Source organism: Cyclopterus lumpus, chromosome 21 (genome assembly GCF_009769545.1).
Source record: "Cyclopterus lumpus isolate fCycLum1 chromosome 21, fCycLum1.pri, whole genome shotgun sequence".
Classification (NCBI taxonomy): domain Eukaryota; kingdom Metazoa; phylum Chordata; class Actinopteri; order Perciformes; family Cyclopteridae; genus Cyclopterus; species Cyclopterus lumpus.
In genome coordinates, this window is record NC_046986.1 from 20,004,993 (window position 1) to 20,149,171 (window position 144,179).

Consider the following 144,179-nt stretch of genomic DNA (forward strand, 5'->3'; position numbering starts at 1 on the left):
ATCCATCCATCCATTTTCAATACCGCTTATCCTCATTAGGGTCGCGGGGGCGCTGGAGCCTATCCCAGCTGACATAGGGCGAAGGCAGTGGACACCCTGGACAGGCCGCCAGTCCCATGTAGGGACATACAACCATTCACTCTCACATTCACACCTATGGGCAATTTAGAGATCAATTAACCTGCAGCATGTCTTTGGACTGTGGGAGGAAGCCGGAGAGCCCGGAGAGAACCCACGCTGCCACGGGGAGAACATGCAAACTCCACACAGAAGGACCGCTCCAACCGGGAAATGAACCCGCGGCCCTCTTGCTGTGAGGCGACAGTGCTAGCCACTACACCACCGTGCAGCCCTATAATATATTTAATTCAGTTAATTAAAAATGATGGCTTGTCGTGTAAAGCTTGTTGTGGTCCAAAGACTACAACGGCTCTTTAAAATGCAAGTCCATCTACCATAGTTTGATTCAAAATACAATATTATAATCATTATAAAATATTAGATGTAATTATAATAATTAGATGTAATTATTATCCAATGTCATGGAAATACTAACGCTCTTCTCTCTTTGACAGGAAGGAGGATGTGAGGAACTCCTGCTGGACGGATTCAAGGACTACAGGATTATTTAGCATCTACAGCGGGTATGTAGATATGTAGATATATGTTTTAATTGTACTCATATTATATTATATATGATCTAACAATCGTCTTTTTCAGATCCAGTCACAGGCCCAGCCGTCCAAGGAGAGGGGTTCTCTCTTTGAATTTCATCCCAAGTGTTTTTGCTCGTTTTCTTAGAGAGCTCGGGCTGGGTCAGGAGAGATTGCTGCTTTGGAAATACCAAATTGAAACCAAAAAAAAAATCTATAAATAAAAAGTTTGAAAAAATAAAATGTTTTTTTTTAAATGGATTGACCAATCACATATAAGCATGTTGCTCCCAAACACCACTTTCATATCTGTTCTGCAGGTGGCGCTGTCAGATTTATTTCCACAGAAGAGAGCAAATATATATCTCATAAGTTAGACCAGAGAAGAGTGTGAGTCCAACAGACTGGAATGCAGTGACATTATAGCGTCATGAGAGAATATGTATTTAAACAATAGAATGAGAGAAGTAACTCTAAAGAGAATATAAGGAACACTTTTGCATGACTGAGAATGCTATTCCATGCTATTGACTTATCATAAGCACATTATAAAGAATTACAACAGGGAGTATAATGCATAACAAAAATACCATTATGCATTACAATTATGGGGAATCATGATGAGCAAAGAAATGCCAGTAGCCAATTATGAAGTACGATAATCAATGACCTCATACATCTCGTTTAAAATGCTTACTAATGTCCGCCACATATATCAACTCTGTTGAGCAGGCCATTGAAATAGAAAATGTGGAGCCTTGAAGGAGTGAAGCTCCCGTTCACCCCGGACCAGAGATAAGGATTTGTCATTTCTCTCTCAGGGACACACGAGCTGCGCCGCGCGCACACTCGCAAACCGCGTGCGTTTACGCGTGTGTTATCGTGTGCCTGATTGTGTGTGTGTGTGCATTTACGCGTACGTGCGTGTGATTATGTCTGATCGTGTGTGTGTGCGCGCGTGCGCACTCTCCCAATCCACAGTCTGAAGTTTCTGTGTTCCAATGTTCAGCTGCGCTCGAATCGCGGTGATGAATGACATAAAAACCTGCGCGAGCCATCCAGTAAAAAAAAAACTGTACTTTAAATATTTATTTACTCATGGAAATATGATCATCGAGTGCAACAGACCAATATTATAGAGTCAATATTAGTCCGGGAATAGGAGTTTAAATATACACACTTCGATCGCTGCTGGCTATTATAAACGTGCAAAATGCATCCGGATGGAGGCGATACGATATTAATGTATATTGTATACTTAATGTATAATGTATATATATATATATATATATATATATATGTATGTGTATACATAAACAGCAGCGCGGCTGTTGAATTCTTGCAGACCGGAGTTCTCCTTCTCTTCATCACGTCGACGGGGTTGTTTACAGCAGAGCTCGCCGTGATGATCTTTTATTGATCGGTTGGCATCAGCTGGGAGGCGGAGGAAACCCGCATGCGCATGCGCACTCGCTCTGCACGTTTATGAAAACAGATTCTCCGTTGACTGGACGCGCTTCATTCATGATGTCCACCTTTTTCCAGATGCGTTCAGCATGCATTATAGTGCAATCTGTGTTCATATTAAAAAAAGTGCATATTTCCTCTCATGGCACTCTTATGGAGGTAAGAATCACATGTAGTGTTTTTCTTCTTCTGTTATTTAGGCACACAGGCAATTTGACCTGGCTTAGAAAAACATGTCGGCCCTGCAGCACTAGATCAGCTTCTCTGTGCTGAGTCGACATAAATCAATAGATATGCTCAGACTTTTGGATTGAGGACCTTTGAGGTTTAAAGCGGTGGCTTCCGTGCATCTAACCCGTCCTGAGGATTGCATTAAACCCTGTATCTTTAGGTCAAGTAGGCCGAAAGCATCGAGGTAATGAAGCCTTCTTCATTCGTGTACACACAAAACAGTTAACTGTACAACAGTACAACTGACATTCAACGCGTCTGGCATGAAGCATTCAGCGTGGAAATGTGTTTATTTTGTTCTCCATCCTTTTTGTGAGGGTCGTTAAACAAAAACACACAGACGGCCTCACTCGGAACGAGACAAGAAAGAAGCCCAACCACGTGCAAAAGTAAACTAGGAACTCTTTTATTATTCTTTTGTTCATTTTATAGATCTATGTTTAGCCTTTTTTTTTTGTTTGTTGTTGTCTACTCGAGTCCTTTAAAAGTTTGTCTTCATGCTAGGTGCAGCTTCGGTGTTGGTAGTACATGCAGGGTCGTGGATTTCTGTTGGTGGAGGTTTTTCACACGTCGGACAGCTGGAGGGAGGGCGAACGTGGGAGCGGTGGCTCTGACCCCCCCACACCCCCTCAGAGTGGACGAGCGCCGACCACTCTGGAAAACATTGTAATTAAATAAAAGAGTTCCACTACAGGCACAGCTGCAGGTGGAATGGGGGGGGGGGGGGGGCACTGACCATCATCGAGGATTCACAAAAGGGTTAAGCGGAAGCAGTTCAGTTCTTGCTGTGATAGTCGCCATCCGATCCATAAACGGGGACGGTTTTTTATCATGACATCATCAGTTGACATCTTTAGTGCAGTCAAACAAACAAAACAAATAAAACAACTTTAGAAGCAGGCAGTCGTTAAGGGGTTTGTACAAAAATAAAAATAAAACTCTTTACAGAGAGAGAATAGAACAAAGACGGGGGGGGAGAGACTCCTGTTAGTGACGGGGTGACATTAAAGGAGACATCAGGAGTACTTCTTGTGACTTTGGTCTAGGTCTATGTATTCAGGGGGAGGGGCTCTGGATCTCACCGTTTTCTGTGAGTTTCTATCTTCAAATCAGCTCTGGTGGGTTCCCCTTTCCTGCTTTTCTAATACGACTCATAAAACAATCAAATATAAGTAAAAAAAGAAAAGAAAAAAGTACATATATGACATCACACGTGCCAGCTTGTGGATGCCACTTTTAGCTGAGGCACCTTACAGTGCATATTTATTTATTTTTTTTTTTTTTTTTCTTTCATCTTTTTTTTTTCTTTTTTTTTTTTTCCAAACATTGGTGGCTACAATGGGGATGAAGCCTGTTAAAACCCTGGCAGTGTTAATGCCATGCGTTATGGTGCCCAGTGAGTCACGGAGAACCACTACTACGTACAGGAACATCAACAACTTCAGGGGAAGAGTCCCAACAGTGTTCTAGGGTGGGATGCACCGACTGTACAGGGAACAGGGCTTTTGTCCTTCCTTATATACAGAGAAGCGGTGACGAGCGTCGGTCACAAGATACACTGACAGCTACAGACGCACTGGGGAAGAACCCCCCATATTGAATGGAATAAACACTTTTTGTAGCAATCAAAAGTACATTATTCATGGTGTATACAAAAACCCAAACAGTAAAGGGTTGGTTTAAAAAAAAAAAAAAAAAAAAAAAAGCAAGAATAGTGGGGCGGAAACACAAATGGACATCATCTTTGGTGGAGATTCCACAGAGTATGCTTAAAGACGTCTGAGCACACGCACACACACACACACACACACACACACACACACACACACACACGCATGCACACACACACACACACACACACACACACACACACACACACACACGGGAATAGGAATTGACTGCAGTTACTTTGTAAATACGTCATGATTTACAAATTGGGGGGAAAAAACAACACTCTGGACATCTATGCACTCAGGGTATAAAGGTGAGATCACAGAGGTGTTGCTGTAGATGTAGAAGACAGGAAGTGACATCACACACACACACACACACACACACACACATTTCGGTTGTGACCGGCGGGCAGAGGTTTCAGCAGAGACATTGGGAATACGACGTGCGAGTCTGCTCCGGCCCCTCTCGGCGTTTGGAGAACAGAATTACACCACGTTGGTATCTCTGCGGGACAGACCGGCGTGACGTGGCATCTAGTGAGAGTAACGTCACACACACACGTGGTGTGACCACAGGGTGACACAGTTACAAGATCTTAGAGGTCTGCCTATCATTAGTTTCACTGCAGTAAAGTCCCAAATCCTTAAATGCCCAATCTTAAGACAAACAAACAAACGGTCCCCTCCCACCTTTTAAACAAACAAACCAACAAACAATCCCAATAAATTTAGAAAATAGAGAGACAAAGATTCAAAGCTGCCTGTGGAGGAAGATGCTGGCAATCATTCAGAAATCATTCACTGATGGGCGCACGGGGCTCGCCACCACGCACGTGTTTTTTTTTTTCTTCTTCTTCTTCTTCTTTTTTTCTGCTCGTAGGCCTCCAAGTTCAGTTCCCATGCAAAGCCATGGCTTGGATCAAGGACAAATTAAATAAAATACAACGTGCAGCACCTCCCAAAGCTTGTCCAGAGACCCAGGCGAGGGGGAGGAGTCGGAGGCGGGAGGTGGGGCACTACGATGCTCTCAACACGACCCCCCACTCCCTCTCCCCCCTTTCCCACCTTCACGGTTCAAGTATGAAATGAAAGTGACATAAAAAATAACGTACCGATCATGTGTGCGCGGATTAATGAACGAGACATAAAAAAAAAAAAAAAAAGGAAGAAAAGTGGGCTTAACTGCTGTGACAACATGGCCTGTATTATTCTAACCGGTCAGTAAATCAAACAGGGCCACAACATTTTGGAAAATGTTTCATCTTTAATACAGGATCTAAAGAACACGTAGTCTCATCTAAGGGACGGACCAAATGAAACACATTAAATTGTTGGAGAACTATCGGGTGTTCTCTTTCGTTTCAGCACTAGATTTACATCCTGAAAATGTACGCGTCTTTAAAATAAACGTTTTTCCCCCCAAAGTCCATAATTTTTCCTGCGTTTCTAGGCTACATTTCACCTTAAACTGGCTACACTCGATCCATAAAATAGATAAAAACTGCATAATTTTCAACTTCCACATCTACGGCATGGATTCCATTTTTTAAACAAAAAAAACAAGCAGATGAAAAAACAATAAAACAATAAAACAACGGAAAAAAGGACACAAATCAAAACAATGTAAAAAGAGGCCAAGGTGCTCTGAGGAATGATCGTGACGAGCTATGGATGGTTCATAAACTATGCACGTTTGTTTCCACAGTGCCGACACATGGGACGGAGGTAAGTGTCTCTGTGGGCTGGTTCTGAATAGGGGGCTCTCTTGCTTTCAGGCCTGGGTCATGGAGGGAAGGAGAGTATGTGTTGAGGGGGGTGGGGTATGGGTGGGGGTGTGTGAGAAGAAGGTGTTTAGGAATCCCATAATCCCCTTGACTCCCTCAGGAGCAGAGGGTGAACTGGTCTTGCTCGCTGGGCTTTTTGACCCAGGCCCCCAGGCCGGCCTTGTGGAAGGCCTTGATGAGCGCCAGCTTGGCCGAGTGGTACTCCGTGGCCACCTGCTTGGCATCATGGTAGGAGCTGGGCTTCAGCACCTTGATCCACAAGATGGAGGACAGCTGAAGAGGGACAGAGGAGGGAGAAGTTTAGCTTTGGATGATTTTATTTTTCTAACTACATAAAAAAGCTCATGACATTAACTGCAGCTCTGTCTAATCTCTCTTTCCCCATCTGTGTTTCATAATTATTATTATTTTTTTTTTAAAATCTTCTCGCTTTAGGAGGTTGGCGTCTCCAGACATTAACTTGCACTCACAACGTCCATTGTTGACTATTTGACCAATCGGATCTCTGGCTGTTTGACCTCTGTAGTCTCTCAGTGATCTCCCACAGTGGCACTTGCACAAATGACCGCCTACCTTGGAGTGTAGGCGCAACCAGCGGCTGTAGAGGGCGTGCTTGCAGAGACGTGAAGCGCGGCCCATGTCGTCCTTGCCTGTGGTTGCGTTGATCACCTCCAGGGACTGATCCCCCACCGTCCAGTTCACGCTGAAGTTGGGTGCCTTGCCCGGCTGCCTGGCCTCGGCATTGCTTATACCTGGAATGAAAGACGACGGGGATAAATGACTGACGGATTGAAGGCTATGACTGGTCGCAGCACTGTCCACAGTTCAAGAACCTCTTTACCCAAACATTGTTTCAAGGCAGGAAATGTCTTCGAGCTTTCAAGCAGAAAAAAGGTCTGAGATGAGATCATTATTTTCTTCCTCCATCCTCCACAGTGTCCGTGGGAGACGAGACAGGAACGTCGCCTCCTGCTACCCGCCTGCACGGATGTGTTAAACAATGGATGTGGCATCACCAAACCTGGCAAGCCATTCCCTCAAATGAAAGCTGCCCCCACAGCTCCAACAGCAACTTATTTTCTTTGCTTTGCTTTTTTAGTTCTTTTTGTGCTACCGAGTGAAAAAAAAGCACCATCCACCCAGGGGGACGACGAGGTCAGAGCCTGAATTCTCCCAGCACAGCACTGAGCATCGGCCTCTTCTGTATCCGAAGCATAAATGGGAGATATATGGATGCCATAAATCCCGGTGTTCTGCTCTTTGTGTGCGTGTGTGTGGGTGTGTATTAAGCTCCTTGGTTCCATTTGACAGCACTTGTGGCAGAAGATGATTTAAAGGGGATGAAATCCTCAGCGCTCTTACGCCACAGCCCTTCACCACTAAAAACTCAAGCGGAAAAGGTTAATACCCCCCCCTTTATCTCCTTTACCCGACACTTGGAGAGGGGGAGACACACAGAGCTCCAGGCCATGTGATGAGATGTCCCTCAGCCTCATCATCCCCTAGGACAGAGGTCGGCAAACCTGCGGCTCCGGAGCCGCATGCGTCTCTTTAGCCCCTCTGTTGCGGCTTCCTGAGGCTTTGACCAAAAATTATATATATATATTAATTAGTAATTTTTCTTTTTGCCCAATGGACAATGTTTCAAAGGGAACACCTCTTATCTTTGAGTTTGAGGTATTACTGTGTCACTGAAAATATATATATTTTGTAATATTTGTTTAACTAAAATGTGTCACATCCTATTACGTCGCTGTCAAGTGTCTTTCCCTGCAGCTGGACGTATTCATTTGCTTTCAGTGCCAACGATGCTGGCTGACCTGTATGCTTGATATGTGGCTATGAATTAGAAAAAACAACAAAACATGTAATGTTGAAAGACTTTTCCAGAACGAGCACAGCTGAAAAATATCAAGCTGCAGACGAAGAGCGATTTCTCAACCGCTTCAGCAAACTGAAGTAAATATACCTTCACACATCTGGAACAATGTCCGTTTCTTCACCTTTTCTATTATATCATGTATGTAGCCATCAAATGTGTATGTGGACAAGTCAATTTTCAAAAAACTCACAGAGCTAACGTTAGCTAGCTAGCCAGAGACGGTTGTCGTTGGCTAGCTGGAAATGAAAAACCTTCCTTTGTCTACCTCAGCTTGACATCAATACTAAGAATGATTTTTAGGATATTTCCGCCACCTTTAACACTTGTCTTTTGTGAAAGTCTCTAGCAAGTGTATAGTTCTGTATATAGTACCATTATATAGGAAATACAGAAGACAAAATGACAGAGGGCTGAATAAGAATTAAGAACTAAGAGGTTTAGCAATCTCAACGTTTTTAACAGGAAAATGTTACATGCTATGAAAAAAAAAAGTCCTCAACCAAAAGGCAAAGACTGAATTCTAAATCTTAAAAATGGAAACAAACTGCATGAGTCCTGGTCTATATATATATATATATACGGCCTTCAAAAAAGGTCAGGCCAATGCTGAACAATGCACACACAATTTTAAAGCCATTTAAATTCCACAGGAACTAGGTAAATGTCAAACAGAGGGGGGAACGCAATAACTGTCTCCCTGCTGTGGACACACCGGCGAGGTGGATAAATGTGTTTACTGCTCACGATTAAGTCGCACACTCTGATATTTAGACAGCTGCAGTTTGATTGGCAAAGATAAACAAAAGGAGATACGACAATGTGAACACGATCGCGCCATCACCTCAGCCCCGAGGTCTTGTCATGGAAAAACTCCATGCATGCATTTTTCCACAGAAATGTTATTATTACCCCCCCCCCCCCCCCCCCAAAAGCGGGCACTCACCACTGAGTAGAGGCCTGTTGAGAGCGAACTGCTGGGGCAGGTCCTCGATATCTGCGATGCGCTGGTACATGGCCCTGGAGAGGTGGTCGCCATGGTAAAGGCTGCCGAGGATGATGCTGGAGAAGTAGATTGGCTCCGTGAAGTAGCTCATCAAAGAGCCCTGTATGCCCACCACGTTCCACCTGCAGAGCGCACACACACACACACACACACACACACACACACACACACACACACACACACACACACACACACACACACACACACACACACACACACACACACACACACACACACACACACACACACACACACACACACACACACACACACACACACACACACACTACTGTGAACTTCAAAAATGCACTTCTATCTGGAGGTCGGACTTTTGAAACAGTTGATTAGAAGACAGTCAAACAGTCACAGCAGATCAAACCAAAATATTCCGGTTCACCCCCACTTGATTCACGTTCATAACTATCAGAAAACATTGATAATCTTTGAACGAGTTGCATGACGCAGCAGAGAAACCTTCAACTCCTCATTGTCCTACGGTTCCCATGAAACACCGAATGAAGCGCGATGCTTTCCTGTAAGAACATCAAGCTTTTGCAGCTGCCAATAGTGCCGAGTGTGCATTAAATTCAGATCGACAGCAGCTACAAGCTCAACATGGAGACTTCTCTCCACCACGACCGGCTACGTGTGAACGTGTTTATTTGTGCTTTAGAAAGTAATTTTGCACATGAATAAAATGATATTAACTTGAATGTCAGACCACTATTATTTGGCATTATGGGGGAACTTAGGCTCAGACCTGGGGGAGAAGACACACTTTATGAATACTTGTTGTTGTTGCCACCGCAATCCACAATCAGTGGAATACTTTGATTTCATGGGAACTGAAATATGCTTCACAAACGACTTTTGACATGTAGAAATAATTAGAATCAGCTTAAAAAGTGCCCAGAGACTGTATGATGATCATGACAAAGAAAAGAAAGTCTCTTGGCTATTGAGAAGTTCAGAGACTGAAAGAAATACTGTATGATAATGTGGAACGTGCATACGTGGACACACACATACACACACACAGACAGCTGCACAAGCAAAAATATATTAGTACATAACCACCCAATGCAATCTGCCACACACAATCACACAAAATCCTACAGTTGTGTACACTCTGGGGTATCCAATTTCCTTTCCTACAAACTTCTGTGTATTTCTATGCTGTGTCATTAGCCATCTCTCTCCCCAGTCATTTTCCCATTGACATGCTCTGTGAAGCATCGCACGCCCCACCTCACGGAGGGAGGGAGAGGGAGGGTGAGAGAGAGAGGCAAAAAAAGAAGTTACATGGAAGACTTAAAAGGCCCCAAGCCCATTCATTCATTACTAAAACATAAATCTTTAAAAACACGTCCCACAAACAATATATATTTTTTAATTTTTTTAAAGTGCTACAATTACATCTGATTATTTAAAAGATTATAACTCATAATAAATATGTTATATTATATATACATGGGACGTCATAGTGTTAACAAATAAGCAACAAGAGGCTTTGGCTACACAAGCAATACTAGAAGTTAGTAGGATGAACGCATTGTTGCCATTGGTCTTTTTGTTGGATTTGACAATATATGGAAACATATTGATTATCCATTATCCTTTACAGAACCCTCTAAAATCCACAAACACAAGATGAGCTCTTCTTATTCTCCATTTCACTTCAGGCAGACTGTTAGAGTGTGTGTGACATTACCAACATGGACCCAGAACAACGAAGAATATAAGAGCACAAGACCCCGGGCTACCTCAGAGATACCATATGCAATATTCCCCGTGTGTATATGTGAAGAGAGTGCCTGATGCTAGGTGTGATATTGCAATCTCAGAATTCATAGCTGCGAGCAGTAAAGCACACATTCAGCACAGTCAAACAGCTTCGTAATATTGCGCGGTAACACACACACAAACACATTTTTTCCAGCAGAACAGGGTTACACAAATACACCTGAAAAAAACCAACACAGGGTATGTCAAAAGAACCACAAACACGTGCACGCACGCACGCACGCACACACACACACACACACACACACACACACACACACACACACACACACACACACACACACACACACACACACACACACACACACACACACACACACACACACACACACACACACACACACACACACACACACACACACACACACACACACACACACACACACACACTTTGAGTTATGTTTTCGGAGGCATCCATTTTCATTCCCATCAAACACCCCTGTACTTCTTTATTGTTATCTTATTCAATACCATATTCTGTGTGCACACAAACACATCAACATGGCTTGAACAAGTCAGAAGGCTCACATAATCAGCTGTTAAATAACGAGAGAAAGAAGGGGGGGGGGGGGGGGGGGGGGGCACAAGATCTTGTGCTAATGAGCCCATATGAACAGCACTAAGGCAGAGAACTGCATGTCCTCGAAGGGGGACAAAAACCCAGAGGAGGGAGAAAACATTGTGTAAGGGGGGGGGGGGGGGGGGGGCACGGTCAAAGTGTGCCAGTCGGTTGCTGTATAAAATAGCAGCCCCGCGGCAAACAATCACTCAGGCGCGGGGGACAGGAGCAAGTGGGCGGCAGATTCCTCACCTGGTTAATAGCGGTGTCATGAGAGGGCAGAGTCAGGAGGGGGGAGACGCCTCGCAAACAGCAGTCCTCTCCTTACACTGGGAAGGATATACTCGCAATACTAAACTGCAAACTGTTATATATATATATATATATATATATATATATATATTGTGTTTTTCTTATCTAAGTAAAGCTTGGTCAGAACCCCTGCATGACTAAATGTGAGGTCTCCAACCTATTCTATTTTGCCCTCTACTGACTTGGATCGCTCCACTCCGGACAGCTACACTAAATCAGAACCACGAGGACCACCAGCACTGATACGCCTAAAAGGGGCCAACAAGACTGGTCGCGCAGTGCAAACAGCATCCGCTACCCGGTCGACATCTCCCCCCACTCTGTGCGTTCAGGCAAGGTATTACCAGGAGGAGGAGGAGAGGGGGGGGTGGGGATGGGGGGGGGGGGGGGGGGGGGGGGGGGGGGGGGGGGGGGGGGGGGGGGGGGGGGAAAGAAAAAAGGGCTCCGGAGAAGTTTTATCGTTCATCACGAGCGTGGCACAGAGTTGCCTTGAACATGGACAGAGACTAAAGACGCCATGATCTGCCTGCAAAAATGCCCCGGGGACAGGATCCATCAATTCAGCGGTCCCTGACACTCCCCGGAGAAAATGATAGACTTAAAATGACAAAGATGAAATGTGATGCAGTTCATCACAGCGTGAATAAATAAAACAAATAACCAAAAATAAGAGTAAGAGTATCTTGAAACTATATGATGAAGCGAAATGTAGATTCCGATTTTGAGAAATCTGCTACTTTAAGTTTTTGCCAAGATTTTTTAAATAATACACTTTAGAGGGTGTCTTGGTGTCTTTACTTTTGGACAGAGCCCAGCTAGCAGTTTCCCCCTGTTTCCAGTGTTTATGATAAGCTAAGCTAACCTGCTGCTGCTGATGATTCCAAAGTATTCCTTGAAATAACAGACAGAGAAACCAAAAAAAGCTAATATGAATTACAATATTAATCACAAACAGTGTCTTGCACCCCACTTTGTCAGGTGAATAACTGTCCTACGTTTGAGCCAAATCACCTTGCGATCTTGTCACTGCAGGACATGGTGAGTAACCTCTCCCCCTGCAGCACCCCGTCCCAGGTCTGGATGGTGTTGCTGGACCTCACAGGGATGGTGCCCTCCCCCGACTCAATTTTGGTCCTCAGCTGGCCCCGTGCTTTCCGGTTGGGATGTCTGTCTCCTTGGTCTGAGCGAGGCAGCACGGGAAGAGAGAAAGAAAAAAGAAAAGAAAGAGATGCATTAAAGCGCACAACTGTAGAAGCAATCACGGACTCGCAGGACATTTTTGGATCCCTATCAATGGGCAAACGTCTCCAAGGAGGTCAACACGGGGTAACAGTCCCCAAGAGAAGACGGATGAAAAGGAAAATGGCTTCCACAAAGCAGAGGGCCTATTATTTATTATTATTACGTTATCAATGTTTCCTACTGTTCCGCCAGCAGGCGCCATCTATTCAGTGACTAATTGAATGAGGCTGTTTTCTATTAGGTCTGCCATGTGCAACGGAAAACACTTTGACAAGAGCAAGAGGGAGGTTAATCAGACAGACAGTGCGAGTGTGCCGGGCGGGAGGAAGACTGATAGAGACAGACAGCGAATGACAAAAAGCTCTAATTACTAGAGCCTTGTTTAAATGCGTCTGTAATGCGTATTTGGATTCGGGGCGGGGATTCTAATTAAATGAAACCAAGCATAAGAGAGGAAAACCTACAAACTGAATTAAATAAAAACACTCTGAAGGAAGGAGAAGACACTCTGATCACTCTGTACCTTCAACGCCGGCCTCATGCGGGGAGAAGATCCGGGCGTCTCCGCAGGGCGAGGTGCTGATGTAGAGGTGGAACTGAACGTTGTCCTTTAACCTGTAGCCTCCCTTGTCACACGGCACGAATATTGACTTCTGCTGGTCCTCCTTGCTGCGGTTGTGACATTGGGAGACTTAATACGGCAAACACGGCGAAACAAACACTCTTCGTCTGACTTCAAATGGAGCGGTCTAAAGGCATGCAGCTGGGAGCAGATTTCACAGCGTCCACTGACCTGAGGAAGAACTCCAGCTGGGTGTAGAGGTACCTGATGAGCGAGCGCCGGGCGATGATCTCAGCATGGCAGTCGTTGAGAGCCAGGCCGCGGTCGCTCATGTACTCACCGTTGATGCATTTGGTTCCCGTGGAGACACAAATGACCTGTGCCTCCTTCACATCTATCCCTGTTGAGAAGGGCGGGGTGAAAAAAGACACAGCAGTCAATACATTTGGAGTGTACATGCGTACAGCATGTACAATGTGTCGCCCGTCCAAATTGGGTTTTAATCCCCACGATCAGATCGTTTGCAAACTTGTCTGTCGCATTAATAATTTGCAATAAAGCCTCTGAAGCCTGCCGGGAACCTACTGTGCTCACCTTAACTCTGTTTAACAGGATGAGGAAGTGAGCAGGGTTTTGGAACAAGAGTTCGGCAGCCAATCGTGGTCCAGTATGCCACTTACACAAATGTGAAATGAAAACTTGAAGCCCCCAGAAAAGGGCTTCAGACTTTTTTTTTATTGTAATATCACATAGGCTGTAGGCGTATTCAAAGGCATAGTCGGTGATTCTAATTCAGTACACTTTCTTCTCACGGCCCCGTCTGAGTAATTATTTATTTATTATTATTATTTTGGAAGTAATTACGTTTTTCTTTTACGATAATTTGAGTTTCTGACTGACACGCAGGCGGCGGTAGCGGCGACACGGTACTGTACAAGGATGTTTTTAATAATTAATAACAGCAGAACAAGCTTATAGATCGTGTGGGGACAGAGACACGACGCCGACCGTGCCGTCGCGTTTCACGGCAACGAACACGAAGCAGATTCATATATTTGCTTCGGACGGACGATTTCATGAAGCCATTTTAATTTAGTTTGGACGGCTGAACAGCCCGGTTCTGAGCACACTGAGGGCTGGACTTACCAGACTCCACCAATGACGGAACATATTCGGCGACCTCTGCGGCCGATATCGAGTACCGATCCGATAGCAGCGTTGCATTAATACACTGAATGTCTCAGTGTGGACTGGGATCACTCTTTTATGTGGAAGGCAACAAAAATGGCTCGACTTAAAAATGTACTGATGTTGGAAAACAAAATATTTAAAAAATGTACAATGTTCTGAACTGTTATTATTAAAATAATTAATCGTATACCAGCAACTTGGTAAAAATTAAAAAGGGATTACAATTCATGCAAAATACTTTTTAATGCAGCAACACATTGGTAAAAAATTAAAACAGGACTCAAAATGATATTAAATTATATATATATATATATATATAGTATATTTATATAGTATTTTTCCCTTTGGGGTGATACCCGAGAATAGACAGTCAGTATTTTGTCAGCACGAAAGCGTCTTCCCCCGCAACGTACCTGTTGTCATGACGACTCCTGCCAGGACTTTCCGTCGTGCATGGGGGGAGGTGAAGTTTTCTGTCAGCTCACTGAACTTATCCACCACCAGGCGAGACACTGCATCAGCCAGAACCTGGAAACACACACACACACACACACACACACACACACACACACACACACACACACACACACACACACACACACACACACACACACACACACACACACACACACACACACACACACACACACACACACACACACACACACACACACACACACACACACACACACACACACACACACACACACACGAGCTTGTGTCAGAGATGTCAGTTTACAAAGCCCGTCTGATGTTATCTTCCCCTAGAGCACCATGTACCTGTCACAGTGTTTCGCACTCGGCTCCAAAACAAGCGTTGGAGCGTTGAAACGGCAACAAGTGAAACTGGGTTGACCCGCTGAGGGATACCTCGCTCTCTTTCAAGCAGCGGCTGTTTGAGTTTGGCACGACAGTTATTATTTACCATCTCCAAAAACACACACACAACAAACGAGCAAGTAACCCCCGAGCAGCAGATGTGAACAAAGTGTTTGTCGGCATTGCGCGAGGTTTAAAAAACACTACGGTCTGAACCTCGAGTGAACTTCACCCTTCTTTTGTTCTTTTGGACAGCCGCCCTCCTCTTTATCGGTTGCTAATGTGACGGAACATGACGACAACCAAGAGGAGAGATGACGGCTGGATGACCACGAATTTAAGACATTAGTCCAACATTACTTCTCTGCTACTTTGGAGTCACTCGCTTGTAGCCGGATCATTTGACTTTCCGAGGCCAAGGTCGCCTATGGCGTCGGCATGACTGTTAATCTCTAGGGCTAGGTGACGATCCCGCAGACAAAAAGAAAACCCACGTATGACCAAATCATGTTTCCTTTTGGGAGTGTGTAAGAGAACACTTATTTTTCTCCTTCTGTGCCTAAATGCTTTTTTTGTGGGGAATTTTATGGTTTGAGCGTCAAACAAAACAACTCAAACTTTTTTTCTTTTCTTTTTTTTTTAAACAGCAGTGGATCCAAAACCATTTGTCCCCATTAGTTCCTTGCCAGATGGAAACAGGCTGCGGAAATTAAATACAGAGCCACAGATAATTAATAGAGCAATTAGTGGGGGATCAATCGTTAAAATGGGGTTCTCGTTGAATAAATCAGTTGACAAGTGGAGAGAGTGAGTAAAGAGAAAAGAAAGCGGGGGGGCGGGGAGAGACTGTAGACAGTGTGTTGTGCTGATTAGCTTTGTCGACTGTGTTATCTCTCTCCACACACTCAGTCACCTCTACAGTCGCACCAAAAGCAACCAGCCACCCTCGAACCCTGCACACCGCAGGTGGGCGAGGTTTTAAGGTTAAACAGAGACGCTTTCTTGTTCAGTTCCAGCCGCATCTTTTTTTTTTTGTGTCAAATCACTCAGGAGCAAATTACCAGATTAGACTTTCATGACTTGATCTAATCAGCCAATTCATTTTTGGAGTGCACTCATTGGGAAGAGGGGCGGAATTCCTCTGAAATCTTTTGTGCTTTTACCAAGGTGAAAAATAAACGTAAGATATGAACACTGGCATCTTGATTACCCGCACAGCAATTATAGTTATACATCGATATATATCATTTTTTCTTTTTTGTTACTTTATAATCACCCTGCATTTCTAAAAACCCATCAGTGTTTGTGATTTCAACCTCTGTCAACTTTTAAAAGACTCAAACCAGGTAGCACTTTTTGTCAATGCTCTGCTCCTGAAGAAAGCATGAGCCTGATGGTGTGGTTCCAATTGCTGAATGACTTGGGTAAACACATGGCATGCTATTGAGTTTCTGTTCTGACTCGCTACACGTATGGCAATCTTTACAGAGAGAAAGAAACGTCTTACCTGGGGTAGGTGAAGCTGCAATCCCTCTCTTGGTATGGGTTGCCGGGATGGTGTCTGGTCTAGCTGCATGTTGAAGAGAGCCGAGAGCGCCGCCTGTGCCGCCCGGGCTTTAGCCAGCTTCTTGTTGCGCCCTGAGCCTTCAAACGTCTGTGCGTCCACCGTTACTGACATCACAAAATTCTTTGCATGGCTCTCGCCGCTCTCTGAGACAAAGTCATACTTGAGACCTGGCCTGAGCTCATTGAGGATCATGACTGGGTTTTTGCCGCTGGAGGGCGAGCTGAATGTCGACGGAGGGGGCAATGGGGCCTGGACAAGGTTGCTGCCAGGCGGTGTGGGCAGCGGGTACTCCCCGAGTGAGTTTAAGGAGTTGCTACCATTGGAGCCTAGAAAGAAGGATTCTTCAGGTGCGGCCGGGGTTTCGAAGCCATTGAAGAGCATGTCTGGGAAGTCGGCTTGGTCGGATGTAAAGTCTGTGTTCACCGTCAGCGTTCGACCCATGGCCAGGTGCGCCTCAGAGGCGTTGGGGAACTGGACGAAGGAACGCAGTGCTTTCTCCGCCGCACTTAGTTTTGCCTTCTTCTTAGTCGGGCCCATGCCCTCGAACATCTGCCCATTGACCTCCACAGTCATGCTAAAAACCGGTGCATGGACTGGTCCCGTCTGAGACAGCAGTTTGTACTGTAGACCCGGTTTGATTTCGTTCAACTGCATCAGGGCGTTCTTTGGCAGGACCGGACCCGGCGTTTTCTTGCGCTTCTTGGCCCGGAACTTGGAGTGCGTGTGCCCATTGCTTCCCTCTTCTAAGGGGCGCTTTCGACTGCCCAGGCCACTTCCATTGGGGAGCTGTTCAGCCACTCCCATCCCGTCTTTGCAGGACCCGTTGTCCAGGTTTCGGTTTTCCTTAACATCGGTGCTGCTCGAACCTGCGGTGCCCAGAAAGAGTAACTTACAACGCCTTCGTTGCAGGATCTTGTAAATGCAAAATTTATAGATTCCTTTATCACTCTTTGGAACTGAACCAATGATTTGTGTTCCTTAATCAAAGCAAGATAAGCTGTCTTTTATTTGGAATGAACATAGTAACCTGCAGACTATTGATATCACTACAAATAGTAGAACGCCGTCAGTACATCTATTGCTGTTAAACATATGCCCATTCTTTAGAGATAGACAACATTCAAAACAGCATAGGAAGATTGATTTTTTTGGACTATATTTTGGTTGTATAGTATTTCATTTTTAAATGAGCCTCCTAAAGTTATAGTTAGGATGGCCAGGGTAAAACTTATTTAACTACCGTACTTAACTATCGCACAATGTTACGGGTCTCAAACATCATCAACACTCAACAAACACACACACACGGACAACTGAGCTGCTTCTCATCCACTCTATCAATTTGTAATCGCTCGAGGGGCCTACAGAGAAATTAGGTACATTTTAAGTGTTCAGTTTGAAACTGCGGGTCCTGCAATATATAACCTACTGGGAAACACATATCACTGTATCCAGTTAGCAAAGTGGATGGAATATTGGCAAAAATTTTCATTTATAACATCCTTCAGCAAAGGCTTGATAGGTTACTCCTTGCGGTACTCAGGAGAAAGAGAGGCCGCAGTGTGCATGAGTGGGATTGTAGGTTGGGTTGAGGGGGTGCAGGGGAGGAGTGCAGGGGGGAGGAGCTGAGGACCAGGCAAACAGGAGGATACATCAAAGAGGCGGAAGGAGAAGACTCCACCTACTGCAGGATCCTAAAGTCTTGACTGGTGACACTGGTGGGAGGTTAAAATGCTGTGTACCCGTTTTTTTTTTTAAATAAGATTTTGAGAAGAATGACTGTTGTATTCAAAATGAGGAAACTCTGAATTCAAAATCTGTTTCTAATGAGGTGCCATTCATAAAGACCCTGCGCCTCTGAGATCCCTCCCATGGAGCTTGTCAGAGAACACAGTGTTTTAGGTTGCAAAGTGTGCTGGCATGCCGTTACCATCTGCATACTGCAATTGACATCTCTAAAAAAGGCAAAAAACAAACAAACACTTATTCCTAGAATCAAGAACACAAACTGCATTTCCTTCAATTCACGAGCAATATCTGCACGGAAAACATGCAACGTGTTTCGGTGTGTGCGAGCAGTCTACGATGGCGATGGTGTTTGTTGGACAGGGATGGAAGCTCAGCCAACGGACCTTTAACCACCACAGATGCGGCGGACAATTGTACAAGTTAAACAAGGACTTATAAATAGTACAAAAATAAAATAAAAAAACACAGCATGTCGTGCTATTGCTTATTACGTTTCCAACGGATTGAATGCTCGGAGCGTTCACCTACTTCCATTGCATTAAATGCATGATATGCTTAAATACTGTCATATATTATATTTATGGAGTGTAGAGAGCAATAAGCCAATCAAAAAATTTAATCACACACTGAAAACTCTCGCATGCTGCACAAACAAATAAATTGAAATAACAGCACACAGAAAAAACAAAACTGGAGCTCCCTCTCCGTTTCAAAATTGCATCACATTTAAACTTTTTCTACAGGGTTAAAATTCAAAAAAGCTAATTTTAATGGTATGATACATTTTCTGCAGGACAATGGATATCCAGTAGTAGTACTACCAGAAGACAAAAGCCAGAGAGCAGCAGCCATGACACCATGCGATGAGTAATGGCGCACACGCGCACACACACACACACACACACACACACACACACACACACACACACACACACACACACACACACACACACACACACACACACACACACACACACACACACACACACACACACACACACACACACACACACACACACACACACACACACACACACACACACACACACACACACACACACACACACACACACACACACACGGCTGTTGTGGTTATTATCATGCCAGCGTCTGTGTAATCAGCACCCGTTAGTTATGCAAAGAGTAAACCTCCCACATGGGTGGATTGTCATAGTCTTCTATCGCAGATTCATCTTAAGTGCCACTTGTTTGTTGGGCTTTTGGTTTTTGGTATTATTTGTGTGATGAAAGAATCTCGAGACCTGCAAAGTTTGTCACATGAACGTCAAAAGATTCTTTCATGTTTGTTTGTTTTTTTCCATTGGTGTTCCCTCTGTGTTTTAAGGAAACAAGCTTGTGTGACCGAAGACTGTGTTTTATCTTAATAAATATATATATATATATATATTTTTTTTTTTTATGGACTGGCAGCATAAATGAGAGAAGGAGGCCTCAAAAACTTTGCAAGACAACAAAGACCGCTCATTTGACTTAACCAGGACACCAGAGCAAAGAGACCGAGTGTGCCGCCGCAATAGGAACTGTTCATTTGTATTGCAGGTGAAGGCACTGCGGCCGGCGCTTCGTTTGACTCAGTTTCAGAATCGCTAAAGGTGTGTGTGTGTGTGTGTGTGTGTGTGTGTGTGTGTGTGTGTGTGTGTGTGTGTGTGTGAGGGGGGGGGGGGGGGGGGGAAGAGAGGACACACACTCAATCACGCCTCTCAGTGTCGTCTGAGGCTCGGCTACTCAGCTCAAACCGAAATGTCTAATTAACTTTCAATAAGCTGTGTGGAGTGGAGGGAACTTCCTCAAAGAGAGAAGTGGCCGACGAGGCAATCTGTAATATGACCCGAAGCCTCTCAGATGGAATGATTACTTCCTCCTTAAATAACATTTCCGTATAATCAGCTGTGTGTGTTCAGGGTGTATGCACTGCTCTGTGTCTTGATTTGGGTCAGGACAGACGATGGCAATATGATTAGCAACACAACAGTTTATATATATAGATCTTCTTTTTTTTTTTTTTTTTTCAGACACACTTTTGGGAAACATTTATATGTACGGCGTTAGATCTGCCATCAGTTTGATATGCATGGTATGTTACTTTATTCTATAACATGTGGGATAGGTGCTTACACTTGCTGATACAGGCGAGCAAGACGCATTCGCAGTGATTACACATCAAAGAAGGCAAACTGGAAGACGTGCGGGGCAGACAGACAGGAGGGAAACAAAAACACAGACGGATATCTAAAAGTAGACGGGAAGACGGGGACGGGCCCGATGAAAAACAACACAAAAATAAAATCGACTCACTCATATTCTCCTCCTCATCCACATCCATGGCCGCGGGTTTGTTCTGACCTGAGAGCAGCCTCGCCCCCGCTGCACCTGGAGATCAGAGGACATGAAGCAGGGGGACCGCATGAGCAGGTGGACACAAACACATGCGGAGACCTCGAGTGGCGACAGCGCCGATACATTTCTTGACGCTCCAGCGCACGCGCACGCACACACAGAGAGAGGAATGCACATATGCCGACACATAAATATTCAGAGAGCGAGCGATATCAAGGTGAGAGAGGAGGCCAGGGCTGACAGGCCTTAATAGCAGGAGCAGTCTATTGTGACTTTAATATCCTTCCGATTAGACCTCATTTCCCACTGCATGCTGAGAGATATACAGCAAGTGACATGGCCAAGTTACTCTATTACCGCACGCGCCTCCCCACACACGACTTATCCCAAGGTGGTGAGTGTGATTAAAGCTCCATTAAGCAATATTTTTCACACTAACAATCAAACGATTTCCAGCAATTCTGAGATGTTCGCCCAACAATATGAGTTTGTTTTGTTTCCATGAATGTGGTTTGAATCCAAAGCAGCAAATGAGTGGCTCATTAAGGAAGCTAAATATGGAGCAACCATTTTTTTTTTTTTGTCATCCTTCTTGAAGCTTTTGAAAAACAATAAAAAAGGGGACAGGAACGTCAACTTGGCTGTTAAAAAAAGTGCCATGTCTGCACAATGCCCGAGTCTTATAATGGAAGGGAAAACCTGCTTTACTTTCACATTTACATTTAGTGAATGTCCATATATCGTACGATACGTCGACAACGTGAAAATGACTGAGGTCAAAATTAAATATGACATTCATTCAACCTATAACAAATTGATGATTCGTATTAACCATGACGTTTGATTTTGATGATCATTTCAGCACGTCGGTCATCAATTTAATGATCTCCAAAATGATCTCTTTAGAGGAGGGGCTCACGCGGACAACTTGCACCGCCGGCTCAAATTAAACGGCTAATTACAGAATTAATACTTGTAAGAAAGTTTCAACAGCATGACTCCCCCCCCCCCCCCCCCCCCCCCACCCCCCCCCCCCACCCCCCCCCCCCACAATAAAAAAAAAAAAAGAGCAGAGCAGATGAATGCAGACTGAAGAAACGGACCAACAGTGGAAGTTAGAAGAGAGAGAGAAAGTTAAAGCAGCGGAGGAGCGGAACGACGCAAAGAGACGGAGAGAAGAACCAGGAGAAAGATGGCATTATGATACCGAACAGATTGTGCTGATTCTACGCTCTCCCCGTCTTCCATCAGTGGGCCCATTCCTCAGCCAGACACTTTCTTAAGCTAAACTAAATGGGATAATTAATCTGGGCTAATGGTGGGTGACAGCAAATATGCTAGCACAATTATCAACCTATTAAAGATTCATATTCCAACCCATAATTGAAAAATGAAAATGTGGGGTGAAGGGAGGATGGGTGGGAGCGGGTCCAACAGAGTGGAAGATGAGTCATTTTTTTTCAGGTAGCAGCGCAGCGCGCCCCCCCCCCCCCCCCGGCACACTCATCCAGCAACCCAGAGCCCCGACCACTGCATGCAGGACCAGCTGCACTACTCACAGGTCGCAGGTCCTCCGAATCATTTTATGGTTACATTATTTAACATGTTGGTCATGAATAGTTTGAATCTGTTGAATTGGTCTTTCACTGTCAAATAAATAAATACTTTGCCTTTGGCTGATGTGCATCTAAGCGTAAAAAAATAAAGATCATAGAAGACTGTGCTTTTCGCTCCACATACGCCTTCTCCCTCCGTCTGACATCCTCCAACACACACACTGCTGTGCAGTTTAATCAGTGCGCGGCGCAAATGTGCCTGTCAGTTTCAGATGGAAGACCGCCTCGGTCTCACATCGGTAGATATTCCTGAAATCAGGTGCAATCAGCGGGGGAGAGTCCCACAAAGGATTCAGAAAATGAGCGTACGAGTGTGTCTCGAGAAACCCATCTGGTTCTAAAGGGTAGTGCGCTTCAGAAGAAAACCCCTCACTTTCTGTGTATTTAAATTATTTTATAATTCCTCAAAAAATTATCTGTGTACTCCTAAAACATGTGATGGCTAGACCAGATCAGTGCGATACATGAACTGTGTTCAGCGGGTCTTAGTGGATGTGTATCAATCCGAGTGGACCTCCACGGTCACCCAAATCAAGTCGAATGCTGAACAAAAGTGACAAATTACAGTAATCTGAATCCCGGCTTTTAGAAAATATGTCAAGTTGACTGATCGTAAAAGAAAAATAAATTATGCATTGCCTAAAGGAGTACCAAGTAGGCGTAAAAGGCACTAATATTTTCTTTAATATGGCCCATTGCTTGATTCCTCCCTAGCTATTATCTTAAGAGTTGTATTGCCAAAAATATTGACAGCTAGAATAGTTGCTTTGTTAAATTGACCAGTAACTTAGGAATGTCTGCAACGTCTGGAGTACATTTCCTTAGTATTAGTTGAAGCAAACCTGTGCACTCTGAATATGAGGGACTGACAGCAACATAATGCTGACCACTGATGAGAATATGTGGCAATCAATCCAGAAATATGATCTGCTGGCAGCATTTGGCAATAAAAGTAATAATGTATATTAGAGAAAACTGCCCATGAAAAGCGGGAAACTTTAAAGATCGGGGGTTTGGGGTCGGCTGTAGCTCATGGTGAGAGTAGTTGTCCCGTAACCACAAGGTCTCTGGTTCAATCCCCGCTCTCCCCATTAGTTGCATGTTGAAGTGTCCTTGAGCAACACTGAACCCCCAGTTGCTCCCCTGGCGCTTCACTTCAGCCCACTGCTTCTTAATAACTAAGGATGGGTCAAATGCAGAGAAGAATTTCCCCACGGGGATCAATAAAGTGTACATTTCTTTAACGTTTTCTGAAGACACTTTGGTATTTCTCTTGAAAGATCAGCCAATTTTGGACAAAGAAGTCTGCAAAAGTAAATTGTACATTTGCATGCATGGAGATGTATGAAACAGGGATCTTGGGAAATTTGGTACAACGCGAGCAACTTTTTGAGCACACACACACACACAACCAAAGCAGTAGATATAAAAGTGAGTCGAAAGAAGCTGACGAACCCCCCCTCCCACGTGCACAAATGATACTGCGTCATCGAGTTGTGAGACGGCTTGGTTCCAGGTAATTCTGAGTGGACACCAAAGGAGGCAGGGAAAAGAGAAAGATGAGAAAGAAGATGAAAAACCTCAAATTCAATCTGGCACAGTGAGAGGGACTGAGGGGAAATAAGGTGCTTTTGATTTGTCTCTCATCCCTCGCTTGCGCTGTGACGGAGCGATAGAGTATCGCCACCGTGGAGGGAGCACCAGCACCGGCCAACTGACGGGGAGGAGGTGGTTAGGGGGGTGGCACGAGGGGGAGGAAGGTAAAGGTGAGGGAAGAATAGAGGACGAGAGAAATGGAAAATGCAATCTTATTCCAAGTAAAAGAGAATCATTATCTCCTCTAAAACAGAAGGTGATGGAAACATCTGCCCTTGGCAGGCGGTGGGATCCAAACCGTCTTAAAATGGCCGACGGAGGCTAGGGTGGGAATTTAGGTTCTTCATCAATATCAATTCAGACCAATGTATGAGCTTAAAAAGAAAAGAAACCACATCACTGAGAGTTAGAGGCATAAATAATTAAATAATCTCACTCGCATGAAGGGGTAACCTTTATTAATTCACCCAGAAAAATGGAGAACTAATGCATCACATTAGTAGCCCCCTCTGCAACCAAATATGTACGAGTTCTAAGCAAAAACATGAAAGGTAACTTGTCATGCAAAAAGGGCACAAAGCAAAAAGAAAATATCTAAAATGATATTTAGTTGAAAGGTCCATTGGTGGAAAGACTCAAAAGGCTGAAGCACTGTAGCAATGCATTAGCAGCATTAAGGAAAACATTTCTCTTGAACTAGGACAGAACCACTAACTGCACTACTTCTGAGGAAATCTAAGACAGAGGGGGTCTGCGATATGCGTTTGAAGGAAACATCCAGGATGGAAAACCAAAAAAAGATAAGCACAGAAGCTAAAGCTACAGGTCAGTGTGGAAGTGAACGAGACAGAAGACAATGAAACTAAGGAACAGCACTGTTCCTGTGAAGCCAACGAAGGCCTTTATTCACTGTTACAATCATTAGCACTCAAAAGCAAAAGCAGCATGTGTATACATTCAGTATACCTTCAGTAGCTAGCGTAGCATTGAAGTGATGTGCCAACGCAATTTGCCAATGTTAGCTCCACAGGTGGTAACGTAGAAATGTACCGTTTTAGACCTCTCCGGGTAAAAAGCCTCACTGTTAGACAACATTTAACCACGACGAGCTCCAAGTCCACAAAACCAGCCTGGAGCAAAGAAAATCGTAGATGATTGCGCCCGAGTCTCTGGAGAAGAGAGTTGGCAGAGCCTCGTCGAAGCTGGCTGAGGCTACGTTCACGATTGGCCAGTCTGCGTTTCAGTGCGGGATTCATTCTCTGAGCAACGCTCTCCAAGTTATCCAATTGCTCCATTCAAGTCATGTCCATTAAATGATCCAGGCAATTAACAACATTAAGGTCTTACGAACCGTACGCATCCTAACCTTCTACTTGCATGTCTTTCTCAGTGAAATAACGGAACTATTCGGAAGGCTGCTTGTGCTTTATCTCCCTGACCTTTCATTGCAAATGGTAAGGGGCAGATCTTAAAGAGCCTGGGACGTGGATGTGCCCCGACTAGGTGGGGAGCTTTAATAGAGCAGTCCCTCTGTTCAGTCTCTTGTATTGCTTTATATTCTAGCTTTCTTTTCTTACATTTAGCCTTTTTATTTAGTGGCCAGTCAGCCTGAATTTGTGAAGCCAGTTCCATCCATGCCAAGCTTCACCAGAGTGTGTTCTGGCTTTCATAACACTGGATAGCCGTTAACGGCCCCCTGTGTTCTATTCACGCCTACGTAGATTTTACTCTGGAGCCGGAGGCGCTTTTCTCACAAACGTTGTTGTGTGGTTCAGTTTCTCCAATTTGATTAAGCTCTCTAGTTTCAACTAACTTGTCAAAAACATTTTAAAACTCCAAAGTAACTTTTTTCCATTTTTGTTTATTCTCAATGTTTTTCTTTTCACACATTTTTGGCAAAAGGACATTAAATGAATGTGATGTTGATGTCTGATTGCGTCCAATTGGTCTCCTTGACAAGATGATGAGCCTGGTGTGATCATACAGACGCACCAAAGAGCACAAGGGGAACACTGCATGCTTGGCATTAAGCAGTACCATTTGACAGCTCAATGCAAACAACCCCATTGGACTAAACTCGTACGAAAATAAACCACTTGCGTCTTCCGCGCTGTGATGACATGACTGGTGCGGCATTCATTCAGCCCTCCTTGCCGCCGGCGCAGAGTGCCGATGACACCACAGAGTGCCAATGGCACACTTAACGCTTGTCCCAGCAACGGATCCAGCACCGTCACATTAACTGCACATTGAGAGACAACAGCACCCTCCTTCAAACTTTCAGGAGCCTGACTTGATGCCGCGTTGACGGGACCGAGACAGGATCTAAAAACAGCTCCCACTTAGCTGCTGTCAAAAACAGACGAGAGGAAGAAAAAAAGAAAAAAAAAGCCAAGTGTGCATCGTTGCACAAATGCAGCCACGTACGTACTTATCTCTGCGTTACTAATGTTCCCCTCCATGCAGCGGAAGGAGAAACCTAAACTGATTCCAGGAATATAATTGCAATTATTTCCTGACTATTTGCTCTGTAAATCAGCTGCAATTTATCCTTTAATGGCTTTTCAATTCAAAGATAAAAACTGATTTGGCATTTACAACCGCGCTTAGAATAGCACTGTGAAATTATAATTTTTTATATGAATGTTTAATCATTCCACCAATTCATGTATTCAGTAGTTTAAACTGTAATGTCATTTTCTGCATTTCCTGAACTGCAGAAAGTCCTTGAACGCCACTTTTACAATAAATATTGACAGTATTATTTTTTTTCTCTATTAAAAGATTTATTTATATAATAGTATATAGTATAAGACAGCGAGGAAATATATTGCGAGGGGAATGTTGTAGAATTTGCAGGCATCGTACTTTATGTCCCATTATTTACTGTTCAAACACACACACACACAGTATAAATAGATATATGAACATTTTATAAATGTTTCATAATGATCACTTTCGACTAAACAATAACATCTGTTCAAAGAAGCCTATTATCCCCTGAAGTTGTAAAACTGTCTAGACCTTTACGTTAGAACTAGAAAAAAACCCCACTGTATTGACATCAAAAGGCGAAAGCGCTTCACTTAAAGAATGGAAGCGTGCCAGCCTTCATCACAGCCTCGCTCATTTGTGGGAGACATCTTGCTCGGGCGACAGTCCGTTTGGAACCGCTTGGTCCGACAGGCTCTCGGAGGTGGTACGCCGTGGTCAGCAGCCAGTACATCTCTGGGTAATGGACCGGGACAGAGGCTCAGCGGGGCTGCCCCACACCCACCCAGCTTGTCATCTGTGAGTACCCACAACAGACAAGTTGGTTGTTTTCATTCATTTTGGGGGTGTGGCCTTGAAGGAACGCCTGAAGAGACAACTCGATTCAAAGATGTTTGGAGCTCGTACTTTATCGCCAGCTTTAATCTATTCATACTTTGTTTCCATAATAAACAGGTGAGGTCTTCCAATTAGCCGTTTTTGTCCGACCAACAATCCACAACCAAAGTCATTTAATCTGCTAACGTGTATGAAACAGTAAAGAGCAAATTCTCACCTTTGAAAAACAGAAATCAGAGAAGGTTTGGCTCCTAATATAGCTTTTAGCAATTTCTTGGTGATCAAAAGGACCACAGAAGGGACGTTCAAGAAAAAGGCCTACTAACCGTACTTCAAGTCAATAGGGATGAGAAGCTCGGTTGGATCCCCCCCCCCCCCCCACAAACATAAGAGATACTTAAAAACTGAGAAACTAGAAGTGCAGGGATGTAGAGGTGTGGAAAAGAGGAGAGAATTGGTCTTTTATTGTGTTGCAGACTTTAATATCTGACGGCCGGTCGTTTATCATCATGGACTGCTCACGATGAGAGAAGAGAGAAGGTGGAGGCAGCGGAGGCAGAGAGTATCAATATGAATTTTTTATTTGATGGGTTTTAAAGGGAGATTGGATTTCAGAAGGCTGGCACAGCCAAGGTTCATGGAGAGAGCGCGAGGCCAAGCCGTAAAGACCAGGTAAGAAATAATGGTGTCCCTGCACATGAGGAACATGAGGAACTTCTGTGTGCGGCTCACTATAAACTATGCCCTGCTCTCAACAAAAAAAAGAGAAAGAAACGCTGTAAATCAAATGTTATCATTGAGGCTTGAAGATGAAAAACTCCCTGATGCGTTTTCCATCTTTAGTTTCTTTAAACCCACACACACGCATTTCTTCTTTTTTTTTTTTTACTACCACACTTATTTCTCTCTCAAATATACAGACCTTTCATGCTTGTCTTTACGCACACACTTCAGGTTAGGTCATAAATCATCAGAGTGAGTGGCTACGATTCCCCCCCCCCCCCCCCCCCCCCCCCCCCCCCCCATAAATGGCTGCCCTCGCTTCCCTGTGCCCATCAGGGCCAGAACGAGCCACCGCTTGGCCTCTGGGCGCGACACATCGCAGCCGGCTGACACCGGTGACACGAACACAGGGGGGGAATCAACACTTTCAGACACACACACACACACACACACACACACACACACACACACACACACACACACACACACACACACACACACACACACACACACACACACACACACACACACACACACACACACACACACACACACACACACACACCAGAAATGAGGGACAGCTCGGATATGGCAAGGCAGTTCGTTAAATAGCCACGAAATGCGATTTGATGGACCCAGGCACAAAAATGTTAGGATATTAAAAACGACTTGCTCCTGCCTCTCCTTTCCACAAACAATAGACATCTTTGAAGGCCCCTAAGATTCTCCTCAATCCACCAGCCACATGCACATTCATGTACAGAGTCTTACTCTGTTTGTCAGCCACTTCAAGTGAAAAGGAGAAACGCAGCATGACGGACGTCGTTTGAGGTGGAAAACGAGGTAAGGGCCAACGACTTCCACCTCAGAGCTGTATCTAGGTTGTATATGGTCCGTTTTACACCGGTGTGGAGTGAGATAGTCAGAGAGAGATTAGAGAACTGTGTTGTTGTCTGGCTAAAGGCTATCGCAGGAAAATATATCAACGCCAGTTGAGTAAGTGTCCCATTTCTCAGAAACCTATTCATACCGCACGGTATTGAAATCAGAGTGCAACAAAGAAAAGAAAAGAAATGCTCCGAATTATTTTGCAGGGTTGTTTTGACTCAGGCCTGAACCCTGACATTTTCTTCCCTGGTTTTCATATTGAGGTCACATTTCTGCATTGTATGGCCTTTCGGTAACAAAGAGTCTCTAAGGAAACTGTATTATTTATGAGGGGAGGACTTACTCTGTATTCTTTGGTTGTGCAAAGATATTGATTCACTGAGCTGAATTCACTGTGTGATTTATTTTCGTATTGACTGGAGAGTTCCCGTGCTGCACATATTACTTTGTGCATCGTTCATCTGGCCAAAGGGGTTTATTATAAAACAAAACAAAACATACATTAAACTGATAATGATTATCTGGTTTCTGACTTTTTGATCTGTTGTTGTGGTCCATTGACTCAATAAACAATTGACGAATCACAGCTTTGTGGCAGACATAGAAAGTATAAAGTCTGTTTGCAGATCTTGGGGAATACTATGTGAACAAAAGTAGCATTGAGCCTTTTGTGGCTCCAGAGGGATGAAAATGAATATGAATATCACCCATCACCATAAGTGATGTGACTTGAGTCAACGTCAACAACCTGCGGGTGAGAACAAAGTGACTATTAGCATTACGCACCCGAATTTCCTACCCGAACTGTTAGAGGTCGAGCTGCATTGTGTTCAAAGTAGGCGTCTGTTTAGAAGATGATATCTCTGCTGCACAGATTCTCCTCCTCTTCAAAAGCTGTCCATTAGAGCCCCTTTATAATAGAGGAGTGCAATGCTAAATTGGCGCAGAACTTATTATTCCTTTAATCTTTATAAAATATAATGCCAAAAAGAAATGGAGACAAACATAGAAAAGATTGACGCAGCTTTACAGGTTGTTGCCGGTCGACTTGCAGAAATATCACCACTTTAATCAAAATCACTTCAATCAAATCCTTTCTTGGATTGTAAAATACGTTAACTATCGCCAACTACTCCTGGACGAATCCAACGCTTGGGGAAAAAAACTAAGTAATATTCCTCCTAAAAAGAAATCAGATTACATGAGGATGATGTCCGCCTGAAGGAATAAAAGTGAAGCAAAACAGATGAACGTGATCTACATGACGAATGACAGACAAACAGTGGGAATCCATAATAAGCCGATCATAGCCGATCATTTACGAATACAGACGTGCAAAGTAGGGGCCTTTTCTCAACCTAAATGTATTTAGTTTAATTAAGTGAATGACTGCCAGAGGTAAAACCACTCGAGTTCCCGGAGGAGTGGCTGGGAGAGAAGGAAAACCGGAGAGTCGTGGTGGTCACAAAAGCCCGAGAGCCGGACGAAAGAGAGGGGAAACAGATCGAACAAGACTGAGAGTCCAAGATGAGGAATCGACAATGAGAAGGAGGAGATAAGAAAGGAAGAAAAAAAAGAGGGGGCAAGGAAAGGAAAAGGAACTGGACAGAGACAAATGGCCATGGGAAATGGCCGGTGCCGCAGAGCTCGCCTATGAGACAGCCCTCTCAGCAGCCCTAACTCAGACTGATAGGCCCACCGGGCTCCGCTACCACTCCAATCCATGCGGTCACGTCTGACTCTGCCCCGTATTCACATCACATACTAAAAAGGCACATCGGGCCTACCTAACTCAGCGGGATGTGGCAAATGGTACTCGAAGCAGGAACAGCCATATTCGTTATCTCCTGTGAACAGTTTCATTGCGGGAATTCAAGGAATCATTTAATAATCTTTTACCCCCACACAGCGAGTGTGATCTCCGTGAGGATTTCTTGCTTCCACTCCGGTTCGTCTCAAGTGCCGTTCTGTGGCTTCACCTCAAAGACACACAGGAGCCAACAAACATCGCAGAGTCCTCCTCTGTTTACCGCTTTGGCTCATCTTTAACCCCCGCCGCTCAATCAATTCTTTTAAAAATCATTGTGACAAAATTCTATCGTTGGCTGGAAGAGATCAGATCTGTGCACCGTGCGCTACAACGATCACATTTCTACACGTGTCTGCCTGGTTTTCGGCCAATTTCAGATGTAAACTTTCTATATGATCGGTGGTCGTGTGCAACAGCAAAGCAGTGTGGGGATTTTTCCTGTGAAAAGACCTGAGATGTGGCAAAGGAGACCTTCAAGTTGAAAAATGAGGGGGTGGAATGCCAACTAAAGAGGATCAGGGGATCATTGGTAACTGCCCGTGTATGTGGTTAGGTGGGCGGCGGCCACTGTCGCCGTCCCACCATCCCATTACTTTCCCCAATAAAGCCTTGGCAGTCCGCTGATTACCTCAAGAAAGTGCAGGAGAGGAAGAATCTTAATAGAAATGGGATCAGGGGTTTTCTGTGAAGTCAGAATCCTTCCTCATTTCGCTCTCTCTCTCTCTCTCTGTGTGTGTGTGTTGCCTCCTCAGGTGATGTCCCTGGGCACTGACCAGGTAATGCACCGTAATGGAGTACACGTGTGGGCGCCGGTGGCCTAATGGAGAGGGGTCGCGGCAGCGAGGGGAGTGCCTGTCGCGCTGCCTGATTGAAACTGATGGGGCCACGGAGTATAGCGGCCAACCAGCACGGCCCTCCCTGTCTCATCAAACGAACACACACACACACACACACACACACACACACACATACGCGCACGCCTACCTCAGAGTCCATTATTCAATTTGGCCCTTCTAATGACCAGAGAATTAGGCTGCCAGAAGCGATTTGCCGTCTGAGCCCTACCGCTGGACGTACATGCTTTTCTCCACTCTGCATATTAAGAGGCAGCCATTCGGACACTGACATCCAATCGGGGACTTTAGCTGGATGAGGAAGGCCTCCGAGACTATAAAAAACGTCATTAAAAAAAAAAAAGAGTTTAACCCACGGTACATGTCGCAAAGATTTAGAAGGATGGCGACTGTATAAGGAACACACACTCTACATGGTTTCCTAGAAGTTTAACACCCAGGTAATAGATGCGTAAATCCGTGTGATAGAACTGGCACAACACAAATATGCCTGTGCAGTAGAAATAGGAAGTCTTTCGTCATGAAACCGCATTGCCGTCCCAATAAACGGCACACGCAACTATCGGCTAAAACTAATGAACTATCGGCATTGAATACAATTAATGGCAACCACAGTTTCAGGTCATTGATTGAACCAAGTATTTATGTTTTCTTTATAGGCAGAAAAAGACGAGTTAGTTGTTTCTGAGTCTGGTCAAAGACATCAATTCGCAATCAGAGCCATGAAGATACCCTTCAACTGTACAAAACCATTTTAACAATAAGTGAGAAACATTTTAGGATGGCTGTCTATCTACAGGCCACCCAAATAAACATGTGTTTTGTGCTACTTTAACTTTCCTGTAGATTGAACTGTCAGGTCCATGTAACTGCTGGGTGGCGAGAGAAGGAAACGACGACGACGACGACGAAAACCATCACCCTATCGGCCATCGACCTCCCATATGGACATATTGCAAACCCCCCAGATCACACTGACGGTTACACATCACGCTCACCCCACCCATAAACTCTCCTGTCACAGTTTATAGATTCCTCAGGTGCAGGTATCGGGTTCAATACAAATATAAACCTCTACTTTTGTTTTCCACTTTATAATTCAAGGTTGTTGGATGGCTGCCTCTCCCTCCTTTCACTGGGAGCTGTAAAAATCCATCTGACAGCTCTGATTTATGACGCGGTGCAGGCAAGCACTGTGTGTGTGTGTGTGTGTGTGTGTGTGTGTGTGTGTGTGTGTGTGGGGGGGGGGAGAGTATGTTTGGAAGTGTGCGAATTTATGTGAAATGCCCGACTCGCAGAGGACCACCGTCGCTGTGCTGAATGTTCAAGCACCTGGCGGAGCACGCGGGGCATAGGGAACTCCCGCGTGCTCGCAAATATCTCAACACGGACTCCTGAGTAGACAGAGAACGGTACATACTGCATTGTCTGTCTTTTTTTTTTTTTTTTAATACAAGGATTTAGGATTGGTGCCCTCAAAACTGTATTTCTTCCTAGTTTTCAAGTGTTTTGTTTTTTACAAAAAGGTAAACACGGTTGTTGTCTTGTGTTGCCTTGGGCACTCTCAGGAGTAGATGTGTGTTTTTTTTCCCCCACAATGCAGCTGTTTACTAACACCCTGTCCTCCACGCCTGGATGCCCAGGGTGCTCGCCGCTTGTCACACATCAAAGCCGGTTTAGACGCAACGGGATGTCCCGCTCCTCAAGGAGAGTGTCCAGTACACCCAGCACGTTCGTGCATCTGCAATTTGGGGAGTGGGAGGTCTGAAAACGAACGCCCGGCGAGAGGACATGGATGCATCCTTGTAGTGTGTGTGTGTGTGTGTGTGTGTGTGTGTACGCACACTCCTGCACCTGCCACGCTGTCATCTGGGGAGTTGAATTTCACACCCTGCGCCTTTTGCTATTGTCAGGGAGAGAGGTAGCGTTTGACGGACAGCAAAGGGGGAGGACAGGGCGGGAAGCGGAGGGGGAGACTTCTGCCTGATGAAAAAGGTTGTGGCAGCTGACAGAGGGTGGGATAAAGTGTTCATACACCCTGAGAGGACGAATGTCAGGGGTGGTGGGAGGGGAGGGGATGTGGGAGGACGGCTGTACCGAGACGAAGCAGGAGAACAGCGGGGGCTACGCCATATAGAAGAATAAAAAGCTATATGAACTGTGATTCAGCTCTTCCCGTGGAAGTAAGATCCTAAAGTTTGAAATGGAAGCTCTCCTCTGTATTGGGTTTTGCATTTCGCCTGGTTGCGCGAGCACGAAGGAAGGTCCTCGCTGCGGAGTGATGAGCGCCAACGCGCTTCATTCTCCATTTAGATCCAACGCCGACGAATGTACACACGTGGAGTTCATCTCTGCTGCGATAAAGGGAGCCGACAGACATCTCCAGGGGCCGTGAAGTGTCTCTCCGCCAGCTAAACACACCTCACACCCCCACCCCCCCAACTAACACACACTCTGTTGGTCTGTGACAGTCAACAGCGGCGTGCTAATCAAGGCTAATTACATTGAGACGGGCAGACAGCTCATTTTCTTTTAATGACTGAGCGCCGCCGCGCATAGCAATGTTGTGACACGAAATAAAGCGCTGCTCATAGTCAACAGTTGTTAGGTAAATGAATGGGAGCGTGTTTACTATTTGATTTCCATTGTTACTGTTGTCAAATGTTAATGTTTTTTCTTTCTCGGGGGCTGTAAATCTTGCTTTGTGTCTCGATGCGTCAGCTTCGAATACCCTAAAACAGAGAAATCAATTAAGAAGCTGTACCTGCCGTCAGACTGTTCTCGAATAACTTCAAAATCGTTTCGAGTCAAATCAATGCACGAGCGTACGGACGTGAGGGCTACATGAAGGAAGGGAGGAAAGGAAGCTGGCGTGTGAGAGGGAGGATGTAAGGATGAAGGTGAGAGGAGAAAATGCAGAAACAGAGTCTTGTGGGAGGCAAAATCGCTTTCACGGCAATGGATTGTGAGCGCCAGACGGTGCAGACCCCCCCCTCCTCCTCCATCCCCCTCCCCCTCCAAGTTACAAAAGCTCATTTTGGAGATTTTGCTGGCACAGCAGAAAAGGCCTCCGTTCCCTCATTTTCCATATTTCATATACGGCCCATTGGCAAGCATCGTCTCCGAGTGTCATGGCTTGGCACATTTACGAGAGGTGCATAGAAGAACTTATCACTTGGAAGATATGCTTGAGTTCAGCATTTTGAAAGTCACCGTGCTCTCTACGGTAATTCACTCAAACCGGAAAAGAGAATTACAAATGATCTACATCGACAGTGAATACGCGTCCTACAGGATATACAGCAACTGGTAACTAATACCAATAATAACAATCATTTTATTTACATAGAACTATAAAACTGTAAAAAATAAATTCACTGATGCAGATAAATGGAATACTTACATTCGGTTTAAGATGTTTAATCAGGGCTTTTACTTGTGCCAGTAGTCCCAAACGGCTTCTATTGCATACTAAGAACAGATCTGAGTACTTCTATCATCATCAAGATGGGACTACGCACTGCATTTTGTGGCGCGACACTGTTGTATAATGACAATAAATGCAGTGTTGGGATGAGTTTTTAAAATTCAAAACACAGTTTATTTTCACTCCCGGTTCCCTCGTCTCGAATGTCCCCATGTTTTTTCATATTTTTTAATGTTATTTTGGTCAGATGGGTGAAATAAGGTATGTGGTTAACAGAGGACTCAAGAATTTTTAAGCTGTATACGTGCGTCTAGAAAAAAAACGCCATCCTGCTGACCAGTTATTTGTTATTTTCTTCTGAGGATTACATTCTCGCTTAAAAACTCCTAAAAAAGGTGGTGTTAATTTTTGAACATGGCTTCATATATGTACAATAAAAACTGCGCGTCTGCCGGAGAGATTATTTTCTGCAATGATCCAAAATCCAGATGTAAAAAAAAAAAAAAAATCCCATTGGCTTTCTGTCGAGGGAACCACTGCGATGCTAACCTCGGGGGTTGAGCCATCCCTGCACCGCTGTACAGGGAGCTGCACTTGTTCCGCCTCATGAGACCTCATGTGGGCGTGTTCAGAGAAGCGCCTGATTGACATCTGGTCTCCAGTTAGCTTTTCTTGCACCTGTTCGGACAGAGAGAAAGTACACTTGTATCGTCCTCACTAGTCAGGTGGTCGTCACTGAACTCCCAGCTTGGCTCCGCTCGCCTAAACCTGATCTAATTACACACATGATTGAAAACACCTGCGCTGGCCTGCCGGGTCTCCTGAACCTTCCTCAACTGAGTTTGTGTGTGTCATCAGCGTAGCAGCAAAGCACTGAAGTCAAAAGTATTCAGACAATTTACTGGGATTTGGATCCAAATGTTTTCCGACAAACACACAGCTGAAGGCTAATAATGCCCCGTCCGGGTTCCCGTGTGTCACTCGACAGCAGTTCCAACTGGGCAGAGTCAAAGCTTCTTTTTATTTTATCAGTCCACGGGGGCGGAACTGGAGCCTCATAAGCACGGAGTAATAGAAGAGAATAGAAGAGCGTTCAGGGCTGCGGTGAGGAGTGGTGGTTGATGGCTCAAACTCAAACCGCTGACCCTGGTCAACCCCCGTATCGACATGTTCAAGTGTCCTTGCGGAGGACACTAATCTGCACTTACTGTAATTAACTACCCGGTCTGGCGGCGCTGCGCCGACTGTGACCCTCACCGGCAAGCCGGCTGAGCGGAGACATTTCCTTGAGTCAGTGTCACATTAAAGATTGTCTTAAGCAAGCGTGTGACCTCGTCCTCGCGGCTGTAGCTGCTAACCCGAGGGGCGCTACTAGAGCAACTAAGCGACTAACAGGAGGGGGGTGGGGGGCACCGGGAGTGAGTGAGAGAGAGAGAGTGGAGCCACACCGGTCCCCCCCCCCCCAAAAAAAAGTCCCGCTTAGTCATTGCTTCTCTCGGCGTGGTGGGAAAAAGTGCCACTTTCATCCCTGCCGCGATAAGGGGAAAGTGAAAAGGCCGGAATCAGGCCTGTGTAATGCTGATGGACGTGGTTTGGTGTTTTCTGAGCGAGTGGGTGTGGGGGGGCTATACATGCAGCATCAGCAGAGGTGGATTTACTTGGATGAATGGAGGTGGCTCAACGAGGAGAGAGAGAGAGAGAGAGAGAGAGAGAGAGAGAGAGAAAGAGAGAGATAGAGAGAGAGCTAGTGGGTGTGTGTGTGTGCGTGCGTGTGTGTGTGTGTGTGGTGGTCAAAGCAAGTGGCTGAGACATGGCTAATACTGCCAGCGAGCTGTGGCCACCTGAGTAATTACTACCTCTGCTGTTAGGCTAATCCCCAGTGCATAGCAGCAAACTCAGGGGGAGAGAAGCTTCAATCACACAGAGACAAGGACCTGTCTCAGAGTGAGAGGGAGAGATCACCTCTACTCAGTAGATGAATACTTCTGATCCTTAATATAAATACAGAAACGTGTGTCCAATCAAAACAGATTGAGTATATCTAGATTCAGACTCTTTTCTTTAGAACATGAATATCACTGAATATCGAATGAAAACAATGCGGCCAAAATACAAACGCAAGGAACATTTGTTCCCTGGTCTTCAGCTGATATTTAAATACACACACTAACACTGGAGTCAAGTCATTAATGTTTTTCTGATGGAGCGCCGACCGGTTGAGACGCATTTATACGCAATGATTGTGGCATCCATACTTCAGAGTCCACCCCCCCCCCCCCTGTCACGCTCTCCCTCCCTCTATTTCCTGTTCATCTCTCCCGTCAAAAAAAAAAGGTTTAATGGTGAAAAATAACAGGAACAAAATTAATAATTATTATTATATAAATATTCTTGGTGTTTATGGGTTGTTTACATCAGACATAGTTGTAAACATATGCATACTAGTCATATAATAATACAAAATAAAAAAGCTTAATTTTGTATAGGTGCGTTTGCTCCTGTAGTACATACATGAAAATACACAATAATATAGTTATTAGGCCTTCAACTAACGGGACAAAATATCTAGAATTGATGTTTCTATGGTTCAAGTTTAGTACAAAAAATATTAAATACATTTAAAAATACAACGTTTCTCTGAAAAGAATACTTATATATATTAAAAAAAAATCATTAAAACCATATATTAACTTTTTTTGCATCAGTAATTACTCATGTACGATGTCCTCTAACAATTGTCTTCTAAACATTATCGCATAATAAAAAGTCATTTTTGACAAAACAAAGTTTCGATGCAAATTTAAAAAAAAACAAAAAAAAACAAAGGTCGACATGTGAGCCACCACAGAAAACCCCAAGATAACCAGATGTTTCTCCAGCCCAGAAGAAAAAAAACATTCTGTGAGGAATTTAAATGCGTTTCTACTTCACGGCGCACACATTCAGCATCAGATCTCAGAGCAGTCGATATGAACAGCTTCAAACTCTACAGAGCAAGAGAACCACACACAGACCGTCCTGCAACCTCTGCTCTCCTCTCAAACCAGACAAAGTCCACAACAAGCTCGGCTCAGCAGCTCCCGGTCAACGTGCTTTTACCTTTGCGTTCCGAGCGTTTCTTGCGCCTCCTCTTGAACCTGCGTCGGATCAGGCAGTAGTAGGAGCCCAGATTCTGAACGCCGTTGGTGAGAAGGGCCATGGCTCGTACGCCGTTACCAAAGGAATATGTAAAATCAACCAAAGAGCACGATATAGACCGACACCCCCGGAGCCAATACGAGTTCAGCTGCTGGGGATCTCAGTGTGAGCACATGGTCTACCTGTCCTTCACACTGCCATACACACACACACACACACACACACACACACACACACACACAACTGCAGCGTCTCTTTGTTTCTACTTCAGTCCCTTCTCTGTATCCCAATTCTCTTTTCCCCCCCTCCTCCTCCTGCCGTTGCTCTCCTCTGTTGACTCCATGTCTGCCCTATCAGTAGTCGGCGAGGGGAGGCGATGGAGTAGAGTGTGAGGAAAAAGAAATGAAAAAGAAGGAGGGGACTAGCAAAGGAGAGAGACCGTTGTGAATTAACACGAGCTGGGCTGGGGGGGGGGGGAGAATCTAACCCTCCACCTGTCTAATTCCCTCTCAAAGTATCGGATGTCTGCAACAAGCAGGGGCAGCGTTCCTCCCCAATGTGGCAGGCGCTGAACACAACTTCAACATGTCCACCTGCTCGTGTAAACATGGCGATAAGGTTACCCCGAGCAGTGATGAAATTCAGATTGTGCTGTGCTCGTGCTGCCTCGGGTACCTCACCGGGAGCAAAGAGATGAGCGGCGTCCCAGAGAGAAACACTCTGCCTCTCTCTAGTGGTGATCTTTTGTAATTACAACAGCCATGGTGCCAAACCACATTTTCAAACTTCAGAGGGCTCACTAATGCTTTAAGATGGTGATTATCGTGGCTGATTGAAGTAGTTATTAAAGTGGATGTTTTGTGGACGACGTGGTAAACCAGAAGTCTTCATCGAGACACAATTGTGTCGCAGACGAAGAGATAAAGAAAAAGAAAAGTGAGAGCGACAACAGAAATGAAACAGCAACTCTTACCTTTGGCTCTGTTGTGATGTCTGTGGTCTCCGGGAAAAGGGAATAAACCTGATGGACAGACAGCGTAGAGGTTCAAAGTTAGTAATCCGTTGAGTTACTGTCAAAGACCTGGATTAGTGTGCAACAGAAGTGCGACCGAGTTGGTGGCAGACAAGAGGTGCACACTCTAGGTTTTCGCTCCACCAGTGCTGATTATTTAGCGTTCCCACAGCAGCTGGTCTGTACCGGCCATCAACTGGCTGAATTGTTCCCAACTAAATTAACCGGTACCTTCTGACCGGTCGCGGCGCCATTGTTGTTGTTTTTTCCCCACAGAGTGACGAGATCTATTCATTTCGCTAGAAAACTGTTTTGTTTTTTCCTCTTATTAATTCATTGCAGTATACTATATACTGGTGGTGGCTGGTATTTTTTAAATTTATTTAAATATTGACAATTTGTATAATTTCTAAATATAATTAATATTATTATTATAATTTTTGTATACTTTTTTTTGTTTGTGGCTCAAGGTGGGTGGGGCCACTGCTGTATACGAAGCGATGTATTTTGATTTATTACCGTATTTTCCGCACTACAGGGCGCACTGGATTATAAGGCGCACTGTCAATGAATGGTCTATTTTCGATCTTTTTTCATATATAAAGCGCACCAGACTATAAGGCGCATTAAGCGAAACAAAACAGTCAGTCAGTCAAACTTTATTAAACGTGTTCACAATAACTCTCAACATTGTTCAAACGTTAATGAGCGTATTCACAATAACTCCCAACCTTGTGCAGTTGTAACACGTAAAAAAAACAGTCTGATACCGTTAAATCAAACGTTAGCGTAACTCTGTGTGGTCTTCTTTACTTGGCGCAGGTCATCAGCTTCCTCCACTTCCGTACCATTGATTCATTAATGTTGAATTCTCTCTCAGCGGCTCTATTCCCATGTTCTACTGCGTGACTGACAACCTTGAGTTTGAAGTCCACGTCGTAAGCGTGTCTCTTGACAGGTGCCATTTTGGGGTCCTTATACACACACACCGTAATATTATGGCGAAGCACAGTATGTATTACTCCGCGACGCTCCTGACTACGGTAGCCGTAAAGGGGCGTTCACACCAAACGCGTTGCGTCTGGATCCCATGTAAAGTCAACGCACAGACGCGTTTGGTTGAAATTTGCCGGACGTTGCGATAGACGCGTTTCGCGCGTTGCGAAATTTCACCAGAGTTGAAATATTTAAACTTCCAACGCGAGTTGCAAAAGTTTCGCAACTCGCCAGCCAATCAGCGTTGAGATGCTCCGCCCGTTGGGCTGCTGCTGCTAGCGCTGGAAGCGGAAGTTATCGAGACGGTGAAACTCCCCGAGCGGTGTGAGCCTACGGGTTATGAACCCAAACACCAGGGCGTTAGATGTTCCGACGTTTATGGGATGTCCACAACAAGTATAAAGCAGAACTAGTGGTTATTTCGACCGTGGTGGATGGTGGAAATTATAACTGTTTTTACCGAGACAAGCCACGGAGATAAGCCACGCCCCCTTTTCGCAACTGGTTGCGAAAGACACAAATGAACACAACTTGACTGGCGAATAAACTGACGCGAGTTATAAAGCCGTTTGGTGTGAACGCACCATAATGCTGCAAGCGGTGCGGCTTTGTAGTTTACCAAAGTCGTACTAAAACATTTTGACAGAGCGCCGTGTACCACACAAAATCGCTTCGAGGTCAGTAAGCACAACCAGAATTAATTCATAAAAAAGGCGCTCCGGATTATAAGGCGCACTGTCGTTTTCTGAGAAAATTAAAGTCTTTTAAGTGCGCCTTATAGTGCTGAAAATACGGTAAATCTAATTTTAGGAAAACTACAATCAGAGTAAAAAGTATGTTTTTTTTCATGCAGTTAGGACATTAATCAGTCCCGAGACATTAAACACTGTAGCACTACTGTTTACTTTAGCAATATGAGCCACTGTCACAAATCAATACAAGTCAACAGACTCCTCACCAGAGACAAATCAATCTGCTGCCCATCGACCAACCGGACATTGTTTTTAGCTAATGCTATGACAGGGCACACTGTCAAACTCATGCATCCAATCAATTAATTTACCCAGACAGACTTAGAATAAATTCCCATCATGCTGGTAAATTGTAGCATTATCATTATTATCATGAAAAGTAATCAGCAATATGAAATAGATAGAGATATGTATGCCCCGTTTAACTTCCTACTACTAGCACTACTCATGCCAAGACCTTTAAATAAAGATGCAAAAATGTATTTTCCTATTCATTTGAATGTTGTGTTTTATTATGCAAATGACCACTATAGAGGACAACAAATAAGTAAAAAGGATAACATTTAGGATTTCTGAAGGTTTACACTGACTGAAAATTGGTTGGTTGAAATTATTGTTTTTGGGACAGTGGTGAACAAGTTACTCCGGAGCCTTGCTGCTGTCAATTGGGAGTTCTTCGAAGAAGAAAAAACTAATTGGAATCAGCAAAAACGTGAATGAACAGGTCAGTATCTTGAACTCAATCTGAACTGAACAAGTCGGTAGCATTCCACATGCATGCATGGAATAGGGCATCTTTGTTATCAACAACCAACCAGCTATCAAGCTGTTAATGATGTTTAATCCTATCGAGGAGGGTTCAACGTTATGTTTCCCCTTACTGTCTGTCAGCCTCGGTTGCCCAAAATCTGGACCTTTGCAAAATGCTTCCTCGGTTCCAAGACAGCTTCCTGTACCAGTGGAACAAAGATGACCTTTCTGTACATATATTTGATAAATATTGCAATTAAAAATTCAGATTTCTGCACATCAGCCCTCCAAAAATGCAAGAGGTGGCTTGTAAAATAAAAATAGATGACTTGACGCCGACAGAATGCTAACTAAACATGACAGTAACAGAAAAGAAAAGGCCTTAAAGCTCCATAGCCTCTCTTGAGAGATGATAGTAAGGGAAGAAAAGAGGAGGAGGAGGGAAAAGAAATAGCGACATGAAAGTGAGGATGTGAGATAAATAATGAGGCAATGAAGAGTGGGAGATAAGGGTAAGATGAGGTGAGGGGGAACAAAAGAAGAGATCTCCCCGTATAAAACCAAAGAGATATCTCTAACCTCTGGGGTCGTTTAAGGTCAACAAGGCTGTCTTCCTCCACTGCTCCCCCCTCCCACTGCAAAAAAATGATGTTTTTAAAAAGCAAAACATCAAGAAGGCTTTTAGGTAGAAGCAAATTAAGTTAAACTGAGCAGAGAGAGAGAAAGAGAGAGAGAAAGAAGAAAGGGAGTTGTTTTTGTTTTGCTAGACCAGACTGGAGACGAGAGTCAGTCCACGTGCCCTTTAGTATTTTTTAATTTACAGAAGCAGAAGCTGCAGACGCGGGGAGAGAGGAGACCCACTTCTCTCCCGTCTCCCCCCTTGGCCTTTTTTCTCTCGACACATACCGAAACGGACAGGGGACGGGAGGGGAGGACGTGTGGTTGCGGTCGTGCAGCCGATCCTCGGCGGTTGTACCCTGGCTGGGTTCACGAGGCGTTCCGGGACTCCGAATAACATGCTCAACTCCCGGTGGCCTCTGCAGCGGTCAGACAGGAACGAGGACACAAACACCCTCTTAAAGTGTTCCACAGGCTGCTGTGTGAGTCGAGCTACAGTCAGACGAAAAGAATCAAGCTCTGAAAACAGACTTATTGGGAACAGCTTCTTTTTTTTTTTAAAGCCATTCTTCTTAATTGAAGCGCTCATAACAGGCTTAAATCACGCGTTCTTTAGACTACCATCGAGAGAAACACAGGAACATACTGGAATAATGCAGTACATCCACACACCAGCGAGGGGAGACACTTACAAAGAGGGGTGGGGAGGGGGAGGGGGGGGTCACATGTCAAATACTGCAGCATCATTAAACTGACATGTTGACATTCTTTTTTTTGTTTGTTAACAGCGAGCGCACGAGACCCCTCGGCTACACCGAAACGTGCCCATTAGTATTTATAAGCATTGCTCGTTAAACTCGGGTACCACGAAACAAAACGTCCCTCCGTCTAACGGGCTATTGAGCAAGCGAGCAAAGAGCCAACTAACGAGCTGACGAGATAACAAACATCTGGAGGGGAATAATGTAAAAGAAAATTGAAAAATGAAACCTCAATGTTTCCTTCCTATTCCTTTGGTGTAAAGACAGATATATTTCTTTCCCTGTGAGTTTCCACTGTGTGTCCAAGCAGTTGTCATTGTGGGGAAACTCACTCATCTTGCAGGTATGAGCCTGAATATCAACGCCTTCTGAGGAAGTCACGTTCCTAAACGCAGCACTCATGCTCATCTTGTGCACAGGAGTTTGGCAAGACTTCGAGAGAGAGAGAGAGAAAAAGAGAGAGAGAGAGAGAGAGAGAGAGAGAGAGAGAGAGAGAGAGAGAGAGAGAGATTGTGTTGGAGAGATTAACAGAGACAGAAGGGGAGAGCCTTTTTGGAGCATTTGGGAGTTGAGGTTAAGTGCAGCATGTGTGTGGTGTGGTGCTCATATCAGTCTTTGAAGACTGGAGCGAGGGGGAGGAGGAGATAGGGAGGGGGGGGGGTGGTTTGAAGAGACACGGGGGCTTCAGTCGACTTGACAGCAGGGGCTGGACAAGGATGAAGTTTGAGAGGTTGATTATGAAAAAAGAACGATTATGAGAGAGAGAGAGAGAGAGAGAGAGAGAGAGAGAGAGAGAGAGAGACACACACAAAATAGGAGTGCGTGACTTCAGCCAAAAAAAAATGAGGCCAATGGCTCACAAACCACTACACACACACACACACACACACACACACACACACAGGCTAGCCAGCGTCCTGGGTGCCATCAAACGCTACCCCCCCCCGTGACCTAGCTTTTACTCATACATGCCTGTACAGGGACACAACTTTAATTAAATCCATCATTTAATTAATTGTGTGTGATTGTAGTGCAATTGATTGATTGTGTGTGTATATGTATATATGTGTGTGTGTGTATGTGTATGTGTATGTATGTGTATGTGTGTGCGCGTGCGTGCGTGTGCGGGGGGAGAGAAGCTGGATCACTCATGCCCTCTTCATCCTGCCTTATGAAGGTCCGGCAGTGGTTTTATTCTACTGACGTTTGTCCAGCAGAGGGCGCCACCGCTGCAAGATAACCAAACACTCTGCAGCGTACACAGAGAGCACTTTTCTTTTTAAGTTGAAAGCTCACATGTGTCACGCTGTTCTATCCTCTGAAGGGTAAACTCTGAACGGTGCGGTAATACGTGTCTGTGTGCTGAGGAGAAGCTGTTGCCCTCCCTTGCTGTGACCAGGATAGAGGAGCAGGCTGAAGCAGGTCTCTCTGCACAATGTGCGGAAGAGACAACGTTGGGTTAAATAGGCAAAGGCGGCAGCAGCAGAAGGTGCTGACTGAGAGAATGCATTAGATTAAGTATGACATGCAACAGGCCAACTTTTACGTTGTAACCACACACACACACACACACACACACACACACACACACACACACAGAGAAAATGCGTTAAAAATGTGTTTTTTAGTAAGAAGTTCTAAGAGCATTTTTGTCTGTGTGAAAACATGTTTATGTGGTTTCCCGCGATGGCTTTTCAGTATTCATGGCATCATTCTCAGTGCCACTTTAATGGAAGGAGTCGACGATGCTGATTTAAAGAATCCTGGCTAGTCCACGTTCAGAGTGCATATTTAAGTGCTACAAGCATTCAGGTGATTCAGGTACGATTCACAATACAAGGGATTAGAGGTGGACTTTGTAGTCCTGTTTGCAACAGTGTAGGGCCTTGAAGTCGCCCAAAACCTGCCAAAAGTCGTTGGCAGTCGTTGCTGGGAAAACAGGTTTAATTACGGTCTGAAATCAGTGTGGGCATTGTTAGGATTTCTTTCGGTATTACAGAAACGTGTCGAGGGAGAAACCCAACCCTCTCTTGGGATCGGAATGTAGCCGTTAGGGAACCAATTTAATTTTGTGATTTCCCAAGTTAGAACGTCTAAATTAGAACGTCCTGAAGTCAAAATATCTGTTGTTGCGCACGTCAGTATGGCAAAGACAATGAAATATCATGCATTTTTTGGGGGGGTTTGAGAGGCCGAAAAAAGTGTGTGTGTGTGTGTGTGCGCAAATACACAGTAACACACAACCATTCAATAATTATCTGTAAGCAAACCGGACTGCCAAAATACTCGTAGCTTCCAAAAATCTGATCGTCCACATTATTTTAGAAGAAGCCCTCGCTTTATTCTGCTGTCGTCTACCAGCTGCTATGTTCTGTCGTCATCCTCTCTGAACAGGGGCCCGATTATGTTCTAAATGAGAGGGCCCATGAATAGGAATTACTTTATTCTTCCTATGGGAGTTCCCTTTTGGTTCCCCAAGACAACCACAAGCTCTCAGTGCTGGGTGTGGTCTCCCTCCTCCTTAACCAGCCTCCAGCTCTCCGTCTGGGACCGATCCACTCCACTGCCTGTGGCTTTCTGGGTTTTTGGCTGGGTGCTTGACCAGCAGTGGTGTGTGTGTGTGTGTGTACGTACATGTCCTGTGTGTGATCCACTTCAGCATGAGGGGAACAATGGCCGGCTCTGGCAACATATACACCTGAAGGGCAAAGCCAACAAGCTGGAACAAAGGAAGGCTGGGATGGGGGCAGTGGACTGGAAGCCACTCAGTCTGCGTTCACACCGCGGGTCCTAGTGATCGTTTCCCAGTCCATATTGCATACCCATAAACCCACATGATGTCATTACTCACACGTCACAAGTGCACCCCCCCCCCCCCCCCCCCCCCCCCACACTCTCTTTTTGAGATGTGACAACCTAAGGTGAATACCGATCACGCTAAATTGGATCTTTTTTTGTCTCCACGCGTCAACTCCGTCTCAGCTGAGCGGCTGCAAAACAGAGTTTTGACAACAATCTCTGGGAAATCCCCACACGATTTGCATGTTGTCATGGCAACACGGGGTCAAAAATAAAATAAAAAATTCTATGTGGGCTTTACACATTGCATTGCTCTGGATGTGGTTTCACAGGCCGTGTCATATCACTTTAGTAAAAATACAAACAAACTTAGGTTTCAGTAAAAAAAAAAAAAAGAAGAAAGAAAAAAAAGCATTATTGAAATACTCCCAGTTTGTGTGAACATGACACATACTTCTCTCTGAAGGATGCTCGAGAACGTTTTAACGGCGATGTGACGATAAACACAGTATCTTCGCATGCCGTGAAGAAAAAAACACACACACTAACACACACACACACATCCACGCAGACACACACACACACACACTCATAATCTACAAGAGAATTTGAACGCCGGCTTCCCGTCGCTGAGCCGCGGTGCGTTTCTCTTCACCTTTAATAGTCGTCTCTCTCCTTATTACACGTTACAACACAGAATGTCAACACTTTCCTCCTGTGACGAATGAGCCTCTTTTCAGCCCCATTCATCTCTCCGCCCTCGTTGACGGGCACAACCTTTCATTTCCTGCGTGTGCTACGGAGAAGGGGAGGGGAAACCTGAGGTCACAGGGAAAAAGACACGGACCCCGGTCGCAGAAGAGGGGTGGGCAGAAGATGGGGGTCTTTAATTAACAAGGCAAGGACAGACAGACGGAGGTGGAGTGATAAAAAGAGTAATAAAACGGACAGGAGTTGTTTGAAGAAATATGAAAACTGCCAAAAAAGTCCAGCTCACTTTAAAATGTCAGTTCTACCATCAGATGGGGAAATACAAACCGGGGGGGAAGCCTGCCTTGAAACTCTTGGATTGGCTATACGACAGAGTCAAAAGGTTTTTACTGCACTGCAATGCGGTGTGACATTGAGGATAATGACTGCACACACACACACACACACACCTCTACACACACACACACACACATTGTTACTGCAGATTTAAAAAAAAAAAACACCTCTGAGTACGCAGGAACGTGCAGGTGAGCAGGCGTGGTCTTGAGATGACATTGTAGTCTGTACGCAGTTGGTGCTACTCAGGAACAGTGGGGACGGTGTGACAGGTGAGGGTTAGGCACTGCGGTAGACTTGGGTTGACCGTCAACTGCCCTTTTCTTCTAAGCCCCGCCCCCGCTGCTACTCCGTCAGGCTGTCAGAGCGCACAGTCACGAACTGCACTCTCCAAAACGCAGCATGCGCCTTCGGTAGCTAGCGTAGCATAGAAGTGCTAACACTAGTTAATGCTAGTTAGTCAACGTACTCTGCTAATGTCAGCTCCACAGGCTTTTAACGTAACGTTTTAGAAAACGTTCTTCTCCCACGACGACAGAACCGTCAACTTGTTTAAAACACACATTTTCACATCATGGATTTGACCGCAACGTATTCTATTTGACTTCCTCTTGTTCCCATGAAATTCGTTGTTTACCCATAAATAAATAAATAAATAAATATTCCCCATGCTGACAAACTATTGCAGCTGGGGGAGGGCGAACCATCGTTAAAAGGGATATTGCTGTTCCTTTTAGAACCTTCCTCAGCGGTAGTTTGGCTGATTAAAGCCGCAATTGTGAGAAAAAGAGGAGGCAGCGCATGAAATGACGGCCGGGCGGTTCAATGTGTTTGATTTTCCTGTGCGGCGCAGAGTGCAGCGCCACATTAGACCATCCCCAAATATCTGGCTGCCGAGTTCAAACCGTGTTCGTCTGGGACTCGGCAACCCGTCACTGTCCAGCCATGCATTTATTCTGGACTCCATGCAATCTTGAAAGTCGCTGAACAAACTGCCCGATTAGTGCCGTGCAGCACAACAACAACAAAGAGCCGCGTTCTGATGAAACATCGCTGCATCAGGAGAGTTTGAGGTCATTCCAAAAATAGGCCCGAAAAAAAAAAAAAAAAAATCTTTCCACCCTCACCTGCTTTGATGGGACTGCATGAGCATCCCTGTGCGAAGGGTGCCCACGCAGGTCTACATCAGAGTGTGTGTGTGCTCCTCTCCTCTTTTGGCTGTGTCTATCTGGGTCAACCATCTGGGGAGTTGCCAAGGCCTTGGTAAAGTGGGCAGCTGGCCATCACAGCTGGCCAGCAAAAAAAAACACACACACACACACACACACACACACACACACACAGGGGAAAGCGTGGAGCCACCAGGTAACGTCTGCATTGCCACCGCCTAGTGCAAGCATCCAGCGGCACCACCTGAGCTCACTTTATGATGGAAGTCCGTGACGGCGTGAAGGGGCAAAAGGCTCGGGGCATCGGGCTGGCTGTAACCATTGGGGAATGGCTTGTGTGTTTGCGTACGTGGCCATGCGGCCCTCACTGTTGCGTACAAACTCATGGAGCAGGAATGCGGAGTCCCAGCCAACGAGCCACGACCAAAACGGGAGAATCAATCCAGACAGTAGAACCTCTCCGACCTTCTTTTTCTTTGAGACCCGCCGTTGCACAATGGTGCCTCAGGTTTTCCCACGCAGCTCCTTTTTTTTTTCAGCGGGCGCAGATACGATTGCAACAGAGGTACTTTGAAAAGTAGGCCACGGCCCGTTGTGTTCACGTGTCTGTGTGTGTGTGTGTGTGTGTGTGGGGTGTCTTTATAAGCAAGGCTCCTCGAGGATCCAGCAGATGTGCGTACACACACACACACACACACACACACACACACGGGAAAAAAGTTTCCATTCAATTTACAAAACCAATAAATGATTTAAATACATTTTATAGCCTCTTTCATGGGCTTGTCATATTTAAGTTGGTCTGTAAAATCAATTAAAAAGGGGAGAAGTACAACCTTTCCAGGTGAGACTGGCAAAAACAAACTGGAAAAAAAAAAAGCTGCGACTGCGCGGCACACCCAGCCGGTTATAGGCCAGGTGCCGGATGAAAGCGGACCCGAAGCTCAAACGAAGAAAAAAAAGCCGTATTAAAACGTCTTTCCTTACATTCGCAGCCTTCATCAGGTAATCCCTGACAAATTGCCTCTGAGACATCTAAAGTCCAGCTTGGATGTTGTTTTTTTTTGGTGTGTTCCCCCCCCTCTACAGGTGCTGCTGTATCTCACCACCAGCTGGTCTTCCTGGAAAAAAACTGGGTACCGCGAGCCTCCTCCACTCCTCTTCCCCCCGCATTCATATTAATAAAGCCTCAACAGTTTCCCCTCTTACACTAAGGGGAATGAATGAGGCGAGATCTGTGGCAAGATGCAAAGCTACCAGACAGTTTTAGGAGTGCGGTCAGTAACCCCTCCGGGGACACGACCACCGGGGTGTCATCGAGTAAGGCGCACGCAAACCCCCAGACCGCTCCAGTAAGTCTGCAGAAACACCAGTAGTTTGGGCTGCGGAAAGGTCCCTGGAGTTAAGCTGGAGCCCAACGAGGAAACGAAACATTTGAGAAACTCAAGCACGAAGTGTACCCGTCTTGAATAAGAAGAAATGGAGAATCGCGCTGCTGAAAGAACCGTCTTGGGAGGAGCGAGAAGGGTAACAATGCTGCTGTAAATAAGACGAGAAGTGACAGCCCCCTGGCGCGCTGTTGTTGGTGTCAATGTGCCAGGCCGTGGAACCACAGAGGGGGAAGTGAGGCATGGGCAGATGAGCCTGTGGCGCTCGGGCCTCCGACCCTCTGCCAGGCCTCCCTCTCCCCTCCCTCTTTCCCCCTCCCCCATTTCCCCCTCCCTTTGATTTGTCCTCTATCAAAAGTCGTCTTCTGTCTGCCTGACACACGCTAACACAATTCCCCTTTCGAGCTGTGTGTGCGTCCGGCCTTAAATGTTTGAATGTTGGGCTCTCGGCGGGCTGTGGCTGCACCGAGCCGCTCTCAGGTGCGAGTGTGTGTGTGTGTGTGTGTGTGTGTGTGTGTGTGTGTGTAATTGTCTCCTATGTGATGAGCGCACGTTAGATGACAGACAAGGCTACTATGAAGAAGAGTATGCAGCCTTGTTAAAGAAAACACACGCCGGGGCTGCGGGCGGCGAGTCCGTATCAATAAAACGGGGCGGTGGCACATCTTCCTGGGATCCCCATCTAGCTGCCGGAGGCCTGCTCGGCTATGGACCAATGAACAAAGCTGGTCTGACTTGCTATCTGTCTCCCCGTCTGTGTGGACCGCCCGTAGCCTTGATGTCGAAAAAAAACTGCAATTCCCCAAACTCACAAGTTACTGGCGGAATGATTTCAGACCGAACATGTAACAAAAAGCCTTGAAACAAGGAGTTCCTTGCAGAATCCCTCTCAAAATACAGACGTTTGTTCAGATGTAGCCTCATATGAAAATATGTTAGTACTTTGCCTTCCTTTTATCTAATGATCCAGATTATTATATAAACTGGGAGAAGATTCTGGGAATCAGACATAACGCCACTTCAACATGCCACAGTTAAATCTCTCAGAGGATCACATTTTTTAGAAATACACAAGACCATTGGCAGCCAAAATGGCTGTTCCTTCCTCCTTTTTCTCTCCTCTCCGCTCCTCTTTTCTACTGAGAAAGCTTTAAAGCCATTACACTGCAAAACCTCATTTGACATCTCCTTTCACCAGGCAACGGCCCCGGTTACATAAAGGTTGCTATTTTAGTTTGGTAACCAATAGGGGTGGAACGCCACACACAATTCATGGTTCGCCGTCTGCCTGAGCTTTTGAGGTCACGGTTTGGTAGATCAGGGGAAAAACATAATTGATCATTCTGACATTTATTTTAAAATGTAAACAAACAGTGGCTCATTGGCCATAGTCATATTCATTTAACAGTTAAGGTAATTCAATACTAGCATATTTTCAATAACAAAAATATAACAAAAATAAATGACAAATATATCAATAATAATAAATAAAATAATCCTGTCGATCATATTATTATTAGTATTATAAGTATTATTATTAAACCTTTATTTAACCAGGTAAATCTCACTGAAATGTAACAATCTCAGGAGCCCTGGCACAAGCAGCAGCAACAACCCTCTGACCCGTTGATAATCCCTGAACTGGGCTGCAGCTCGCGCTCGCTTATTCAGAGCCGGCACAACAGTCTGAAGTGAAGGCCACGGACAGTATGCAAGAAGTGGACGTCGTCATGGTGACGCCGGCCTTTGGTTTGCGGACCGCCGTTTGGAATGACCTCTTGGATCACGGCCAGTCGCCGTCCCGGCTTGTTGCAACCAGTGAACGGAAGCGACCGCGTTTGACAGATTAACACAAGAAAAGCAGCAGAGAGCTTATGACAGAGGGGGGAACATGGCACGACAGGAGTAAATGCAAAACTCTGTGCTTTGTTGATGTAGCGAGGCAAACAAACACAAACAGGCCACATTTTGCTCTCGTTTGTTCACTCTGAAAGAGCGGGTCTTCAAAGCGGCGGCTAAATAGGTAGAATTAGATCATTAGAGCATCCAGTGCTGTCGCGTTCAATGACCTCACAAAGTGGCCTTTCATACAAAAGGGACACAGAGCTTTCAGATGTCATGCACACCAGAAAGTGACAACAACAACATACTGCAAGCCCATTGGTTCCCGGGGGTGCTATAAAAGCTTAAAAAGGTGCCCTGTGATGTTTACTTGTAAATAAACACACGTTCTGTTAACACTATTAGGCATTGTGTCTACCACAGAGCTAATTAACACCTTATTATTTCTGTTAACTGGCAGAATAACATGAAACCTAAAGCAGAAATGTGTACATCGTCCCTGTAACGCTACAAGTGAGAAAAATAAGATAAGAAAAGAAAAGAAACTAAACCCAACAGGGTCCCTTTAAGCGTTTCCCCAATATGGGAACCGTGTTTCTTTTTGTTGTCGTCACCTGTTCCAGCATAGTGGTCCAGGCATGTCCCCTGAAATGTTATGTTACATCATCTAGTTGTGGTGTCTTATGCATCCATGTGCACTGACAAAACTTCAGAAAATGCATGCAATGGGAATAGAACTTTTTGTTTGTAATAATTTAAACAAATCCCTCTTTTCAAGCAGCATTGCACATGTATTCGATGTAGGATGATGCTGCAGCGAAGGTACACGTGCATTAATGTGTGTAGATTGGGATGCATTGTATGCGAAATACAGAAAATACTGAGGGCAGACGTTCAGGAACCCGTGCTGGAAGCGAAAAGGCTCCACTGCTTTAAAAAAATAAAAATAAAAAATAAGGAAGAAACTGTCATAATCTTTCAATTGACCGAATCCGTACTAAAAAACGACCCCACATCATAATCATCAACATCTTCTTTATTGGAGCCTGTTCAACACAAAACGGCAAATAAATGTTTGGAAACCTGCAAATTCAGAGCTCGCCCTCTTTCCCAAACCGCGTCCTCTGGAGATCCGCCCCATTTGCTCTTTTGACAGGCATGGACGCTCCGCCGCAGACAGGAAACGACACATTAGAGCTCCAGAGTGAAAACGCCAACGACCTCCTGAAACGCCAAGTTCTCGGGTTCAATCCCCTCCGCTTTGCCAAGAGATCTTATTGACGATGAAATAGTTTGTTTAGGCGTTTCCGTACAGTGGAACGATACCGTTCATTTGGCAAATATTAGATTGTGCTTTTTCCCTGTGCACATGACAGCATGCGGATTCCACCAAACAAAACAAAACAAACAAACAAACAGGAATTTGATTCCAATTTGCATGCAAGCCAGATTCACCAGATTGACAGACCAATCAGTTAGAGAAACTTCCTCCATCACCTCTGTTTAAGCCCATCATCACTTCACTTATGACAGTCTAATCAATTCCAAAGGGCCCGCTTCTGGCTTTAGGTGTGTGTGTGTGTGTGTGTCATTGGGGTATTTGTTTGGCACCGTGCGGCAGCAGATGTGAGAGGTAATTTGGAGCCCTGAGAGACCCGCTCTGATGTGTTACAAAGCATCATGGGTAACTGTGCCGTCATTGAACTCGAGTGGACTTCAATGACACGATGTTCCGTTCTCTCCTGACACTGAGGCACGTTTCTTTTTTAGCCGGCCTGGAGCTTTTCGTGTGTCACATATAATTGTTGAGAGGTGGTCAGGTTTAACGTTATAGAGTAAAGGATCTTTTTTTCTAATGCTTTGTTGTTTTTCAACTTTAAAAAAAAAAAGGGATGGTTTGTGCATTTTGGTGTCCACTCCACTCTTTAACTTGCACTCCTAAATGACGACTTCTGAATGAAGCCCGACGAGCGGTCGCACCGAGTGTACACTCTGTGGCGAGAGCCGTTGTTGGAAATGCTCGAGGCCATGTTTATATAACTAGTTTCCCATCATGGGAATGGGTCACACTCATGCTGCAATTATGACACAACAGAGAGAGAGAGAAACACAAACACACACACACACACACACACACACACACACACACACACACACACACACACACACAGGGAAAGAGTAATGGAAAAAACTAAACAAACAAAAAGGAACAAAGTTAAAAGTAAAAATGCTGACCAGCTGAATACGGTATAATTGTGAAAACGAATGTCCTTCGGCCAGAAGAGTGGGCATGACACACTGTTGATATCATCCCACACGAACGGTGTTTGGAAGTGAAACCGGGTGAGAGAGAGGCGTGCGAAGCACAGTTGAGATGACATAATGGGACAAACTACCGTGTAAAAAGGTGGGCCGGAGCAGGCAGATGCAAACTGACTGCTGGCAGCGGTGTTTTTGACATGGACAGACAATGAGGTCATGAGCCGCCGAGGCTGCTTTTTGTTTGCTTTTTGGTGCTCACCCAGGAGGGCCTTTGACGGCAAAAGTGAAGCCGATGCGATTGCATTCTCTCTCCTGGCCATTAGGGGGCGACTCCTCGGGCTGCAATAAGAAGTCTGTTCTATATAACTATGCTAAAATATCAGTAGACATTTTAAAGATGAGTTTATGGTCTCAATCTCTAGTTTCAAGTCATATTCAATACAGCATGATGTTCATTTCGTAAATCATGGCCCCAATTTACATTAAAATGGACAATAAAGAAGTATGCTTTGGGCGTGGCTACCTTGTGATTGGCAGGTCTTTACCATAGCATTGTGAGGTCTCGGAGTTGTCCGTTTCATCCTTTCATCCTACGACTTTTCACAATGTGTTTTCCATATTTTCACGATATTTTAATTGTAACGTTTTTTGGTCCCTATAAAATGTCTTATTCAGCGGTCGGTTCCACGCTGCCAAAACACGGCGGCAGGAGGAAGTTAGAAGTCATCCACGGCGGAGGATTCCCTCCATGGAAAAACAAAACAAGTGAAACCTTCTAAGTGAGGGGTTTGTAACGTCGTCTAGGTATCATGACCGTGTTTACGTCAAAAGTCAGCCAGCGGCACGTAATGCCATCCGACTGCTCTGAAGTGCACTAAAACGTGCCAGCAAATGTCTGCCATTTCCCCCATGCAACATTCAAGGAGAGGCCATTTGTCATTCCATCACATCAATTTTTCATATGTCGACTGTGCAGCCACGAATGGCTTGGCCTTTGACAACATCACGACATGCGAGTGCAGTGCGGCACCTATGTCTTTGAAGTGAGCGCAGAGCGTATGGTGGCAAGGGAGCGCAGGCACGCTGCTATTATTGAATATGAAACAGACAAATGGTCTCCTGCGGGAAAAAAGAAAAGAAAAGAAACTGCGTTTCCTCTGAAGGTCATCCTGCCCCTGACGTGGAAATCTGTGAAACGGTGATAATTGGCGCGCCTTCAGCCAATCTGCAACATCGATATGAGGGCTGGCTTTTAATGGCGCTGTAACGGCTGCATGAAGCCCGACTCACCTTGATCCTTTTGTTCATTGTAACCCGTCGGGCTCCGGGGGAGAAGCGGCTTGTCGAATCTGCCATGTTTTAAAAAAAAAACTGAACATTTTCTTTATTTTTGACGCTGCAACTGTGGAACGTGAACAAATAAACTACAGGAGGCACTTTCAATTAAGGATAACCGCAGCCAGCAAAGTGAGCGGAGGAAAAACAGAGTAGTGGTTCTGCTGTGTTTTGGCTCAGTGATGCTGCCTGTAAAGTGCTGCTGCTGTTTGAAATCCTGTCCGAACCTTCATGCGCCAACGCCAACACCCCCCCCCCCCCCAGAATGACACTCCTCTCCCCGTGGACGCGGCACAGAAACACAGTAAGAAACCACAACGGTAGAGCTGGCTCCATTTTCTCGATTCAGAGCCACTCAGCTGTATTTCTTATGTAAATTGGAAAAGCTTAAAAAGAATCATGTTTATCCAGGAGAAACTTTTTATTACAATTTTTTTTTTAAAATCAGTGTGCTGAGTTTGCTTCACACTGTGAAGCATGTCGAAAGCTGTGAAAAAAAAGAAGACACACACACACACACCGTCTGTTTCCCGTGACATTCCACGCGTATATTTGCTTTGTTTACAGCGTTGGCGCTCCACGTAAATAGAAGACCCCAAACGGGCGAGGCGGCCCACAACAAACCACCTCCTGCCAACATATAGCCAGCTGATAATGAGTGACTCATCGGTGCTAATTTGCGGCGCTAATTTTATGAACAAACCATGCAGGCTTCAAGACACACCGCGATGGCAGAATGGGCGGACAGCATGGAAGCGCAGCGGCAACACGGTCACTCCGTCAACGTGTGTGTGTGTGTGTGTGTGCGTGTGTGTGTGTGTGTGTGTGTGTTGAAACTACGATGCCCATATTCTTTTGGCATCCCAACCCCACTGATCATTGCGGAGAAGAACATAATATCTGTGTAAATGGGATGCTTTCATTCAAGTCAGCGGATTGTGAAAAACAAAAGCTTTTGTGACCGCCAAGCTTTTTTTTTTCCTTTCTGCATTCATAATTATGATAATACGTTGATAAACTTGACAGACTGGCAACAGTCCTGTCCATGCAGTGAGCCTCTGACTGCAGTGCCAGTCAACCAGCTGCAGCGTTTGGAAATGTGTGCGTGTGTGTGTGTGTGTAGCAGTGTCTCCATTCGGTATAGCTGGTCAACTGTCAGAAATATGTGACAAACTCAGGCCATGATGCAGTCGTGTTTTCTTCTTTTTTTTTTTTACGACTGCAGATAGATGTTATAAGGTATTCCTTAAATTAACATTTGGCCATCTCAAGCATTAAATGCCAAAAAAAGGGCATTTTAGTGTGCATGCTCGCCAATAAAATATCCACCACAACAAATCAATTGCATTGGACCAGCTGCAGTCGTGTGAGAGAAACAGGGAGCGAGTGACGGAGCGGGACAGCGAATGGGGTTTCAACATTGCATATGGAGGTCAATCTGCTGTGCCGAGAGGGCGGGGTTTCCACCGGCAAAAAGATAATCAATGCAGTTAGCCTTAACCCAAGACTATGTTGTTGTTTTTATTTTTTTTTACATTTTACAATTTTTCATTATCGTGTAATTGTCACGAGCATGCTTAAGCTAAGCTTAACATTGGCTGGAGCCGATACTAATGCATTAATATTAAGAGCTTGAACATCATGACATCATACAAAACATGCTGCGTCTAATAATAATAATTTGTTGGATAAAAGACCATAAAAGGCTCCGACACGAGGCTTGAGTTTTGTTATGAGTTAAAATTTCAGTGCATATACATTTTCTTTGCGTTCATAAATTTAAGTTAGCTTGAATGAATAAGCCGTTTCTTATATATTGCCGGAGAAAACAAAGCTCTGCTTTCAGTCAGTCAGATATTTTAATATTGAAGTTTTTAATCATGAATCCACATCATTTACAGAATATATTTGCAGCTGCAGTATTGGTGAAACAGAATTTATTATATTGTATTTCAAATGTTAAGCAACAATAACAGACCACATTCCTGTTGACGTATTTTTGGGGGGGCTGGAGCGTAGGCGGAAACAATAATTTGTGTCCGGTCCATGAAGAGGGATAGGTTCATCTCTGTCTCGGGCCCAGAAGAGCTGTGATCTCTCAGAGTAGTTGACATACGGCCGGGCTCAGCAATAGCTCTGCCACCGGGGGAGCTGCAGCAGCATCTACGCAATCTATTAAAGTCATGCTGTCAAACTGCCCGCTCCTCCATTCTGCTTGGCTACCCTTGGTCACTGACTAAGAAGCTTGCTTTGGGGAGGAAGGGGGTGCTTAGCTTGTTGAAAACCTGGAGTGCACACAAATAGCTCATGCATGCACAATGTCTGATGCACAATGTCTGATACACACTCCATCTCTATTAATATTTGAAAACCTGCAGCTCAATCTCTTATCGCTCCCTTTCTCCCCTACCTCTGCTGCTCTGAGAGCAGCTACATACTATCCATCTTGTTGGTATCAACTGCTCCCTCAGTGAGGCAGGGGGCTGCTCAGTGATTCACTTAAAGTGGAAAATCTCAGAATATGTCATCACCCATAGCGGCAACATTTCTCACGCCCCAGAATTTAAGGACAGAATATATATCTCAGCGGTTCGCGGCCAGCGAAATATTAGCCATGCTGCTCCGTCCCGCAACCGCACGACTAGGGTCAGAGTGTAGTTCTGCAATAGGGTATCATGGATATATTGGCATTTGCATCTCCGTCACATGGTCCTCTTCAAAGTTAGGAGACGGATAAGAAGATGCAAACAAGTTGGTCACTCGTGTGAACGGAACTGCGGCGAAGCAGGTTCGTAGCAAATGACAAGTGACAGCCAGCAAATCTTTTGATGACACGTGTGTGTGTGTGTGTGTGTGTGTGAGATTTGCATGCAGACGGTGGCAAGCGTTCCCATTCCCATCTAAGAATCAATCATCCACAAACTGCTACAAGCATGAGCGTGTCTGCAAACTCAACCGACAAGGCCAGCATCCATCCAACAGCCGACAACGATGCAGACATTTGGGGAAAACAGTGAAATATTGAAGGACGAGTGCTCTTTACTTGTGCACGCGGTGAATTACACTCATGTTAAACCAAATGTAAAACCCGGTCCCTTCACGTCAATCCAAGTTAGGACACGCTCTCCTTACTCACCATTTGTTGCACGTCTAATTCACAAAGACATAATATAATATAATATAATAGGTTGGCAGTACAGTCAAATACAGTCTTTTTCTGGTGTACTTTTTTCTAACTGCAATGTACTCCTGCTTTATGATCTGTGTAATCGTGTCTGCTTTTATTGCTATTAATATAACGTATCTATTAATATTATCGCTTCTAAAATCATTCATTTAAATTATGCAGAAGACGGTGACCTTGCTCCATCATTTGCTATTCTGTAGTTAATAATTGCTCCAATACTGAGTTAATTGACTATCACGTTAGAAACATAGCGGTAAAGAGTCATATCCAGAGATTACGTAATAAATAACATGTGGCTGCTCTCTAGGTTGGATCATTTCTCCCCCGAAAATAAATCTCAGGGAGCAGCAGTGTTCAGTTTTTAGCTGAAGAAATTTTCCTAAAGAGTTCCCAGAGAAATTTATATTGTTTTCTTCTGTACCTCTCTGACTGAATCTTGAACTTCCTTCTAAGTGCTTCGACAATTTTTGGAAATTGGTCCAGTATTGGGCGAGAGCGCGACAGCCACTTGATGGGAGCCGCAACGTCGGTGAAATTGCCCAGCGTCAATGTACGTCCTCTAAAAAGGTGCATGAGTGGACATGACAGGCGAAAATTGTTATTTTGTTTTTGTGTTTGACAACATTAGCCGATGACCCTCTCGCGAGATTTCAGAACGAGACTTCTCTTCGTGCTCGAGACTTGGATGGACACAAAAACATCCCGGTTGAAAAATACCGCAGTTATCCTTTAATACCGCTGGGTATATAAAACATATCACATAAGTTAAATTAGGGTATTACACGCAGCGCTGAACCAGAGACGGAAACCTTTATGCGCACAGCTGATTTTACTGGATGATGATTGATTAGGTAGAAAGGAACTCAGAGGTTATTAAGATTAACAATGACGTTATTGCACATTGATGAAAGCTTCAGCCAAAATGTCAGCGCGAGTGGCACGCCAGTGTGTTTCGTTCTTATAAGGTTAATCAAATAGCACAATGCCAGTGTCTTGAAAATGGGCTTCCCACCTCTCTCTCTGCCGCGTACACCAGTCGGCTTCCTCTGTCGATCACACATGTTTGGCATTTTATTGGTAACGACTGGAGTATTTTAATATTATTTTCTTAGGCATGAGCCAATTACACTTTCCAACCAATTCAACTACTCCTTCTCTGTTGCCCTTCTGCACCACACACACACCTAGAGTATGCACGCGTAAGAGTCACACACACACACACACACACACACACACACACACACACACACACACACACACACACACACACACACACACACACACACACACACACACACACACACACACACACACACACACACACACACACACACACACACACACACACACACACACACACACACACACAATGTCTTTTATTCATCTCACAGACACACACACCTTCAGTCTCCCCATATCCAGAGTGCTAATTATAACTTAGTTGCCCATTAATCAGCGACTGCTGTAATTATACTAATTCCAGTTTGTAATCAGATCAAGGTGAGGGAGATCAAATCGCAGCCTCTCTCTCCTGCTCGGCTGTAAGGGGGTTTCAGTAATGGCAGCGACAGCAGTGGGGTTGTAAAGAAAATTGGTGTGGACCAAAACAATCTGATTCGACTCGGCATGGTGGCTGATTAGCGGGTAAAAGGTGCAAGCGAGTGTGCAAGTACAGTTATCTCTGCTGTCCGCAGGCCATTGAGGCTGCTGAATTGCTTTTATTAATTCACCAAATAGGGTTCTTTTTTTAGGAAGTGATAGCAAACCTACGAGGAACGGCTGGCGACCTGCAGTAACACGGAGACTACCACTATGATGTCATCTACCAATGTTTGGCTGGGCTTTGTGTATTTTGGTGTTCACCGCCTATCGGAAGGGTGACCCAACTATTATACTATGAGAATTACACATTGCTAATAATGCAAGGCACGGTGTAAAAGAAAAGAAAAAACTATTAAACAAGAGTTGCTGACCGTTTAATTTTTTTTATTTATTATTTAAATGTAATTTACATGTAATGTAAATGTAACCGCTGCACGGTGGTGTAGTGGCTAGCACTGTCGCCTCACAGCAAGAGGGCCGCGGGTTCAATTCCCGGTCGGAGCGGTCCTTCTGTGTGGAGTTTGCATGTTCTCCCCGTGGCAGCGTGGGTTCTCTCCGGGCTCTCCGGCTTCCTCCCACAGTCCAAAGACATGCTGCAGGTTAATTGATCTCTAAATTGCCCATAGGTGTGAATGTGAGAGTGAATGGTTGTATGTCCCTACATGTGCCCTCGATGGACTGGCGGCCTGTCCAGGGTGTCCCCTGCCTTCGCCCTATGTCAGCTGGGATAGGCTCCAGCGCCCCCGCGACCCTAATGAGGATAAGCGGTATTGAAAATGGATGGATGGATGGATGCCCTGCTATTTTATTTATGTATTGTATATATTGAAAACATGCTTGCTGTTGCAACAAAGAAATTTCCCCTTGGGGATGAATAAAGTATATCTAATCTAATCCAATTTCTTTTTTTGGGCCTAAATCGAGTTTAGAGCCATAACAATATCCGATCATATGCAATTGCCTATTTGTCAATGGGGTCTCTCCAGAAACACGTGGTCGTCTCCCAGATGTACCGCGGTGGTACAGAGCGATGCTTCTTCTACCTCATGAACTACTGTTTGCAGACACTGGCTTGCAGAGAGCACAAAAAAACTGAAACAGCCAAGTCGGTCTTTTTAACTGCCGAAAGCGACGGTCAGCGGCGGCTAATAGGCCGAAGCTGTTCGCCCGACTGTCGCGCAACCCGCTCTTTGCTAACGAGAGTGCAACTAAATTCTTATTTTCCCCTCGTATATCTGGAATGACACGCCCGCAGTGTAGCGGTGGCTCCTTAAACTCTCCAATCCGGTAAGTGCCGTTGTAAGAACTTACTTACTGTTGTAAGCTAGTTGGCTAACGGTTTGCTCACATAAATCCAAAATAAACACACTTTTTAATTCAATTGCTTGCACTTTTTGCCGTGCAAGTTCTTTTACTGCAGTTGTGGATTTAAAAAAAGATAATAAAAAATACCTCCACCACACTCATATAAACAGTAGTGCGTTCATGTTCCAAAAATAATATTAGCCGCTTAAATATAGGCCTCAGAATTCCAATATCAGTCAGGTCGCATACTAAGAAATGCCACAAATGTATAATCATATTCATGCTGTGTACACAACGTGTCAGCGCCAAATAACGGGGTCATCATTCATCCAAAAAATACACAGGAACCTAGTTCCAGCAGAGATACGTTAACACAGCGCTGCTATTGTAGCGGCATGTAGGACGTTCCATCACTGATCCAGATGCACCAAGCCCCATCTGGAGTGTGCACACTGTAAAGCAGATGTCACGGGGACGGTAAGCAGACTTGCTCTCCCGGGTTAAACCCTCACTATCAGCAATGGCAGCCTCCGTCGCGGCTTCGCCTGAGCTTCGACATTGTTTTCACATCTGGTCTCCCGCTTCCAGTTCCAGGTTCCAAAACAAATGTGGACTTTGATACCGGATTCCATCCGCGTCCTGTCCGGTCACAGGCATGGAGTGGACGGGAAACCGGCGTACATGCACGATGCACTTTTTGTACTGCAGCGAGCAAGGGTTAATACAAAAATTAAATAAAAAATAAAAAAAACTGAGAAGAGACGGTGAGAAACCGATCGACAGAGTGTGGGTGTGAAAGAACGCAGGTACTCTCCAGATGGGTTCTTCACAGAGAAAACGTGCTAATCAGCGCAGTGACCCGTGTTTTCGAAGCACTCTGGCTTACTGGCTCACGAGGAACATATGGTGCCAGAGAATCGGCAGAGAGAAGCCAGTACAGTAACATAATTCTATTAAAACATAACGCAATCTCTATTTTAGGATATTCTAGGGGGCTGATGTTGATTCACATTAACCTACATGACTGAACTCAAGCAGCTTTCCAAAAGCAACATTCGAGGGAAAAGGATTCATGAGAGTATGTGGGGAAAAACAGAGCATTGGATGTTGGAAGGAAATGTGACGAATTATTGTCACATTTAAACCTCGAGCGGTTGTTTTCCTGGATTTCTGGTGATCGCTGAGCTCAATCTACGAGTTTGTTTCTTTAAATCTTATCGGTGATGCTAGGACTCCTGGGGAAGTTTTGCCGACCATTATCACCGATGTCCATCACAAACAAAAGTCTACAAATCTGCTTCACAATTTAAAAATGTAAACAAAGATCCTAGAACTCTAGAACTTAACGGAGAATCATCGCGACCTTGTGGTAGTTGTCCAACAATTGCTAAATTGCTCACAGGAACCGCCAATAGCTACTTCAGCGCACTTTAATGGTGCCAGTTGGCCACACCGTGAATAAATACAGACAACGTTTTGTCCGAGGCGGGGCCCAGAGTGTCCGACCTTGAAAAACCCCAGCGTGGGACATCGATTGCAGGTTCTCATCAATTGGCAAAAATGTCCGAATAGGAAATTAGGATACGGAGGGCGCCGTCAATTGGAAAGTAGTAAATTGTTTAAAACATTTTAAGGGGACTGGAACTCATTAAATGCGTCAGTAATATAATCCTCAGCAACCCGTTTCAATAATACCTCACTAATGTAGGTCAGTCCGGCAGGTTTGGTATCACAATTTCAGCAGAAATTCCACATTATTGTCCAGAGGGGTTAGCCTGGGCATTAAATATATAAGCTGAGGATTTCACTGGTGCAGAATTTTAAAATGCCCCGGCTCAAAATGCTCAAACCAAAGCGTGAGAGTGAAAATTCCAGAGAGGCCCCTGGATGCTGCCGATTGAGCGCAAAAAACCTTGGTCACAGGTTCATACTGTGTCGCGACACGCACAGTAAATATAGTGCAGTGTGTGTGTGTGTGTGTGTGTGTGTGTGTGTGTGTGTGTGTGTGTGTGTCCGTGGGCAGGGAGGAAGTCGAGATAAACTCTAATCTTGTCCAGGAACATACAGTAGCAGACCTTCTCAGCTCTTTTTATTTATTTTTTGTGACCACCACACACAACCCTGAATTATTAGTCCTGGCTGTGGGACCAAAGGTCACCCTTTCCAGCAGTTCCCATTTCATTGGTGCCCTGTTTAGATGCACATACACACACAAAAAAAAAGAAGAAAAAACGGTATGCTCATGCCACCGATGAAATATTGCTGGCCTAGTTCCTGCTGGTATGAAGATTAAATCATCCGAGGCGGCCGCCCTTGAAGCAGCAACACGGAAAAGAAAGAAGAAGAAATGGATAACATGATATGGTGTGTTGTTATTGGGTTGCTCTCATCATCATCACGACCCAACACTGTATCATCTATAGTATCATCACAGCCATGTGCGTGAGCTGCTGTAATCAGCGACGCGCTCATCACCGGTAGCTCGTCCAGAGAATTTATTAAGCGCATGTCCTGAATGTTCAAAAGCACCATAGCAACAGGAGAGGGTTGGAGCGTCTCTCGGTTTTCCTGCCCAGAGTATGAATAAATGCCCTTTTTTCCAAATCGAAAATGTGCTAAAAATAAAATCTGCCTCGTCTTTATATATTTAGAATGCGCCACGAGCTCGTCCAAAGCCCGTCTCACTCGACCACCTCAGGAGCAGCAACACGCTGTGGCGGGACGAGCGTTTGGCAATAAACACCCCAATGAATATTCAGCAGAATAACGGAAGGGGAGGCGGACGCAGGCTGTGTGCGTTTGCCAAAGCAAATACGCAGACAAATGTCGGCGCACACAGAGAACTGGCTCACCACGAAGGGAAATCAGCAGCACGGGCTGCGAGCGGCTGTTTGCCGGTCGATGATGGAAGCGAACGTCTCGCATTGCCAAATGCAAAGATATGTGCTGCGTGTCTGGTGCCGATACGGAAGCCAATGCCGGTCATGGCCGTCTGCGGTTTGACCACACTGCTCCCTGTATGAGTGGAAGAGCCGACAACGTTGTTCTGTGGCTTTCCATACTTCTTCTCCACAAACACGGCATGGTGCCGCTACCTGAGCGCCACCGGGCACAGCCCCCTACGTAGCGACCCGCGGCGACCAGAATCATCTCAAGACGGCTCTTCTTCTCTACCCGACAGTTCCCCTTTCCCCCCCGGCGCCCAGCAGGAAAACGGAGACTATTTAAGAGGAGCATGAGAAGGGCGATAAATGTCTCCTCGTGTTAATAACGCCACAGGTGTCCGAGCCGCCCTTGGCTCTGCCATGAACAACAACTGCTCAACGCTACGTTAAATGTCGAACGAAACAAAATGGAAAAACAGGAACTAAAGAGAGGGGGAAGGGGGTACGGTACGCAAGGGATTTATTATCGCACTTCCATTACGATGAAGCACTCGTGAGTGCTAAAATAAATAAAGGATGATCAAAGGAAGAGGTCGAGATATCCTGACTTCCAGTCCCTAGCTCAGCAATGGAGCCTACACTTCCCATAATGCAGCTCTTTAGCATCCAGCCTGCCCATATGATGAACCCACCCATGTCTTTCAAACTCGAAGCTGAATTCGCAAAATCTCGAGCCAAAGCAGAGTCAAACCCGGCGGCATCACGATGACGTCATCGGGGTCATTTTCATCAGACGCTCGAAAGCTCCTTGAGAGACACAGAGGGTATTATACAATCATTTTCACAGGCCGAGGAGTACTCCCAGTGATGAGAGAACGGACCTTCATCTCGAGTGAGTCATCGCGGCATGAAAGGCACACGCAATACATACATACATGCTGTATGCACTACACAGACGTATCTCCGTGCCCTGTAATGAATCATCCGTACACAACAGAGCACAGGTTTTGAGATTCAATCGAACGGGGGTAAGTGGAGGAGACAGGCAGAGGGAGACAAAAAAAAGAGACAAAGGAGTCGAGGATCCCCTGATATTTGAGCCGATCTAAAAATAGCCACACTGGAGCGCAGATATGAATTGTATTCGTCAGAGTCTTCAGACGTACGTAGGAGGGACAAAAAAGGAAGAGCTTGACTACGACGGCATCAGGCGCGCGTGTGTAAGTTACACCGTTGTTTATGAGCGCCGTCTGGTACGGAACATGAACCCTCTTCACACTTCTGTGCGATTGGTAACCGTACGCCTCGTTCGGGACCATCATGTCGCTCCAGGGTAACCAGTGTGTCGTCCCCCTGCAACTCGTGACCAGCGGCTCTCTGTTTGACGCGACGCGTCTGTCAAGGGCGCACAGTACATCTGCAACAATGGCCACGTTTCACAGATTGTTTGTACAGCATTAGAAGAGCTGCTAACTAGATAGAAACCTTCTCTATTGCACAAAAAAAAAAAAAAAACGTTTTCACGCTTGCTTTAAAAACAGAGGCGGCTAGATGAATGTGATACGGAAACGCCACATTAACAACGCTGTCGGCGTATTCCCGCATACATATTCATAACGTCTTGGTCTCAGGGGTCGTAGGAGACATTTCGTTCGCGGTTGGAAACATCTACTTCTTCTTCTGCTCCGTTTTGCGGCAGATTACAGCCATGCTTGAATACCACTTTTGACAAAACTAAGATGTGTAAAATGTTGCGTATGAGTGACAGCTAAATTCCTAACATGTCACCGTTTCTGAACTCACCGCTCCACTGGAGTAGTCACGGGGAAAGCTCTTTTATTTGCCAATCCTCTGCAGTCCAAAAACACCACGGCTGCAAGAAGAACAAAGAAAGAAGAGCATTAACGTATGTGTGAAGTGTCTCTACATATAACATATTGACTATTTCATTCAATATAGCGTATATGGCTAAGGTCAACAAAAATATCTTAAACATTAAAATAAAATAAAAAAAATCGCTAAATATTTTTTTTAAATCTCATGAATGACAAATACATTTGATGTTAGTGCACCTAAAAAGAACATTTGTCAACAAATAGCCAAATCTCTTCGTTTCTGAAAGACAACATTAATCAAAATATATATATATATATATATATATATATATATATATATATATATATATATATAATTTTTAAATACACAATGGTAGTTCAGTGGCCTTCCTGGTGTTGGCTAACTTCTTTCCATGGCAGCCAGGCTGAGAAGGCTGCCTGCAGACATTCTTTTCTAATTGGCCCTGTGAGCGCAGGTATCGGTCGATGCCGTTTATCTGTCAGTGGCATTAATTGGCCCAATTATTCAGCCGTTGCGTTCTATAACTACTCCGTACCCACTCAATACAGACACCCTGCTTTCAACTGTCGTGAAAAAATAAGGCTTTTTATTATTTATAAAAGGCTGTTCTTGTCACGCGCAGGGTTCACGTCTGTCTGTATGATTTCGTGAAAAGGAGCCGACACATGGCTTTTTTGAGCAGATGCTGCACATTCAGCCCAAACTCAGCAAGGCGAAAAGAAACAAGGCCAAGAATCTCTGCAGGCGGTCGGTGGGACGTCACGGATCACCACTACAGGAGAAGAAGAAGAAGAAAAAAAACATCGAGCCCCTCCTGACCCTGCCCCGAGCAGCTCGCCACTACACCAGCAGCAAAACAGAGTAAACGGCCGAAACCTCCACAGAGGTACGTGGGGGGAAAGGGAGCAGACGCTGCCCCCATTGCCCAATCACATTAGGGATATTACAAACATTTTTTAAAAAACGAGGTGTGGAGGATCACTGCCCAGTATTCCCTTACAGATATTATAAAAACCTCTAAGACTGTAAAACTTCATGATCCTACTCAAACAACTCAAGCAGAGCAGGTCTTTTACCTTTAAAGAAGGGTTGGTGTTGAAGACCATATGGTATCCGCACGGCCATATGGGCCACTTGGTTGGAAAAAAAGGAAAGACACTCTGCATCTACCGCATCCTCCAATGTCCTGTGGATACGAGTTTGTGTGTGTGAGTGTGTGTGTGCGTGCATGCGTGTGTGTGTGTTTCCATCATCTGTATTCAAGACATCCACCAAGGTGCTCTCCACCATTCTGAGCTGCCACAAGGATGTTTTGCTCCAGAGTCACCTTCCTAAAAGTTTGCCCACATTTGCATATTACGCCATGCGGCATGTTACATGCATACACGTCTTCTGAAGGGAATGCCAAGTTCAGAATAAGCGCATTATTGCAAACGGTTGATGGCGTTTTGGGCCATTTTCAACCACGAAAAGCAGAATTGTAAAAAAAGCGTCCTCATTAACACCGGCATTGTTTCATCGCAAGTTTAAGGGTGCAGTTACTCGTTAATACAAGATAAATAAATCTATAAGATGTATCTGGCCCTCATGTCCCAGCTTTGATACAATGTAGATAACACAGGTGTATTACATGGACGGCCTTTAATATATGAGGACTGTCCTTCACACAGTGTTACATTTGCTAACATGCACGGCGTGTGGCAGCTTTGAAATGTATTTTGTATCAGCAGTTTCCAGTTGCATGACATGATGAGAGCTAAATGTTGTGCAGACCAAAGAATAACAAGAGTTGGAGATGCACAAATCAGATACTCAGTATTGGTAATAAGTCCGATACTGGCCTAAATAACTGGATCGGTATTGGAAAATCTGTCAATGAGGTGTAGCCTACATTGAGGGTTGACTTACAAAATCTTTAGTATTTTTACAGTGTTGTAGTATTAGAGATCGGTCTCGACTTGGAATCAACCACATTTTGATGTCGCGTCTCGGGTTTCAGACAAACAGGACTGTCAATTTCATTTCCAGAGACAACATCACTAAATTACCTGAGCACCATGGGACTTATTTGTTGCCGTCGTTACTGCGATTGCTCATAATAACCACCACACATTAAATTCACCTCGTGCCTTTTGATTATTGGTACACTTAAACAGATTAAGAGTATACATGGCAATAAAAGAGGTGAATGAAGAGGACTCTTCATTTCATTGTATTGTAAATGTGTCATTTAGTGTGGGACAAACACCAGTCTAGGTCAGGACTTGGTCTCAACTCCTCAAAGTCTTGCTCTTGGTCTCGATACACCGTGGTCTAGGTCAGGACTTGGTCTCAACTCCTCAAAGTCTTGCTCTTGGTCTCGATACACCCTGGTCTAGGTCAGGACTTGGTCTCAACTCCTCAAAGTCTTGCTCTTGGTCTCGATACACCGTGGTCTAGGTCAGGACTTGGTCTCAACTCCTCAAAGTCTTGCTCTTGGTCTCGATACACCGTGGTCTAGGTCAGGACTTGGTCTCAACTCCTCAAAGTCTTGCTCTTGGTCTCGATACACCGTGGTCTAGGTCAGGTCTTGGTCTCAACTCCTTGGCATGGAGCCGTCCCCAACTGGAAGTCTCCAACTCTGGAGCGTCTCATTATTGTATGTACAAGAGAGTTGGTATTTTTTTGTTAACAGTTACATAAGCAGGCAGCTGCAAGTTGCTATGACTCACCTAGTGTTCTCTCGCTCTCACTCGTGCTTTGTGACTGCGTAATGCAACAGGACTCTCAGGGCACGAGTGTGCACTGATAATTTAGCAATCAATTTGAGAATATTCGCCAACTGCGATCTGGTCTGGGGGAATCAAAAAGGGGCCAGTGGTGACGGCAGAGGTTGCTCGCCGCTAAACTATGAGGACGTCTGTGGAGAAACAAGCCCCTTAACAAGGTGAGACCTCATTAGAACGGTGTGTCAGGACGCACTGCTTTGCTGAAATTGAGGGGAGGCACCCGTGTCCCGGAGATGACCTTTGCTTCCCCCTTCAGCAGTAGCGAAGAATCTGCATGATGCGGATCCCCCCCCCCCCCCCCGACAGTCAGTTTTACACTGTGTTGCTAAGTCTGTTACAAAACCCTCAGCAGCTTCAGACCTCGTTGCACACAGCTCCTGATTCAGTGTGCGTTTTCCTTCTTTACTTTGCACAGACGCCGTGCTTCCAAATGAGCAGCCGAGCACGGTGGCAGATGTCAATCGTGGTGCATTAAAGACAACAACCTGTAAGCATCTAATGTTAATGAATGAATGTGGAACAAAAATCACTCTCAAATGAGCTTTGCACGTCGCACATTTGTGAAAGCTGAAGAAAAAAAACAGGGTTCCCACGGCCCCCTTTAAAAAAAACAACAAAAACAGGCGCACTTCACCCGCGAGGAAAAAAGACCACTTGCATATCCTGACATCACATCTCCTAGAGGCGCAACCCCAAACGGTGCTCAACAGTGTTCACCCGCTCGCAGTTAATTGTGGGGAGACGCTGCCGCAACCAATTTAGAAAACAAAACTGCAATAGTTGTTGATCAATGGGTTCATTATACACCCCGACTTCATCTGCAGTTTTACTTCAGACTATTCTTCAGGCCTCTCTCGTCTCGTTTTCTAGAAGGTCAACTCATAATACAAAGACGGCGTCTTACCGAGACCGGATTACTGTCGCTGCAAATATATCTACAGGGAAGTTTGAGGGCCAAACTGATAAAAAAAATTAATTGTAAATGTTATACTCCTCTCTCAACATGACATCTTTTTTGATGACGCAATTCAGTGAAGGAAGACTTGCAGCACCTCTGTTGTGGGTTAAAAATGAAGGGTTATCTCATACATATGTATCCAGTAACATATTTTTTTTTTTTACGTTAAAACGCAGATGCGTGAAATTCCAGCGCATTACATAGAATGCTATTATGTCAAAATAAAAGCATGAGAAACAGAGCCGTGCTCCAAGTCCGCGCCCGGATGTCCACAGCCAGAAACCCTAACATTTATGCAGGGATTATTATACGTCTGGTTGGATTTATTTCTGATCCCTTTTTTTGTTTATGGTGATCCTGTTGCACGCCAGCGGAAAAAAAAGAAACACCCCGGTGACCTTCTGGAAAAACACGGGATCTCGTTCCTAACAGACGGTTTCCGTGAGTCGGGGTGAACAAGAAGCAGCCTTCAATTACCATGAATGATGAATGACGGCGTTAATTGGCAAGTGTAAACTTTCAGTGACACCGAGAGTTCCTTGTTCAGATGCATTTTATTAAGAGTGGTGATATCTACTGTTCTGCATTCAAATCTCCTTGAAAGTTGCTGCTGAATTTAACCTTTATGATATATATATATATATATATATATATATATATATATATATATATATATATATTGAACGGTGCTCAACTGATTTGCACCGTTGATGGCTGTGATGGCGACGGCGCCGTTAAGCAGATGTTGACAGCTGATGGCTTTTTCGGGGGCCTGTTGGCTGCCAAAAAATAAATCCTTCACCTCTGAAAACTGAAGTTGGGGATTATCATGAAAGTCATGAGTGGGGTGACTCATCTTCGCTTCCTCAAAATGCTGCTGAAAAAAAGGTCTTTTGGGGAATTAACATGTACTCGGTCCAATCGAGCTGCTCAGCGGCCGATATCGGAACGCTATGAATGTAAGTGGCTGCGTGAATGGGCGGTGCTGAGAATGCAGCAGGGTTATTTTGGAGAGAAACGTAGCCGAATGAGCCCCTCTGCCCTGTTTGAATGAACACTAGTTTGAAATGTGTTGAAATGTTTGTGTTGAATGAATTACATGAAGAACAAAGCACTAAGCCAAGGCGTGAACCATCCCGAGGTGAGAGTAAAGTACGGATTAACCTCCAAAGCATGATCTTTTCCCCCCCGGTTTTGGTTTTCTAGAGCCAATGCAGTTAGCGGCCTATCTTGTTTCTCTGTGCTTTCCGAATGTCTACCGCACATCTTTTCTTGTCTCCCTGTACCCATCTGCTTTTCTCGCCTGATCCAAAAAAAAAACAAAAAAAAAACGTTTGACTCATTTGACACCTCTGTTGACAGCTCGGTGCGTCCTGACAGTGCACAAGGCAGCAAAAGACAGATTTCAACCGAGCCCCACCCCCCCCCCCAAGGAGCTACAGAAGGTTCAGTTTCAGCTGATGCTTGACTTACTATATATCGTTAAAGCCTTGCCGTTGCAAAACAAGGGCCCGCGCTGGAACACGAGCCAAACCATTTTATTGATTTGTAAGAAAACCAAGAAAATTGGAAGGGTTCGGTCTTGGACGGACCCAAGCGCAGACACTAATGAGACGGTAGGACAGGAGGTGAGTAGGAGTGCAGGCACGGGAATCCACTGGAAATGGTGAAATAATCTGGCAACTGGAGAGAGGGAAGCTGGGGTGTTTTAACAGGAAGGATCTGATGATATGATTGAAGACAGGTGTGGAGATGAGGCCAGGTGCCGGAAGCCACGTCCACGGAACACACACACACACACACACACACACACACACACACACACAGGGAAAAGAGACAAAAAGGCCGAGCCGTGACACAAAATATCCTCTTTTCCATGATTAATCTTGAAGATAAACAGAACCCCAAAACCCGCTGGCGGATTGGAAAAGTATGTTCTCTTTGAAGAAATCGCCAAATCTGAACTGTTTATCATGGCCAGAAGCTGCAAAAAACGTCAGGCATTAACGTCAGATATTCATCTTTCTGACGGTCCTTGAACATATCATGTGTGTTGATGCTTCAGTCAGAATAAAGGAACCAAATCCATGCTTAATATTCTGTTATTTCATCAAAATATTGAAAATGTCTCATTTGAAATGCAGTTGCTGTAAAAGTTAATTAAAGTTAGTTAAATGACTATATGCAGCACATGGATCCTCAGTTGTTTAGTTTGTTTGCCAACATTGATAACACTTATAGAAACTTGGATATATAGATATATAGTGATATATAGATTAATGATATATAGATTACATTTTTGTCAAATAAGGTATCAAATAAATTAAACTCGCACTTGTTTTCTTTTTTCAAGGCATTGTAACTGTATCATACTGCACAAGGACATATATATACACATATATACACACACTGCGGTGACATCTCTGCTTCCACTGTGTTGTATTTAATCTTATCCTGTAGCCACAGTGCAGCGAATATTAACATGGCTTATCTTTAAAATGAGGACAAATGAAAAAGATACATTGCTGGTGGAAAAAAAAAAAGCATGGGTTATATAATGTATAATATATATATGTATAATATAGGTTCACGATCTTTTGTGTTGCAGGTGTTGTCACATGACCGTAGTACAAACGCACGAGTGTTTAGTAAACCTGGTGGCACGCCTCTATTTTAAAGAGCAACTCTTGACATTACTACAAAAGGCTAAATGTTGTGGAGGCTTCATGAATAAGTGTCACCCCATCAAGACAAAACGATGTCTGAGAACCACTTTGCATTTCTCAGCCTGACAGGGTACACACACACACACACACACACACACACACACACACACACACACACACACACACAATATATTATGAGTCACAACCACTCATTAGAAAGGGGACTAAACAGAGCGGCTGCATTAAAAGAGGTCACTCTTGGTTGACTGACACTATCACATGCATTGTGACCCCACAAAAGTGTGCGTGTGTGTGCGTTTGGGTTTATTTGTTTGCGTGTGTATGTAACAGTTAACCGTTGACGGCATGCACAATATCCATGCATTGTGCTTTCATCCGAGGTCATGAACATTAAAAAAAAAAACTGGATATCAGCCATCGGGCATAATTGGCCCGCTCCGTGCTTGTTGGCTTTAATTTAATTTGGAGCCTGACTGTAAACTAGACTTCAGGCAACAGTGAGGCATGCACACACAGAGCCTACTTGATGCATGATTAGTCAAAATAAGTTAGTTTTGGTTTTACAGTAGTTGCAGCCGCCAGTCCGGGCATGTCAATGTGTACTAGCGAACATGCTCACAGTAGCAATTCTGGCGGTGCGATGCTTACCATGGCCACCGTCTTGTTGTATTGACGCGCCAACATTCGCTCAGTAGCCATAAACCACACAGTACGGGTGGGAATGTCTTCGCGGGCATTTGGTCGTAAACCGAAGTATTGTTATTAGTCAGATTTTGGGCCCGATGAGGTCGCTTTAGGAAAAGTTACGGGATCACCAGTGTCACAAATCACCCTGAGGGGACCATGAATGTCGACATAAAATGTCACGGCAATCCATCCAACAGATATATTTCAGTCAGGACCAAGGCTGACATTCCCCGGCCCATAGCCTTGCTGCAAAGAAATAAAAAATAAAACATTACCCCCTGTGTTTATTTACTGACTCAAAGTCAATTAATTTACTGACTCAAAGTGAGCAGGTTTTGTACTTCGCATGGAATACAGTTGGCAAACACAACAGATGGGTCCAGTTAGTCGACATCCTCTGCAGCCTGGAGGGTTTAGCGCTCGCTCTTCCTGCACCGGTTCCACATGGAAACACAGGCTAACAAGGTCCCGACCCAAGTCAAATATAAAACAGACCAATCAGGTTCCAATCTGGGCCCGATCTATTAGCGAGTCTGAGCAAATGACTCGCTTCAGAGTGAAACAAAACCAAGAATTAAAAAAAAGGTAGATAAGTGGGTGAAACTTTGAAACGGTCCTTTAATCGTGTCTGTCAGTCTTCATTACAGAAAACTTGACAGGATTTACTTTGTCTGCCCGTTCGCTCAGCGCTATACCAACACGTCAAATGCTGAAGGGTCTGAAATCCCTCCAGAGTGGCTTTTATTTGGACACATTTCCTTCAGTCATCAATTTTTTCCAGATGACACAACCCTCCTGGGTGTGCATTACTCGCGTTACTATGACAACCCACCAGATCTGTATAGTATGATGTCGCTTGACAGCAGTGGACGGAGTGCTTCGAACTAGACATTTGCTGGGTGAACTTTGTGTGGATTGTTGAACAGGGGACAAACCCCAGAAGAAGGAAATCGAAAAGAGATGTTATCCAGAAGGACGGCGATGGGGGTCACTTTTCCATTTTGACGGTCAGAAGAACGACGGAGAGCGAGGAGAAGTTTACTGTAATTAGCGAGGCTGTGGGTTTCTGTGCCGTAGAGAAGTAATGCTCGCAGAACGAATTCAAGTTGTAAAACTACTGAGGGCCAGGACTCCGGACTACTCTTCTACATGTGTTGGTGTGCTTATCTTTTTTATTTAAGTGCACCTGCATCTTGACACATTTTAAGGGTTACCTGTTGTGTCAGCTCCCATACATACATGTTGTGTAAATGATCGTAAACCGGAATAAAAACGGTGCAGATAAATATGTTTTGGGGGGTCAGATGAGGCCATCTCCGCTGAAGAATGCTGGATCAGAAATGTGCAAGAAGCGGAACATTTTTCAGATGAAAAATGTTCCTAACGTGTCATGTTAAAAGAGTAACTTTGGGATTTTATTATCCCAGATTGAAGAAACTCCATGAAAATGAAAAAACGGTTTCATGTGCTCGCACAGTAAGAAAGATGAGGGCCTGTCTCCTGTTATGAACATACTCAGTCACCTCCAGGAGTTGCAGTTGCCCACCCGTGTTTATTTCAACTTATATTGTCAACGGTTCTTCCAAATGCTCGACCTTGGGTGGCGAATCAAACTGTTTATCGTTTGATCTTTTATTTATATATTCTTGTTCACACTGGGGACAATATGACTTTGCCAAAAAGAAAAAAATACTTATTTCCCCTGACTGAAGAAAGAAAAAAAAGAATATATCTTCACTTTCCATGTAACAAGTTATTCCACAAGACAGATACACAGATAAGGGAATTTCCCAATAAGAAAAATGACATGAAGCTAATGGAGACCACATGATTTGAAAATCTACAACCACAGAAGTAACCGTCAGATCACAGGGGTCCTATCCCCAACCAACACGAGTAGGGCACTTTGTCTCAGAACAGTACTCGGCGCCTCAGTCTGGCTGCTGCTGACCAACGATACAATGCTTTCAGAAATGGTTACCGAGTTTCCACTGCATTCACTTTTGGTTCCAGGACCTTCTTTTCTCTACTTGCTTTTCTTCTGCGGATATCACCCCTTCAGTGTGGGCGGGCTTCTCTGCTAGTCGCCTTAGCAATGGCTCGTGAAGCTGCCTCGAGCGGGTGGCTTGGCTAGCTGGAGACAATTCTCTCTCGGCCAACCGAGTGGTTTGCGTTGTGTTTTAACCTCCACCTTCAGCAATCCGGTCGGCCCGCTTGGAACCGTCGATCGCAACTTTACCACGCTTGATGAAAAGTTATTTCATGGCAATCCATCCAATGTCTGTTGCCATTTGTATTTGAGTTTGGATGAAAGCGGATGACCGACCAAGGAACGGCCTGATAGACAAACTAAGGTTGCCTTCTTTAGAGCTGCTGGCGGGGCGTGGACAAAAAGAAGAGGAAAGGGGTACTACATGTTAAAAACAACCTGTGGCAAATCAATTGTGATTATTGAGAGGTTTTAAACATTCAGTCAGATATCCAGGGCACTGAAGTTGGATTGTGTGTCATATACGCGCAGAACTGAGATCTGTTTGACCGGTTGGAGCACAGTGCCAGCTGAACATATGGAAACCAGGGAGGCAGAGGAAGCTGTGATGTGGCCCCGCCGTGGTGACGCATAGTGTCTGGGAGACTTTTCTTTTTTTTTTCCCCACTTCTTTTTTTAAAGCTCCCATTTTTACAAGCTAGCCCCACCCTCGACTTCCTTGCCAACTGCAATGGCCACCAGTTAGCGACACAGACTGTTTTTGTCGGGGCGGGTGTGTGTGTGTGTGTCTCGCACAGTCAACAACCCATCCGTTGTCATCATTAACAACTTCGCTGCCAGAATTGTTATTCCAAAAATGAGACGGGACTCAAAATAGAAGAAGAAAAAAGAGAGAGAGAGTGCTTAGCAGGTGAGGGGGGTAGGATTATAACCTGTGCATGTAGGCCACCCACGAGGCATGCCGAAGGCGAGGCTACGGCTGGTGATGAATTATGCAGACGCGCATTTACAAAAATAAACGTGAATGTGCACTGCGGGTAAAAAGGGGTGAAAAGGAGCAGACACAGGAACCACGAGCGGCGACTACAAACAGGCGGAGCTGATCAGATTGATGTTCAGTGTGTGTGTGTGTGTGTGTGTGTGTGTGTGTGTGTGTGTGTGTCCGTGTCCACTCTCGGACCCTGCAGAATTGTCACCGAGATAATTCCCTAAAAGCAAGTGTAATGCAGCGGGTTTTCCTGAACCGTCAGCTTTTCTTTTCTTCTCTCCTTTCTCCCTTTCTTCCTCTCCCATTCATTTGATGCGCTTCCTCCTAATCTTCCCCGGGCTGCCGACCTCACAGAGACAGAGGACACACTCAACCATTCAGCCGTGGCTACTCATTCACGTCGCGGAGAAAGCCTTCCTTGTTCGGTGTGCTTAAGTGTTTGCCTCTGCCCCTGTGTGTGTGTGTGTGTGTGTGTGTGTGTGTGTGTGTGTGTGTGTGTGTGTGTGGGGGTGTGTGCATTTTTAACAGTATAATTTGCTGCATGATATCAGAGTCACCAGCTGCTAAGCGAAGATTTTTTCCTTTTCCTCATCCAAAACCCATTGTCGTACTGAAATACAACTCTGTAACTGAGCACTCTCCTTGGCTATTTTTTTTTTTTTGCCAGCTATGAATGGGAACTCTGTGATTCAGCGATGACTGTTGATGATTCAATAGCTGAAAGTCACTGTTTTTCTTTTTTTGTCCAATGCCAAACGTGTTTCCTCCAACCCCTCAAGGAAGCTGCGTGGCCAGGCTGGTCACATGACTTCTTACCTTGGATGCTGACGAGGCACGCACCATTTGCAATGCGGCACAAGACCGAATGGGAGTCATGCCAATGGAAGCATGAAGGGACCTTATTGAAGAGTCTTTAGCCGAGGGCCTAAGTAGTTTTTAAAGTCATTATAATTTGTTCTCTTCCGAAAGACAAAAAGTAATAATACTTAACTACTTCTGTTGAGCAAACAGAAGTAGTTGGTAGTACATTGGTTCTGTACGGTTTGTCTAGTACAGAATACAGACAAACCGTAATCTACTGCCATCACCAAGGTAGCATTGATTTTTTTAAATCGCTTACCCCACATTTTGTACTCAGGAAATCTGTTAAAAACGGAGCCTCTTCTGCCTGAGTTGCGAGCGCCGAGTCCTTTCCCGGCAGCCACATTTTGTTGTTTGTTGATGTAGCATATGTGCGCTCGTCTTCATCCGCTGCCACTAAAGTCTTGCTAAAAATCAGTGCAAGACTGGTTTGTAAAAAAACTAAAGAAAGCCTTTCCAAAGCAGTTGACGGAAATGACTCAAGTCCCACCGAAAGGAGTCACTGGAGGTCTCAGTTTGTTTCATGAAGCCAGATTCATGTCTTTTTATGAAATTTGTAACTAAAAAGGTCCATAAAGGTGCTTGTGATTAGACACATTTTCAGAGCCATGGCAATTCTGGCTCTGAAAATGTTCAAAACGTCTTGCAACCCTCTTATGGTCTCGGTGAAAGAGTGAGCCGCGACACATGCGAGTAAAGCGGGCACATAACAAGTGGGTAGAGGTTGCAAGACCAGCAAAGATTAGCAAGGTCAAACAACAATGAGTTAGTGCCCTCCAATAAAACACTTCACACTTACTGCTACAGGGGAGCATTTAGAGCCAAGTACAGTGGTCTCTAAGCAGTACAATGTCATAATTCCGTGAAGGGAGTTGCTGGAAAAGAGCATGCACGTGGCATAAGAATGTCTCAAAGCCCTCTTCTATCATGGACGCAGGCCTTAATAAATCCCTGACATGCAACGATAAAACGCATCATTCCTTCAAGTGCTTTTCAAAGTCCAGTCGGCCATGTCTGCGATATCACTTGTGACACATCGGCAAACAATGGAGAGCACCCTTGGGCCAACTGGCATAATTTTAAAAAATGCCAGGACGGCGTGTTGGAAAATAATCAGTCCCTAGCGGTTCTTAATTAAAACATTAAATCGATGACGGCGACAAGTTGGAACATAATTTTGTTCCGTTCTTTTAAACTTCACAACTTTCCGTGTCACGGCAGAACACTGTGGCGTGACTACGTTGTAACCAAACTACTGGAGAAGGAGGGAAGATAATGTGACACACAAAGAGAGAAGAAAAAATGACACCCGCAAGTGACTGAGCCCTCCGAGGACCAAGCGCACCACTTGCAGCGCCAAGCGCCGCCTGTCATGTTGCGTTCAGCGGCCACCGCCGAGGCGCGTCCACGAGCTGCGGCATCGCCAACCATCCAATCGGAATCCCTTGCCACTAGCGCTGTAAACAGACGTGCTGATTAAATCAATTAATATCAATTAGTGAAATGCACAGCACACCCTCAGCCAGGAGTCAATCACATATACAACCTTTTTTTTATTATGTGTGTACCCTCCCGGCAACACGCCGGCTCGCAGCATGACAGGACGTGTTTAACGTGCCTGTTAACAGTATCAATAGGCCACAGCTATTTGGACTGGGCTGCCGCATGAGCCAAGTCTATGGGCTATGTCTGAGTAAGTGAGACTCTCAGAGGACAACGCAAACAAAGCTACGCTTGGATGTCTATTGCTGAGCCATTACAAGTGGTATTACATAGTTGAGAGGGTATTCCAAAGGTTATGGCAACAAACGCAAATAACGTAGCAATTTGCCTTAAAAAAAGAGTTCTTTTTTTGGATAATAACAAAGTTATTGAATTTGACTGCACCTTCCAACTTCATCTTCCTGTTTTGAGAAAGAAAATACCCCCCCCCCCCCAAAAAAGAAACTGTATAAAAGAAGTGGGCAGTCACTGTGACAACACTCATTTGGTTTGTGGTTTGTTTTGAAGCCACGGCATTTTGGCCATATTGGAATTTGTTGCAACCAGTGAACAAAAGTGACCATATTTGGATTGTGGAGGAGTGACGTAGAGGCGCCGTATACACGCCCGTCAGTCATGCTGTCTGGAAGACTTGAAACAAGTGATTGGGATCCATTGGTTATAGTTTTTACTGAGGTAGTAAATCAAGTGAGAAGGAGGGTTGTTTTCTCATAGACTTTTTGCAACCAGAGAAATCGCCCTCATTATGTTCGTGAACAATCTAGTCCATGTTAGCAGTTACAAAACTCGTCTATGTTGAGACACCGAAATAAGACCAAACCAACAGAAATGTCTTCAGGTTAATTTATAATTCTTGTTTGACTACTCTCTCCACATTTTCTGTAGCAATGCTCTTACTCACTTTGGATTTGTGTATACTGGATTTTATATACCATACGGACACTTGGCGTGTAAGAAGAGCAACTGTATTCCTTCATTGAGTGCATCACATTCAGCACATCCCAGCTAGTGTACCTTGGCCACTTCTTCTGTCTGCATGATGCATTCTGAGTGTACTATGCGCATCACTTCTCATGAGTCAAATTACACATCACTCCGCTCTCCGGGCGGTGTGTGTTCCACTTTATGTAATGCAGACCATTTCCTTATAAAGTTCACAAATATGCAAGTCTGTTTTTTCTTTTACGAGCATCAGGGTCACGCTTTGTTGGTCTGTATAAACTATGCAGCCACACACACACGGAGATTTTTGTGCAGGCTAAATAACAGAAAAGCCATATTGCTAATAACGTGGCTCCTTTGCAAAAGTGGGGAATAAAAATCTGAATCGCCACCAAACCCGATTCATAACTGCAGATTGACCACTGCGGCAAAGGAAGCTGCACACATACACACACACACACACACACACACACACACACACACACACTTCTGTGATCAAAACAGAATCACTGTAGCAAATTAAGAGGCGTATGAAATGAGTACTGCAGTACCTAATTGTAGATACCATAGGAGCATCCAAATATATTTATTGGTTTCTTCAACTAGTACCTCTTGTTCTGTGGCAGAAAAACACACCTCCTTTTGGGACACATTTAATACAGTCCTGTATTCGGTTTTAATTAGCAGCGCTGCATACAAATTAAGTGAACTGCAGCTGTGCTTATTTACATCATCAGTCCTACAACTATAAATACCCCGCTGAACTGAAGACGCGGCGGCATGAAATATTGCAGCCGTGGCGGTGATTTGTGATTGCAGAATCAACCCCCCTCGCTTCTTTTTCACTTGCCTGACGAGCTCTTTATTGCACAGCTGAAGGTGCACAAGTCCTTCCTTTAAATCCCACGATACAGCAGAGCCGTATGGAGTTTTTAAGGCGTGCGTTGTCGAGCCCCGTTGGATTGCCATTCGTGGTACGATTTGTTTGGGCCGATCCGAGCACAGCAATGAGGCTCGTTGCAGACCTAAATAGCGGAGACCTTAGAGCCTCGTTCTTGGAGTCATAACTCAGTGAAACCATTATCACATCCATGAATCCTCCTCTAACAGAACTTTTTTTTAAAGTTTCCATCCGGACCAAAGTAATCTAGTGATGGCAAAAAGGAAACGCTAATTGCAAATTGAAAGAATGTAAAACAGCTAAAACTAAGCTAACTAACTGACTCTATGGCAACATAATACTTCCTGCACCCCCACCCCCGAAAAAACAACAAAATGATGAGAACTGTAGTTTCGAATCCATTTATGAACGTATCCCCTATGTAGAGGAAATACAAATATCGCAAATAGTAGTGACAAAATCTATTTCTATATAGGTTTTTTGTTTTGTACTTGTTTGATGGGAGGCCCAGAATGGTCAGACATTGAAAACCCCTGCTTTAGAGGAGGTGGTCTTGGTTGGCCTCCAGGCTCCCATAACCAAGCCGGCTTTGCTTCCTGGGATGCAAATGAGTGAAAACAAGACTTTCTAGCAGCTAGACAGAGAATAAATCAAGGACTGACCTGAATTAGCTAAAAAGAACCGTTCCTTGTTGTTATTCCTCTAAACTAATTTGAATTATACAAAAGGCAAGAAAACAGCACTGCCGAGGGTATACTTTGAGTTTAATGTACCTGACCTTTTATAGCAGCCGGTTTACTCACCTAGCGAGCTCTCGACTTGTGTCATCATGTGAAATTAAGTGAGGTGCAACCATGTATGCAACGTGGGGGTGTAACTAGACGAACAGCTGCCATGTGACTATTCTCACCCGGGTTTCAATCCGTGAAAAATAAAAATAATCAATCACCAGGCAATATCCAGCTCGCTGATGACACGGGATATATAACTGTCACTGTGTAATCAATCAAAAGCTTTTGTCTTGGAGTTTATGATGGCTCTGCTGAAAGGGTCATGACTGACTGCAGAAGGGTTTTTTTTGTGGGTGGGGGGCGCACGCACACACACAGAGATACACACATAGGAACGCACACACACACACACACACACACACACACACGAGGGCTCTGCTCACTGGCTGACTAACCACAATCTCATTTATCTCTGCCATAGGAGCGATCAAACGGTGGCCTCATAAATCATAAAAGCTGTCATTGTCCGAGCCTCCCGTTAGCTGCCCACAACACTACAAACGAGCGGAAGGGAAATTAATATTATAAGAGTCATTGAGCTGCGGGCACGAGTCCGACCTCAGCCAGCGTCATCCCAGATACATATCTCATCCTCTGTGGTTGTTTCACTGATATGACAGAGCTTTACGCCATACGGACATGTGTCGGAGGTCTCGACCGACATGGCGAATGTCTAAAGTGCAAATACAGAACTCTGTATCGACTTTGTGGAAGAGGGGGGGGGGGGGGGGATCAATGATTATTGATCAGAAACTTCCAGCATTTCAATATCTAATTAATATAGGAATTAGTCAATGCGCCTCGTTCATGACGCATTCACAGGCAACTTTCCACCATCTCCTCTAAAAGGAAACGCCGGGGCTGCACAGAAGCAGGGCCACAAACAGGACCTTTTCCTTCGCAACTTACTCAAGCTCGCCCTGGGGGGGGGGGGGGGGGGGGGGGGCGGACCTCTGTAACCCGAGTGGTGCTATCCCGCCACTGCACAAATGAGTCATTTCTTTGCCATGTTCCGACATGAAGTAGACACAAAATGAGGATAATGCGTATTTTCACGATTTAATACCGTTATAAAAACAGTTTTTTTTTTTATGAGCAGGCAAACGAGGATGATGGCCATCCTCGTTTAACAGCGCAGGCAGAAATCCATCAGTGTCCTCAAATGAAATGTCCGGAAAAGGCCACAAAATAAAATCCACATAAAAACATTGTGCGTATTGAAGAGCAAGGTCAGTCACAATGTTGAACTATTGAAGCGGTGACGCACAGAGATGGGAAGAAAACGATGACTGAGGCCGGCCCGAGGCGCAAATTAAGCTCCAGCGCCGTGCCCTTGAGATTCGTACTCGGAGTCATCCTCCTTGTGAAAAGGTCACACGAACCCCTCAGTGGGTTTGAGTTGAGCCATGAAGACGAGATCAAATAGAGGACGAATGGCATTTGCTCAACTGTAGCTAAAAACTTAATTCAAACAGACTTCTGCATATTTAATTTGAATGACAGCGTGCCATCGTCAGACAGCAGCGCCCCTCCGGGAGACAACGAGTCAACGGCCAGTGTGACGAATGCGATAGAATATTCCTTAAGTCTAATTTTTGTATACACTCTATAGTGCACATAACCGAGATTCAGTGAATGAATGACTGCAATTCAATAACAGTATATTGAGCTCTTCACATGAACACAAACTACACATCTAGTAGGGGATTAAAGATCCATCGGTATGGATCGGCGTATCGATCCAATCAACGATCCAATACCATCGCTGCAAAGTGATAACGATAATCCATATGCATCAGCATTTTTTTAAGCTGCGCCTTTATTTTGAAATTCCCATGGCATGTCCATCCAAGCCGGCCCTCAGTACCTTAATCAACAGGGATCTTTTTTTCAAGTAATTGTAAAAGTCATTGGTTTTTCCAAGTAATTCTTAAGATATTGTCACGTTGCCGTGGCATGATCGACCTTTAAGGTGGACCAGCTGTATATATTTCAGAGCTTTATTACAAAAAAATAGACGTCCATTTAAATGTCTGGATGAGCACAGCAATACAATTGTTGAAATTGTGTTTGTTAGTTGATATAAATGTGACTAATTGTAGTCAATAGACTTATGATAGTCTAATATGGACAAAAAGAATCGGATTGTGACAGATTGGGATATCAGCAAATATTGTAGTTTGAAAAATCGAAAATAACATTGTAATATCCTTATTAAACTTGGGATTTACACCCATAGTGTGTATGCAGAAAGGACTTACTGATCAGAATACCAATATGTATTCAAAAAATGTGAGTTAGCACTATAACTACCAACAAGTAATTAATACTGGGTGGAGGGAGGAAAAACAAAAGCAGACATTTGGATGAAGAACAGCCTTTTGGGGTGTTTTTAGGAGTAAAGATTTTTCTATTTTCAGGGAGAATAGCTTAGGTCCATCATTTCAACTCGAGTTAAAGGATCCTTATTTACTTTGCATCTCCAACAGGATGATATGCAGCAGCAGCCATTAAGTCCGTCGGAGGCAAACATGAAACGGTACACTCCAGCAGTGCCTGTGACAGTTAACATCACCGTATCTATGAGGCAAAAACTAAAGTTGGGAATTAATGAGCACGGAGATCCAAAATAATTTTCTTTTGGGGGACGTCTTGTCTTTGTATCCATGGGCTGGTTTTAGCTGACCCTAGCCATTTCTACAGGGACGCTATGTTGTACACAATGTTTGGACAGATAAAAGATGCTGAAATGGTCCAACTATCTCCTGTTCATTTCATTGGATTCATGGGTTGTGGAGGGCAGTTTGGACTTCTGGGCAGAATGGGATGGCTAGTTTTTTTTGGTCTTTTGAATTTTTGCAAACTGCAGAGCACAGAGAAGGCCTTGTTGTCAAAGCCAAAATGTATAACGTAACTCGGTTAACAAGACCTTTTTAAAAAGAAAAGGAGACTTCAGTAATCCTCACACAAACCAATGTTGGGTTTGGGCAGCTTCGTTCCAGACCGCTGAATCACCGCAATAATCTCAGATTTATTACAGCAATTGAAGTGGGTCTGTGTTTTTCTTTTTTGCCAACTTCCACTTCTTGCTAGTCAGATGCACGTCAATGAAAAATAGTAACAGAAAAATGCCACCAAAAAATTATGAATTATAAAGTATGAAAAATGTTACGTTTAATTGGTATCCCAACTTGGTAGGCAGGATAAAATAAAGCAGAAGGCAAGATAGACAAGTCACTTCCAACGTATTGGTAGGCACAATAACAAACCCCAAAAATCTGAATTGCATAAAAAAGGCCGTTACCATCCGCCATTCTTTTGCAGTTACCAGCGTGTCTAACACAGAAAATGAAGCAGCTGGCAACGAAGGAGACTGTGAGGAGCTCGACCCTCTGCATGCAGCGGTGGATGAGCTGGATATCAGCTACAGATTAATTCCAAAATTCTGGAGGGATTACCCGTTCTTGGCCCAGCCAACTCCAGACAGTCAAGCATGCCGGGGAACTGCAGGCAGGGGAACAGGACGGTATCCTCTGCAGATCAAGTTTCTACTTCGGAGAGCTCAAACGCAGCCAGGGCCAGACCAGCATGAGCATCAGGGATGTTTCCAGATTAATTGCTTTAGATGTTTTTGACCATGCTGCCTACCTTGAAGATTCTTCACATTTTTAGTTTATGTGTACCGTGTGTTTGGCGAGGGGCCTGAGACAGAAATGTGTTGCTTTTAATACGTGAAGCTTTTACAAGAAGCTGCCACCGTTACCTGCCTCCACGTTGTTCTTTGCCAAAACGAGGAGATAAAAAATTAAAATACAGTTCAGTAAGACATTTGTAAGCATTGTTGCTATTCAGAACCAAACCCCCATCAGTAATATACAGTAATCAAAGCTGATCTCTCTCCTCAGTAGCAGTTAGTCCCAACCAGTGTTTGGAAAAATCTCAAGTGCTTGTTTGCCTCATGCAGACTCTTAAGTACCAAAGATAGCTGATTTACTCGTAGCAAGAACCATAATTTGTGGTTCTTACAGCCATGAGAGATGCTGCTGCTGCAGCAACAACACTTGAAACGCAATGACACAAACCAAGCCCCTTGAAAATGCCATTCCTTTTATTTATTTTTTCTAGACTTCAATCACTGAAAGGCTGACGGACAGTTGTACAGTGGAATGACATCAGTGGGTTTCAATGGGATCAGACGAGCCCTCGGAAATCATACCCGACAGGACCTTGTAGATTGGTACATACGTTAAACATGCTTGATATTGTGAACCCTTGCTGGTTGGTTACAGATGTGCGTCGGCCCGCTTCCTGACCTCCGCAGAGCTGCTCTTTTTCTTCTCCTTATTCTCTGCTTTTTTATTAATTAAACTAAATGAAACACGTACAAACACTGATCCGGTTCCCGTGTGATTTCCATCCTTGGTTCCATGAACTAAGTCGCCTGGGAAGCTAATAATTGTGTGTTTCGAGTGGAGGAGAAAAATGTACGCAGAAGCAAAGCATACATGATTTATGAACGTACCTGCGAAGCATCTGCATTTTTTTAATGTGTTTCACGTGGGCTCGAGTGTCAAGGTGCACATTATGTTTGGCAAAGAGGAGAAATGCTTGGGGGGGGGGGGGGGGGGGGGAGTAGGTGACCTCTAGATTAACTGACCCAGGGTGGCAATTGGTTGGATGACCCAGAAAGAATAAAGAAGAAGAAAAAAAAAAAAACCTTTGCATAGTGTCCCCTTGACTCTATAGATCATCCGTCTGGATTTACAATCTGTACAAAACAACAACATAAAAGGAATGAAAACTGAAATGAAAGGGTGAGGTTGTCAACAGAAGAAAGAGAAGTGTGCCTTTAAATTACGATGTTGGTGAGGGGCTGTCGGTCTTTGCACGTCATCATCCAATTACAACTGGATCAAAAGCTTTTTATATATATATATATATATATATATATATATATATATATATATATATATATAGATATATATATATAGATAGATAGATAGATAGATAGATAGATAGATAGATGGGGGATTTCCCCCTCCACTGGCATCTCCTAGTAGATAGTTTGACTATAAAAAAGGGCGCAAGACGTATGTAATATATGTTCTGCCTTTTGCTAGTGCCGAGTGCATCCATTTGTCGGGAGCCCTCCAGAATGCAATATGTCAGCATCTTGTTTTTGCTACTCCTTCTCACACATCCATTGAATGAAATAGAGCTGCACTCAACTTGTCTGAAATCCAGAGAGCCTAATTACCAAGTTATAATAGCTGTAAAGCGGGTGAGCCAACCTGGGCATTTCATGGTGCGCAGTAATTAAAAGGAGGAAGCTTCAATAAAAGCTGCAAGGCGCCGCTGCCTCCGACTTTCCATCACGGTGTAAGGAAATTGCACATGAAAACTGCCATGGGGTCAAAATGTTGGTCTCCATGCAGGCATGGCCAGCCATTTGCACAGAACTGCTTCAGTTGTTCTGTTCAGTCACTTTGCTTCCTCGCAAATTAGCCATTCAAATTTTAAGGGAAAAAAGTTTGGACTTGCCACTCTCTGTGTTGTTAGAGGTTTACTTTTTCACAAAGTTCACTTATTTGTGAGCAATTATTATCTATGTTATGGTATGTATGGGGCCAATCTGAGCCCTCACTTCATATGTTTTGAGTTATTGCATTTGTTCCTTTTTTTTGGTTTTCTTTTTTTATTCCCATTACCCTTTGTGGACATATGGTGAAAATGTGTGTATCTTTTATTCAAAGATCAAGATCTTTCAATCAACCTATTGCCAAAAGCCAAAAAATAAAAGTGTGCAAATATGATATACATAGCCTACATACAGACACCTCTCCATAAACCAGTCACCACACACACACACTCAGATCTTAGAGCAGTGCCAAGACTCCCAACATTCATACACATCCCCCAATTTCCTATTACGATAAACATTGTGTTTGAGGGTTTACAAGCAAACAATGATTGGCGCTAACACAGGAGCTCAAGTGCATTCAATCGTTGGGAAAACAGTCACATCAGACTGTACTCCACACCTTTGTCCTGCGGGAAACATGGCCGTAGTCTGTGGGGGGGGGGGGGGGGGTCAGTGGCAGTTTATGAGCATGTGTATAATCAAGCCAGTGCCGGCAATAAATGAGGGCACACCGCCTGTGAGAAGGAACACTTCGTACTTGGAGCGATTGCACCCATCAGCTATTTTTCTTCTTTTTTCTCGCAACCCCGTCCCTGTGGCACACGGACTTTACCCTTCAACTCATACACCCAGTGGGAAAGAGTTGTGACTGAGGATAAAGACGCTCCCTGGCATCGGGCATATACATCAGCAGACCTGCCAGTATGATGGGGAGGAACTCCACACTCGCAAGGTCACGCTGGAGGACGAGGAGGGCGATCGGAGAGGATCACGAACAGAGCGATGCGAGGGCAACGGGAATGGAAACTGAAAAGGGGAAGGGGGTGTGTGGGGGTTGGTTGGAGAGGGTGAGGGGGGGGGATGAATCAACAAAAATGTGCTGTCAGCATCTCCAGGGCCAGCAGGGAGCGTCAAGTGAGTTGACGTGGGACGCCTCGTCTCCCCCCTTGTCTCTTTCCTGCTCTCCTTCCCTTCCATATCTCCCTTTTGTCTTTCTCTCTCATCCATATGGCAGATTCCACCTCTTCCCCTCCCCCTGCCCTGCTGCGCACTCTATTGAAATGGTTTCTCTCCCACACACCCATACACACAGACCCACGCTTGCTTGCACAAGCATCCCACATCCTCTGAGCCGCGTCTTATTTACGGTTCGATTACAGCTCGACCGCCCTCCAGGACGGATGGACCTCTTTCTCCTCGTGCCCAGATGTTGTTCAAATGATTAACGGAAAAAATCTGCTTTGTCCTCAGAGGTAATAAAAAAAAAGAAAACATCTGTGGCGAATGCAGCACGAAAAAGCTGCAGCGGGTTCATCGCGACGCTGGTGGTGGAGGAGGAGGATGGGGGGGGGGGGCATGCAGATATGACCCCTTGGCAAACAGGGCTCTTTATTTTGTTTAAACAAACGGGAGTCTTTTTTGTTGTTGTTGTTGTTGTTTGTTTTTTAAGGTCGATAAGAACAAAGAAATAATTTTAAAAAGCGGCTCAAACAGCACAAACCCTACTGTAAACACAGACAGCAAATCCCTGTGTAGTATACACAAAAATAAGGGCTCTGCAGCAAGAGTACACACACATCCACAGAACAAGGTAATGAAGTGTGCGCCAATGATTGGACAGAACCCCTGGGAGGCACAGCACAGCACTATCACTGCTACAGAGGTGAGTAATAGGGCTGCTACGTCTTCCTCTCCAAAAACCACTGGCGCTGCCTGCTGACGCATTCTGCTGGAGTCTGCAGCTCACGTTCTGCAGCCTGTAGCGAAACTGTTCGAATGCAAAGCCCCTCGTGTGGGGGACTTGAATGCCTCCTTCAGATCTGGGCCTGGCGAACATGTGCCATGCTGCTTTGGATGAATTATAAGAGGTCTGTTTACTGCGACGACTGTGGACGTGCCATCGGGTCAGAGGTTATGTGATACCGGATAACAATAGAGTTCTTCAATTGATACCACCCCCCCCCCCGCCATAATGTGAATGGACGCAGTGTGTGTGTGTGCGCACAGCTGTGGAGCGGTTAACCGTCTTCCGACCCACGGGGGGGGGCCGGGGCGGGACTACGTTATAGAACGTTCACCCCTTCCGGTTCCCTCCCAGGTTAGAACCGTTTGCTCTGTCAACTGCGCCACCAATGTTAGCGCAATTAGCCACTAGCTGCTGCTCAGGGAAGTCCCGGCCGTTTGGGTCGCAGCTGCTGCCAATCACGCGTTTTAAAGCTAAAACCGTTAAAATGGTCAAATTATTTTTTTCACACAGCTGGGGCAATAAAGAATCAAATGCAGGCATCTTTAGACTATGAGGTTTCAAAGCTACGTGTTACAGGATTATTTTGGTCGATACCTTAAAAGATATTACCGACATATGGACTATATAGCTTACCAATGACCCAAGAGCAAGAAAACCAGTGCATATTCACATTTGACAAAACTCAAGCCAGTGTATAGGAATCTTTGCTTTTAAATTATTTATTATAATTCTATAATTATCTTCTAATAGACCAAACATAAATTGAAGACGTCAGGGCCTGACCTAGGTTCAGTATCGGTGCAAATATAAAAAAGGTACTCGCAGCACGGCACAACATTTTGTTACATGAGAACGCCCTGCCATGGCGTCCTAATTCTACCGCCTGTCTCTTTTTTTACAAGACCATTTCAGCGACAGTTATGAAGGAATATCCATAACAGAAACTTCCTGCTTGGCCTGTGCTCGCTTAAGTAATAGCTGTTTATAATAATATCGAGACAAGCAGCTCAGCAAGCTGCCAAAACTGTAATTTAAATCGAAGTGTAAAGAGAAGCAGCCAATCTGTCCCTTTGGATCCCAAACAAACCGGAGTGTTACTGAAAGTGTTGTTCCCAGACTTTCAAATGGCCCTCGGACTGCCATTTCAAAAAAAGGCAGCGCTTTGTGTGTGTGGTGTGGTGTGGTGTGGTGTGGTGTGTGTGTGTCTGTGTGTGCCCCGTCAGCCTGACAGCACACTCTCTACTGTCCATGTAGGTCATCGGGTTGGTTTACGACACAGCTCAATAGTTTCGCTTAATTGATAGACAATCACCCTGGTAAACACAATTCGTCTGCAGGGGCCACTGTATTTACCCCAGAGGTCTTTTGCACTACATTAGTCATGCCATACAAATAAGGCTACACACTCTAACTTTGATCAAAGATGTTTCTCTTTTCTTGTTTTTCCAGCACTTTAGATTTAAAAATAAGGACACTTCAAAATGCATGTCCATAAGTGGTGAAATGCTAAAGCTGGTATTCCAATAATAGCAGACTTAATTAATAGCCAGAGGTGGCCAGAAATAAATAAATAAAAAGGCTTGCATGATGAAGTCATTGTGGTCGACGGCGCTATGTCCATCAGTGCAGCGCCGCACGTTGCTTCCCTGAGTTTTAACAGAAAGAAATGTTTCACTGACTTTATATCTTTTACTATTTTCACTTTTCACTATTTTTCTTCGATCGGCGTTGAGAGATGAAAGTCAACACTTCCTCTAGATATGTCATAACGCCTACCTAATGGAAGGTTAGAATATTTTAGTGTGGAACATGTGTATAGCTTAACGGTCCGAGAAGAGAACCGGAGACATGGCAACTTGCACTGCTTGAATTAATGCTGCGGAAATACACGACTGAAATTATCACGACAACAGATGTACATGAAGGCAGTGTTGAGCATTAACGTTATATGTATATCAATTACCATTAAAAGCCTGTTTCTTGTAAAAATGTAAACTAAAAGCCTGGTTGTCTTTAGGTAAATAAAGAAACTTTTTTTTTTTTTTTTTTGCACGTACATGTCTTTATGGAATTATTTTGTCTATAGTTTTTTAGGATCCAAATTCAGCTACATTAAAGCTGAAACTATCTAAACACTTGTTAGATTGATTGCCAAAATGTCCCACCATCAGTCGACCCCTTTACACTTTGTGACATCAATAAACACAGCACCGACTCTCTGCTCGGAGCCCGTGGGATAAGAGTTTAATTTAATATTCACTAATACTCTCCAGGAGACTCCCGATTTTCACTTAAGAAAAACAAAAGCCGTGTGCAAGACGCACACAAAAGGACACACGCGCGCGCAGGCCGGCTTAATCTTATGCTGCACCTTAAGGTGTTGATGGAAATGTAAGCCTCTTAAAAGAAAGAAAAGCTGCTGATGAACTTCGGCGCCGCGCAGTACACGTTGAAGAAGTGTAAGATTCGGGGGGTGCCGAGAACTCACGCGTCCTAATTTAGGCACATCTTTCATCACCGCTCGGTCGGAGTGAGAGGTTGCGCAGCCTGGGGAGGGAAAGGTTCTCAACCACGGGAGTAACGAGGAGCATGTGATTCAGAGTGCGTGCGTTCGCCAGTGGAGGGATGTCTCATGGGCGGGCAAGCACACAAACTGACAGAAGGGCGAAGCCGAAGTGACATTACAGAAGCCTCTGACCGGAGAAAGAAAAAAAGAAAAAACACGAGGATGATTCGTGCAATTCACAAATAAAGCCAGCTTTTTTATTTCCCCCAACTAAAAGCTTTTGTCAAAGTAAAGAGGGCCGCGAGAGCGAAAGAGACCCGTTTGACTGCCGGCGACGAACTTCGATGGGGATCCGATGTGTCCGGATGACAAGTCAAAAGGCTGAGAGCCAGAGTTGTGCTGACAACTAAGCAAGTTCTACTGCCCCCAAAAAAGAACAGTTCAAAAGCAAGGCCACGCTGGGAGACTAACGCACTGCAATTAGATCTCTATGAGAATTCTTCTTATACCACGAGTTGGTAACACACCATTTGGACTGGGGGGGGGTTGCAGAACACTGGTTGGAACGTTGCTTGGAAACGTCCGAAGCCGCTACAAAGACAAATATAGGGGCAGAAATTTGGAAGTGGCTCGTCACAGGGGTAAGATGGTTTTTGCACCAACTGAAAGCGGTAACGGCTGCTGCTATGGTAACGCCACCTTACGCCACGCGTCATCCGACGTCGTGATGCAGCCGTCATATGCATTTACCGTTTCCTTTAGGCACGACTGAGCGAGCGAGTGGCTTTAACAAACGTTACAGGCGGTTGGGGGTTAAATGGTTTCAATCATTTCTCTTACAAAACACACAGTTGCTTATCTACACTGCTTGTTACTCCAGCGGTGACGTCAACCCATGTCATAATGATCGTTTAAAGTTAAGTGCTTAATTAAAAAAATACTGATTCTTCAGTTCAGGGAAAGGGTTGCTGTGGGGTACAGGGATCAAATTAGTTTATTTGCAATTGATAAATGAGTTGCTAGATTAAAATCGACAAATGAAACAAAGTCCTTAGATTAGATCAACCAATTAAAAATGAGGCGATAATTTGGATACATGCAATGGTGTAGTTAGAAATACATTACTGTCGACATCTAAAACAGAAAGGCATGCTGTATATATTTGAACAAATGACACCAAAACAAGAGCAGTCCAAAATGAACATAACCATTATTATTATTAGCTAGTCTGACGAGATATACTATTGGAGTAGCTCGTAAAAAACATTCAAAAATATGTATAAAACCAAAAATGCTGTGCGGAAGCTTTTTGCAGGTTTCCTGCCAGCGTTCTGTGAGAACTCTTAAAAAAACAAAAACAATCAGCAATAGGCCAAAGGATCAGCTGGTCGTAAAGACTTTACATGCAGTCATCAAAATCAGTTGCTGTCAATCGGATTTCCTGGGATCATCCGTACTCTCTGCTATGGTCTCTCAACTAGAAACCCCTCAGTGACCGCCACTGGGAGGAAATACCATGGGAACCGTCTGCACAACCACATTTACAAATATCTTTTTGTTGTTGGTTTCTTATTGGAAAACCTAACACGACTATACAGTTCTGTCAGAAAGCGTGCAAACCTCAGTTTTCTTTTCTAAAATCATTTCAAAAAAAGGCAGCGCTTTGTGTGTGGTGTGGTGGGGAGGCCTATTTTCATGATTTGTTTTTTTTGCAGAGCAAATGACCTGCAACTTTAGACACGTAGAGACAGACAACAGAGAACATTCCACTGAGGCACACGCAGACTTTCCACTCCTGAAAAAGAAAACAACACGGCCGCTATCTGTCGTAAATGCGGGCTGAGAAAAATGTCCAGAAATTGAAAGACTTGTCCAAAGCATTTCTCGGAATTAATGTTACATATATTAAATTGAATACCGTGGCCAGGCCAGCAAGTATTTATTTTGCGTGGCACAATGTCATTAAAAATAAATAAAAGAATGCCGAGTGCTCCATGTGGGACAAATCTCCCCATTTCCTGCCTGTGACTTACAGTATGTGATCTTAAGCGTCTCCCAGGTGGCCAAACCTTTTTTTCCGATTATACGGAGCATTTTGTCAAGAGATTTCATGAATATCTTTAAAACGCCGCGTGGGTGTGTTTTATAAGATCGTTTCTGAAAGCACGTGGCGCCGCATCGCTGCTGCAGCTCCTCTACGAGCACTGACACAAATTGCCCAGGGCCAGAACAAATCCTGACCTGTTTTATAGAAACAAAAAGGGATCAAATTAAAATGTTCCCACTGAGTGAACAGAGTACACAAATATGCCCCCATGGGCCGGCAGCACCTGCTACGCTCTGCTCTCTGCGCCCCTCCCCCCACCTTCTCTGAATTGTGTTTAGATAAACTGCAGCATCTCTATTGGCTCTAAAATATTAAAAAATTTAAAAAAAACCCTGACCAGAGATTTAAAAAGCAGTGTGTGTTTGTGTAACTTCCAAAGGATTTCTTGTTAACTAACCAGATCACACTAGTTCGTGGACAGCGATCAGGCCAATAACGACTCAAACAGCTGGATCGGGTATTGGTGACAATAAGGGCCAAGCCATTCAATGTTAATAAACTGTAAACATTTTACACTGGATTTTTTAAATTCCTGTTTAACTTTTTACCAATCTGTTGCTACATCAGGTTCCCACTTGCAATTTCTGTTAATTTTAAGTTAAGTTACACCGAGCTGTGGTCCAATTTATTATTTTAATATCAAATGACACAGTCCATCTACACATCAGTTTGTAGGGTTACGTTATAAAAGCCCCGTTCTCAAAACGGTTCTTGACAGTAGATCCGAGCCAAAGTTCAATCCAACGTGAGCGTGATGTGTACTTTACTTGTTGTCAGGGACTTCAAATAGGCCCTGAGGGATCCCTCTACTAGCCCCAACAGATATAGGAAAATACCATAACACCCTTAGTTTATCAAAACCAATAATCCGGTCTAGAACTAAAACACGTTTTGCTCAATTCTCAAACATCATAGCTATAACAACAAAAGGCAGCGAGGGGCTGGAAGGGCTGTTCTTTTACAAAGAGCATTTAGCCAGTAGGTATTGTGGTTAATTGAGGAAGTCTATCTCAGACGGCCGGGGCTTGACCTCTTCGCCATGAGTCACCCCAGCACAGACGAAAGCGCACTCTACAGGCCAAATCTGAGCACCGTTAACCCTTTCAGATGGGAGCGTGGCAGTGAGCTCGCCCAGGACGGTGCACTAAGAGGCACTCTATTTTTCCTAATCTTGCTCCTCCTTTTACTTCTATGTTTAGCCATATCACCAAGGAATCTGTGCACAGAATCTTTTCAGACATTCAAAAGTTCAAAGAGAAGTACATTGAAGGTAGGGCTGGGCGATGTGGCCAAAATTCATATCTTTATTACGACGTATATTACAATATAATTGCACGAATAGATATTCTAATTAACATTACCATATGGGAAATCATATTTGTGCATACTGAATTAAATACTTGACAAATGAAAAGCACATAGTATTTCTCTCAGTTCAAGTTACTGTGAGAAACTTTCAACTGGTGATGAAACAGTCTCAAATTAATACTGATGTCTCAATATGACCTCCATAATTAAACAAGATAAATCAGAGAGAAGATCGATTCCTAAAGCTCGTCATCGGTGCCACCAGGTTGGATTCCGCGCAAATCAGATGAAATCGTGCAGGTTCACCTGAAACTCCTTTGGCTCAGAGTCCAGCGGGAGCAGGGCTTCTTCTAGCCGGGAGCACCAACACCACGCTGCTGGAGAACCAGGTCGTATTGAGGGAAGGGATGGCGCAGGAGAACCGGAACCAGGACTGCGCATAGCACCGTCAGCCGGATGCTGCAGTAAAATCTGAGGTTTTTGTAAAAGGGATTCCAGTGGGTTGAAACACTACCTCTTTCGGCCACAGGGGCCGCCAAAAACACAAAATGAAAGTTCCACGTAGTAACTTTAATGAAGAACTTTTGTGCAAAACTATCATAACATAACTAGATATTTGCAGCTTATTTGTTTACATGCACACAATTAGTAATCAGATTAAGGAAATAGTTGGATTCAAGTCAGTTTCATGACACTTTGAGAAATTTGAGTTAGAATGCGCTTGTTGTCATCGATTTAGACAACATAGCTGTATCTCAATACAGGAATTTGATTTACAGTTCTACTGAAAGACAATAAATTATCATATTGAATTATCTGGCCGATAACTCAATCCCGTTAGCTCCAAAAGCACAAGGCCTCGGAGCAGAGTGGTGCTTATAAAACAAGAAAAGAACACAGCTACTCCATGTGGCCTGCATTATTGATGGACTTAGCCTAATCCCCTGCGAATACATGTACAGCCACATCATGACACAATCCATGTTTTCGGGGGTGATACACACATGGTGAGCAGCAATGACGTGAAACCTTTGTGCGGCTGTCTGTTATGCATACGTTTGCAAAGCCTGCGTAAGACAGTGTTGAAAAAAAAGAAAAGCACACTGTGGCTATACTGAGCCTCGTGGCAGCACACTATAGCCACACTCAACGGCCATGTGGCATTTCCTCAAGGATGCTGGAGATCCACTGCCAGCTCATGGAAACGCGATGACAGGTACACTTCTGTCATGCGCACAAGTGCACACGTCTGAGAGAAGTAGTGATAAACTCCAGCATCTTGACAGGATGTGCTGTGTGAATGCTTTCCAACGGTTGAATTTTAACTTTAATACGAGATGTGAGGTAAAATACTTCTAGAGGGGAAACAAGGCTGGTTTATAACGTGGTGTGGAAGAGCCAAACAGTTGTCGACTCTGCTGTGAAAAAAGCAGTTGTCTTCTTTTTTCACAGCAATATAAAAACGGATGGCGAGAATTATGACATGATTTGAAGAAAAACATTTGGAAAATATCAATAACCAGCAGCGAAGCATTTCTGCCAATGAGTTGTCCAATCAACTGCGAGAGGCCGAGTCCTGGTGGCTTGTCCTGCCCTTTGTAGTGTTAATACGCGAGGGTGTGTGTGTGTGCAGCATCGACTGTACCGTTGCATTCACGCACTGATGCTAACCTGGTCTGGCGTATGCATTAGCCCCTTCCCCTTTTTCCTCTGACGAACACACATCTTTAGTGAAAGTGAAAAGAGGTTACAACATTCCTCAACTAACAAAACAACAAAGCAAAAGACTTGTTGTTGTTGTTGTCCCCAAAGCAAAGAGTGTTAAATTATGCATTCAGGAGTGTATCGCAAATTCAATGTACATACTGCATGCAATTCGGTGACGGGGGTGATGGGGCGGCACTGATGTGTCTCTCCCCTCAGGGAAGTCCAGAATGTATTAGCCATGCAAGCCTAGGTCATGCTGCTTTATCCGAATAAAATAAAACTACCATGCACCATCCTCACTCCATTGTCCAAAGTTGCAGCCTTTTGTGCTGATATATACAGTCTGATCTGGAATACCCCTTTACTTGGGCCTGTATCTTATAGTAAAAGGGATTGCTTTAGCAGAAAGCCGGCGCCGACTCGGCTTAGTGTGACATGAAGGTCTGATTTCCATGTGATCCACAAATGTCCTTTTTCTTTGTTTTTTATTTTAGTTTTATGTTGGTCTGAATAGCAAAGTGCACTTAACATGGCATGGCGAGAAAGGAGTTGCTTTGGTACACTTTGTACTGACAAATAGCAGGAAATTAGGTACGCTACAAAATGCAAAAAGTTGTTCCCTTTCCTACAAAACAAGCTTTACCTGAAATAGATGAAAAAGTTAAATACAAATTGAAATTTTTTAAAAAGCTTGGTGCACTATTTGGCTTCTGAAAGGGTTTCCGGAGTGGTAGGGGAAGTGTATGCATACGTACGTACAAATACATTATACATCGCTGCTTTGTTGGAAGGTCAAACACAATCTCCACAAGCTACTTTATTCAAGCCATCATTATATCTGTGCAATACACCATAGATAAATGCATGCCCTTGACCCTTTACTTTCTCAGTGGTTATGTGGAAGAGTTTTATTCAAATGAATAAAAAGGCAACCACGGCTTTCTAACCGTCTCAGATTAATACAAAATGATGATGTGCATCTTTGATACCCTGTTCACAACTGTGGGTACATGACTTTGACACTAACATACATAGACTGATATCCAATACCACCCTGCCTGCTCGTGCCGAGGCGTTGACACTGGTACATAGCGTGTATTTAGTAACAAGAAGCCTTGAGCAAACATCGTATATGACAGAACAGATATTTGACTTCATTTTACGAGAGTGGCCAGTTTCAATCAGTCTGTGTAAAACATACTAATTTGAACTGCAGGGCACAACGGAATTGTGACTCCCGAGCCCCTCTGCCTGCGGAAGCTGCCGTCAGTTCCAGACCGTTTCATTTTAATGTCAACTATCGCGTTTATGTTTTAGGTTGTTTTTTTTTTCCCCCCTGACGGTGCGCTCATGTGTAAATAATAAAAATTAGTAATCAAATCATTCATGGAGCCGAGCAAGTCACAGCATTTTCTAAAACGCTGCACTGAGAACATTTCAGTGCCTATAACCCACAGATACAGACATTGAAACTGTAGTAGTGCTGCCGATGTGATGTTGATATACAGTCTAAAGCTCATGTCAACGTCTACTTTTGCATCGAACGTGCAAAACATTAGGGGGAAAAATAAATAAATAAATTAGGCAAGACTTTGAGTTGCTAGAAGAGACCCAGCAGACACGTAGCTGAGTCGCGCTGCTCGCTGCTCTGACCTCTTAATGCCGACGCAGTAATAATAAATAATAAAAAAGTAAGCGCATACTCACACAGCCTGTACTTACACAATAAAACAAAGCGCTGTACGAAGCCTCTCAAATCAAAACATTATTTGTCCAGATTGTGCCCACATGCCGTCCACGCCTGAACTCCGATCTGAACTCAATGTAGGGGGAGCTCACCAGCAGAATGCGATTGAGCGTGAGGACCCAAACGCGAGTGAGGTCCGAACCTCGCTCGCCACCTTGACAGTGAGCGCGTCCACAAAAGTTAACTTTGAAAGGGACAAACGCAACCACAGTCAGCGACCCCTCTGCGTCTCGTCCGCATCAGAGCAGACGTGTCTTCTCACAGGAACTGGGGCCGCTTCTAATACACTGTGGACCTCTCGTTTAGACTCAAAGCCACTTTTTAAAGCTCTAAACTGATAACGGGTCATGAGCGACCGCCCTGCCTTTTCCCCTTACAAGTGCTTCCTGTCCCCTCTTAAAACCTTTTTTTCCCCAATTCTAGCTGCCGTTTGCTCAGATCTACCGATAGCCAAGTGGGGGTGAAGAAAACAGGATGTGCGTGTCAGGAAAAAACACACAGCACAAAGGATGCGCAGCTGGAAGCGACAAATGGTACGCGAGTGGCCACTGATAACGAGCGTGCAGGAATTCAAAGAGAGTTTGGTGAGTTTGACTTCCCCCAGGGAAATATGTTCTTTTCCAAGCGCCATCAGACAAACAAAAAACACGCATCCCTGAAGCTGGCCGGCTTGTTTTCCATCCACATCAGAATTCAAGGAAGTGCAAGTCAACTGAGCTGAACTTGGTCCCACAGACCTTAGGATTTTTTTTTAGCAGCACTGCGGGGGAACGAAAGTATGTTCAGGAAGGCACTCTGTTGTGGAGGCAGCTAGGACAGACTTTATTTCAGGGGTACCTGCGCATTCAAATAGTTTGGCTTGCAAACAAATATGTTGGCCGGTCTAGAAGGTGCTCCTCTCGCCAAAAGGGACAATTTGCCAAAATTTTGGCCGGTAGTTATTTGGTCTGGCAAAAAAAATTATAATAATTCACGACACAAACCCTAAACTAGGGGAAGAAGGGACAGTTAGAGAAACCGACAAAGAAAACGTGCCCCTTCTTAAAAAAGTTGATTATGAGGTCATGTTAAGGTCATCAATCATGGGTCTTTGTAGGCCTAAATGTGTGCAATGCGAGCAAAAACACTCAAAGTACCCAGCAGCTTCTTCCAGTGTGTTTTGCTCATCACTACCCATCAGCCATCGCTGCATAGCGCCTTACCCATGATGTGTTCATCAGGGCTTTTGGTTGCCTTCAGTTATGCGTTACAGGAGCATGAAAAAAGAAAGGGGGGAGAATCCTCTGACAGCCAGTGACAATTCATCAGCACGGGTAGCAGCAGCCTAGCAGCAGCCTCCCCACGACCACAGAGCTAGTGCAGCACCTCAACTGCAAACAGCTTTCTTGGGAAGGCACGACGCAGCAGCGCTGGCTGAACTTTGCTCTTTCACACACACACACCCACAGTCAGCACTACACTGTGCCTGGTCTAAGCAGATTGTTTCCCCTCTTTAAACTTGTCACCTCAGCAAGTGGAGTTCTGCAGCAGTTTGTCAAATATACACGGTGGGGTCTTGTGTATAGCCGGCCCTTCGGCTTAGCTTTGATCAGTATTTGCTCCGCGCCCCCCCAACAGTATTTAGTTTCAGACGACTACTCGCGACTGTATTTTGCAAAAAACCTCAATTACTCCTTTTAACTCGCCACATCAGCCAAATTGCTTATCCCGCACAGCTGCGAGTGGATTCAATCACTCCGCATTATTTCTTGAAGCGAAGGCAAGAGTTTGTTGGGAAAATGCTTCTCCTTTGCATTGTTTTTCTGCAACAAAAAAAAAAAATGTGTGCTGCATTGTTTGAAAGAAAAATAGAAAAGGAAAAGAAAATGTGAGCCTGTTGACTCGTGGTTAACTCAGAATGGGGGGAACACCACTGGGCTCGAGAGCAAACTTTGTTACACTCATTCATTCATTATTATTTCAAACGGTCTTTCTTCAAGGAAGTGATGACACCAAACAAATCACGCACACAAACAAACAACTAGTTCATGGTCAGGTGCAGTGTAAGCGCGGAACTTCTTCTTTCTGGCTTTTCTCTGACTGATGTGACTCTATGAAGCAACCCCGTGAGGAACTGTGAGAGGTTGGCTTGAAGTCCAGCTGGTCAGTTACAGTAATTAGCAAGCGTGGTGAGAAGCGCATCAGGCACAGGCAATACCGAGACTTGTAACGAATATTCATCATTCATCAGATAAGGAGGTTACGTTGAACCAGTGGAACCGGGGTCGGATAGCAATGGAGGTTTCATACACATAATGGAGGTCCACTTTTGCTTATATATATATATAATCACATACACAACTGAATTAAATGGGCCAAGGGGGTGCCTTTTGTAATATGTGAAAGCCTAAAAAGCCTGTTGAGGTAAAGACACATACTCTACACCATTCTCATTGAAACAACGGGCAAGTGGTTACATTGTATTCATCGTTTATGGCCACAATAAGTTGAAATTGAATGGAAAAGGAAAACAAGGAGCACTGTCAACGTGCAGATTTCAAGTTGTATATCTGCCTTTGAATTGATTGCAGCCAGCAACCAACGGTATCCCAGTGTGACAGCAATCACGGAGAAGATATATATATATATATTTTTTTCTTTCTCCCCTCCGGATACATATCGTGTCAGTGGAAAAAAATGTGCATGCGTTAAAACCATCGCGATACAGGTAATCAAAACGCCTGTACGACAAGCAGTACATTGCCCCAAAAATGATACCAGTATCACTATGCGAGACCATCGGTTTTCTTTCGTAAACTCAATGTTGATGCATAAAATGACCTGTTGTGACCTCTAAGATAATCCCAGCCTCAGCCAAACACACAACCACAAAGTACAGACAGACGTAGGGCTGTGTATGGCATTCCTACGTACGCTGACAATGAAGTGTGCGCCAACCAGTTGCTGAAAAATGCTATAAGAGATATAAGAGACCAAAACCAGGCTGCACACGTCTGTTTGACGTCTCAATACGGGGGTCGTTGGTGTTTACATGTTTGACTTGCTTTTGGACCAGCCTCTAGTGGCCATTTGAATGAACTGATGTTTTTGGCACTTTCGTGTTGGCTTAATTTCTTAGCAATCGAAGAGTCAACTAAGTACTAGTGAATCAGAGATGAACGGGTGGCTCCCTGACCAGCTAGCCTGCTCATGCCACCGTGCTTTCAGGCCACGCCTGTTACAGCCTTTGAGACTAATCGTACCCGCATCACTTGTCTGGCGACAGCACGTCCTGCAGCATCGCACAGACAGGTCGGACATCGGAAAAAGAGTTGTCACATGTTCACCCATTCAGTGACTGGCTAGTTAGCTTGCCCCTTTCCACCATGCTTTTTTGTTTCCAGCTCTAGAAACTGGTGTCAGGCGACTATACTTCTCCCCACTTGATGCAGACACACAACACAGCTGGATCAGTTGCAGGTCAGGGTGCATCTGGGGAAACGTCACTCTGGATTCCTCACTTGCAAAGATGTTAAAGGCAGGTATAGCAAAACAATTAAATAATAACAGTCACATGTTATCTTTGATCGCCACTGCGCTTGGGAGTCCAAGCAACAGGGGAATCAGTGTTGCTGACTTTTTTTCTTCTTATCATTATCCAATTGTGACACTTTCTGGACAGCGAAGAGGCGCTTTCAAAATACCTTGCAGGTTTGCACCGCACTGCGCGCGCGCGCGCGTGCGTGTGTGTGTGTGTGTGCGTGTGTATGTCTGTGTACATACACGTCACGTCTGCCCGCCGTCGTGCAATCGTTTCGACCTGCTCGCCATTCAACCGGGCTTATGCAAACGTGTGCGGCGGATCCGCGCACACCTGCATCCGCACTTGGGTATGTTGCAGCAGCTAGCATAGCATTCACATGACCGCATCCCTGCCGCGGATCGGGAGCAACATGATGCGGTCTCCCGGCTAGACCTTCGCAGGCACCGCTGACAGGGCAAAGCCGAGGTAAGATGACAGCCATAAATCCCACTGTAGCGCAGCACAAACACAGACACGCATGCGCGCGCGCGCACACACACACACACACACACACACACACACACACACGGGGTAATATCGCAACGCTCACAGAGGTAGAAGTACACGTTATGGTGAACCGCTGTTGTAATTCTGACAGGCGAGTAGCTGCGTCCGCTCAGACTATTATTACATAAACACAACCGGAACCCAAATCGTATCAGCAACCCCGTCCGCCTCATCCTCCGCAGCCCCGAAATAACACGCCAGGAGCCTACTCACGGTTTAGGGCTGCAACGGAAAGTTCGGGTTCTCGGACACGTTGGGGCTCTTCTCACTTCACTTCAAAACAAAGGTGGCCGTTTTCCTCCGTGTCGTCGCTGGCGTTGGAGGAGGAGGAGAAGAAGAAGAAGGGGGAACAAATGAACAGAGGGCTCGGGCTGTTGTACGGTCGCATGTACTGCAGTGTTCACGGGCTGCTGTCGGCATTCTCCTTCGTCTCGGTGTTTCCTCGCGGTGGGTGAACGGGATGGTGCACTAGCGCCGCCGAGCGGCGCGGAGTGGCCAAGGACGGGATCTTCGGAGCTTTAGGGAAACCGCCAGGTAAAAGATGTACTTCCACTCACGGCTTTTAAAAATATATAAAAACAAAACGGTGAACAAGTTAGCTTCTTATATACATTTTATGGAAACCACACTAAGGATGTACAGCATTTTGAACTAGTAAGATTACTGTTGCATGTTGTCATTAATCATTAAATATGTATTTCGGTCGCAACATTGAGACATAAGAAAGGCTTTGGGTAAGTATTTCTACACCTGAACCTTTCCTCATTGCTTCACCTGCACTGACTTTTACCTTCATGACTCACACTAACAATTAATTCCATGTTGGACATGACATATATAAATCATTTGCATTATATATTCCACTCACACAAATGTAGTTGGCAGGATTAAAGTCAGATTACTTAAGCAAAAAACTAAACTATATAAAAAGGAGTGTCACAATATCACCACATCCACAATTCCATTTGACTTGATTCAACTTTTGATTTTTCGATTATTAGTTGTGATGCATTAAGCTCAATAGATCAATGGTTTCATGCAATGACAACTTATTATTTATGTTTTCTTCTTTAAGAAAGAATGTACCACATTATATAGATGGTCAAATTTCATAACAATATGTTTAATTTACTCTTAAAACAAAAATAAGATTGATTCGGTGGCAGGAGGGTATACAACAGTACCTTGAGTTGTTCAAAGTTTAAAGTATGCACCCAGTGTCAGGGCCAGCCTTGTGTGTCTAGGGGCCCTAAGCCAGAGATGGTTGGGGGCCTTGCTCGCGCCCTTTTTATTTAGCAGTCATGTTAATACTAATACAGTGTTTGTATACAGGTAAAAAGATCATCTGATGATGCTAGTGCTAATTAAATACACTCACTGACTCAAAGTAAAGATGACTGCACTTGCCATTTTCTCTCTCTCTCTCTGTTTTTGCCTGAATGCTTTGTGGTGAAAATGTGAAAATGGCATTAATTGTGTTTGTCCACAAGGCGGCACCAAACCTACAGTATTAAAACATCTACTCTTGACGGATCCATTTGTTGTTTGATTATACAGCTCCAGCTCTTTCTTTTTTGCCATTGTACAACAAACCATCTCATCTGCCCTGAAGTCAGTGTAAACCATCAATTAATTAATTTAAACTTTGTTATAGGCATCTATTAACACAATTCAAATGATAAGGAAATAAAATATTGTATTTTTATGGAATAAAACAAATCTGAGCAGTTGGTTATTAGTACATTCAAAGAGATTTCATGTGAACACATCACGATAATGCTATAATATATCTTTGCCCTATTCTTGTTTTTACTGAACACAGCCTGAACCCAACATAATGTAACCAAATTAAACCTTTCGTTTGTTGGCAGTTAGCGGCGCTGCCATCGTTAGCGGCGCTGCCATCGTTGGCGGCGCTGCCATCGTTAGCGGCGCTGCCATCATTAGTGGCGCTGCCATCATTAGCGGCGCTGCCATCGTTGGCGGCGCTGCCATTGCTGGCACCTCTGCATCGTTTGTGCTCTTTCTGTCAATTTACACACGGATTGGTTGTTTGCGATGTAACATTATAAGAGATCGCTGACTAGAAAAGCATAAGTGCAGATCTCCTGTATTTCACACTGTGATGGTTAAGTTTAAACTGTGTAATTAGTCTGCAGTTCACATGCATGCCAAACCGAATCATGGATCAACGGGGGTCCATTACACCACTTCTGCCCGGTCAATTGTTTTTTCCAGTTTTAAGTCGAAGTTCTAATTCTTTCCATACTAATACATGTTTGCCATGATGGGGACTCGTTTCATGAGACTTCGACATTGCACCAATAAAGACCCAGTCATTCTGTCCCTCCGTGGTGAGCTTTGAGAAGCAGTGGACTCTGTCGTTCTGCTTTGAGTCAGAAATTATGTCTCACTTTTTCACCATTTGTTTCTAAATATGTCATGAGAGTGAATGCTTCTATTTAAATGAGACCTGGGGAATTCAAAGTCTCTCTCTATTTGTGCAGGACCGCTGCAAAAGTCAGTCTCTATTGGTCGGATAGATTTGATGGCCAATAAACTGCAGGAACTCACTTGGTGGATGAGTTGGACAGAGTTCCCAGAAACAGGAGACGTTGGTTGTCAAAGGTCCATTGGAGCTGTGGGGTTAAATTAGTCAGAACATGTTAAGCTACTTGTGTTCACACAATTACACGTTCTAACAGAGATAAAGACATTGTGAAAACAAACAGGGAACTCACCAACTCTATCACTGGAACCAGCCATAGAGGACAAAGATATGGGTATGACGGTGGGCCTGGTATACAATAAAAACAGTAACACTTATTGTGATTAGTTTATGGCATTATCTTAATCATTATAACATACAGTACATAGGATCGATTTAATGTAAACAACGGTCACGTATTCACAGAGCCAAATCTCTTGTATAACGTTTTGGCAATAAACAGTTCTGATTCCGATTCTTATTCTACAGTTAACTTACCAGCAACATCAGCTGCTGGGGTATCCCCTACACCTGAACCAGGAGCTGCAGTAGTCATCTCCAACTGGACAATTATAATAAGTAGAACACACAGAGTATATAAACAAGATAAATCACACAAGTACAAGAAGACAACACAGTGAATTTGGATTTTAACAGTTTTTTGTATAGGCTGGTACAGAAGACAAGAGGGAAACTTTCATTATCTGGTAAGTTTGACCCTACATTACCTTGTCCTTGATGTTTCTTTACTTCGTAAGCCTTATTCTTTTTTACGTTTTCACGGTCACTACCAAACCGGTGTTCACTCACTGAGGGAAGGAGGGATGGAGGGGGAGAGCAGCCACAAGCTGCTGCAACGTGTTACGTTGGTTGCCAGTTTTTGATTAAACAAACCCAATAACCATTGCCTGTCACCCTATAGAAGACGTAGCAATGAATATTACATTTGCAACAACAAGTAAGGTTGTCAGGTCAGAAAAAACACTCAATGTTTGGTGGCTACGGGGCCCTAAGCCACTTAGTTGGCTTATAGGCAGGGTCGACTCTGCCTAGAGCTCAAAGTGGGCTGGTACCATCGACCAGTGGTTCTCAACTTTTTATCATTGACTATAAATATTTTTCAAGTCCATTCTATCCTTCGCAAAGCATTTTTAGTTGAACAAAATATGTAATACACAGCGCAGTGTCTGATGTAATATATAAAATTGAGTTTATAAACTTACACTTGTATTTTATTGAATATTTATTAAATAAGGATTTTTGAATCGATGCAAGTTTTAAATATATTTTTTTACCAATCTCACATACCCCCTGGAGTGCCTTCACGGACCCCCAGGGGTACACGTTCCTCCATTTGAGAACCACTGCCATAGACTATACTGTATATAAGAAGTAGACGTAGTCTTCTTGACGTCACTCATTGGTTTGTGGACCGCCGTAATGAAGCCTCGAGTAAAGCAATTTTGCCCGGCACCATCTTGGAATTTGTCGGTCGCCATCTTGGCTTTAAAGAAGAATAAAGAAAAATAAAGTGTCTCGAGTATAGCTAGCTAACACTAACTTGATGCCGTCTTTCTAGACAGAGCATGTGCTGTTGCCCTCATGAGATGGCCGTCCTATGTTGTCCTTTGTCATGAATGCAGGTATGTTACAGTATGTTGTTCTATAGAGTGTGGAAATGTTTTAAACATGCAGATGGAGTATCTTCTATAGTCTACATGTTTATTCGGTTACACAATTGTTATTATAAAATGAAAAATATGTCCAGTGTGAGAAATCTGTATACATATATTTTTGATAATATATTTCTTTTGTATTTCTCCTCATACATTTAAGAGAGAGATTGTTTATGTTCTGTTACATTTATTTTATTCATATGTATTTAAACCCACTTTACCAGTTGTTCTCAAATGGGGGTACGTGTGCCCCTGTGGGTAAAATTAGCATCCATTCAATAAAATATAAGTGTAAGTTAATAAACTGAATGTTATATATTCTATATTAAATCAGACACTGATGGCACAACGCTGTGAATTACAAAAAATATTTTGCGCTGGTTAGGGGGTACTACATCACTGTAAAAGGTTGAAAACCACTGCACTATACAATCACTGTTTCATTGTACTAGTGTATTAAAACGGGTAACTCAGAGCAACGGGGGATTGGCTAGGTTACAAATGTGTGTATGTCAAAATAAAATAGGAAACTATGATAAGAAACAAAGAAAACACAACCTCAGATGCCTTCTGAGCAGCAGTCCCGCTGCAGTGGCTCGTGGCGGCTCTCATTTTTTGTTTAGAGGCAGACTGTTAAATTAGAAGATTTCAATGGCTAACATCTCCCTTAAAATTGCCCTGCTGGTCTTGGTTGTCTTTTCCAGTTTATTTTTAGGAAGGTCTCTCTCCAGCACACCTAGGTCCAAGTGCAGAAGAAAACATCCATGCATAGTAGCAGACACACGGCGCCCTCCCTTCGGGTTGTCGTCAGCGACAGCATCCACCAAAAATTGTCCACACTAAACTTTATTACATCAGAAATATTTAATTTCTGATTGTATCAGAGGGTTAGGGTCCCATCTGGAGGGTCCCCCTGCCGGTCATAGCCTCCACACTGCAGCTGCAGCCTCAAGCGACCTTGATCAGCCCCAAGCAGCTTCTCTCCAGCTGAATATGGATGAAATATCCGAGTCAGCCAAAACACTGTACAAATCCTGGAGGGTCCCTGCAGGCCATATACTGCCAAACGCAGCTACAGTCTCGCCAGCTTAGTACGGCTAGCTATAATCAAGTTGTCCAAAACAATGTAAAATGTACACCAAAAAAAATCCTTGTCCATAATATCATCTGCACTCATATTTCGCTGCTGAAAAACAAAGATTTTGAATGGCATTCAAAGATGCCACACTGCAGTTCTTCCTTGCTCTGAACACGATCTGGGACAAATTGGCCAGAGAGCTGGAGACTGGGGGGACTGGAGAGGGGAGAAACAGGGAGACAGGATGAACCCCTCCGGTGAGTAGCCAAGTAGACTATACCAAATGGCCAGAACTATTTCAGAGGGCGAGCAAGAGGACGACTTAGCGGGAATAACTAATCCGGAGGATGGACAGGAGGGCGACCAAGCTGACAGAGTTGTCCTGGAGGACGTTTATGAGGACAACCTAAATGCTGGAAAGAAAAGCAGGACCTTTTAAGGAGGCTGACAACAAGGGAGATTTGGCTATAATAAAAAGATGTGTCTCCCGAAGGGGCCTGGCTGCTGTATTTCTGGACCAGACTCTGGCGGCTAGATCTCTGGCGACTGTGGCACTGAGACCCGGGGCTATAAGGCTTGGGGCTCTGGGGACTGGAATTACAAATTGGACTCTGCTGGAACCAGGAGATACTGTGGAAACGCAGGAACTGGAGACACGTCAGCTTGAACCGCTGACACAGGAATTGGAAACTTTGGCTGAGGGCGCTGACACAGGAACTGGAGACACGGTGGCCTGAGCCCCCGGCTCTGAGATGTCTGCCCATGCAGCTGAGCAGCGGAGACCCTGGCTCGCCGGGCAGCTTAGGGTATTGACCTCTCATTTTGCTCCACTTAGTCCTTGGGTTGGACAGGAGTCTTACTGGCTCATGGCTAGCTGACTGTAAACGACAAGGTCCTACTCCATAAGCCAGATGGGTTTCCAGGAATGGGTTTTGGGCAGGGGCAGGCTTAAAAGCAGGGTGGAGACTAACCGTCTTGAGACTAGCAGGCAGATAGCTAGATGGTAGCAGGCTAGACAACTGGGGTTCAGCAGGATGCGAAGCATGCTGGAGGCATGCAGAGAATCAGGGGTCCAGACAGGTAAAGAGCTCTCCAGCCAAGGTATAGATAATACCACCTCTTTGAACCTTACTTGGAGCTCTACTCCACTCCCCAAACAAACAGAGGAGGGAATATTTCAGTTTGTAAATCTCCTCCTCAAACTATACATCAATAGTGGCCGGCTGAGTCTATAAGGGGACGTGCTCAACAAGCCTGTGTTCGTTTACTTGGACTTTCTTCAAATGCTGTGTGCAGCAACGAATAATATTATGAACCCAGACAGGAATGCGTCTGATGTTCCAACGTTTATGGGACTTCCAAAACAAGCCACTCCTCCTCTTTGGTGCGTCTAGCCCAAATGACGTGAGTAACCACAAATAGTCCGGCGAGTAAACTCCTGCGTGTAATCCTCCACTGCTGCCGGACCTTGACCTAATCCAGGAGAGCTGTCCAAAGCTTAGCCGACCGGGAATCATAAGCTGCACCAAAGCCCCCACCTACCAAGGTGTTGCTGTTGACCCCGGATCTACACTTGCGGGTAGTGTCCATGGAGTTGGCCCCTAGGTTCATCGAACCGTTTGTGATCTAGAACAGCAGTCCCCAACTACTGGGCCCGGTGCCGGACTGTGGGTCCCCTGTGCTGTAATTGGATCGTACCTCTAATGGTTAAATATAGATTATATTTTTAGCTTGTTTCATTTTTATTTCACAAATGATGGTATGAAGACACTATGTCAGTTTATTCAGAGAATGTTAGGTATTATGTGTGGTGTTTGCTGTTATTGTGCAACATTAAACCTCATGAAACCTTTCATCCTTGATGATATCCTTGTTTACCAACATTGCCGGTCATTACCACATGGAGGAGGGGTCATTGCCCTCCAAAGTACAATTTAGTTTTCTTTAACTCTGCTGCAAGTAAGAATTAACTAATGCAAATTTAAAACATCAACATCAATTTCAACATTGAAAAATTACCACCTGAAGTGAGTAAACAAAGCTTATAGATTCACAAAGAAAAAGACAGCGTGGATTTGAAGGTTAGTCATGCTCTTTCCTCTGTTCCTTTATTGTCCCACTCATTAGGACATTTCACTGATGAAATGATACATTTAAGAACAGTCAAAAAGGCAAGTATTCAAAATGCATTTAATGCAAAGTGAAAAGATATTAAATACAAACCGATATCTGATTTTAAAAGGATCATCAGCTATGCACACAAATAATAGAAAACTATCTATTTACACACTTTCTACTTTGGTATATCTGTCTTTTGACCTTTGAAGTCTCCAAAGCAAAACCACTGAGAAGTGTGCTTAAAATATAATGCTACGTTTCATGTTATATATTTACATACATTTAATTTCACTCCAAACATCAGAAAAGCTTTCAATGAAAAGGAAAATATATTTAAAGCAAACAATTTCATTTAAAAGGATAAATCCGTAAATGTAACTCTACCATTAGCTAAAGGCAGAACATATAAATATGCAAAAAGAAGTAAGTTCATTATTACATGTTTTTGTTGAGTTTCCTCATTTCATTTTAAAAGTAATATCACCTAGAATTCTGTTGTGAATTAAGATCAATTTGAAACCATAAACGAGAGGATTCATAATGGGAGGTATGATGAGAAGTTCTTTTGCAATAACATTTTGAATAGTTGGAGGGAGCTTTGAACCAAACCGCATATTAAAGGCACTAAAAACTAGTCACAAGAAAAATGAGCAAGGAGGTTAAATGTGGCACAAGTTCATGTCTGCATGAACTTTGCTCTGTTTTCTAAAGAATTGACACAAGTTTTGAGGACATAGACGTAGGACTAAATTATGAAAGAAACATGAAATAAGTAAATTAGTGGTATGTGTGAAACTATGTTGTTGACGATAGTCTTCTAAGCTGGGACGTTTTACAATAACTCAATTAATAAACTAATCATACCCATGTACACCAGGGGTCGACATATAGCTACATATCTGTCATTTGCCATAACTGCAAGAATAGACAGATAACTGCAGACAAATGAGTAGGCATCCAGAATAAGAGATTACATGACCGAGAGACAGCTGATCCCAGAGAATCTTCTCCGACAAGCAAAAAATCAAATGCATTTAAATCAAAGTGCAGGAATATTTAGTGCAAACTATTATATTTGCAAAGATTATGTACAAACAAATAATAAAAAAACTGTTAATTTGTCCAGAACCATTACTAAAAGCAGATCATGTAAATATGCCGGATGCAAAGTGCATATTTCAAAGAAGAAGAATTAATATCTAAAAAAATATATGTAAGGGCATTATAGGCCTTTGCATCTCCTTGTTGCGTAAAACTTCACCTATTTATGAAGAAGGCATTATTATCGACCATAGAGCTTATCACCTAAGTGGCGTAATTTTAAAAGAAATACCACCCAGAATTCTGTTCCGAACTTTGGTCAATTTAAAACCATAAATTAGAGGATTTATAATGGGAGGTAGGACCATAAATTCCATTGCCACAAAATGTTCAAGTGTTTGAGGCAAATTGTTTGAACCGAATCGCGTATGAAATAAATCAAACAGTATCGTCACAAGAAGAGTGAACAAGGAAGTTAAATGTGGCACACATGTCTGCATGAACTTTGCTCTGTTTTCTAAAGAATTGACACATGTTTTGATGACATATATGTAGGACCAAACTATGAAAAGACCATGCAATACATAAATGATTATTGAAATGTAAGCAGCTATGTTGTTAACATATGTATCGGCTGGAAAACAAGCAAGTTTGACAATAACCCAATTCATACAAAAAAGTTTGTCAATATATGGGCTGCATAGCTTCAATCTAGATGTTATAATAATATTTGTGCCTATAATGCAAAACGTTGATAAAAAGGAGAAACAGATTAAGAATAACACTCTCTGCTTTGACATAATAGAGTGATACTCCAGGGGTCGACATATAGCCACATATCTGTCATATGACATGACTGCGAGAATAGACATATCACTCAAGGCAAATGAGTACATCACAAAAGCCTGAACAAGGCATCCAGAATAAGAGATTACATGAACCGGAGACAGCATATCCCAGAGAATCTTGGGGTAGAAACCTGTTGTCCCATAAAGTCCATTCATGCAGAAAGTGCACAATAGAATATACATTGGTTCATGCATGTTCTTATCCAAGATGATGGTCACAACGAGAATAACATTTACCAGCACAATGAAACAGTAACACAGTAAAGTGAGAGAGAAGAGAGCCACTCTGTAGTTCATTGTTCCATTCAAACCTGAAAGGAAGAAAAACCTTACATGAGTAGAGTTATTCATCATGGTTAGAAAATCTGCTTTTAGCCATTTGTTATGTACCTCCGTCCTTAACACAGTGTTTGCGCCCTTGTCTTACCGTTATTAATATCTTGTCTTGCTACAGCCACACATGACCTTTGGGAATTTAAACCAGCCAATCAATGTTCGGAAAAAGTTTTCTTCCTTGTTTCAGCGTGCTGCAATCTACTTTATGAGAATAGAGAAAACCTGCAGGAACATTGCAAATGGAATTCATTTTGGCATTTGATTATTTATGCTAAATACATTTTATATGAAGTGTGGGTATTCCTCAGGTTTTAACATTTATATGCTATTTTGTTTGGCTGTCAGGAGATAAATTCAGCTCATCTTGACCTAGACTCAACAGCGCCAGCGAAGATGGACATCTGACAGGCAGACAGAACCTGCCGGAAGGAGCAGGAGGGGGAATGACGGTCAAACATTTCATCAATAATTATGACTGTATAAAACGAAAGTTACGTATGTAACTACGGTACTATGAATCCTGGATGACCGCCAGAGGCGTTGCTTAGCACTAGATATCTTCCGTCTCGCGCACACGCACGTCGAGTCTTAATAACAACAAAGTCACCTGTGACCTCGGATGACCCCCAGCCGGGTATACGTTCCGGTGTCATCCCAAGATCAGTCCTACGGAATCTTTTCGCAAAATCACGAGATTCCGAGTGACCAAGAACTCTGGCAGTCATCCAGGATTCATAGAACCGTAGTTACATATGTAACTTTCATTCTATTTCATCCTTCCTGACCGCCAGAGCCGGTGCTTAGCACTGGATGACTTATATCACTCCGGATGGCAGAGCACGGCGGTTTGCTTTGTATGCACAGGCAATGGCCTCCACTATCCAGTGGGACAGGCACTGTTTTGAAAGGGAACAGCCCTTTCTAGGACCACCATAACAGATGAAAAGCTGCTCTGACTGTCGTATGCCTGTGGTGGCTTCAACATAGGTTCTGATGGCCCGCACTGGGCACAGGAGCCTTGACCAATGGGGGGGTCAAATTGTGCAAGCCGGATAGGCTGGTTGAGATACGAGCGTGCCAGCACCTGTTAGGTTGTAGTGGATTTTATATATTTGCACATGTAGATAAGAGAAGTTTATGTTTTAAATTAATACATAAAGAAAGATATGATAATTAATTTGGGATATTATGAGGAATATTCTGGAGGAATGTATTGTGAAACATAAGAGAGGATCACTGTTTTATTATTCTGTTTTAATGACAAATGTAATGATTAACTGTATGATGCATGAGAATGAATGAATGTTTTATTGTTTAGACAATAGTTAAAATGGATGCCGATTGAAACCTAATGTGTTGCTTTTATTCGGAAGGCAGGATAATAGGGTTTTATTGTGAAGGGGAACTTCCTGTCCTTGACCGGAAGAGTGAGCTTTGACCCCGCTAGTTTTACTAATTGGCTTAGCGAACAGAATGGCTGCATCCTTTGAACTGACCAATGGAACTAACCTTTAGGTGTGAATTCATTTGCATGACCATACTAACGACCGAGCATTTGTTCTGGGGAGACATGGTTCTACTGGTCTGGAGACTCGAGACAGCCCCGGTCTGTGGCTCCCTGGGAGCTGCACTCCGTCTGTGGAGAGTTCCTCCTTTCTGGCCCCACGATCGTGAAGGCTACATGAGTATTATCTTTGCCATTAAATATTGTTAAACTTTAACTTGAATCCTGAATTTCCTGCGGCCACGGGACCCGGAGCTTTGAACACGAATCTTACACACCTTAGGGAGAAACGCTGCATTAGGCCATAGTGTGACACCCGAACCATCTGAGTTCCACCTGAGACAGGATTCACTCACCAACAGGGCGTGCAGTTTGTCTACTCGCTTTGCCGAAGTGATGGCAAGGAGAAAAACATTCTTTGCCGACAGCCATCTCAGCTCTGCCTCCGCCAGGGGTTCGAAAAGAGGCGAGCATAGGGTGTCCAGTTCCACGGACAGGTCCCATGGAGGAGCCTTTGAGGTGCTCGGGGGGACGCAGTCGCTGAGCCCCTTTTAAGAAGAGGGACACCAACCTGTGGCTCCCGACCGTGTCATTGTCGATTTTAACATTCTGCCATGAGACAGCAGCTACAGACACCCTCAGGGTACAGGGAGACCGGCCCTTATCTAGGAGGGACTGCAGAAACTCAAGTATAATAGGCACCGGGTCCTTGTTGTGACCCACGCACCAGTCGGAATACAGCCTCCATCTACATTCATACTGTAGACAGGTAGATGGCGCTTTGGCATTCAGAATAGTCTTCCTGACTGGTTCTGTGCAGCCGCTCAGCAGCCGGTCGGGCCCTGCAACCGCCAGGCCCTTAGTTGAAGGCGGCTGGGGTCGGGATGCCAGATCCAACCTCCTAGCTGCGATAGGAGCTGCAATAGGAGGTCCCTCTTGTCGGGGAGTCTGTGCAACAGGGAAAACCAAGTCCTGGCTGGCCACAATGGGGCCACCAGCAAAAGACCGTGGCCCTGTTGAAGGACCTTGAGAAGTGTTGGCAAGATATGAGAAGGCCCTCTTGCCATGTGTGGGCCAGGGCATCTTGACCTAGAGGACTAGTCCTCTAGGTCAAGATCCCCCCGATGGGGGCCTTGTGACGGGAGAGGGAATCTGCGACCTGGTTCTGTTCTCCTGGTAGATACATCGCCTGAAGGCTGGTCAGGCGAGGGGCTGCCCAAGTCAGAAGGGCACGGGCCACCCGTAGCAGCTTTGCAGACCTGGTGCCCCCCTCATGGTTTATGTGAAACACGGTCAGGGTGTTGTCCGACCAAACAAGTACATGTTTTCCTACCAAGTATAGCAGGACATGTTTGAGCGCTAGGTGCACGAAAAAACAGTGGGGGCAGCGATTTGACATCTCCAAGGCAAAGAGATCCACCCTTGCCCTGCCGAAGAGACCCCAGATGCTGTGCACCACCTCTGGATGGAGCTGCCACTCCCCCGATGGGGGCTTGTGACGGGAGAGGGAATCTGCAACCTGGTTCTGTTCTCCTGGTAGATACATCGCCTGAAGGCTGGTCAGGCGAGGGGCTGCCCAAGTCAGAAGGGCACGGGCCACCCGTAGCAGCTTTGCAGACCTGGTGCCCCCCTCATGGTTTATGTGAAACACGGTCAGGGTGTTGTCCGACCAAACAAGTACATGTTTTCCTACCAAGTATGGCAGGACATGTTTGAGCGCTAGGTGCACGAAAAAACAGTGGGGGCAGCGATTTGACATCTCCAAGGCAAAGAGATCCACCCTTGCCCTGCCGAAGAGACCCCAGATTCTGTGCACCACCTCTGGATGGAGCTGCCACTCCCCCGATGGGGGCTTGTGACGGGAGAGGGAATCTGCAACCTGGTTCTGTTCTCCTGGTAGATACATCGCGAGCTTCAGGAACTTGTTGAGTCCCCTCGGATATAGGACTGGGCGCAGTCCGCCGTCTTTCTTCCTTACGAGGAAGTAGGTTGAATAGAACCCCCTTCATCTGAGCTAGTTCTGCGGTCAGCAGATCTACTCTAGAAGCCAACATGCCAGATTTAACTCTCTTGTTAAGGCCCCCCCCCAACTCTCTGGGGGGGGGGGGGGGGCCTGCGGCTCCGAGAGCCGGCATTTATAACGGGTCGGTTGGGTTGGAGCTGGCTGCCCTGACAGAGGGAGGTCGACTTCACCCCTCAGGTGTTCCACCTCGGCCAATCCAGCAGCCCTAACTGCGTACGACATGATGTCGCAGTTCATGCACGGGTTTTCCGAGAGGCCCTCAGTCAGTTGCTCGAGGCCAAGGCAAGAGGGGCAAAGGTCATGGCCATCCTCAGGCTGGAGAGGGGCCATACAGGTCCCACAGCCGGCAGAGCTAGCCGTTAGCACTCCACTCAATTAGCCGGAGCGAGAGCGCTCTGCCAACCGTGGAATTGGCACAATGTTAGTCGATCTCACCCGTTTGATGCTTCACGGTGTAAAGGTGGCCAACCTGTTGAAGACCGAGGCTGCAGCCTCGAGCGACCTTGATCAGCCCCAAGCAGCCTCTCTCCAGCTGAATATGGATGGAATATCCGAGTCAGCCAAAACACTGTACAAATCCTGGAGGGTCCCTGCAGGCCATATCCTGCCAACCGCAGCTGCAGTCTCTCGCCGGCTGAGTACGGCTAGCTATAATCAAGTTGTCCAAAACAATGTAAAATGTACACACAAAAAAATCCTTGTCCATAATATCATCTGCACTCATATTTCGCTGCTGAAAAACAAAGATTTTGAATGGCATTCAAAGATGCCACACTGCAGTTCTTCCTTGCTCTGAACAAGATCTGGGACAAATTGGCCAGAGAGCTGGAGACTGGGGGGACTGGAGAGGGGAGATACAGGGAGACAGGATGAACCCCTCCGGTGAGCAGCCAAGTAGACAATTGTAAGAGTTCAGAGAGTCTCGAGCTACCTGGTGCTTGGAAGAAGAAGCTCCGAAGCCAGAGATATATAATAATCATTATTTAATCATAACAAACAAGAGTCATCTGTATACATACATGGTCCAGGCCCAGACGCGCTCACATGGCTTCGCTTCCACAGTCTCCTGACTTAGCCAACAGTTTCTGTCTGGCGTCACCACGTAAGAGACCAAATTCACGTCTTACAATTAGTTTTATTCGCAGTCCATTCGCTGAGCTAAGCTCCCATTGGTTAGTGGAGGTATTCATGCAAATACCTTTCAGAGACACAGCATGCTACGCTGACCAGCGAATAAGACAAAAGGTTCACACCTGAAGGTTAGTTCCATTGGCCACTTCAAAGAATGCCTCAAATCGATAAATTAGCGGGGTCAAAGCTCACACTTCCGGTCAAGGACAGGAAGTTCCTCTTCAGAATAAAACCTTATTATCCTGCCTTCAGAATAAAAGCAACATCTCAGGTTTCAATCGGCATCCCTTTAACTATTGTCTAAACAATAAAACATCCATTCATTCTCATGCATCATACAATTAATCATTACATTTGTCATTAACAAACAGAATAATAAAACAGTGATCCTCTCTTATGCTTCATAATACATTCTTCAGAATATTCCTCAAATGAATTATCATAACTTTCTTTATGTATTAATTTAAAACATAACCTCTTATCTACATGTGCAAGTGTATATAAAATCCACTACAACTCAACAGTCCCTCCTTTTATACTATTCCATAGTATAAACAACTTGTATTGGATTTTATTTCACCGCACTGTAAACATCACTGTAATACAATCTCTATCATCAATACCTGTGGAAGAAAAAACAATATCACTCCCTCCTTTTGACCCTGCTCTGCAAAGTAACTAAAGTCTAGGAGTGTTGTGATCAGATATGTGTCTATCTGTGCATATGTCTATGTGCATCTTCTTTCTCTGCACTCTCATCTCCTTGATGGTCGCCTTCCTCTGCATTCCTCCAATCCTCGATTTCCTCGGGTAAAAGGAAAACAGCAAGTTCAAACACTATATTTATTTTATTATGATGATCATCAAACAGACTTCTGTGTTTTGTTATTTGAATCAATGTGTTAAAGGTGCACAATACTCCTCTGTGGGCAGCTCATCTGTTGGTGAGGTCCATCACAGCAGGCAGTCAGGTACACGATGAAGGTCGACGATGGAGAGACGAGTGTAGCTGTGGAAGAGAATTAAAAACACACAGAGCAGCTTTCTGCGCCGGCTCTAACTAAAGTTGGATATCTGAAATATATTTGGAAATAATTTTCATATTTCCCGAACCAATTCTCCAACATGTCTGAGAAGTAGTTATTCTATGTTTTCTTTTAATCTTCTCAAAATCTCAAAAAATATTTCTTAAGGAAATAAATTATCCAGGTTCAGACTAGCAATCTCAAACTAAATGATCAAGGATCAGCTTCTCACCCGTGGGAGGAATCAACTATTAAATGCGCTTCTGTTGTCCAACGGAGTCTTAATTACTCGTCCAATCCCATCTATCTTAAATTATTCATCTCTGCGGATTATATTAAATGTAATTGATCAACTCTATGTTCTTTTAACTATTTCAAATCTGATTGCGAGCTGGTATTCGTCCGGCTCTCCTCTCTTGCTCGAACACCTAGATCTATTTCTGGGGGGAAACAAAACTCTTGCACCTGGGGGTGCAGTTAATGGCAAGTCTAGTGTAGTGAGCAGTGCGATTCAGTGTAGTTTGTGAACATCTTTCTGTGTTGCGGTCCTAACTCTTGTGCCAATGTTTCACTGCTGCACCTACCACAAAAATAAAAAGTAATACCAATATCATTTCCAAAACTATTGCGCCTAGGCAGAAATGTGGAAGTAACCTCACATCTTCTCCTAGTTCTACTTCTCTCTGGGTCTTCCATTCTACTCAGAATTACCCTCCTGATTCTGCAACTCTTCAGCGGCTCGTTGTGATTCTTTGGCCGGCGGATCTGCAAATACACAATATGTTATAATGGTGCCATTTTGTTTTCATGAGGCCTCTTACCTGGAGGGCGTGTGAAGTTTTATCAACGACTTCAAACAGCCCTGTCCACCTTCTTTCGTGAAGCTAGGACTTTCTCCTAGCTCTCTGTAGAGTCCGCATGGGTCTCCTTGTCAACTCTCATGGCGAGAGAAATGTTCTCCCTCCTTTTGGAGGATATTTAGCCATTTTAGAATTAATTGTTTAACTAGCTCTCTTGACTAGGTGATAGACTGCTCTATGTGAATGTGTTCCATCTATATATATATTTCTTAACTTCTTGTAGGTGTTTGTTTGCACAAAAATGTGTGTGTGTCATTGTCAGACCTAATTCTCCTTAGAACATCATATCTCAGTATCAATTCTCCTTCCTCCCTCCTTTTCTGAAGCAAATCCAATTTATTCAGAAATCTGAAGGAAGGGATCGGTGTCGTCGTCATTGGCTGGTGCCACATTTCTCCATGGCTCCTGCAGGCATGTGATGCTAGTTGGGGACATCCTCTCCACGTCGTCTTGTTCCATAAGGTCGACTGTGGCAGTCCCTAACCCAGTGTCCAAGCTTCCCACAGTTATGACAGGTTAGCCGATCTGTGCCAACTCTGTTATTTCCTCGTTCGTCTTGACAAGGCTGGTCTCTGTGATTTTGTTCCCTTTTCTTCTCTTGCTCCAGAGCATTGGCCACTGCTTCTTGGATCTGGGTGGCTATGTCACTCACAACAGTCATCTGGTTCTGTGTTCTCAGTCCTCTCCTAGTAGCTTCCGCATCTTCTTTTGCTATCTGTAGCTTCAGCAGTCTTAGCGACAACTTCTCCTTGTTCACTCTGTCCTCTTCCTCATCCTCATGGTGCAGAGCGATGTGGTGTGTGATGTGTTCCTTCCACACCTCATAGGTGGCATTTTTTATGCCCACCGTCCGTTGCATCTCTCGCTTCAACTTTGCAGGGAGACCTGACACCACTGCACATCCCTGGGATTATATGGCTTGTATTGTGTTAAGCCATTGCTCAAGGTTATGATAGGGGCCTGAATCTGGTACCCCTCTTCTTCTTCACTGTCCTCTTGGGCAGCTCTTCCTACTGACAGCATTTGTTTACGTGGACCTGTAGTCCTGTAGTTGATGTTGGATCTTACTTGGCTCCTGAGTCTACTTGGCGTGAGGTCAAGGCGGGGGAAGGGTTCCGCTACGGGTAAAGCGGGAGGTGACACAGGATGCTGGGTCTGTGGTGTGACTCCACCACATGGTGATGGAGGTGGGGGTGAGGGGCTGCTATGGCTCTGTCTATATGCGCCCATCCCCCGTTCTTCAGTTGGTGTTTCTTCCTCCAGCAGGGTCTTCACCTCTATGCATTTCCGGGCATCGATGGCTTTACTCTGTGAAATTCCATATAGCAGCAGTCTTGCCGACACAATGGCTTTACCGGTTCTGGTGATGTCCGCTGAGCGGGACGTGAACCATCCTTTCCCCTTCCGTTTCTCCCTTGCCACGTCGTGCCTCAGCTTGAGCACTGTCATCAGCTGCAACTTCTGGTCTTCTGTGGGCCCCTCCAGGGTTGTTACATCCAGTAAACCCTTGGCATTCCATTTCTGGATATTTCCCATCAGCTTCATGTGTGTCTTCTCCCTCCTTTCTTGATTCATCATGTCCATGGCAGCATGGCATGCTGCTTCAACCCATGTGAGTGGGGTCGTGGTTGGAGAAGGCTCTGACATTGTTAAAGGAATCAGGTCCTGACTCTGGCTCTATATAAGAAAATGTAAATGTAGGAAAAAATCCTGAAAGTAAAATAAGTGTCTAGACGTGCAAGTGTGGTGCAATTGGAATAAATTGTTAGTTAGGGGAAAACAGAAAAAGTTACACTTCACAGACAGTAACTGCATTTATCATACAAATCAATATATTGACAATAAAACTGGAAAAAAAGGTTATGTCATTACTATCATCAACATACTAATGAATACATCAACAACAGTAATGCTCTGGCCAAATGTTCCAGCAGGTCAATGAGTTAGTTGGTTAATGGCTGCAGCACTCTGGCTGGGGGATTTTCACACCTGGTGGCTATTCAGCACTCTCCACCCCTATTCAAATGAGTGAATTTTAATGGCTGCAGCACCCTTTGTCTGAAAACTCATTTTCCTCTATTTTAACAAACATTTTTAACGTAGTATTTACAAGACATTAGCACACTGTACTCTATTTACAACGCGTTTGCAGTAATACAGAATGGCAGTTCAGCGACTCCATCTGGCTCTTACTGTGTTATATCAACTGGTTATCCAATATTTAATTGTCCGCAAATTTCGTTGTCTAGCCCGGAGCTTTGGGCCCTCAACCGCAGGCGTCGTCATAAGCAATTTAAATTTCGGTTTCTAGCCATGAATTCCTTGCCTAGTAATTCATGCGTCGTCTTTTCCAGACCATAATTTATCCGTGCATCCAAACAGAACCTGAGAATTAGTATATAGACACAACAGAGCACCCGTCGGTATAACTCAGCGAACTTCCAACCGTTTCCCACTGCAGACCGCTAACATCTTAGCTCCTACAGGCATATCAGACTTCAGTTCTGTTGGAACTCAAAACGCACAAGTGTATGGAAAACCAGTATCTAACATATGGAATATTTTCGCTTCCCAGCGAGGACAACCAGCATGCACAAAACTTCCAGTAAACATATATTCATTCATTCAACAAACAAATATACTGATGACCCCTTCACCTCTTAGGTAATAGTTTAGAATCTATGTCGTGTTTCAGGCTAAATTTAAAACCTCGCACAACCAGCTCTGACCTCCCCACACCTAAATGTTTCCTGTATAATCTACACAGACTTTGGTCAAACGGGCTCTGCAGACCGTGATTAATCAGCGCTGTGTGTGGGAAAGTTCAGAGATGCCGTCCGAGAGGCCCAAAACAAATCATGCTACTCTGTAGCCTCGAGCCACTCCTCAAAACACAAGGCTCACTCAGAGACTCCACGCCGGGATCACCAAATTGTAAGAGTTCAGAGAATCTCGAGCTACGTTGTGCTTGGAAGAAGAAGCTCCGAAGCCAGAGATATATAATAATCATTATTTAATCATAACAAACAAGAGTCATCTGTATACATACATGGTCCAGGCCCGGACGCGCTCACATGGCTTCGCTTCCACAGTCTCCTGACTTAGCCAACAGTTTCTGTCTGGCGTCACCACGTAAGAGACCAAATTCACGTCTTACAATTAGTTTTATTCGCAGTCCATTCGCTGAGCTAAGCTCCCATTGGTTAGTGGAGGTATTCAGACCCCAGATTCTGTGCACCACCTCTGGATGGAGCTGCCACTCCCCCGATGGGGGCTTGTGACGGGAGAGGGAATCTGCAACCTGGTTCTGTTCTCCTGGTAGATACATCGCCTGAAGGCTGGTCAGGCGAGGGGCTGCCCAAGTCAGAAGGGCACGGGCCACCCGTAGCAGCTTTGCAGACCTGGTGCCCCCCTCACGGCCCGTAGCTACAGGACATTGATATGCTGAGGCAGCTGTCAATTTGCCCAATAGGCGAAAAAAGAGGATGTAGGGCAAACACCTGCCCCCTTGGAAGAGGGGAAGATTGAAGAGGATGTCGTCCACACGCTGGCACGACGGACAGGCCCTCATAGTGGCTGAATCCAGAGCTACACCGATGAAGGTTATGTTCTGAGAAGGGCTCAGAGAGCTTCAGGAACTTGTTGAGTCCCCTCAGATATAGGACTGGGCGCAGTCCGCCGTCTTTCTTCCTTACGAGGAAGTAGGTTGAAGTAGGTTGAGTAGAACCCCCTTCATCTGAGCTAGTTCTGCGGTCAGCAGATCTACTCTAGAAGCCAACATGCCAGATTTAACTCTCTTGTTAAGGCCCCCCCCCCCAACTCTCTTGGGGGGGGGGGGCCTTAACAAGGCTGCTGTATTTCTGGACCAGACTCTGGCGGCTGGATCTCTGGTGACTGTGGCGCTGAGACCCGGGGCTATAAGGCTTGGGGCTCTGGGGACTGGAATTACAAATTGGACTCTGCTGGAACCAGGAGATACTGTGGAAACGCAGGAACTGGAGACACGTGAGCTTGAACCGCTGACACAGGAATTGGAAACTTTGGCTGAGGGCGCTGACACAGGAACTGGAGACACGGTGGCCTGAGCCCCCGGCTCTGAGATGTCTGCCCATGCAGCTGAGCAGCGGAGACCCTGGCTTGCCGGGCAGCTTAGGGTATTGACCTCTCATTTTGCCCCGCTTAGTCCTTGGGTTGGACAGGAGTCTTACTGGCTCATGGCTAGCTGACTGTAAATGACAAGGTCCTACTCCATAAGCCAGGTGGGTTTCCAGGAATGGGTTTTGGGCAGGGGCAGGCTTAAAAGCAGGGTGGAGACTAACCGTCTTGAGACTAGCAGGCAGATAGCTAGGTGGTAGCAGGCTAGACAACTGGGGTCCAGACAGGTAAAGAGCTCTCCAGCCAAGGTATAGATAATACCACCTCTTTGAACCTTACTTGGAGCTCTACTCCACTCCCCAAACAAACAGAGGAGGGAATATTTCAGTTTGTAAATCCCCTCCTCAAACTATACATCAATAGTGGCCGGCTGAGTCTATAAGGGGACGTGCTCAACAAGCCTGTGTTTGTTTACTTGGACTTTCTTCAAATGCTGTGTGCAGCTACGAATAATATTATGAACCCAGACAGGAAGGCGTCTGATGTTCCAACATTTATGGGACTTCCAAAACAAGCCACTCCTCCTCTCTGGTGCGTCTAGCCCAAATGACGTGAGTAACTACAAATAGTCCGGCGAGTAAACTCCTGCGTGTAATCCTCCACTGCTGCCGGACCTTGACCTAATCCAGGAGAGCTGTCCAACGCTTAGCCGACCGGGAATCATAAGCTGCACTAAAGCCCCCACCTACCAAGGTGTTGCTGTTGACCCCGGATCTACACTTGCGGGTAGTGTCCATGGAGTTGGCCCCTAGGTTCATCGAACCGTTTGTGATCTAGAACAGCAGTCCCCAACTACTGGGCCCGGTGCCGGACTGTGGGTCCCCTGTGCTGTAATTGGATCGTACCTCTAATGGTTAAATATAGATTATATTTTTAGCTTGTTTCATTTTTATTTCACAAATGATGGTATGAAGACACCATGTCAGCTTATTCAGAGAATGTTAGGTATTATGTGTGGTGTTTGCTGTTATTGTGCAACATTAAACCTCATGAAACCTTTCATCCTTGATGATATCCTTGTTTACCAACATTGCCGGTCATTACCACGTGGAGGAGGGGTCATTGCCCTCCAAAGTACAATTTAGTTTTCTTTAACTCTGCTGCAAGTAAGAATTAACTAATGCAAATTTAAAACATCAACATCAATTTCAACATTGAAAAATTACCACCTGAAGTGAGTAAACAAAGCTTATAGATTCACAAAGAAAAAGACAGCGTGGATTTGAAGGTTAGTCATGCTCTTTCCTCTGTTCCTTTATTGTCCCACTCATTAGGACATTTCACTGATGAAATGATACATTTAAGAACAGTCAAAAAGGCAAGTATTCAAAATGCATTTAATGCAAAGTGAAAAGATATTAAATACAAACCGATATCTGATTTTAAAAGGATCATCAGCTATGCACACAAATAATAGAAAACTATCTATTTACACACTTTCTACTTTGGTATATCTGTCTTTTGACCTTTGAAGTCTCCAAAGCAAAACCACTGAGAAGTGTGCTTAAAATATAATGCTACGTTTCATGTTATATATTTACATACATTTAATTTCACTCCAAACATCAGAAAAGCTTTCAATGAAAAGGAAAATATATTTAAAGCAAACAATTTCATTTAAAAGGATAAATCCGTAAATTTAACTCTACCATTAGCTAAAGGCAGAACATATAAATATGCAAAAAGAAGTAAGTTCATTATTACATGTTTTTGTTGAGTTTCCTCATTTCATTTTAAAAGTAATATCACCTAGAATTCTGTTGTGAATTAAGGTCAATTTGAAACCATAAACGAGAGGATTCATAATGGGAGGTATGATGAGAAGTTCTTTTGCAATAACATTTTGAATAGTTGGAGGGAGCTTTGAACCAAACCGCATATTAAAAGGCACCAACAACTAGTCACAAGAAAAATGAGCAAGGAGGTTAAATGTGGCACAAGTTCATGTCTGCATGAACTTTGCTCTGTTTTCTAAAGAATTGACACAAGTTTTGAGGACATAGACGTAGGACTAAATTATGAAAGAAACATGAAATAAGTAAATTAGTGGTATGTGTGAAACTATGTTGTTGACGATAGTCTTCTAAGCTGGGACGTTTTACAATAACTCAATTAATAAACTAATCATACCCATGTACACCAGGGGTCGACATATAGCCACATATCTGTCATTTGCCATAACTGCAAGAATAGACAGATAACTGCAGACAAATGAGTAGGCATCCAGAATAAGAGATTACATGACCGAGAGACAGCTGATCCCAGAGAATCTTCTCCGACAAGCAAAAAATCAAATGCATTTAAATCAAAGTGCAGGAATATTTAGTGCAAACTATTATATTTGCAAAGATTATGTACAAACAAATAATAAAAAAAACTGTTAATTTGTCCAGAACCATTACTAAAAGCAGATCATGTAAATATGCCGGATGCAAAGTGCATCTTTCAAAGAAGAAGAATTCATATATAAAAAAATATATGTAAGGGCATTATAGGCCTTTGCATCTCCTTGTTGCGTAAAACTTCACCTATTTATGAAGAAGGCATTATTATCGACCATAGAGCTTATCACCTAAGTGGCTTAATTTGAAAAGAAATACCACCCAGAATTCTGTTCCGAACTTTGGTCAATTTAAAACCATAAATTAGAGGATTTATAATGGGAGGTAGGACCAGAAATTCCATTGCCACAAAATGTTCAAGTGTTTGAGGCAAATTGTTTGAACCGAACCGCGTATGAAATAAATCAAACAGTATCGCCACAAGAAGAGTGAACAAAGAGGTTAAATGTGGCACACATGTCTGCATGAACTTTGCTCTGTTTTCTAAAGAATTGACACATGTTTTGATGACATACATGTAGGACCAAACTATGAAAAGACCATGCAATACATAAATGATTATTGAAATGTAAGCAGCTATGTTGTTAACATATGTATCGGCTGGAAAACAAGCAAGTTTGACAATAACCCAATTGATACAAAAAAGTTTTTCAATATATGGGCTGCATAGCTTCAATCTAGATGTTATAATAATATTTGTGCCTATAATGCAAAAAGTTGATAACAAGGAGAAACAGATTAAGAGTAACACTCTCTGCTTTGACATAATAGAGTGATACTCCAGGGGTCGACATATAGCCACATATCTGTCATATGACATGACTGCAAGAATAGACAGATCACTCAAGGCAAATGAGTACATCACAAAAGCCTGAACAAGGCATCCAGAATAAGAGATTACATGAACCGGAGACAGCAAATCCCAGAGAATCTTGGGGTAAAAACCTGTTGTCCCATAAAGTCCATTCATGCAGAAAGTGCACAATAGAATATACATTGGTTCATGCATGTTCTTATCAAAGATAATGGTCACAACGAGAATAACATTTACCAGCACAATGAAACAGTAACACAGTAAAGTGAGAGAGAAGAGAGCAACTCTGTAGTTCATTGTTCCATTTAAACCTGAAAGGAAGAAAAACCTTACATGAGAAGAGTTATGCATCATGGTTAGAAAATCTGCTTTTAGCCATTTGTTATGTACCTCCGTCCTTAACACAGTGTTTGCGCCCTTGTCTTACCGTTATTAATATCTTGTCTTGCTACAGCCACACATGACCTTTGGGAATTTAAACCAGCCAATCAATGTTCGGAAAAAGTTTTCTTCCTTGTTTCAGCGTGCTGCAATCTACTTTATGAGAATAGAGAAAACCTGCAGGAACATTGCAAATGGAATTCATTTTGGCATTTGATTATTTATGCTAAATACATTTTATATGAAGTGTGGGTATTCCTCAGGTTTTAACATTTATATGCTATTTTGTTTGGCTGTCAGGAGATAAATTCAGCTCATCTTGACCTAGACTCAACAGCGCCAGCGAAGATGGACATCTGACAGGCAGACAGAACCTGCCGGAAGGAGCAGGAGGGGGAATGAGGGTCAAACATTTCATCAATAATTATGACTGTATAAAACGAAAGTTACGTATGTAACTACGGTACTATGAATCCTGGATGACCGCCAGAGGCGTTGCTTAGCACTGGATATCTTCCGTCTCGCGCACACACACGTCGAGTCTTAATAACAACAAAGTCACCTGTGACCTCGGATGACCTCGGATGACCCATACGTTCCGGTGTCATCCCAAGATCAGTCCTACGGAATCTTTTCGCAAAATCACGAGATTCCGAGTGACCAAGAACTCTGGCATTCATCCAGGATTCATAGAACCGTAGTTACATATGTAACTTTCGTTCTATTTCATCCTTCCTGACCGCCAGAGCCGGTGCTTAGCACTGGATGACTTATATCAACAGAGTCACGAGGAACCCCAAGGAGCCTATCTCGTATGGATCAAGCAGAGTAATCTGGACGAAGAACCACCCCCAGTGGGTGAGGGGTGGCAACGTTCACTCTAGTATCTGGTGAATGTGCTTGGTGATGCCCATGAGCCTGCAGCACATATATCCTCCACTGGCACACCTCTCAGGGTTGCCCATGACGGGGAAACACTCCTGGTAGAATGGCCCCTCACTCCGGATGGCAGAGCACGGCGGTTTGCTTTGTATGCACAGGCAATGGCCTCCACTATCCAGTGGGACAGGCGCTGTTTTGAAAGGGAACAGCCCTTCCTAGGACCACCATAACAGATGAAAAGCTGCTCTGACTGTCGTATGCCTGTGGTGGCTTCAACATAGGTTCTGATGGCCCGCACTGGGCACAGGAGCCTTGACCAATGGGGGGTCAAATTGTGCAAGCCGGATAGGCTGGTTGAGATACGAGCGTGCCAGCACCTTAGGGAGAAACGCTGCATTAGGCCATAGTGTGACACCCGAACCATCTGAGTTCCACCTGAGACAGGATTCACTCACCAACAGGACGTGCAGTTTGCCTACTCGCTTTGCCGAAGTGATGGCAAGGAGAAAAACATTCTTTGCCGACAGCCATCTCAGCTCTGCCTCCGCCAGGGGTTCGAAAGGAGGCGAGCATAGGGTGTCCAGTTCCATGGACAGGTCCCATGGAGGAGCCTTTGGGGTGCTCGGGGGGACGCAGTCGCTGAGCCCCTTTTAAGAAGAGGGACACCAACCTGTGGCTCTCGACCGTGTCATTGTCGATTTTAACATTCTGCCATGAGACAGCAGCTACAGACACCCTCAGGGTACAGGGAGACCGGCCCTTATCTAGGAGGGACTGCAGAAACTCAAGTATAATAGGCACCGGGTCCTTGTTGTGACCCACGCACCAGTCGGAATACAGCCTCCATCTACATTCATACTGTAGACGGGTAGATGGCGCTTTGGCATTCAGAATAGTCTTCCTGACTGGTTCTGTGCAGCCGCTCAGCAGCCGGTCGGGCCCTACAACCGCCAGACCCTTAGTTGAAGGCGGCTGGGGTCGGGATGCCAGATCCAACCTCCTAGCTGCGATAGGAGCTGCAATAGGAGGTCCCTCTTGTCGGGGAGTCTGTGCAACAGGGAAAACCAAGTCCTGGCTGGCCACAATGAGGCCACCAGCAAAAGACCGTGGCCCTGTTGAAGGACCTTGAGAAGTGTTGGCAAGATATGAGGAAATGGGGGGGAAAGCACAAAGAAGGCCCTCTTGCCATGTGTGGGCCGGGGGATCTTGACCTAGAGGACTAGTCCTCTAGGTCAAGATGCCCCGATGGGGCCTTGTGACGGGAGAGGGAATCTGCGACCTGGTCCTTCATCTGAGCTAGTTCTGCGGTCAGCAGATCTACTCTAGAAGCCAACATGCCAGATTTAACTCTCTTGTTAAGGCCCCCCCCCCCCAACTCTCTTGGGGGGGGGGGGGGGGGGGGGGCCTGCGGCTCCGAGAGCCGGCATTTATAACGGGTCGGTTGGGTTGGAGCTGGCTGCCCTGACAGGGAAGGTCGACTTCACCCCTCAGGTGTTCCACCTCGGCCAATCCAGCAGCCCTAACTCCGTACGACATGATGTCGCAGTACATGCACAGGTTTTCCGAGAGGCCCTCACTCAGTTTCTCGAGGCCAAGGCAAGAGGGGCAAAGGTCATGGCCATCCTCAGGCTGGAGAGGGGCCATACAGGTCCCACAGCCGGCAGAGCTAGCCGTTAGCACTCCACTCAATTAGCCGGAGCGAGAGCGCTCTGCCAACCGTGGAATTGGCACAATGTTAGTCGATCCCACCCGTTTGATGCTTCACGGTGTAAAGGTGGCCAACCTGTTGAAGACCGAGGCTGCAGCCTCGAGCGACTTTGATCAGCCCCAAGCAGCCTCTCTCTAGCTGAATATGGATGGAATATCCGAGTCAGCCAAAACACTGTACAAATCCTGGAGGGTCCCTGCAGGCCATATTCTGCCAACCGCAGCTGCAGTCTCTCACCGGCTGAGTACGGCTAGCTATAATCAAGTTGTCCAAAACAATGTAAAATGTACACACAAAAAAATCCTTGTCCATAATATCATCTGCACTCATATTTCGCTGCTGAAAAACAAAGATTTTGAATGGCATTCAAAGATGCCACACTGCAGTTCTTCCTTGCTCTGAACAAGATCTGGGACAAATTGGCCAGAGAGCTGGAGACTGGGGGGACTGGAGAGGGGAGAAACAGGGAGACAGGATGAACCCCTCCGGTGAGTAGCCAAGTAGACTATACCAAATGGCCAGAACTATTTCAGAGGGCGAGCAAGAGGACGACTTAGCGGGAATAACTAATCCGGAGGATGGACAGGAGGGCGACCAAGCTGACAGAGTTGTCCTGGAGGACGTTTATGAGGACAACCTAAATGCTGGAAAGAAAAGCAGGACCTTTTAAGGAGGCTGACAACAAGGGAGATTTGGCTATAATAAAAAGATGTGTCTCCCGAAGGGGCCTGGCTGCTGTATTTCTGGACCAGACTCTGGCGGCTAGATCTCTGGCGACTGTGGCACTGAGACCCGGGGCTATAAGGCTTGGGGCTCTGGGGACTGGAATTACAAATTGGACTCTGCTGGAACCAGGAGATACTGTGGAAACGCAGGAACTGGAGACACGTCAGCTTGAACCGCTGACACAGGAATTGGAAACTTTGGCTGAGGGCGCTGACACAGGAACTGGAGACACGGTGGCCTGAGCCCCCGGCTCTGAGATGTCTGCCCATGCAGCTGAGCAGCGGAGACCCTGGCTCGCCGGGCAGCTTAGGGTATTGACCTCTCATTTTGCTCCACTTAGTCCTTGGGTTGGACAGGAGTCTTACTGGCTCATGGCTAGCTGACTGTAAACGACAAGGTCCTACTCCATAAGCCAGATGGGTTTCCAGGAATGGGTTTTGGGCAGGGGCAGGCTTAAAAGCAGGGTGGAGACTAACCGTCTTGAGACTAGCAGGCAGATAGCTAGATGGTAGCAGGCTAGACAACTGGGGTTCAGCAGGATGCGAAGCATGCTGGAGGCATGCAGAGAATCAGGGGTCCAGACAGGTAAAGAGCTCTCCAGCCAAGGTATAGATAATACCACCTCTTTGAACCTTACTTGGAGCTCTACTCCACTCCCCAAACAAACAGAGGAGGGAATATTTCAGTTTGTAAATCTCCTCCTCAAACTATACATCAATAGTGGCCGGCTGAGTCTATAAGGGGACGTGCTCAACAAGCCTGTGTTCGTTTACTTGGACTTTCTTCAAATGCTGTGTGCAGCAACGAATAATATTATGAACCCAGACAGGAATGCGTCTGATGTTCCAACGTTTATGGGACTTCCAAAACAAGCCACTCCTCCTCTTTGGTGCGTCTAGCCCAAATGACGTGAGTAACCACAAATAGTCCGGCGAGTAAACTCCTGCGTGTAATCCTCCACTGCTGCCGGACCTTGACCTAATCCAGGAGAGCTGTCCAAAGCTTAGCCGACCGGGAATCATAAGCTGCACCAAAGCCCCCACCTACCAAGGTGTTGCTGTTGACCCCGGATCTACACTTGCGGGTAGTGTCCATGGAGTTGGCCCCTAGGTTCATCGAACCGTTTGTGATCTAGAACAGCAGTCCCCAACTACTGGGCCCGGTGCCGGACTGTGGGTCCCCTGTGCTGTAATTGGATCGTACCTCTAATGGTTAAATATAGATTATATTTTTAGCTTGTTTCATTTTTATTTCACAAATGATGGTATGAAGACACTATGTCAGTTTATTCAGAGAATGTTAGGTATTATGTGTGGTGTTTGCTGTTATTGTGCAACATTAAACCTCATGAAACCTTTCATCCTTGATGATATCCTTGTTTACCAACATTGCCGGTCATTACCACATGGAGGAGGGGTCATTGCCCTCCAAAGTACAATTTAGTTTTCTTTAACTCTGCTGCAAGTAAGAATTAACTAATGCAAATTTAAAACATCAACATCAATTTCAACATTGAAAAATTACCACCTGAAGTGAGTAAACAAAGCTTATAGATTCACAAAGAAAAAGACAGCGTGGATTTGAAGGTTAGTCATGCTCTTTCCTCTGTTCCTTTATTGTCCCACTCATTAGGACATTTCACTGATGAAATGATACATTTAAGAACAGTCAAAAAGGCAAGTATTCAAAATGCATTTAATGCAAAGTGAAAAGATATTAAATACAAACCGATATCTGATTTTAAAAGGATCATCAGCTATGCACACAAATAATAGAAAACTATCTATTTACACACTTTCTACTTTGGTATATCTGTCTTTTGACCTTTGAAGTCTCCAAAGCAAAACCACTGAGAAGTGTGCTTAAAATATAATGCTACGTTTCATGTTATATATTTACATACATTTAATTTCACTCCAAACATCAGAAAAGCTTTCAATGAAAAGGAAAATATATTTAAAGCAAACAATTTCATTTAAAAGGATAAATCCGTAAATGTAACTCTACCATTAGCTAAAGGCAGAACATATAAATATGCAAAAAGAAGTAAGTTCATTATTACATGTTTTTGTTGAGTTTCCTCATTTCATTTTAAAAGTAATATCACCTAGAATTCTGTTGTGAATTAAGATCAATTTGAAACCATAAACGAGAGGATTCATAATGGGAGGTATGATGAGAAGTTCTTTTGCAATAACATTTTGAATAGTTGGAGGGAGCTTTGAACCAAACCGCATATTAAAGGCACTAAAAACTAGTCACAAGAAAAATGAGCAAGGAGGTTAAATGTGGCACAAGTTCATGTCTGCATGAACTTTGCTCTGTTTTCTAAAGAATTGACACAAGTTTTGAGGACATAGACGTAGGACTAAATTATGAAAGAAACATGAAATAAGTAAATTAGTGGTATGTGTGAAACTATGTTGTTGACGATAGTCTTCTAAGCTGGGACGTTTTACAATAACTCAATTAATAAACTAATCATACCCATGTACACCAGGGGTCGACATATAGCTACATATCTGTCATTTGCCATAACTGCAAGAATAGACCGATAACTGCAGACAAATGAGTAGGCATCCAGAATAAGAGATTACATGACCGAGAGACAGCTGATCCCAGAGAATCTTCTCCGACAAGCAAAAAATCAAATGCATTTAAATCAAAGTGCAGGAATATTTAGTGCAAACTATTATATTTGCAAAGATTATGTACAAACAAATAATAAAAAAACTGTTAATTTGTCCAGAACCATTACTAAAAGCAGATCATGTAAATATGCCGGATGCAAAGTGCATATTTCAAAGAAGAAGAATTAATATCTAAAAAAATATATGTAAGGGCATTATAGGCCTTTGCATCTCCTTGTTGCGTAAAACTTCACCTATTTATGAAGAAGGCATTATTATCGACCATAGAGCTTATCACTAAGTGGCGTAATTTTAAAAGAAATACCACCCAGAATTCTGTTCCGAACTTTGGTCAATTTAAAACCATAAATTAGAGGATTTATAATGGGAGGTAGGACCATAAATTCCATTGCCACAAAATGTTCAAGAAATAAATCAAACAGTATCGTCACAAGAAGAGTGAACAAGGAAGTTAAATGTGGCACACATGTCTGCATGAACTTTGCTCTGTTTTCTAAAGAATTGACACATGTTTTGATGACATATATGTAGGACCAAACTATGAAAAGACCATGCAATACATAAATGATTATTGAAATGTAAGCAGCTATGTTGTTAACATATGTATCGGCTGGAAAACAAGCAAGTTTGACAATAACCCAATTCATACAAAAAAGTTTGTCAATATATGGGCTGCATAGCTTCAATCTAGATGTTATAATAATATTTGTGCCTATAATGCAAAACGTTGATAAAAAGGAGAAACAGATTAAGAATAACACTCTCTGCTTTGACATAATAGAGTGATACTCCAGGGGTCGACATATAGCCACATATCTGTCATATGACATGACTGCGAGAATAGACATATCACTCAAGGCAAATGAGTACATCACAAAAGCCTGAACAAGGCATCCAGAATAAGAGATTACATGAACCGGAGACAGCATATCCCAGAGAATCTTGGGGTAGAAACCTGTTGTCCCATAAAGTCCATTCATGCAGAAAGTGCACAATAGAATATACATTGGTTCATGCATGTTCTTATCCAAGATGATGGTCACAACGAGAATAACATTTACCAGCACAATGAAACAGTAACACAGTAAAGTGAGAGAGAAGAGAGCCACTCTGTAGTTCATTGTTCCATTCAAACCTGAAAGGAAGAAAAACCTTACATGAGTAGAGTTATTCATCATGGTTAGAAAATCTGCTTTTAGCCATTTGTTATGTACCTCCGTCCTTAACACAGTGTTTGCGTCCTTGTCTTACCGTTATTAATATCTTGTCTTGCTACAGCCACACATGACCTTTGGGAATTTAAACCAGCCAATCAATGTTCGGAAAAAGTTTTCTTCCTTGTTTCAGCGTGCTGCAATCTACTTTATGAGAATACAGAAAACCTGCAGGAACATTGCAAATGGAATTCATTTTGGCATTTGATTATTTATGCTAAATACATTTTATATGAAGTGTGGGTATTCCTCAGGTTTTAACATTTATATGCTATTTTGTTTGGCTGTCAGGAGATAAATTCAGCTCATCTTGACCTAGACTCAACAGCGCCAGCGAAGATGGACATCTGACAGGCAGACAGAACCTGCCGGAAGGAGCAGGAGGGGGAATGACGGTCAAACATTTCATCAATAATTATGACTGTATAAAACGAAAGTTACGTATGTAACTACGGTACTATGAATCCTGGATGACCGCCAGAGGCGTTGCTTAGCACTAGATATCTTCCGTCTCGCGCACACGCACGTCGAGTCTTAATAACAACAAAGTCACCTGTGACCTCGGATGACCCCCAGCCGGGTATACGTTCCGGTGTCATCCCAAGATCAGTCCTACGGAATCTTTTCGCAAAATCACGAGATTCCGAGTGACCAAGAACTCTGGCAGTCATCCAGGATTCATAGAACCGTAGTTACATATGTAACTTTCATTCTATTTCATCCTTCCTGACCGCCAGAGCCGGTGCTTAGCACTGGATGACTTATATCACTCCGGATGGCAGAGCACGGCGGTTTGCTTTGTATGCACAGGCAATGGCCTCCACTATCCAGTGGGACAGGCACTGTTTTGAAAGGGAACAGCCCTTTCTAGGACCACCATAACAGATGAAAAGCTGCTCTGACTGTCGTATGCCTGTGGTGGCTTCAACATAGGTTCTGATGGCCCGCACTGGGCACAGGAGCCTTGACCAATGGGGGGGTCAAATTGTGCAAGCCGGATAGGCTGGTTGAGATACGAGCGTGCCAGCACCTGTTAGGTTGTAGTGGATTTTATATATTTGCACATGTAGATAAGAGAAGTTTATGTTTTAAATTAATACATAAAGAAAGATATGATAATTAATTTGGGATATTATGAGGAATATTCTGGAGGAATGTATTGTGAAACATAAGAGAGGATCACTGTTTTATTATTCTGTTTTAATGACAAATGTAATGATTAACTGTATGATGCATGAGAATGAATGAATGTTTTATTGTTTAGACAATAGTTAAAATGGATGCCGATTGAAACCTAATGTGTTGCTTTTATTCGGAAGGCAGGATAATAGGGTTTTATTGTGAAGGGGAACTTCCTGTCCTTGACCGGAAGAGTGAGCTTTGACCCCGCTAGTTTTACTAATTGGCTTAGCGAACAGAATGGCTGCATCCTTTGAACTGACCAATGGAACTAACCTTTAGGTGTGAATTCATTTGCATGACCATACTAACGACCGAGCATTTGTTCTGGGGAGACATGGTTCTACTGGTCTGGAGACTCGAGACAGCCCCGGTCTGTGGCTCCCTGGGAGCTGCACTCCGTCTGTGGAGAGTTCCTCCTTTCTGGCCCCACGATCGTGAAGGCTACATGAGTATTATCTTTGCCATTAAATATTGTTAAACTTTAACTTGAATCCTGAATTTCCTGCGGCCACGGGACCCGGAGCTTTGAACACGAATCTTACACACCTTAGGGAGAAACGCTGCATTAGGCCATAGTGTGACACCCGAACCATCTGAGTTCCACCTGAGACAGGATTCACTCACCAACAGGGCGTGCAGTTTGTCTACTCGCTTTGCCGAAGTGATGGCAAGGAGAAAAACATTCTTTGCCGACAGCCATCTCAGCTCTGCCTCCGCCAGGGGTTCGAAAAGAGGCGAGCATAGGGTGTCCAGTTCCACGGACAGGTCCCATGGAGGAGCCTTTGAGGTGCTCGGGGGGACGCAGTCGCTGAGCCCCTTTTAAGAAGAGGGACACCAACCTGTGGCTCCCGACCGTGTCATTGTCGATTTTAACATTCTGCCATGAGACAGCAGCTACAGACACCCTCAGGGTACAGGGAGACCGGCCCTTATCTAGGAGGGACTGCAGAAACTCAAGTATAATAGGCACCGGGTCCTTGTTGTGACCCACGCACCAGTCGGAATACAGCCTCCATCTACATTCATACTGTAGACAGGTAGATGGCGCTTTGGCATTCAGAATAGTCTTCCTGACTGGTTCTGTGCAGCCGCTCAGCAGCCGGTCGGGCCCTGCAACCGCCAGGCCCTTAGTTGAAGGCGGCTGGGGTCGGGATGCCAGATCCAACCTCCTAGCTGCGATAGGAGCTGCAATAGGAGGTCCCTCTTGTCGGGGAGTCTGTGCAACAGGGAAAACCAAGTCCTGGCTGGCCACAATGGGGCCACCAGCAAAAGACCGTGGCCCTGTTGAAGGACCTTGAGAAGTGTTGGCAAGATATGAGAAGGCCCTCTTGCCATGTGTGGGCCAGGGCATCTTGACCTAGAGGACTAGTCCTCTAGGTCAAGATCCCCCCGATGGGGGCCTTGTGACGGGAGAGGGAATCTGCGACCTGGTTCTGTTCTCCTGGTAGATACATCGCCTGAAGGCTGGTCAGGCGAGGGGCTGCCCAAGTCAGAAGGGCACGGGCCACCCGTAGCAGCTTTGCAGACCTGGTGCCCCCCTCATGGTTTATGTGAAACACGGTCAGGGTGTTGTCCGACCAAACAAGTACATGTTTTCCTACCAAGTATAGCAGGACATGTTTGAGCGCTAGGTGCACGAAAAAACAGTGGGGGCAGCGATTTGACATCTCCAAGGCAAAGAGATCCACCCTTGCCCTGCCGAAGAGACCCCAGATGCTGTGCACCACCTCTGGATGGAGCTGCCACTCCCCCGATGGGGGCTTGTGACGGGAGAGGGAATCTGCAACCTGGTTCTGTTCTCCTGGTAGATACATCGCCTGAAGGCTGGTCAGGCGAGGGGCTGCCCAAGTCAGAAGGGCACGGGCCACCCGTAGCAGCTTTGCAGACCTGGTGCCCCCCTCATGGTTTATGTGAAACACGGTCAGGGTGTTGTCCGACCAAACAAGTACATGTTTTCCTACCAAGTATGGCAGGACATGTTTGAGCGCTAGGTGCACGAAAAAACAGTGGGGGCAGCGATTTGACATCTCCAAGGCAAAGAGATCCACCCTTGCCCTGCCGAAGAGACCCCAGATTCTGTGCACCACCTCTGGATGGAGCTGCCACTCCCCCGATGGGGGCTTGTGACGGGAGAGGGAATCTGCAACCTGGTTCTGTTCTCCTGGTAGATACATCGCGAGCTTCAGGAACTTGTTGAGTCCCCTCGGATATAGGACTGGGCGCAGTCCGCCGTCTTTCTTCCTTACGAGGAAGTAGGTTGAATAGAACCCCCTTCATCTGAGCTAGTTCTGCGGTCAGCAGATCTACTCTAGAAGCCAACATGCCAGATTTAACTCTCTTGTTAAGGCCCCCCCCCAACTCTCTTGGGGGGGGGGGGGGGCCTGCGGCTCCGAGAGCCGGCATTTATAACGGGTCGGTTGGGTTGGAGCTGGCTGCCCTGACAGAGGGAGGTCGACTTCACCCCTCAGGTGTTCCACCTCGGCCAATCCAGCAGCCCTAACTGCGTACGACATGATGTCGCAGTTCATGCACGGGTTTTCCGAGAGGCCCTCAGTCAGTTGCTCGAGGCCAAGGCAAGAGGGGCAAAGGTCATGGCCATCCTCAGGCTGGAGAGGGGCCATACAGGTCCCACAGCCGGCAGAGCTAGCCGTTAGCACTCCACTCAATTAGCCGGAGCGAGAGCGCTCTGCCAACCGTGGAATTGGCACAATGTTAGTCGATCTCACCCGTTTGATGCTTCACGGTGTAAAGGTGGCCAACCTGTTGAAGACCGAGGCTGCAGCCTCGAGCGACCTTGATCAGCCCCAAGCAGCCTCTCTCCAGCTGAATATGGATGGAATATCCGAGTCAGCCAAAACACTGTACAAATCCTGGAGGGTCCCTGCAGGCCATATCCTGCCAACCGCAGCTGCAGTCTCTCGCCGGCTGAGTACGGCTAGCTATAATCAAGTTGTCCAAAACAATGTAAAATGTACACACAAAAAAATCCTTGTCCATAATATCATCTGCACTCATATTTCGCTGCTGAAAAACAAAGATTTTGAATGGCATTCAAAGATGCCACACTGCAGTTCTTCCTTGCTCTGAACAAGATCTGGGACAAATTGGCCAGAGAGCTGGAGACTGGGGGGACTGGAGAGGGGAGATACAGGGAGACAGGATGAACCCCTCCGGTGAGCAGCCAAGTAGACAATTGTAAGAGTTCAGAGAGTCTCGAGCTACCTGGTGCTTGGAAGAAGAAGCTCCGAAGCCAGAGATATATAATAATCATTATTTAATCATAACAAACAAGAGTCATCTGTATACATACATGGTCCAGGCCCAGACGCGCTCACATGGCTTCGCTTCCACAGTCTCCTGACTTAGCCAACAGTTTCTGTCTGGCGTCACCACGTAAGAGACCAAATTCACGTCTTACAATTAGTTTTATTCGCAGTCCATTCGCTGAGCTAAGCTCCCATTGGTTAGTGGAGGTATTCATGCAAATACCTTTCAGAGACACAGCATGCTACGCTGACCAGCGAATAAGACAAAAGGTTCACACCTGAAGGTTAGTTCCATTGGCCACTTCAAAGAATGCCTCAAATCGATAAATTAGCGGGGTCAAAGCTCACACTTCCGGTCAAGGACAGGAAGTTCCTCTTCAGAATAAAACCTTATTATCCTGCCTTCAGAATAAAAGCAACATCTCAGGTTTCAATCGGCATCCCTTTAACTATTGTCTAAACAATAAAACATCCATTCATTCTCATGCATCATACAATTAATCATTACATTTGTCATTAACAAACAGAATAATAAAACAGTGATCCTCTCTTATGCTTCATAATACATTCTTCAGAATATTCCTCAAATGAATTATCATAACTTTCTTTATGTATTAATTTAAAACATAACCTCTTATCTACATGTGCAAGTGTATATAAAATCCACTACAACTCAACAGTCCCTCCTTTTATACTATTCCATAGTATAAACAACTTGTATTGGATTTTATTTCACCGCACTGTAAACATCACTGTAATACAATCTCTATCATCAATACCTGTGGAAGAAAAAACAATATCACTCCCTCCTTTTGACCCTGCTCTGCAAAGTAACTAAAGTCTAGGAGTGTTGTGATCAGATATGTGTCTATCTGTGCATATGTCTATGTGCATCTTCTTTCTCTGCACTCTCATCTCCTTGATGGTCGCCTTCCTCTGCATTCCTCCAATCCTCGATTTCCTCGGGTAAAAGGAAAACAGCAAGTTCAAACACTATATTTATTTTATTATGATGATCATCAAACAGACTTCTGTGTTTTGTTATTTGAATCAATGTGTTAAAGGTGCACAATACTCCTCTGTGGGCAGCTCATCTGTTGGTGAGGTCCATCACAGCAGGCAGTCAGGTACACGATGAAGGTCGACGATGGAGAGACGAGTGTAGCTGTGGAAGAGAATTAAAAACACACAGAGCAGCTTTCTGCGCCGGCTCTAACTAAAGTTGGATATCTGAAATATATTTGGAAATAATTTTCATATTTCCCGAACCAATTCTCCAACATGTCTGAGAAGTAGTTATTCTATGTTTTCTTTTAATCTTCTCAAAATCTCAAAAAATATTTCTTAAGGAAATAAATTATCCAGGTTCAGACTAGCAATCTCAAACTAAATGATCAAGGATCAGCTTCTCACCCGTGGGAGGAATCAACTATTAAATGCGCTTCTGTTGTCCAACGGAGTCTTAATTACTCGTCCAATCCCATCTATCTTAAATTATTCATCTCTGCGGATTATATTAAATGTAATTGATCAACTCTATGTTCTTTTAACTATTTCAAATCTGATTGCGAGCTGGTATTCGTCCGGCTCTCCTCTCTTGCTCGAACACCTAGATCTATTTCTGGGGGGAAACAAAACTCTTGCACCTGGGGGTGCAGTTAATGGCAAGTCTAGTGTAGTGAGCAGTGCGATTCAGTGTAGTTTGTGAACATCTTTCTGTGTTGCGGTCCTAACTCTTGTGCCAATGTTTCACTGCTGCACCTACCACAAAAATAAAAAGTAATACCAATATCATTTCCAAAACTATTGCGCCTAGGCAGAAATGTGGAAGTAACCTCACATCTTCTCCTAGTTCTACTTCTCTCTGGGTCTTCCATTCTACTCAGAATTACCCTCCTGATTCTGCAACTCTTCAGCGGCTCGTTGTGATTCTTTGGCCGGCGGATCTGCAAATACACAATATGTTATAATGGTGCCATTTTGTTTTCATGAGGCCTCTTACCTGGAGGGCGTGTGAAGTTTTATCAACGACTTCAAACGGCCCTGTCCACCTTCTTTCGTGAAGCTAGGACTTTCTCCTAGCTCTCTGTAGAGTCCGCATGGGTCTCCTTGTCAACTCTCATGGCGAGAGAAATGTTCTCCCTCCTTTTGGAGGATATTTAGCCATTTTAGAATTAATTGTTTAACTAGCTCTCTTGACTAGGTGATAGACTGCTCTATGTGAATGTGTTCCATCTATATATATATTTCTTAACTTCTTGTAGGTGTTTGTTTGCACAAAAATGTGTGTGTGTCATTGTCAGACCTAATTCTCCTTAGAACATCATATCTCAGTATCAATTCTCCTTCCTCCCTCCTTTTCTGAAGCAAATCCAATTTATTCAGAAATCTGAAGGAAGGGATCGGTGTCGTCGTCATTGGCTGGTGCCACATTTCTCCATGGCTCCTGCAGGCATGTGATGCTAGTTGGGGACATCCTCTCCACGTCGTCTTGTTCCATAAGGTCGACTGTGGCAGTCCCTAACCCAGTGTCCAAGCTTCCCACAGTTATGACAGGTTAGCCGATCTGTGCCAACTCTGTTATTTCCTCGTTCGTCTTGACAAGGCTGGTCTCTGTGATTTTGTTCCCTTTTCTTCTCTTGCTCCAGAGCATTGGCCACTGCTTCTTGGATCTGGGTGGCTATGTCACTCACAACAGTCATCTGGTTCTGTGTTCTCAGTCCTCTCCTAGTAGCTTCCGCATCTTCTTTTGCTATCTGTAGCTTCAGCAGTCTTAGCGACAACTTCTCCTTGTTCACTCTGTCCTCTTCCTCATCCTCATGGTGCAGAGCGATGTGGTGTGTGATGTGTTCCTTCCACACCTCATAGGTGGCATTTTTTATGCCCACCGTCCGTTGCATCTCTCGCTTCAACTTTGCAGGGAGACCTGACACCACTGCACATCCCTGGGATTATATGGCTTGTATTGTGTTAAGCCATTGCTCAAGGTTATGATAGGGGCCTGAATCTGGTACCCCTCTTCTTCTTCACTGTCCTCTTGGGCAGCTCTTCCTACTGACAGCATTTGTTTACGTGGACCTGTAGTCCTGTAGTTGATGTTGGATCTTACTTGGCTCCTGAGTCTACTTGGCGTGAGGTCAAGGCGGGGGAAGGGTTCCGCTACGGGTAAAGCGGGAGGTGACACAGGATGCTGGGTCTGTGGTGTGACTCCACCACATGGTGATGGAGGTGGGGGTGAGGGGCTGCTATGGCTCTGTCTATATGCGCCCATCCCCCGTTCTTCAGTTGGTGTTTCTTCCTCCAGCAGGGTCTTCACCTCTATGCATTTCCGGGCATCGATGGCTTTACTCTGTGAAATTCCATATAGCAGCAGTCTTGCCGACACAATGGCTTTACCGGTTCTGGTGATGTCCGCTGAGCGGGACGTGAACCATCCTTTCCCCTTCCGTTTCTCCCTTGCCACGTCGTGCCTCAGCTTGAGCACTGTCATCAGCTGCAACTTCTGGTCTTCTGTGGGCCCCTCCAGGGTTGTTACATCCAGTAAACCCTTGGCATTCCATTTCTGGATATTTCCCATCAGCTTCATGTGTGTCTTCTCCCTCCTTTCTTGATTCATCATGTCCATGGCAGCATGGCATGCTGCTTCAACCCATGTGAGTGGGGTCGTGGTTGGAGAAGGCTCTGACATTGTTAAAGGAATCAGGTCCTGACTCTGGCTCTATATAAGAAAATGTAAATGTAGGAAAAAATCCTGAAAGTAAAATAAGTGTCTAGACGTGCAAGTGTGGTGCAATTGGAATAAATTGTTAGTTAGGGGAAAACAGAAAAAGTTACACTTCACAGACAGTAACTGCATTTATCATACAAATCAATATATTGACAATAAAACTGGAAAAAAAGGTTATGTCATTACTATCATCAACATACTAATGAATACATCAACAACAGTAATGCTCTGGCCAAATGTTCCAGCAGGTCAATGAGTTAGTTGGTTAATGGCTGCAGCACTCTGGCTGGGGGATTTTCACACCTGGTGGCTATTCAGCACTCTCCACCCCTATTCAAATGAGTGAATTTTAATGGCTGCAGCACCCTTTGTCTGAAAACTCATTTTCCTCTATTTTAACAAACATTTTTAACGTAGTATTTACAAGACATTAGCACACTGTACTCTATTTACAACGCGTTTGCAGTAATACAGAATGGCAGTTCAGCGACTCCATCTGGCTCTTACTGTGTTATATCAACTGGTTATCCAATATTTAATTGTCCGCAAATTTCGTTGTCTAGCCCGGAGCTTTGGGCCCTCAACCGCAGGCGTCGTCATAAGCAATTTAAATTTCGGTTTCTAGCCATGAATTCCTTGCCTAGTAATTCATGCGTCGTCTTTTCCAGACCATAATTTATCCGTGCATCCAAACAGAACCTGAGAATTAGTATATAGACACAACAGAGCACCCGTCGGTATAACTCAGCGAACTTCCAACCGTTTCCCACTGCAGACCGCTAACATCTTAGCTCCTACAGGCATATCAGACTTCAGTTCTGTTGGAACTCAAAACGCACAAGTGTATGGAAAACCAGTATCTAACATATGGAATATTTTCGCTTCCCAGCGAGGACAACCAGCATGCACAAAACTTCCAGTAAACATATATTCATTCATTCAACAAACAAATATACTGATGACCCCTTCACCTCTTAGGTAATAGTTTAGAATCTATGTCGTGTTTCAGGCTAAATTTAAAACCTCGCACAACCAGCTCTGACCTCCCCACACCTAAATGTTTCCTGTATAATCTACACAGACTTTGGTCAAACGGGCTCTGCAGACCGTGATTAATCAGCGCTGTGTGTGGGAAAGTTCAGAGATGCCGTCCGAGAGGCCCAAAACAAATCATGCTACTCTGTAGCCTCGAGCCACTCCTCAAAACACAAGGCTCACTCAGAGACTCCACGCCGGGATCACCAAATTGTAAGAGTTCAGAGAATCTCGAGCTACGTTGTGCTTGGAAGAAGAAGCTCCGAAGCCAGAGATATATAATAATCATTATTTAATCATAACAAACAAGAGTCATCTGTATACATACATGGTCCAGGCCCGGACGCGCTCACATGGCTTCGCTTCCACAGTCTCCTGACTTAGCCAACAGTTTCTGTCTGGCGTCACCACGTAAGAGACCAAATTCACGTCTTACAATTAGTTTTATTCGCAGTCCATTCGCTGAGCTAAGCTCCCATTGGTTAGTGGAGGTATTCAGACCCCAGATTCTGTGCACCACCTCTGGATGGAGCTGCCACTCCCCCGATGGGGGCTTGTGACGGGAGAGGGAATCTGCAACCTGGTTCTGTTCTCCTGGTAGATACATCGCCTGAAGGCTGGTCAGGCGAGGGGCTGCCCAAGTCAGAAGGGCACGGGCCACCCGTAGCAGCTTTGCAGACCTGGTGCCCCCCTCACGGCCCGTAGCTACAGGACATTGATATGCTGAGGCAGCTGTCAATTTGCCCAATAGGCGAAAAAAGAGGATGTAGGGCAAACACCTGCCCCCTTGGAAGAGGGGAAGATTGAAGAGGATGTCGTCCACACGCTGGCACGACGGACAGGCCCTCATAGTGGCTGAATCCAGAGCTACACCGATGAAGGTTATGTTCTGAGAAGGGCTCAGAGAGCTTCAGGAACTTGTTGAGTCCCCTCAGATATAGGACTGGGCGCAGTCCGCCGTCTTTCTTCCTTACGAGGAAGTAGGTTGAAGTAGGTTGAGTAGAACCCCCTTCATCTGAGCTAGTTCTGCGGTCAGCAGATCTACTCTAGAAGCCAACATGCCAGATTTAACTCTCTTGTTAAGGCCCCCCCCCCCAACTCTCTTGGGGGGGGGGGGCCTTAACAAGGCTGCTGTATTTCTGGACCAGACTCTGGCGGCTGGATCTCTGGTGACTGTGGCGCTGAGACCCGGGGCTATAAGGCTTGGGGCTCTGGGGACTGGAATTACAAATTGGACTCTGCTGGAACCAGGAGATACTGTGGAAACGCAGGAACTGGAGACACGTGAGCTTGAACCGCTGACACAGGAATTGGAAACTTTGGCTGAGGGCGCTGACACAGGAACTGGAGACACGGTGGCCTGAGCCCCCGGCTCTGAGATGTCTGCCCATGCAGCTGAGCAGCGGAGACCCTGGCTTGCCGGGCAGCTTAGGGTATTGACCTCTCATTTTGCCCCGCTTAGTCCTTGGGTTGGACAGGAGTCTTACTGGCTCATGGCTAGCTGACTGTAAATGACAAGGTCCTACTCCATAAGCCAGGTGGGTTTCCAGGAATGGGTTTTGGGCAGGGGCAGGCTTAAAAGCAGGGTGGAGACTAACGGTCTTGAGACTAGCAGGCAGATAGCTAGGTGGTAGCAGGCTAGACAACTGGGGTCCAGACAGGTAAAGAGCTCTCCAGCCAAGGTATAGATAATACCACCTCTTTGAACCTTACTTGGAGCTCTACTCCACTCCCCAAACAAACAGAGGAGGGAATATTTCAGTTTGTAAATCCCCTCCTCAAACTATACATCAATAGTGGCCGGCTGAGTCTATAAGGGGACGTGCTCAACAAGCCTGTGTTTGTTTACTTGGACTTTCTTCAAATGCTGTGTGCAGCTACGAATAATATTATGAACCCAGACAGGAAGGCGTCTGATGTTCCAACATTTATGGGACTTCCAAAACAAGCCACTCCTCCTCTCTGGTGCGTCTAGCCCAAATGACGTGAGTAACTACAAATAGTCCGGCGAGTAAACTCCTGCGTGTAATCCTCCACTGCTGCCGGACCTTGACCTAATCCAGGAGAGCTGTCCAACGCTTAGCCGACCGGGAATCATAAGCTGCACTAAAGCCCCCACCTACCAAGGTGTTGCTGTTGACCCCGGATCTACACTTGCGGGTAGTGTCCATGGAGTTGGCCCCTAGGTTCATCGAACCGTTTGTGATCTAGAACAGCAGTCCCCAACTACTGGGCCCGGTGCCGGACTGTGGGTCC

General features: G+C 44.7%; 4 protein-coding genes across 9 annotated transcripts; all 4 read right to left on the reverse strand.

Annotated features, from left to right (window-relative positions):
- Positions 1-3,669: 3,669 nt before the first annotated feature.
- On the reverse strand, positions 3,670-102,158 carry adarb1b (adenosine deaminase RNA specific B1b). Of its 6 annotated transcripts, XM_034561758.1 has the most exons (12): positions 101,926-102,158; positions 65,751-65,820; positions 39,211-39,258; positions 20,814-20,888; positions 16,689-17,614; positions 14,776-14,890; positions 13,403-13,571; positions 13,133-13,278; positions 12,379-12,547; positions 8,634-8,815; positions 6,382-6,560; positions 3,670-6,081 (listed from the first exon to the last, which is right to left on the reverse strand). In XM_034561758.1, exons 4-12 carry the CDS (start codon positions 20,839-20,841, stop codon positions 5,905-5,907), a joined length of 2,091 nt encoding a protein of 696 aa, XP_034417649.1. In that variant the 5' UTR covers positions 20,842-20,888; positions 39,211-39,258; positions 65,751-65,820; positions 101,926-102,158; the 3' UTR covers positions 3,670-5,904. The 6 variants fall into 6 exon arrangements, with proteins under 6 accessions (XP_034417649.1, XP_034417650.1, XP_034417652.1 ...); XM_034561759.1 differs by lacking the exon at positions 65,751-65,820 and having other exon boundaries at positions 101,926-102,137; XM_034561761.1 differs by lacking the exon at positions 20,814-20,888 and having other exon boundaries at positions 101,926-102,137.
- Positions 102,159-110,373: 8,215 nt separating this feature from the next.
- On the reverse strand, positions 110,374-111,315 carry LOC117750625 (olfactory receptor 1500-like). Its single transcript, XM_034561894.1, has one exon. It carries the CDS (start codon positions 111,313-111,315, stop codon positions 110,374-110,376), a length of 942 nt encoding a protein of 313 aa, XP_034417785.1.
- Positions 111,316-124,563: 13,248 nt separating this feature from the next.
- Positions 124,564-125,505, reverse strand: LOC117750626 (olfactory receptor 142-like). The gene has a single exon (XM_034561895.1). It carries the CDS (start codon positions 125,503-125,505, stop codon positions 124,564-124,566), a length of 942 nt encoding a protein of 313 aa, XP_034417786.1.
- Positions 125,506-131,753: 6,248 nt separating this feature from the next.
- On the reverse strand, positions 131,754-132,677 carry LOC117750627 (olfactory receptor 142-like). Its single transcript, XM_034561896.1, has one exon. It carries the CDS (start codon positions 132,675-132,677, stop codon positions 131,754-131,756), a length of 924 nt encoding a protein of 307 aa, XP_034417787.1.
- Between the last annotated feature and the right edge of the window lie 11,502 nt (positions 132,678-144,179).

Bases quoted from the DNA above. Each gene is read 5' to 3' on its own strand.
- adarb1b (XM_034561755.1), bottom strand. From the start codon at position 42,765: ATGTTATTCGGAGTCCCGGAACGCCTCGTGAACCCAGCCAGGGTACAA. The intron at 39,259-42,653 runs GTATGTGTCGAG...TCTGTCCATCAG, and splicing joins CCCGTCCCCTGTCCGTTTCG to GTTTATTCCCTTTTCCCGGA. The intron at 6,561-8,633 runs GTGAGTGCCCGC...CTTTCATTCCAG, and splicing joins CAACAGGCCTCTACTCAGTG to GTATAAGCAATGCCGAGGCC.
- LOC117750625 (XM_034561894.1), bottom strand. From the start codon at position 111,315: ATGATGAATAACTCTACTCATGTAAGGTTTTTCTTCCTTTCAGGTTTG.
- LOC117750627 (XM_034561896.1), bottom strand. From the start codon at position 132,677: ATGATGAATAACTCTACTCATGTAAGGTTTTTCTTCCTTTCAGGTTTG.
- LOC117750626 (XM_034561895.1), bottom strand. From the start codon at position 125,505: ATGATGCATAACTCTTCTCATGTAAGGTTTTTCTTCCTTTCAGGTTTA.